We start from the raw sequence: 144,179 nt of genomic DNA, 5'->3' as shown, positions 1-144,179 counted from the left end.
TGAGAGTTTGTGTCTTTATTGTCATTTGTTTCCAGGAACCTTTTTATTTCCTCCTTGATTTCATCTCGGACCCACTGGTTATTGAGCATGAGGCTGTTTAACTTCCAGGTGTTAAAGTGTTTCTTCTGAGTCCCTTTGGAGTTCACAAATAATTTCAGAGCCTTGTGGTCAGCGAAGGTAGTCTGCAAAATTTCTATCCTCTTGATCTTATGGAGGTATGTTTTATGTGCCAGCATGTAGTCTATCCTGGAGAATGTCCCATGTACATTGGAGAAGAATGTGTATCCAGGTTTCTGGGGATGGAGTGTCCTATATATATCCACTAGGCCTCTTTCTTCCATTTCTCTCCTCAGGTCTAGTATATTCTTGTTGGGTTTCAGTCTGGTTGACCTGTCCAGTGTTGACAAAGCCGTGTTAAGGTCCCCCACAATTATTGTGTTGTTGTTGATATTATTTTTCAGATTTGTCAACAGTTGTATTAAATATTTTGCTGGCCCCTCATTTGGTGCATATATGTTTAGGAGAGTGAATTCTTCCTGCTCTACGTACCCCTTGATTAATATAAAATGTCCGTCTTTGTCCCTTACAACCTTCCTGAGTATAAAGTTTGCATTATCTGATATTAGTATGGCCACTCCAGCTTTTTTATGGGTGTTGTTTGCTTGGATAATTTTTCTCCAGCCTTTTATTTTGAGTCTATGTTTGTTCTGACTATTCAGGTGCCTTTCTTGTAGGCAGCAGAAGGTTGGATTGAGTTTTTTGATCCATTTAGCCACTCTGTGTCTCTTAACTGGTGCATTTAGTCCATTGACGTTGAGAGAAAGAATTGTCCTGGGATTTAACATACTGTTTTTTAGACCTTGCAAGCAGTCATGGGCCACTCTGAGCAGTGATATTTAACAACTGGACTGATAACTCAATGCTGTGGTCTAGCTGAATACCTGCTGAATACTAGCTGAATCTCTGACTGGGGTCCTGAGGGTCTCCAGGGTTTAATTTAGTGGTGATTAGGGAAACATGAAGTTCCATGGATCAAACTCAGGACCTTGATCACACCTGAGTCATTTTCCTTGTCCCAGTATTTTGTTAGATTTATATCTAAGCATTTCACTTATGAGTTACTTATGTAAACATTGTTTTAAATTTCAAATTAAATCCCACTTGTTCATTGTTGGTTAAAGGAATGTGATTTGCCTTCTGTATATTAACCTTGTGTCCTGCACTGTTCCTATAATTGCTTTTTAGTCCCAGGGTTTTTATTTTGATTCTCTCAGATTTCCTACATAGATAATTATGTCATCTGAAAGCAAAGAACATTTTATTTCCTCCTAAGCAACCAGTCTATTTTTTTTTTATGTTTTAACACAACCTGATACTTTTTATGCAGTGTTGGAAAGAAGTAATGTGACTATCCTTAGTTTTTTTAATTTCAGTTGGAAAATATTTCTCACAACTAAGTTTAAAACTAGCTAGAGATTGTTGACAAGTTAAATAATATTCTCTCTATAGTTTACTGATCTAGTATTCTTTAATCATAAATAGGTATTAACTTCTATGAAATTTATTTTGTGTCACACATAAGGATGCCCAGAAGTTACTCCAGACTACATGGAAGGCTGTGGATCAAACTCAGGTTGTCCCTGTGCAGGCAAACACCTTGTAGCCTGTCCTACATCTGGCTCCTAAATGTTATAAAATTCTTCCCCTACATCATTTTATTTCTTATTTGTTTGGCTGCCACACCCAATAATGTTAACCCAGGTTGGCCTCATGCAAGGTACTTGCTGTATTATCGCTCTATCATCATTTAATATGATCATGCAGTTTTTTTAACTTATGTTATGATTAATTATGTTAATTTATTTTCAAAGATTGAATCAATTTTGAATGACTTACTTAAAGCCATCTTAGGCTGGTAGATGATTCTCTTTATAACCATTTGATTCAATTTTCTGTAGTATTTTTTTTCTGTACTCCTTTGGATCTGATTCTGATATATTGTTCTATTAATCTCATAAAATGAGATCGGAAATATCTCTTTTGCTTTTAACATCCAAAGTACATCATTTACAATTTTAATAATTTTCCTTTAACTGTTTGACATATTTTAGAGTTAGGAACTTTGACATGTTTTAAGCTCAATTATTATTAATTAAACTTCACTTAAACTTAAATAGGAATAATGATATTTTAGTATGTATATTTTTGATAAATTTTATCTTTTAATTACCTTGTATATTTATTTTAGCTAAAATATAATATTTATCCATTTAATGCCTATAGTGTCTATAAGGATATTCTCTCTTTAACTGTTAATTATAAATTTATTTTTATAATATATATATATTTATATATATATTATATATAATATAAATTTATAATTATAAACTGTTATTTCTCTCTTTATTCTCTCTTTAACTGTTAATTATAAATTTATTTTTATAATATATATTTATATATATTATATAATATAAATTTATAATTATAAACTGTTAATTATAAATTTGCATCTTTATTTTTCCTAAAATGGCTAGAACAATTTACCGTTTGAAATAAAATTTTAAATTACATTAATTTTCTCAATTGGTTTTGTTTTGAATTTTATTCTACTCTAAGTTTCAATAATTCTGTCCTCCTGTTGACACTGGATCTAATTCACTCACTATATATATTTTTTTATTTTCTGTAGATGGAAACAGGTGAGTTATTTAAAACATTTTCTCATCAACAAATATGCTATAAGTTTTCTGCTAAGCATAAGTGCCCATAATGTACACATTATAGATAACGTATTTTCTGATCAACATTATTTTAAATTTTCTTCAATATAACATATTATTTTTTATTTATATGATATGGTAATTTAGAATTATGTTGATATTTTTCTTCCCCTTGTATTTTTGGATTTCAAGTTTTCTTTCTGTTCCAAATTGTAGATTTATTCCATTGTTGCCCAAAGAAAAACAAGTATTATTTTCTTTATTTGTTTTGTATTTTGGGGGCCATACCTTGTGCTTAGGAAATACTCCTGTTTTCATACCAGGAATCACCTGGTGTGCTCAGGAAACTATTCTGAGTGTGGAGCATTGAACCCAAGTCTACCTTATGAAAGGCAAACATCATACTTACTGTACTATCTTTCTAGCCCACAATATACAATTTGTTTTTTAAAAAAGTTAAGGTATAGTCTCTAGCCTAGCATGTGGAATATGTTGATAGACATGCCATTTTATTTTGATAAGGTTATGTACTATGTTATTACTACATGGAGTTTTATTTTTTGTTTGTTTGGTTCTTTGGGGGTCACATCCAGCAACATTCAGGGGTCACTCCTGGCTCCACATTCAGAAATCGCTCCCTGCAGGCTTGGGGGACATGGGATGCCGGGATTCGAACCACTGTCCTTCTGCATGCAAGGCAAATGCCCTGCTTCAGTGCTATCTCTCCTATCCCTGCATGAAGTTTTATATAGATATCTATTGCATCCAATGATTGATGTCATTATTATGTACATCTATATTATCACTGAATTTTTACCTGCCTGTGTATATGTTATACTTAACAATATTATGCTTTATATAAACGTGAGGAGAAATAATGAGGATTATGTTAAATTGTTAGCTTAGGTTTTGCTGAAAAAGAATGGTAGGGGGGAGAAAAAGAGCAGAAAATAAAAGTAAGGCATGAGAAAATGAGAAGTAATAAGAAAAGAGCATTAAAATATGTGCATGTCTGGTGATGGGTGGTGTTCTTTACATGACTGAAACCCAAACACAATCATGTATGTAATCAAGGTGTTTAAATAAAATATTAAAAAATACGTGCATGTTTTATAAGAATTGTTTTAAGATTAATTTTGCTGCATTAGGCATGTAGAATTCTAAACCATTTTAAATTCATGTGCTATAATTTATTCTTTAATAACAGTTACAATATCTATATAGTGAGACATAAAATTTGATTTAAATACATTGGACAAAATTTTAAGAGTAAATTGTTGTTTGAAAAAATCTGAAAATATTCATGTCCAATTTGAAACTAAAATTGAGTTCCTGAAGAAACTATGAAGTAATTCAGATAGTATCTAGTCTGAAAATAAAATTAATGTGAAACAATTTTTTCTTGAGATATTCTGGAAACTAGGAAAGAGAAAAACATGTAACAGCACACAAACCTTTATGTAAAGGTTTCTATTTTGAATAGGTATGTCATGTCTGCAAGGATTTTTCCATTGTTTAAAGTATAGATTTTCTCTCTCTCTCTCTCTCTCTCTCTCTCTCTCTCTCTCTCTCTCTCTCTCTCTCTCTCTCTCTCTCTCTCTCTCTCCTCTTACAGTAATGCTATTAGAAGGCACACTGGAGATTTCACATAATGCATGATGAAATGGTAATCTGTGAGTTAAAGAATAATCATAATTTGCTAATTTTTCTAAAATGCACTTATAAATCCCTTCACATTAATCTCTATGATTCATAAAGAATGGAGCAGGCTGGCAAAGTTTAAAAGTTTGAAAATGATGCTGGTGGCCTTCTGCAAAATCTGATTACAGCTTTGATGATTGATAACTTGCCATTAGCACAGAGCAGGGAAAAGCCTAGAAATTGAACCAAGTAAATCAAGCAAAATCTTTCTAGTTTATAGTGAACACTTAGGCATTATTCAAAAATGTTTTAACCAAGATTTCATTTTCTGTAAATATATGTTGCCTTTGAATATGAAGCTTTCATATCAGTGACTTCCCTGAACTATAGTTTAATCTTATCTTCAAGAAATTTCAACTTGCCTTGCTCTTTTCTCCATGTTTCAAGTCTCATGTGATATATTCTATTTGGATTCCTGTTTTAATTTGGTAAATTCTAAGGAATGTATGTGCTGTAGCTGAGGAGAGGTGAACTTTGGAGGAATTCAGATTTTAGAAAAGAAATATATCTTGCTTGGAATCGTTCTTTCATTAGACCAATGTCCTACCTATGTCAATTGGACATATAGTGAAAGCTGCTCGCCTGCTCGTTGGTTAGAGCATTATTTCATTAGATATACTTTCATATTTCCCTTTAGCATCATAGACTACAAAAGATAATTTGTGGTATACTCCAACAGCAAATGGAGTTCTTCCAAAGAGGTGTAAACATAGAATTGTTCTTCTGGTAGAATTTATTGCCAAATAATAAATAACATATAATAATAATTAAATGTATGAGCTCTATACACATTGAGAAAATACTAACTTTATATATCAAAGATATTAAGAGTATCCTACTGTAAATACCCAGAGGAGAGAAGAGAGGAGAGAGGAAAGAGGAGGAAAAAAGAGGAAAGTGACTAAATATCTTTTAATCTCACATTAAGTTTTTGTAGTTTCTTTTTTATATTACTATCTTTATTTAAACATCTTGATTACAAACTTGTAGTTGGGTTTCAGTCATGTAAAGAACACCCCCCTTCACCAGTGCAATATTTCCATCACCACTGTCCAAAATCTCTCTCCTCCCCCCCCACCCCTACCTGTATACTAGACAGGCTTTCCACTTCCCTCATTATTCACATTGTTATGATAGTTTTCAGTGTAGTTATTTATCTAACTGCACTCATCACTCTTTGTGGCGAGCTTCATGTCATGAAGCTTTCAGCCCTCCTCTCTTTGTCTCTGAGGATTATTGCAAAAATGTCTTCTATATTTCTTTTAACCCATAGATGAGTGAGACTATTCTGCATCCATCTCTCTCCCTCTGACTTATTTCACTCAGCATAATAGATTCCATGTACATCCATGTATAGGAGAATTTCATGACTTCATCTCTCCTGATGGCTGCATAATATTCCATTATGTATATGTACCATAGTTTCTTTAGCCATTCATCTGTAGAAGGACATCTTGGTTGTTTCCAGAATCTGGCTATTGTAAATAGCGCAGCAATGAATATAGGTGTGAGGAAGGGATTTTTGTATTGTATTTTTGTGTTCCTAGGGTATATCTTTAGGATTGGTATAGCTGGATGGTATGGGAGCTCAATTTCAGGTTTTGGAGGAATCTCCATATAGCTTTTCATAAAGGTTGGACTAGACGCATTCCCACCAGCAGTGAATAAGAGTTTCTTTTTCTCCACATCCCTGCCAGCACTGCTTGTTCTCATTCTTTGTGATTTGCGCCAATCTTTGTGGCATGAGATGGTACCTCATAGCTGTTTTGATTTGCATCTCACTGTTTGCAGATGACATCTAATCCTATCATAAAATGGGGAGAAGAAATGAACAGACACGTTGATAAGAAATACAAATAGCCAAAAGGCACATGAAAAAAATGCTCCACATCACTAAACATCAGGGAGATGCCTTAAGTTTAAAGTCTGCAGCTGCCTGGCGATTATCTGAGAGAGATACCATATTTTCTAGTGTATAAGATGACTTTTGAAACAAAAAAAAGTTTAAAATCAGGGGTCATCTTATACACCGAGTATATCCCGAAACACGTTTCAATATGCCACTAAACAAAAATTGTCTGAATATTGCCACATAACGAATTATCCAACTGGATCCTGCACCAATCACTGCAAGGCTGCTCGGACCGCCTCTCTATCTCAGCCAATCCAAGCAGGCTTTTTATGCATGCAAATTAGACAATGTCTGGACCTGAATCTACACTGTAAAAAGCCTGCTCAGATTGGTCAGAGTCAGAGAGGAAGTCTATTACAGTAGAACCTTTGAACCTTTGCTTGTGATTGGCTCACTGTGGTACATACAGTTGCAGCACAGGAACGTTCTGTCTGATACAGTGAATATAGACCTAAACCTATGTTTTAACTGCAAAATTAGGGGTAGTCTTATACGCCAGCAAATACAGTAGGTAGATGTAATTCTCAGAGCATAGGGGGCTTGGGAGGCCTGTATATCTGGATTTGAGAGATAATAGGAATAAATATGAAGCAGGCAGCTTCTAGCTGATGTTTCATCTTAGGTCCAAGCCTGGGGGACCTGGGCCTTTAGCCCACCACAGGCCATCAGACATAATTCTGGTCTTTACTTTGAGCCCCCAATAACTACCAGACTTTCCTTTTATACTTTGGGGGGGGGCAATTTTCCATTACAGGAGATATGTCCAAGGGGTGTGTCCAGGTCCAACTGAAATTACAGGTAGGTTGCCATCTCTCCTTAAAGGTACATTGACTAATTTCCTTAAAGATACATTGACTGACCTTTAAATACATCAACAAATTACTGTGACTTTATTAGCTAAACATATATTTATAAACATTGCTAAGAAATATTTGCTATCTTAAACTGTGTGCTAATATAAAAATAATTTCCTACATGTCATAATTAATGAGAATTTACTACACACCAACATGTTATATCAATACTCACAAAGCATCTGTACTGTGTTACTCTGTAAGATTCTTTGAAAGTAGAGCTACTTTCTATTGTTTCATAGCCTTCAAGTTACTAAGATAGATTTATATTTGATTCCTATTGCTGGTGTGAAAAATTACCATAATCTTGGTTATTTTAAAGCAACACAAATGTATTACCTTAGAGTTTTGAAGGTTAGCAGAACAAAATTGGTATTATTAGGTTAAAAGATTAAAAATGGATAGGGCTATATTCCTTCTGGACACTCAAGAGGAAAAATTTTCATTACCTTTACAAGTTTCTAGATTTACGATTTGGGGTGTGTGACTCCTCACGACCTTCCAAAGAGCAATTGCCTATTGAGTCTCTCCTGTTGCAACACTGGATTTCATTTTCACAGCCTTTCTCTCATGCTTCCTCTTTCTTTTGCTTCTAAGGTATTTGAGCATCCCAAATAAATCCAGAATAATTATCTTCCTCAAGACTGTTTAATTAATGGTACTGGAGCAGTGGTGCAAGCAATAGGGCATTTGCCTTGCACACACTAACTTAGGATGGACCATGGTTTGATCCTCCAGTGTCCTATATGGTCCCCCAAGCCAGGAGCAATTTCTGAGTGCATAGTCAGGAGTAACCCCTGAGCATCAAAGGGTGTGACTCCAAAACCAAAACAAACAAACAAATAAAAAGACTGTTTAGTTTAATGCTTACCAAAAAAAATACATTTTTCTATGTCAAAAAACAGTTTACAAGTTCCTGATATTATAAGATGAACATCCTGAAAGATCATTATTCTATCCACTACTTGTATCCATGCAAGGAATAAAGAATCACTGAGACAACATCTGAAATTTTATTTAGTTTTCATTCCTCAAGAGGTAAGTCAATCAGCACCATTTAATCTAAAGCAGCATCAAGGTGTTCAGTGAGACATGATTTGAATCAAATCAAAGGCTAATTTAGTTACTGCAGTTCTGTTTATGGGATTCTAGTTTACAGGAAAAGATAAACTGCTGGTGTAGGTTAAGTTGAATTGAGCAAATTTCCTTTCTACAAGAGTTTCATGGTTTTTATTCCATATGTGTGTTTGTATTTCAAAAATGCATGGGAAATAATAGCACTCCATTTATGTCTCTTATGAAAGAGAGATACTCATAGTTTTAAGTAAATTGGAGGATAGATTCATATTGCAACTCAGACCATGCTGGTTTCTCTGTAAGAATCTTGAATTACATTAAAAATTAGACTACAGCAATAGCCATGCAATCACTTTGTAAATATATTAGTCTTCTTCCAGGTCAGAATGTTCAGCTAAGTTATTTTTCCTAAAAATGTTTCACTCCATTGTTGTTCAAATCTTTTCATTTCTATTGTATAAAAGCTTATCCACTCTATACCATTAGGCCTTTCTCAACAGAATTATAAAACTGTCACTGTACTCTAAAGACATTTTAGTCTTTTGTTTATCTTGTTTTGCTGCATATTTATGCTTTAATGAAGAACAAAAGAATCTCTATAGATGACCTGGAAAAAGATATATGTTTGTGGAAAGATCCCTGGATAACCCACACTCCATCCCAACTTCAAACAGGATATGTTAGTATTAATTGATTTATTCTAGGTATTTCACTGTCAGGTCTTGTTAGATCAGTATATCAAGTTACATTGGAGGTTTAATCACACACACTTTTGTTTCTCCAAATTCATTTATACAATCAATCTGATGACCAAAATCCTCATACAGTTTTGTTTCTAATATTTTGCACCTGTCTTTTTGCTTAGTCACTGGATTTCAGTGTTGGTGGTGTAGCTATTAGAATAGCTGCCTTCCAGGTCCTCTGTCCTGAAGGACAAACTCATATTTTATTTTCAGTACAGTGGTATACCTGATCACCTCAACAAAGCGTGATCTTTCCCTCTGGAACACTAAGTAGGATATTTTATCATACATTTATTGTCTGTTTTTGTGATATCCTCAGCAATGTGCATAAATACTGGCAGGTTGTGAATGTATAATATATAGTGAAATATAGAAGGCAAGAAAATGTGAAAAAATATAGGCAGAAAAAAGGCTATCAGAGAAACAATTGATATTTCATGCATGTTTTGTGAAAATACGTTTTCCTACCTAATTTAAAGAAAACAGCTGGTAATGTTTGGTGAAATGATGAAATATATGATTATTTTATTTTATTTAGTTTTCAAAACAGTATTTTGAACTTTTACCGAAGAGAAACTAGAATATTAGGGAATTAAACAGTATCATGTAATAGCAGAACTTGAATTCAAATTTCAATTTGATCTTGTTTTATGCCTTACTTAGGTTACCCTAAAATTAGACGCTGATTTCTAAATATCACAAAGTATCTGGTAGTTATTAATGCTCATTTCAAATATTATTAATAAGTATGCTAAGTATTCAATGCTCTATAAATGATGAGATCAATTTTATTTTACTTGACGACCATACTTTTTAATTCCACTCTAAAAACCATCATTCTACATACATGCCTTAGCTCTCAAACCTAGATAACAAGGCCATTTTAATTTCAGTTCTAATTTTATCATGAACCAATTGTTTCATTGTAGTTAATGTGTCTTCTGTGTTTTAGTATTTTCACTGGTTAAAGAAGAAAGAGGTTGTGTTTATTTCATAAGGTTATTAGGAAGATTAAATACCCTTGGCTCAGTATCTAGACTCCAATAATGACTAACATTTATTGAGTGCTGGCTACTACTATCTCCACTTCCACCAACATTTATTAGGTTGACAATATATATCAGGCATTGTACTGGCATTCTCACTATAAACCTTCTAACAGTACCATAAACAAGGTACTATTACTGTTGCTCTTTATAGATGAAGGATCTAAAGCAGACTAGAATTGCTTGCCCAAGGTCACTCAGATAGTAAATAAAAGAGCTGCACTTATACCAGGTCTTGTCTAACTCCATAATTAAAATCACTAGAACTCAACTGATAATTTTGACCTTAATTGGTCTGCTCTTAATGTGCTTTTGCTTTTTTCCCTAGTGCTTAGCATTCAATCTAGTAAATATTATGGTTGACAATTATCTTCTATTTTCTTCATTATTTTAATTAATTTATTATTTGGTTATTCTCAGGGAAAAATCTAATGGTCCTGTTATTTTCAGATCTGAAATTTCAGCAAACTGAAATCACAAGAGTATCTTTAAGTTAGTTTTGAATGTTATTCCTCTCTATATCTTTTCTCTCTCCCCCCCATTCTGAAATTTTTCACTCTGTGCCTCCTGATAAAATTATCCAAGCACAATAAATATTCTTTAGATTCATGTGTTAATTTATGTAAAATAGTACTACTGAGAGAATAACATTTTGTTTTCCCTATTACAAGTAGTAACTTTAAAAAATGAGCACTCCTGATAGCTATAGGCCAAGTTAAACTACTATGAAAATGTAAAATGGGTTGATTCTTCTACTACTACTCTGAGACATCTTTAATTTCTTAGGAAGCAACTAGTGATATGGATAAAAAGTGACCCATATTAGTAAGGAACTTATATTTTCAGAATTAAAACAGTGAATTAATTAAGCATTCTGTTTTTTCCTTTTCTTTTGTTTGTTTGTTTGTTTTTGAACTATACCCAGTGGCTCTCATGGGCTACTCCTGGTTCTGTGCTCAGAAATCACTCCTGGCAAACTGGGGATCATATGAGATGCTGAGAATTGAACCCAGGTCTGTGCTGGGTCTGTCGCATGCAAAGCAAACATCTTGCTGCTTTGCTATTTCTCCTGCCCCAATTAATCATTCTTAATTTTTTTAAATCCAAAATAAAAATACTTTTCGAAATTGGCCCAAAAGAAATAAAGAAGATGATTTCTAAAATTAAACACACACAATAAAAACACACACATACACACAAACAACAGCATAGTGACTGGAAAGATAGTATAAAGTGACTAGAAAGATAGTATAGAGGCTAAGAAACGTGTCTTGCTTGTAGAAGGCCCTAGTTCAATTCCAGGCACCGGAGTATCATCAGGAGTAATCTTTGAGCACAGAATCAGGAATAAGCTCTGAGCACTACTAGGTGTACCCCAAAACAAACACATTAAAACACAATTAAAAACACAGCAAACGTTTCTGGGCAGAGGCTACTGAGAATAATAACAATTTTTTTCCTTCATGTTATTCTCTTAAAAAAATCAACTAAAAGAAAGTTGCAATTAAAATATGTGTCAGGGGAGCAGCCCACAGGGAATTAAAGGACCACTCTGATGCCTCTAGTCTTCAACCTGCCCTTTCTAAAAATAGTCTTCCTTGTTATTTCTCTTCAGAAGATGCTCCTGTGATCCTGCAGGCAAGATGGTTCTCTGTAAAATGTATATTTGCCCTTTTCTCACATGCTGACTTGTTGCTAATAAAACTCTTCTTTACCTGATACCTTTCTCTCTATCGATTCTTCCACAAGAAAGGAAAGAAAACTAAACCTTGACCTTCCTAGTAATATTTTTACTGACTATTTTTCTTGATTTCCGAAAGAATAAAAACAGTTCCTAAGTGGTATTCATTCAACACTTATGTATCTGCTTTGACAAGATACAGGGATATATGGCTAGAATATAAATAAATAGTGATTTTTAGCTGCATTTTCATCAAGGTGTAATATTGTTATCAATCATTTATTTTCTCACACCAAGTCCATAATAGACATAAAATAAAAACAGTTTATTTGTATATAGGAGCAATGAGAGGTTCTGCAAGTTTTAGCAACTGGCATTTAATGAAAGACTATTTGGTTCTGAAAGTCTCTATCACTTACCCTCACCGTCCACCCTCCAAGGCCTTTGCCAGTTGTAGCTAAATACACTGAAACTAACAGCAGACATCTTGTTTTCCTTCCTAGAGCACACATTTTGTTTCCCCCTTAAACAGAGAACACATTTCACTTTTCTCTTAAATAGAGCACACACCCTGTTTTTCTCCTTGTACACCAAACAAAGCACAGAATCCAATTTCCTCTTAACCTGACTGGCTAAGATACATTATAAATATCCCATCCCCAACTAGAATATAGGATTGTTGGAATTTTGAATCTGCAAGCTTTCCACTTACCTGGGATTCACAGCCTCATTTACCATTGGTGCATCAGTTGTCACTATGGGAAGCCTCTGAGACTTTCTTTTTATCATTTTGTTGTTGCATGGTGCTTCTACTTGTAACTTTAGGATATGTAGAAATGAAGCAGTGAATTTAATTCTCACATGGACACCTGTGGCACTGCCATTTATGGGTTTGGTGTTTCCTGAGCACCACTGGATGGTCACCTCTAAAGAAAAAAAATAAAATTATTTTAAGCAAAATTCTCACCTAAAAATTTTAGAATGGAGTATATATTTCCATGTACAAAAATTTTACATACAGTTTTGCTTTAAAAGTTAAGTGCATGTTAAATGAAGTAAGCCAGAGAAAGAAGACTAAATACTGAGTGATAGCATTTATATGTGGTATTTAGAATAACTTCATGAAGAAATGCAGTATAGCAAGGAAAAGGAAAAAAACAGTGAAGGAGGAGATACATAAATATGAAAGGAAGGGGGCCAAAGTCCAAGCCTTCTTAAGTGCATTGGTAGGGGAAAAAAGGCCAGAGCTAAATATCTAACAACAAATATCAATAACATTGAAGTCAAGAGACCCAAATTCTAACAATATAAACATTAAATGGGCATGTTATACTGGTGGGCTGGGAGGCAAAGAGTAGGGCATTTGCCTTGCACACTACTGACTCAGGAATTGCTGACCATAGGACTGCTGGGTTCTATCCCTGACATTGCATATGAACCACCAAGCCAGGAGAGATTTCTGAGCAGGAGTAATCCCTGAGCATCACCGGGTGTGGTCCACAAAACAAACAAAAAAGTATCCAATGCTGTTGTATTTGTTGTTGTGGTACCTATTTGTAGTTGCTGGTTTGAGTCTTTTGTTTGATTTTTGTTTCTTTTTTGTTTTATTTATTTTGTTGTTGTTGGTTTTTGTTTTTGTATTTTTAATATCTATTTTTATTCACTTCAATAATCAATAGAATAATCAATTGTTTTTTTGTTTTTTAAAATTTATTTTTGTTACATTTTTTCTTTTTCCCCCTTTTTAAAATGATATTTAGGACCTCTAGACAGACTCCTCCTGGGTTTTTTGTTTGTTTGTTTTTTTATTTTTTGTTTTTTTCTTTTTTCATTTTTTTTTCTTTTTTCAAACATTACCACATAATTTGAATCACCTTGTTCTGCCTCATAAACTGAGGGGGAAAATGGATGGTACCAGAATCAAACAGTCGTATGAACATTGAGTAGAAATAAAAAATGATCAGACTTAAACACCAAACGTAAAGTCAACAACAACAGAATCGATACTCAACCTTCAACAAGCTATACACAGAGGGGACCAGTTATCCTAACAGTCGAGGGGGCAAAGACTGGGGGGGGGGATGCTGGGAACAGGGTTGGAGGGAGGACAACACTGGTAGTGGGAATACCCCTGATTCAATGTCACTATGTACCTTAATTATTACATTGAAAGACTTGTAATCGTTGGTCACAATACAAATTATTAGAAAAAGAAAATACAAAAAAATCCAATGTTAAAAACACTTTTATTCGGGGCCGGTGAGGTGGCACTAGAAGTAAGGTGTCTGCCTTGCAAGCGCTAGCCAAGAAAGGACCGAGGTTCGATTCCCTAGCGTCCCATATGGTCCACCCCAAGCCAGGGGCAATTTTTGAGCACTTAGCCAGGAGTAACCCCTGAGCATCAAACGGGTGTGGCCCAAAAATAAACTAAAAAAAAAACAAAAAACACTTTCATTCTTCCCAAGAATATTGAAAAGAAATAGAGTTAACTTATATGTGAAATATAATTTTGTCGATAAGGTAACTGTGATTAACATAAATGAGTACGCTGCCCCAAGAGTCCTACTGGCTTATTATTCCTTATATAGGATGATTCTTTAAGAAATATTATGTTACAATGGAATATTAGAAGTAAATTTAGAACTAGAATTAGTACAGAATTAACTATTGCTAATTTGCTACTGTAACCTGATTCCCACATAAATTTGGTTTAGTATTAACTGCTTATTTCACTTCTGTAACCTTGCTTTCCTATAGACATGATCACAGCCATGACAGGTTTAAAACTGCACAAAACAGGGGCTAGGCCAGTGCCAGCAACTTCAAGGGCATATACCAGAGAGATAAACTAAGGAATGCAAAACCTGGGGCCCTTTGGGTGAGAAACCTTATCTTACTGCCCCTGACATTCAGCGGGTGCCAGAGCCCCTTCTCTACTATTTCAGCCAACCAGTTTAAACCTGGTTGATGCAATGTGTACTAAGAACCTATAGTTTTACCCCTAGCTTGAAGCCTCAATAGCCCTATATAAATGAATTGCAAACCTGCTTAGGGGTCAACACTCAAGAGAGATATGACCCTAGGATGATGGTAACTGAATAAACTCCTTTGCCTTTTGCATTACTGCTTTATCTCCTTTGGTCTCTGTGGTACAGATTTTGAGTCCAGAATTAACAATTAATCACAGCAACAGTAAGCAATAAAAACAGTCCCATTATTTGTGTTTATTTGATATTAGAAATAATTTTTAAATATTCAGGGGCCGGGATGGTGGCGCTAGAGGTAAGGTGTCTGCCTTGCAAGCAGTAGCCAAGGAAGGACCATGGTTTGATCCCCTGGCGTCCCATATGGTCCCCACAAGCCAGGGGCGATTTCTGAAAGCATAGCCAGGAGTAACCCCTGAGCGTCAAACGGGTGTGGCCCAAAAACCAAAAAAAAAAAAAAAAGAATTTTTAAATATTCAGTGTCAAGCAATAAAATTTTAGAAATGCTCCTTTACAGTGCATATTTTAAAAGAAGTACAGCACTGGGAACCTGGTAAAAAAAATTCATGACTATCTTGCTCTTGACACTGAGAAATATTTGTTCAAGGATAGAGAAAATATTATTCCAATAATGTACCCAAGGAACTTGAAAAGTATTAGAATATTCTGATCCTTTTTTCCAGTGATACATATATATTATTTCTGACTTGAAGATAGAATATAGAATGTATCTATTTATTTATTAATTTAGCCAATATTTTTGAACTACTTAATTTAAAATACTCATGAATGATACACTAGTGCCATCACTTAGTGTAGGTCATATTTGCAATTTACTATAACATACTTGCGATATATATTGAGAAAAATAAGTTATGCATTGTTAGAGTTTTTAAAAAATGATAAATTTGTATGAAAGGATTACTACAAAAGACAATATTCAAATTATAATACTAGTAATGAGATGTGAAGCTTTTCATTCTATATGAGTATGTATATATCTTCATCTTATCATCCATTCTGTTATTAGTTTTATTTTTGGTTTTGAGTCACACCTGGCAATGGTCAGAGAATACTACTGGTTCCACATTTAAAAATTACTCTTGGATGCCAGGAATTAAACCTGAGTTGGTAATGTGCAAGGCAAGTGCCCTATTTGCTGTACTATCATTCCAACCCTATTATTAAATATTATAGCTCATAACATTTTATATTCCAAGACATTTTGTGTATGGGAGGGAGTTGTTGAGTCACACCTAGAGCTATTCCTGGCTCTTGACTTGGGGGGGTCACTTCTGGTGATGCTCCAGGAACCATATATAATGCTAGCAATCAAACCAAGGACAACCACATACAATGAAAACATTTCAACTCTGTACATTGGCCTATATACCAACACTCTTTTATTTATTATTTATTTATTTATTTATCTATCTATTTATTTATTTGATTTTGGATCATATGAAGTGACTCTGAAGACTTACTTCTGGCTCTGCACTCAGAAATTGCTCCTGGCAGGCTCGTAGGTCCATATGTGACTCCAGGAATCAAACCCTGGTCTGTCTCTGGTATGCTGCTGCAAGGCAAAACCCCTACAGCTATCTCTCCAACTATTTCTCTAGCCCATATGCCAACACTCTTAAATTTATCTTGAGAAAGTTTTATAAGCTCTGATTTACATATATATTATCATTTATCTTCATCATCCATTAGTGTTTACTCCTATACTATATCCACTCCCAAAGTGATTTTATTTTGTATAAAGGATTTAAATACCATCTATTTGTTGATGACTCCTCAATTTAATTTCAAACTCCGACGTTTCCCTGAAGGTCTATAGATGTGAAAACCCAGTTGCAAATTTGGTATCTTCTCACAAAGGTTTAATAAGCATTTGAATTAAACAGTGTTCAAACATAATTTATAATAAATCTGCACCAAACACACATCAGCAAATTCTAGAAACTTTAGTTTTCGAAACATACCCTCATTCTGACCACTTGTATTATGTCTTCCTAATCCAAGAGATATTATCTCTGACTTGGCTAGATGTTTGTCATCTGATCTCCTGTTTTCTTTTTTAGTCCCTTTTATGTTAATTCTCTATTAACCTGATAGGGTGACAATGAAAAATAAACATAACACTTAAGATATCTTAACAAGGATTAAGATGCTTGCCTTGCTTGTGACTGACTCCATTTTGATCCCTGGTATTCAGCAACATGTTGTTCTCCTGCCTGGCACATTGGTCCTTTTTCATATTCAGGACTTAGCCCTCATTTCACCAATCCCTCTTCTCATTTATTCCTCATCTCACTCATCTCACTTAACCCTTACCTCTTGAAAATGTTAAGGAGGTAGGGTGGGATTAGGAAGGGAATCTTAGGTCTTTGTTACTGGGACACTGACTCTGATGCTGAGTTTGGATAGAAAAAAAATGAATATCTGAAACTGTTATGAATATATCAGAGGGATTAAGTAAAAATAAATGAACTCAATAAAAAAAAACTGCACTAAAATATTACCTCCTAAAAGAATCTTTATCTAAGCCATTATTGATAAAATATCCATCTCAGCTTTACTCCATCTACTTGTTACAATTCTTTACTTATTATATTACCTTAGTAAACATTTCTAATAAAATCTCCTTCTAAACCATGAACAGGGTCTAAGTCACAATCTATTTATTGCAGGGATCAGCATATAATAATTGCTCAACAAATATTTGTCAAATTGAATAAAATCAATGTCATACTCTTCACATTTATTACTCACTTGATTGTATAGATTTTTAAATTGACTACAAGTTTAAATAGTCCATCCTTATAGTCATATAAATATGAATGCAGTTAAAATGGAATTTGGGGCTTTGTTGTCTGCTTTAAGTTAAATGCCAATCACTGAAAAGAAATTTTATTTTGGCAGCTTACATATGTAGCATCCATTTCAGAAAGATACTGAGTATGTATTTTATTACTTTTGCATGAAGCATTGAATATCTATATTGATTTTAATATCATAAAAAATAACAGCACACATGAAAAAAGGGCCTTAACTAGCTAAACCCACTTAGACAACAACGAATTATAGCCAATAAAAACAAAAAGAATTTAGAAATTCTTATAGAGTCTTTGATTAATAACACCCAATAGATAAAGTGTTATTGATATTGGAGTAAAAAAAATTATTTGGTTATGGAGAGGAACTAAAAAAGTTGGAGTCCTTTGCATGCTTTTGCCCTGCCAGAGTACTTGGACCTTTTGCTCTATCATAGCACCGATGATGATAGCCCTTAAGACTTTTGAGCAATGCTGGGGTATGTGTCTTGGTGCCTTGCACTGTGGTCAAGTCACAGCAGTTCAAGCATATATAGTTGGTTGAACAACAACAGAATGGACTCCCAACTCCTGAGCTTTATATGGGTGCCCCTATTTTCAACACCCCAAATTCTGTTTCACTGATTTTTATATTTCACAAAAATAACCTTATTGTTTATTCATGCTTCAGAAAGTGACATTCTGGGAAAAGGACACTCTTATCCTTATTCTTTTCTCAAGGTACCCATTCTACCATCAAAGAATATCTCTGCTAATAGTAGGTCTTGGTAGCAGTAGCATTTTAGTTCTGTTCCCAACTTATGTCTTCCAAGATGCAAGGATTCATCATAATAGTTCATTGCGATGCAATATGTAATGGACTCAGGCTGATATATGTTAAAACAATATTTCTTCCCCAAATTATTTTTTATATCACTTTACTCATTCTGACCATAAGAATTGTATCTAAACTATTCAGATAAAGCATTCTTCTAGAGTAATTTTTAAAAGATTTTTAAGGTTTTTAGGTTTAGAGATTTATGAACATCATAACATTAAATGACAAAACTGAATTTACAATATTGAAGAAGAATTTGGGCTAGAGAAATAGAGCAATGGGTAAGATGTTTGTCTTGTACAGGCAACCCTATTTCAATGCCTAACAATGCATGTGGTTCTCTGAACACTGGCAAAAGTGACTCCAGAGCAAAGAGCCATGAGAAAGCCTTGAATAAAACCAGTTGCTGCCCACCACCCCACTCTCACAAAATAGAAGGTCATATATGTGCTTCATAAACTATATTAAGTAGAAATATATATTCGACAACTGTTTTAAGTAGGGAATTACTGTTTAAAATTGAGTTTAAATTAAAAATAAAGAATATATTTAATTTAAAATTAAAGAATAAGTATTATTTTAGTAACTAGTTAGCTGGCTATTCAGAATATATTTGGAGAGAATTTTTTGTTTTAACTGACCATATATTTATATTATATATATATATATTTTTTTCCCATATCCTGAAGTGGTGCTCACGGATCACTTCTGGTGGGCTTGCATATGTAGTGCCAGGGATCAAACCTGGGCTGGCCACCTACAAAGAAAATGCCCTACTCTTTCTATAATTTTTCCAGAGCAGAGTTTATATGATTTTTTCTTATATACTATTACCAATTACATGGCAGTCCATGGTGAACTAATGATACATTCTATTTGCTTATATTTTAAGGAAAATAATGTAATTACTCATGAAATTATTTTAGATTCTCTTTTAAACTATTGGACTCTGTTTATCACAGTATATTTAGCTCACTAAATTGCATTTGAAATAGAGGACTTTTCTCTCATAAACATAGTTTGGGGAGTAGAATCAAGTGTCAAACATATTGTCTTTATGGGTTGGAATGATAGTACCAGGGGAGTAAGCTCTGACTACTGCTGGGTGTCGTACATACACAAACAAACAAAAATTGTGGTTTTCAAAACTTAAAGATTATTTCTATATAAATAATTTTTTCCAAGGCTTTTCAGTTTCTGAGTTCATAGATCTAGATTAAGAAAGACTAATTAGTAGTAATGAGCAGTAACTAATATTGCTTCAAATAGCCAAAACCAAGCAAATTGGCACTTTGAGAGAAGATAGTTATCTATGAATAAAGAATGACCTTTAAGAAATAGACTGTAGGGCCGGGCGGTGGCGCTAAAGGTAAGGTGCCTGCCTTGACTGCGCTAGCCTCGGATGGACCGCGGTTCGATCCCCCGGCATCCCATATGGTCCCCCAAGCCAGGAGCGACTTCTGAACGCATAGCCAGGAGTAACCCCTGAGCGTCACCGGGTGTGGCCCAAAAACCAAAAAAAAAAAAAAAACAAAAACAAAAAAAAAAACAAAAACAAAACAAGAAATAGACTGTAAGGGCCCCTTCCTTAAACTGAACAAGAAAAACATCAAGTAAGTGAAAATTTGTGGGCTAAGATGCTGCATGTACATCGAGGTACACATACATGTGTGTATGTATATATGTATGTACATAAATGATGCCATTTTCTTTTTCAGTCTTTTCAGTACTTCTGATTATGCATGGTCAATATTTATAGGTCTTTTGTCCTTTATTGTTTGCATAAATATTTGCTTATTCATAGAAATAGTTCTATGATATGTAAGTGATGAAATTGCCTCAACAATTTCTTTTTTTCTTGCTTATATGCAAATACCTAGGATTGATGGAGAATCACAAAATAATAATTTTTGTTCATTTCATATTTTCTCTCCCAAATGGAGACAAAGCCCTTTCTATCAATGCTATTATTCATGTTAATTATGTATGTTTTTCCTGTCTCTAAACAACCATATGTGGTCTTATTGATTTTCCCAACCTTTCTGCATTTCAATAGTCACTTAGCCTCAACTAACAGCTTCCCTTATATTTTATTGAACTAATGGAAATGATCAATAGGTACTTCCCCATCATTCCAACATATTTATTAACCTGCATGCATTTCTAAACATGTTCACTCCCCTTATCTTACAAAGGCTGAATTTGTTCTTGCTTCAAGATAGACTGACTCTTCCATTTGGATTCTATATTTAACCTCTCAGATCAATAAACTCATTCCTATATACACTCTCTAACATCATCAAATTTTCCTCTATTTCCACATAATGGATAATTCCCTTCTCAGATGAAATTTCACTCATATATCCTACCTTAAAGTCCATCTGTTAACTCTAGAACATGTTTTGCCATTACACATTTTTCTATTCTCATTTTATAATCTTGAGAGGGTTTTTGTTTTGTTTGTTTGTTTGTTTGTTTTAGTTTTTGGATCACACCCAGCGGTGCTCAGAGATTACTCCTAGCTCTATGCTCAGAAATCGCTCCTGGCAGGCTCAAGGGACCATATGGGATGCTGGGATTTGAACCACCATCCTTTTACAGGCAGGGCAAACACCTTATCTCCATGCTATCTTTCCAGCCCCATAATCTTGAGTTTTTAAATCAACTCTATAATTGTCTTCTCTACATGTAATGTCCACTGAGAGCTTTTACTTTATTTTTTGTTCATAAACCAGTGATTATTTTTCTGTTCTTAGTTTAAATTCTTAATTTTTAATCATTATTGATTGTTTTGTAATCATTCAATTCTTTGTTTCTGTGACATAACACTTTTGAACTTTTCTACTGTTGATTGGCACTTGCTCTTGACCTACTTTGCTAATTGTTCTGTCTCTGTTTAACATTTAAGTGGTGTTTATTTTCTGCACCAATTTCTCTTCCTTCAGAACTCCTTTTTTCTAGGTGACTTCACTTAGTCTACAATCTAAAAATACAATTATGTATGTGCTTCACCTTCATAAGTACTCTTACATTCTTGTTCCCATCACTCTAGCCAATATTTTAAACATTTACTATTGATAATTCTTTTATTTTACTATTGATATTTCTAATATAGATCTTAAATTTGAAAGATGAATTTAAATTCTTCTTACTCTAAATTCCTTTCATTCAACTAATTATAACATCAGCACTCAGTTTTTGTATCAAAAATACAAGAGACAAATTTTAACCTTGTATTTTTCTTCACTTATCACCAAATTAATCTATCAGATTTTTCTCTATACTTTTGAAACGTGCCAAATAACTAACTTTTTTCTCTTTGTTACTATAATTCTCATACTAACCTACATGATTTCTTGCATAGATTACTTTAATAAATATTTGATTTTCGATTTGTTCGATATAACCCATTATGTATCTCTCTTCATACTAAGTTCTTTAAAAAAAGATTAGCATTCACCATGCTAAAAAAATCACAACTCACCATGCCAGAGATACTATGTAATTTTTATTTTTAATCCAATCTTTTAGTATATTTTATACTTTCTGATCAAATTAAACATGTTTTGTATGTCTACCAAGTTAATTTCAATAATAATAAACAAAATATAACCATGCATGTACACACATATACATATACACTAATTTCTTCTCTTATCAGCATACCAAACTTGTTTACATTTCCTGGTCTTCCATAAATCCAACATCTACAATATGTATTAGAGAGTGAGTGATTGAAATATTTATAAATACATATTATACATGTAATATATAAGTATATATATTTATTTATATATTTTTCACTGATAATTCCAAGATTTAAAGCAATCTCATAGATGATATTTAGACCATAATCTTGTTTTCCAACAGTTTTTTTAATGAGAATACTGTCCATCTGATTTTCAAATTGTCTGCCAGAGATCCCATCCCTAGATATCATCATAGTGGAAATTAGGGCCCTAACAAGTGAACTTGGGAAGAGCACAAATATTGAGCTCATGACAGGTATTTATACTAGATGTTATAAAAGCTTTTTTCCTTTATTTGTCCTTGGCTACTTTAGTTTCATCTACACTTTAATTCTACTATTATCTTCAAAAACATTCTTCTTTGATCATTCATTCCTTTACTCAACTTCTTTGAGACTAAAACTGATCTACTTGATGGTACTAAATATTTAATATATATTTATTGTTGCTGGTTTAATATAATACTTTGGACATTTCATTTAATGAGGTGTGAATTTGTTTATTTTAATAGAATAAAAAACAACCTTTAATTTTAATTTAATTATAGTATTTAAGGGAAAATATAGAAACAATAAAGACAATAAATAAGTAAATAAAGACAATAAATGAAGCAAAAAAAATCCAATCCCTAAATTGAATATTTTAAAAGGATCAACATGTTATTGAGAAAAGTAGAAAAGAAAACTGCTTTAGATAAAATGGAATGATTTGTTATAAAAATGTATAATTATAGTAGTTCTTTAAGATATCTTTCTGATTATTGAAAGTTTCTTTACTAAATTGCTTATATTTTACTATTTATGCACTTGCAAAGCTTTATAGGATTTGTTTGTGGGAAGAGTCAAAACATTTTTGTATTTTATCATTTTATTTTTTCCAATCAAGTCCTCAGAGTAGGCAAGATGAATACTGGTTGTATCAGTGAGAGAAAAAGAATCTTTTCCATATATTTCCTATTTTTATAATGACAGGATGATGGTGTGGATCTCTGCATTATGTTGCTATCCAATTGAAAGAGAAAGTGAGTTTCACAAATAGATATATTTGTTTATCATATCAAAGTATCCCCCATTCTGATCCTCTTAATTATAGGAAGAAGTAAGTTTTCTATGTAGATCATTATATCTCTTACCTAGAGGTGAAAGTGTTACTCCTGAATTCATAATATGTTCTATTTGCTGGTAATTTTGTAGTAACTTCTGTCTAAGTATATAATTGGGGATAAAGAAAATGAAAGAGTTAATGTTCTTAAACTATTGATACCAGAACAAGTATTAACTTAAAATGGCCTTCTTACAGTTATGGCTGCCTAAGTGGCAATATGAACTTCTTATTCTATATTTTTTCAGAGCACCGAGGATATAGGAAATAATGTCGGGGCCGGGCGGTGGCGCTAAAGGTAAGGTGCCTGCCTTGCCTGCGCTAGCTTGGACGGACCACGGTTCGATCCCCCAGTGTCCCATATGGTCCCCCAAGCCAGGAGCAACTTCTGAGCACATAGCCAGGAGTAACCCCTGAGCGTTACTGGGTGTGGCCCAAAAACCAAAAAAAAAAAAAAGAAATGTCAATTGCATAATTGAATATTATCTTTGCCTACTACTTTGGATATCATTGCATTGTGATTATCAAAGTGTTAGAAGGGAATATTAGAATGTAAGTTTACAATTAAGTTTAAGTTTAGAGTTAACTATTGCTGATCTGTTTCACACATTAATTTGGTTTAGCATTAACTGTCTGTTTTGCTTCTGTAACCTTGCTTTTCTATAGACATGATCACAGCTGAACCATGGCAAGCTTAATGCTGCAAAGAACAGGGACTAGGTCCCAGGTTCTAGGCCAAAAAGGGGGCCAGTTCCAGAAATTTCAAAAGCACATACCAGGACAGTTATATAACTAACCTAAGGAATGCAAGATATCTAGCAACACCCAGGAACCTGTGGATGATAAACTGTATCTAACTGTACCTAAAGGTTGGTGGAGGCCCAGTAGATGCCCGAGGTCCTCCTCTACTGTTTCAGCCAAGCAGTTTAAACCTGGGTGATGCAATATTACCAAGAACCTATTGATTTACACCTAACTTGAAGTCCTCACACTGCTATAAAAATAGCTTGTTAACTCCCTTAACGGTCATTTTCTTCAAAAGGTTCGGCCCTAGCATGCTGAATTAATTCTTTTGCCTTTTACATTTACTGACTCATCTCCTAGCACTCTTTGTGGGTCAGATGCTGAGTCCAGAACTAACAAAAGTAGTAATAAGAAAAGCAATTGTTAGGGTCTGGAGTTGAAGGACAAGACCGCAGAATTGGAGTAAAGCAAAAAAAAAAAAAAAATGTTATCTGTCTGCCACAAGCCCCAAATTGACCAGCCAGGATCATCTAGAGAAGAAAACCCCTGCTAAGGTCACAAGCCAATTTATATAGGGAGGGGATGAGGAAGTTCTAGCTTTTGATGATCTTCAAGACAATTGTCTGCTGTGTAGGGAATTTTCCTACTCCTCCTCCATCTCCAGGTAGCTTGGGCTGATGTTAATAAAAATTTAGGCTTGAGAAAGAGAAGCGAAATATGTAGTCATTTGCTATAGTGGCATCCCTCCTTTTTTAAATCTAGGACCCCACAAAATAATGATTGCAGTGGACATTGGTAGTATTGTGGTGAGACACAGAAATTTTATATATTAATGCCATAAATGTTAACACTATTGTAGCGATATCACCTAAACTATAAGAACATAAGTTTACATAAATAATAAATAAAATTACAGTGTAAAAAAAATAAAATATAAAAACCAAAGTAGTAATAAAGGTTTTAAAAAATAAAAGTTGGGCCCAAGTGGTGGTGCAAGCTGTAGGGCATTTGCCTTGCTACACACTAACCTAGGAATGACTGCAGTGTCCCATATGGTCCCCCAAGCCAGAATTTCTGAGGGCATAGTCAAGAGTAACCCCAGAGCATCACTGAGTGTGGCCCAAAAACTAAAATAATGAAAATAAAAATAAAACTTATCTTAAATTTTTATTATTGTTGGGAAAGATGGTTTATGTGAAGCAGCTGATTTGGGAAGAAGCTCAGTAACTATGATGATGAAAAGATTTCAATTATTTGATTAAAATATGGTTTATGAATATAGTTTTGGGTGTACAGAAAATAATTCATAGAATTTTGAAGAAAACTATGTTGATCTAAGGGCTCCTGGCATAAACACTCTTTTAATTACCCTTAAAGTGTAATTAAAACATCAACAGGAAGTGAACTTCCCTCCATTTTTCCTAAGGGTCAGGTACAAACCATCAGCACAATGTTTAGCTCCTGAAATCACCCCATCCTAACTCCACTTCCACCCAAACAGTTCTTCATAAGCTAGTTTAACCATTAACAAGCTTATTTTGCTTCTGTAGCTTGTTTTTCAAGTACAACTTTCACAGCAACTTATTTTTGTATCCATTATTAAAAAGTGATGTGATTTTGCCTTTAAAAAAACATCTTTTAGGGGCCAGAGCAGTGGCACAAGCCATAGGGCTTTTGCCTTGTACCCACTAACATAGGACAAACAGTAGTTCAATCCCCAGAGTCCCATATGGTCCCTCAAGCCAGGAGCGATTTCTGAACGCATAACCAGAAGTAACCCCTGAGCGTCACTGGGTGTGGCCCAACAAGAAAAAAATCAAAACAAACAAGCAAACAAACAAGCAAACAAACAAAAAAAAAACATCTTTGACTGTCTTTGGGTCTTGGAGTTCTTGAAGATACTAGTTAGCTAATGGTAGCAGCGTTTATACTAGACATCCCCAGAGACTCTGAGTATAATATAGTACTCATCTGTGTCTCAGAAATTTGCTTACAACAATGTGATCTGAGCAGATAATATTCCTAAGTCATATGAGCTATTCTTGTGTGTCAGGTTAGTTATTTGAAGGAGACATTTTTGTCAAATGTCAAAACATTTAAAAAGCTTTATTTATAGTATATGATTCTGAAAATCAAAGTTTTATGCAGTATGCAACTTGCTCAAATTATTCAACTATTGAGTAGCGTGATAGTAAAGCAGCTCACATCATCCTGCTGAGTAGTTTGTGCTTTTGCTATAGGCAAAATGAAAACAGTTCATAGGGACCCTTCGATGCCATGCTGGTCAATTTGGCATAAAATAAAAAACAAGTTCTCATTGAATTTACTGTTGTCATTCTGAGAGTGATGCGACTTCTCAATTGGAACTGTCTTTCTTAAAGTTTTTTCATTACAATTTCTCTAGGATCTTCCTGTTTTTATTTGGATCTGTTCCCTAATTTGTTTCTGTAGGTTAGAATGATATTAAAAATGAAGCTGAAAGGTTAAAGCTTGTTTTGTATTAAGGGTATTTAAAGTCTATTTGCAAATTTTCCTAACAGCTGCAAAGTGGCTTTTTAACGTGTCCAGTAATTGAAATTATTTTGTAATGCAAGTCTTGTCATACATCATTAAGATCATCCTCCTACCTCTAGGCCAATTTGGAGTGGCTCAGGCATTTAGACTGCCGTGCAGAATAAATCTAATTTGTTTATAGCAATCAGAAATGCAACATTAGATTTGGTGATTCCTCAATGATTGCTACATTCAGATGTTAAGAGTCGAACCAGCTTTAGAGTATTTTGCAAAATTTGTCCTTGGTTACCAGAGTGTGGGAAGGTCAGAATTTTGTTATTTATTACAGAAGATAATCTTTCCCCCTGAACTCTTTGCCTCTTGTCTCTCACGATTAGATTTAGAATTGGAGAATTGTCCATAGTGATGTTTTGTGTTGGTACTGGTGCTTTTGCCTTTGAAACTCCTTTTATTTTTGTTCTTTTTGATTATTTACATTATCTTTGACTGCAAACATGCAAACACTCTTGTTCTCTTACATTTATAGTGGTATCGAAGAAAAATAAGCCACAAATATCATGTGTCATTTTAGCTCAATTATATAGAAATACTAGTTAGCTATATCCTTATCACTACAAACATCCGAGTATTAAAGTAGAGGCAGAATATAGAAAAAAGTAATCATGTCATAAGTCATAAGCAGCCATAATAATACATTTGAGGAAGTCAAAACAGGAGAGTTGAGTCTATGTGATAAGTTTAACAGGGTAGCCAGATGATGTCCATAATAAGGACGTCAGGATAAAGCAAAGCTAAAGAGTAAGAAAAATGCCATGCAATACAAACACAGTTGTGGTTTTACAGAAACAATGTGAGTTAAAACTCAGATATTTTATGGGCTGGAGCAATAGTACAGATGAGAGGGTTCTTGCCTTGAATGTGGCCAACCAAGGTTTGATCCAGGCACTATCTGTTTTCCCAACTCTATTCAGGAGTGATTCCTGGACACAGAGCTAGGAGTAAAACCTGAACACTGTTGGGTGTAGCCTCAAAACAAATAAAACTTAGATATTATATTATGAATAAAGAAGCACACTGGATAGATAGAATTCTGCTAAATGAGATGCAAATTCTGCTGGATTTTATTCTTCCCTATTATTTTCATTTGGCTCACCTTTGAAATTTTGACTTCCTGAAATATTTTAAGGTACCAAATGGCTTATAGCTTGATTGAGAACTGATGCACAATGCTACTTTGTATATATTATATCTAATCCTCACAAGAACCCTCAAGGTAGGTAGTTTTTATTTTAATTTTAATGATGAAGAGTTTATAAGTCAGTGATTTATTAAACTGGTCTCAGATTGTACAGGTCTGGTGTAGCAGTGCCATTTATCTCTGAAGTAAAGGCTTTTTTTCTCTGCAATTATCTCTGCTTTCTTTTACATGAAACAAAGTAACTCTAGGTCAGTTGACCACCTCTCCAGCGGAGATGCAAAAGGTACCTAAGGAGAAGACAGGAAAGAAAATCTAGAATTCAAGAAGTAGTTTGATGCAACATTTACTTTGCTGTCTTTTTAGCATAGTTCAGAGAAGTTAAGTAACCTTCCAATATATTTCTTCCTAGTGCTGCCAAACAATCTGTGAAACCCTCTCTAGATTTCAATGTAGGTATTATGGTCCTATACCATAGGCATTTCTTTAGTTCATGCCATTGTGTATTGCAGTAGTGAGAGTTTGAATATTTGCCATTTACATCTCCCCTCCTCTGCTTCCTGTGACATCCTGTAAACTTCAATCCAGAAATAAATTCACTGATTGACAAAACATTTTTACCTAATATAAGTTCTAGGGAAGTTTCCATTTGAATGAATATCCCAGTAGGAATGATCTCACATTACAGAGGTCAGAGGTGAGTGCCTGATGTCAAAATTGATTCATCATATATGAACAGGCTGCATGTGATTACATTTTGGGGCTATTGTTGATGATAGGTTGTAATGAATTCATTTGGCCTTCAGGAAATTGCTGCAGCTTGAATTCTGCTATGAAAAATCTCATCAATCTAGTAGCCATGAAGAACTACTCTGAACGAGGTGTGCAAATCACTTCCGATATTGAGAACATAACCTACAAATAGTCATTTGCATGGAAATTAGTTGAGACCCTGCAGCTTGAGATTTAGTTTTATTTTGGACATCATTGAAAAAGAGAAGCACTTATAAGATGTCAGATACCAAATAACATTTTCATTGAATCTGTTATAATTTTAAGACTGATAAGAACAGTAAGTGTACTATTATTCTTGGCTCTGCTGAGCAGAATTATTCCATTTACCAAACTGCCATATAAATGATCTCTCTGAAACTGTAGTCCTCAAAGTATTGTTCTGAGTGAGAGACCCATATGCTTTATAGCCTAACCCATGAACTGGTTAGAACTGAGATTCTTAAGGTGGGCTTTAAATAAGCTGAATATGATCTCCAGAGATGGTGCATGGCTTCATTCAAGTCTGAGAATCAGTGACTTAAAAAATATATCTGTTGGGCCATTCTAGGGAACCTTGAGCTCCCGAAACAGGCCAGAGTGGGTGCAGGAGGTCGCCAACTAGGGCGGGTGGAAACCACCCATTCTAGGGAACCTTGAGCTCCCAGAACAGGCCAGAGTGGGTGCAGGAGGTCGCCGACTAGAGCTGGTGGAAAGCGGCCATTCTAGGGAACCTTGAGCTCCCGGAACAAGCCAGAGTGCATGCAGGAGGTCGCCTACTAGGGCAGGTGGAAAGCAGCCAAACCAGGGAACTTTGAGCTCCTGGAACAAGCCAGAGTGGGTGCAGGAGGTCGCCGACTAGGGCGGGTGGAAAGGGCCATTCTAGGGAACCTTGAGTTCCCGGAACAGGCCAGAGTGGGTGGAGGAGGTCCCCGACTAGCATGGGTGAAAAGCGCCCATTCAAGGGAAAAGGGACAGGCCAGAGAGTGAACCTGCACTGTCTGGCTTGAAGGGAGTGGCGATTGGTCAAGCTTGACTGAGGACGAGGAAAGGTCCAAAACTCAGTGACATCACCCAACATACTCACGTAGAGCCACATCCCAAGAAGAGACCCAGGCCCACACCACAGGTGGCAAAAGCGGGCTGAAACCTGAAGGCACTGCACTCCAAGCCAAGCCAATAAATGCAAAGAAAGATGGGTAAACCAAGGAAAACATTAACAACAAGGGAGATGGAGAGAAATCAGAACAAGTTCCCAAGTCCACCAAAATGTGCAGACCCAAGAGAGGAAGACCTAAAAGCAGTCATGAGAATAGAATTCCAAGCCATGCTATAAGAAATGAAAGACACACTGGCCAGAGATTACAATAAATCAATAGATGAACAAATGAACCAATTTAAACAAGAACCCCTACAAAATATAAAAGACTCCATACAAACAGAATTAAATAAAATACATAAAACAGTAGAAAGCCAGAAGAGCAGAATCGCACAGCTCGAGAATCACATAGAACAACTCAAAGATAAACTGCAATCAAAAGACAACAAAGAAGCCAACAAAGAAATAGAAGGTAAAGCACTGGAAGTAAAAGTCCAGTATTAATGAACAAAGACAAAAGAAACAATCTAAGAATTATAGGTATACCAGAAGGCGAGGAAACAAAAAAAGGGGAAGAACAATTAGGGAGATAATAGCGGAAAATTTTCCCACCCTCTGGAAAGATGCATCTGAGCAAATTCAGGAGGTTAAAAGAGTCCGCAACAAAATAGACCCTAACAAACCAACTCCAAGACACATAGTAATTCAAATGGTAAGAAACAAAGAGAAAGGAAACCTACTTAAAGCAATAAGGGAGAAAAAAAACCTCACATACAAAGGAAGGAACATTAGAATCAAACCAGATCTCCCATATGAAATACTTCAAGCAAGAAGACAGTGGAATGGCATATTTAAACAACTGAATGAAAGAAAATTTCAACCTAGAGTCCACTATCCAGCAAAACTCTCATTCATATGGGAGGGAAGATTAAAATTATTCTCAAACAAAAATGAACTTGCACTATTTGCGCACAAAACCGACCCTAAATGACCAACTCAGAGACAAATTATACAATCCAAACCCCCGATTGTAACAACCACCCTAAACAACACAACTGCACAACAGACCTCTCTGTCAATAATCTCATTAAATGTTAATGGACTAAACTCTCCCATTAAAAGACACATAATAGAGAACTGGATTAGAAAACATAAACCAGGTTTTTGCTGCCTACAAGAAACACACCTACAAGTACAAGATAGGCACAGGCTTAGAATAAAAGGATGGAAAACAATTATCCAGGCCAATGGAAATTAAAAAAGCAGGGACGGCTATTCTTATATCAGACCAAATTGCATTCAACCTCAAAAAAGTGTTCAGAGACAAAGAGGGTCACTACATACTGATCAGGGGAACACTAGAACAAGAACTGCTAACACTAGTTAACATCTATGCACCTAATGCAGAGCCAGCAAAATATGTATGGCAACTGCTTGCAAAACTGGAAAACACATGAAGGGAAATGTGATAGTAGTGAAGACCTTAATACTCCACTATCACCACTGGACAGATTCACCAAACAGAAAACTAACAAAGAAATAAGAACCCTAAATGAAAAATTAGAAGAACTAGGGCTCATAGACTTATAAAGGGCCCTCCACCTCCAGAAAGCAGAATACACATTCTTCTCAAGTCCACATGGAACCTTCTCCAGAATAGACCATGCCTTAGGATACAAGTCTAACCTGCATAAATTAACAAAGGTAAGGATCATTAGAAGCACCCTGTCAGATCACTATGCAATAGAAGTCAAAATTGACTGTAAAAAAGAAACAATGGAGAAAATCCAACACCTAAAGATTAAACAACATGCTGCTCAAAAACAGCTGGATAAAAGGGATACTCAAGGAAAAAATAAAAAGATTCCTTGAGACAAATGACAATGAAGAAACAACTTGTCAAAACTTGTGGGACACAGCAAAAGCAGTAATCAGGGGGAAACTCATAGCAATACAATCCTATGTCAGGAAAGAGGAAAATGACAAAATTAGCAGCTTAAAGGACCATCTTAAGGAGCTAGAACAACAGCAACAAAGAAACCCAAAGACAACCAGAAGACACGAAATAATAAAAACCAGAGCAGAAATAAACAACATAAAAACTAAGAAAACAATACAGAAAATCAATGAGACCAGGAGTTGGTTTTTTGAAAGAATAAACAAGATAGACAAACCACTGGCAAAACTCACCAAAAAAAAAAAAAGAGGGAAGACACCCAAATAAGCAGGATCACAAATGAAAGGGGAGAGATTACAACAGAACCCCAAGAAATCCAACACATCATGAGGACATATTATGAACAACTATACTCAGTTAGGCTAGAGAACCCAGAATAAAGTGATAGATTCTTGAAAAAAATACCAGCTTCCAAGACTAGAAAAGAAGGATTTAGAAAGCCTAAATAGGCCAATCACGTCGAAGGAAATTGAAACAGTAATTAAAAAACTCCCCAAGAACAAAAATCCAGGCCCAGAATGTTTTTTTTACGGAAACATTAGAATATTTTTATTTATTTTTTTTATTTAAACACCTTGATTGCATACATGATTGTGTTTGGGTTTCAGTCATGTAAAGAACACCACCCATCACCAGTAAGGCCCAGAATGTTTTACAGGTGAATTCCATCAAACATTCCAAGAAGAATTGCTTCCATTGATCCACAGGCTCTTCCAAACCATTGAATAGACAAGAATACTCCCCAATTCCTTTTATGAGGCCAATATCACTCTGTTTCCCAAAGAGGGCAAAGATACCACCAAGAAAGAAAACTACAGACCAATCTCACTAATGAACATAGATGAAAAATACTCAACAAAATCTTAGCGAGCCGAATCCAGCACTACGTCAAAAAGATTATACACCATGACCAAGTGGGTTTCATCCCAGGGATGCAAGGCTGGTTCAACATACACAAATCAATCAACATCATACACCATATCAATAATAAAAAAGACAAAACCCACATGATCATATCAATCAATGCAGAGAAGGCATTTGACAAAACATAATACCCATTCATGTTGAAAACACTAAATGAAATAGGTCTGGAAGGAACCTTTCTCAAGATAGTTACAGCTATCTATGAAAAGCCCACAGCTAGCATTATCCTTAATGGTGAAAAACTGAAAGCATTCCCACTAAGGTCAGGAGCTAGGCAAGGATGTCCACTCTCTCCACTCTTATTCAACATAGTCTTAGAAGTCCTAGCAATAGCAATCAGACAAGAGAAGGGAATCAAAGAAATTCAAAAAGGGAAAGAGGAATTAAAACTATCTCTTTTTGCAGATGACATGATGATATACATGGAAAACCCTAAAGAGTCCACAGTAAAACTCCTAGAAACAATAAACCAATACAGCGAAGTGGCTGGTTACAAAATCAATACACAAAAGACAGTAGCATTTCTCTATACAAATAAGAAAGTAGAAGAGAGAGATTAAGAATACAACCCCATTTAAAATAGTATCAAAAAACATCAAGTACCTAGGAATCAACCTTACAAGGGAAGTGAAGGAATTATACCTGGCAAACTTCAAAACACTTCAGAAAGAAATTGAAGAGGATCTTGGGAAATGTAAAAAACATCCCATGCTCATGGGTAGTCAACATAGTCAAAATGACCATCCTACCCAACTCCTATATAGATTTAATGCAATCCCCATCCAAATCCAGACATCATTCTTTAAAGACTTAGAACAATCAATCATAAAATTTATCTGGAACCACAAAAGACCCAGGATAGCCAAACACATACTAAAAAAACAGGAATCTGGGTGGCATCTCCTTACCTAACCTGAAGCTATACTATAAAGCCATAGTGATCAAAACAGCATAGTACTGGTACAAAGACAGAGCCTCAGACCAGTGGTTAGAACAGAATTTCCAGACATAAGTCCCCAGATATACAGTCAACTGATATTTGAGAAAAGAGCCAAGAACTTGAAATGGGACAAAGAAAGTCTTTTCAACAAATGGTGTTGGTACAACTGGAAAGCCACATGCAAGAAATTCAAAATTGACCCATACCTCACTCCTTATACAAAAATCAACTCAAAATGGATCAAAGACCTCAAAATTAGACCCGAATCTATAAAGTTTATAGAGAAGAAAATAGGTAGAACACTTGAAGACCTACATATCAAAAAGGTCTTTGAGGATGGAACACCAATGGCAAGAACTTTAGCATCAAACATAAACAAATGGGACTACATCAAACTAAAAAGCTTCTGCATGGCAAAAGAAACCTTACTTAACACAAGAAGAGAGTTAACTGACTAGGAAAAAAATCTTTTTACCTATCATATCAGATAAATGGCTGATATCCAGAATATACAAAACACTTAGAAAGCTGAGCCCCCCACAAACCAAATAAAGCCATAAAAAATGGGAAGATGAAATGAATAGACACTTCTCTGAGGAAGATCGAAAGATGGCCAACAAACACATGAAAACATGCTCACCTTCACTCATCATTAGAGAAATCCAAATAAAGACAACAATGAGGTATCACCTTGCACCAGGTGGCTCACATCAAAAATAATAGGAACAATCTATGTTGGCAGGATGTGGCATGAAAGGCACTCTCATCCACTGCTGGTTGGAATGCCCCCTAGTCCAACACCTATGGAGAACAGTCTGGAGAGTGCTCAAAGAACTCAGAATTGAGCTGCCATTTGACCCAGCAATTGCTCTCCTAGGTATCTACCCCCGAGTTGGAAGGACATTCATTCCAAAGTATGTGTGCACCCCACTATTTATCACAGCACTCAGTATAATAGCCAAGTATTGGAACCAACCTCGATGTCCAACAACAGATGAATGAATCATTAAGATGTGGTATCTATACACAATGGAATACTACATGGCAGTCAGAAATGATACAATCACAGACTTTGCAGCAACGTGGATGGACCTAGAACATATTATGTTAAATGAAGTAAGCCAGAAGATGAAAGATAAATACAAAATGATTGCAGTATTCTGAAGCACCTAAAACATATACCTTATATACAATACTATATACCTAATACTAATAATACCTAATACTCAACAAATAAATAACAGGGTTTAACAGGGTAGAAACCCCAAACATTGTAACAGTCAACATATACCGGAGAGCAGTGCCCAAAACACATAAAAGAGGAACAACACAAACTCTTGACTACACACTATACCACAAAAAAACCAGCAGCAGCAGAAACAGCAGCATAGAAAGACCAGATAAGTAATCAGCCTTCTACTACAAAGGGATCTTATACAGGATTACAGGTAAAGGATACCATGGAAAACCACTGACTCCAACGGAAGCATGCCATAAAAATATGTTTTAATGCCTTAATATTTCTATACTTAAAATAACCTCTCAGCTTTTCTGTCTACAGGTGTTCTTGGATACAAAAGGTGGACAAACTAGATTGCATCTCTGGGCTCTATTGCACAAGATATCATACCCAGCTTGCACTACGAGAATGTCCCGATAAAACTCTTTAACATTCCCTTTAACCCTAGGTAATACCTTCATTTAGGACTTGAAGCATGTGACAACCCAAACCACCGAAGCAGCAACTGTGACCTACAGACTTATACTACAGGCCCTACTCATTGAACACACTCAAACAAACTAGCATTCCCTCGCTCTTTTCTCTACTCTTCTCACTACTGTTTTTTCCTTTTTCTTTTTTTCTTTTTCTCTCCTTTTTTTAATTTATTTTCTCTTTTCTTTCCTGCCCCTTCCATATACTTTCCCTTTCACCCCTTTGAAAACTCAACTATTCCTTCATCCCGCAATCCCATCCAGATTCCCCACATTAAAACTCTTCACCCTCAGTCCCTATTCCATTAGGCATCAAGAATGACTTTCTACCCAGCAAACCAGTACCCAGCACCCAAGCGAAGGGAAACCAGTCAAACCCACACCTTGTCCCCTACAAGAAAAGGCAAGCAACTCCCCTGCTGACTCATGCTGCATGGTCCTCCTTACCAACCCTTTCTAACGTGGACTTGAAACCGGAATTAGCTCTACAAGTATCGCCCAATGCATGAATTCTTCCCAAGTCCTCCCTGCTGCAAATTTTTGCCAATCTCAAGAAAGTCAGGTTGGGAGATGAAAAGGCACCCGGGAACCCATACACCACAGGAAAATATCAAGACAATGGGGAAACCTATAATACTATCATAAGTATAAGACCTGTATTACACTACCTCTTTACCTGCTTTTCCCCAAATGCAAGATACTTTCTTGCATCACCTTATTGCTTTAATTAATTTTTTTACTTTATTTCTTAAAAATCTTTTTTCTTGTCATATATATACGTGAGCACATTTTTTTTATTTCTATTTTTATCTTTTTTGGGTGTGTGACCTCTTTCTGTTTTCTTCTCTATCCACCCTCAAATGCACCGGCAATATAATGTAGCACCATTTCTCCCTGCAAAGGCACACTAAAAGAAGGGGAAATCTTACATATAAAAACAAGCTCTTATTTATTAGGGATAAGAACTCATACTTGTTTACAATACAGGGGTATCTCCCACCTTGAAAATATGTCACATGCTTTAGCTATTCTAGGGTGTTTATTGTTCCAAATACATTTCAAAAGTGCCTGATCCACTTCTTTGAAGAATGCCATGGGTATCTTTAGAGGGATCACATTAAATCTGTACAATGCTTTGGGGAGTATTGTCATTTTAATGATGTTTATCTTGCCAATCCATGAGCAGGGTATGTGCTTCCATTTCTGCGTGTCTTCTCTTATTTTTTGGATCAGAGTTTTATAGGTTTCTTTGTATAGGTCCTTCACATTTTTAGTCAACTTGATTCCAAGATATTTGAATTTGTGTGGCACTATTGTGAATGGGGTTAATGTCCATTTGTCCTTATTACTATTGGTGTATAGAAAGGCCATTGATTTTTGTGTGTTAATTTTGTAGCCTGCCACCTTGCTATATGAGTCTATTGTTTCTAGAAGCTTTTTCATAGAGACTTTAGAGTTTTCAAGGTAAAGTATCATATCATCTGAAAACAGCAAGAGCTTGACTTTTTCCTTTCCTATCTGGATTCCTTTGATATCTTGTTCTTGCCTAATCACTATAGCAAGTACTTCCAATGCTATGTTGAATAGGAGTGGTGAGAGAGGACAGCCTTGTCTTGTGCCAGAATTTAGAGGAAAGGCTTTCAGTTTTTGGGAAAAAGAATATGGGAAAATTACTTTCCCCAACTTTAAACTGTACTTCAAAGCAATAGTTATCAAAACAGCATGGTATTGGAATAGACAGACCCTCAGATCAGTGGAATAGGCTTGAATACTCAGAGAATGTTCCCCAGACATACAATCATCTCATTTTTGATAAAGGAGCAAGAAATCCTAAATCCAGCAAAGAAAGCCTCTTCAACAAGTGGTGTTGGCACAACTGGCTAGCCACTTGCAAAAAATTGAACTTAGACCCCCAGCTAACATCATGTACAAAGGTTAAATTCAATTGGATGAAAGACCTCGATATCAGACCCAAAACCATAAGATCTATAGAACAACATTGTAGGTAAAACACTCCAGGACATTGAGACTAAAGGCAACTTCAAAGAGGAAACTGCACTCTCCAAGCAAGAGAAAGCAGAGAGTAACAGATGGGAATATATTAAACTGAGAAGCTTCTGCACCTCAAAAGAAATAGCGCCCAGGATACAAGAGCCCCCACTGAGTGGGAGAAACTATTCACCCAATACCCATCAGACAACGGGCTAAGCTCCAAAATATAAAAGGCACTGACAGAAATTTACAAGAAAAAAACATCTAATCCCATCAAAAAATGGGGAGAAGATATAGACAGACACTTTGACAAAGAAGAAATGCAAATGGCCAAAAACACATGAAAAAAATGTTCCATATCACTAATCATCAGGGAGATGCAAATCAAAACAACTATGAGGTACCACCTCACACCCCAGAGATTGGCACACATCACAAAGAATGAGAACAAGCAGTGTTGGAGGGGATGTGGAAAGGAACTCTTATCCACTGCTGGTGGGAATGCTGTCTAGTTCAATCTTTATGGAAAGCAATATGGAGATTCCTCCAAAAACTGGAAATCGAGCTCCCATTCGACCCAGCTATACCACTCCTAGGAATATACTCTAGAAACACAAAAATACAATACAAAAATCCGTTCCTTACACCTATATTCATTGCAGTACTATTTACCATAGCAAGACTTTGGAAACAGCCAAGATACCCTTCAAGAGATGAATGGCTAAAGAAACTTGGTACATATATATAATGGAATATTATGCAGCTGTCAGGAGAGATGAAGTCATGAAATTTTCCTATACATGAATGTACATAGAATCTATTATGCTGAATGAAATAAGTCAGAGAGAGAGAGAGAAAGACGCAGAATGGTCTCACTCATCTATGGGTTTTAAGAAAAATGAAAGACATTCTTGCAATAATAACTTTCAGACACAAAAGAGAAAAGAGCTGGAAGTTACAGCTCACCTCATGAAGCTCACCACAAACAGGGATGAGTTTAGTTAGAGAAATAACTACATTTCGAACTATCCTAATAATGAGAATGTACAAGAGAGAAATAGAAAGCCTGGCATACAGGCGGGGGTTGGTTGGAGAGGAGGGAAATTTGGGACATTGGTGATGGGAATGTTGCACTAGTGTTCTTTACATGACTGAAACCCAAACACAATCATGTATGTAATAAATGTGTTAAATAAAAAATAAAAAAATACTAATACTCACACAAAAAAGAAAATATGTCACGTGGACCCAACTTAGACCCCAGGTAATTAGACACCAACCATCCAGCCTTGAACCCTGAACCACTGACATAGAAACGACAGACTTCTTCACAACAGCCACAGGAAACAAATCCCAACCAGGACATCCTTAACAGTGCTCGGACACCAACAAATGCCAGCCCTAATATGATACCCTGACAACAAGGAAAATGGGAACAACTTGATATAATAGCAAGTTATCCTAACTCACCAGCTAACGATAAGACAAAATCAGAAGACTTGTCGCCCTTTGGTCTGTCCAAATGCCAAGATCGTGATTTACAGATGACTGGCTGACAGAACCATGGCCAGAATGTATGTATCCTGGGACCAATAAAAAAAAGCTCTAGTCTAGGGTGTGAGCTACGACCTGCATAGCAACTATGATCCCTAGTTCCAGAGGTCTGTCTGAGATTATTGCAACGGAAGGAGACCTCTGGAAACATAATGGAAGATGCTATCCCAGGCCCTTCCTAGGATCAGCGCAAAGACCAGGACCGCCAACCATAGAAGAATGATTAAAATGACACTGAGGGAACAGAACTTCTAGACCCACAAAGAAAGACATAATCATAAGTTCAACTCCTTGACTCGTGCAGATATCAAGACCTCTAGATACAGAAGTCTGATGTTATCACCCAGAATGGAGCAGAAGTCTTCCATACACCACAAAAGCACCTGAAAGGAGTCTATAGTTAATCCCATGACAATATATTTCATGGGTGGAGAAACCCTGTATCTCTTAGGCAAAGGAAATTCCTTTTCGAATGACTCTAGTTTTTATTGTGCATATGCAGGAGGGAAAAAGAAAGCACAAAACAATTTTTATTATTATTTATTTATCTATTTTTTGTTGATTTCATTGTTGTGGTTTGGCTATTAAGTGGATGTCTCAATTTATATTTATTTATTTATTTTCTTCTTTTCTTTTCTTATGTGCTCTGCCACATTTTTTTTTATCTCAATACCATGGTTTTTATATGGTGCTTACCCTTTTGTTTTGTTTTGTTTGTTTGTTTGTTTTTTGGAATGCTCACTGGATATTTTATTTGACAGTTCTTTATGTACTGTTGTGGTGTTTCACCTTCTTTTTCCCCTTCATCTCTCAAATCAAGGATGAAAGCCTCTAGAAGGACTCTGCACATTTCCGGAGTATCTGATTCTTTTTTCTTTTTTTTCTCCAGGTTATTTTTTTCTTCTTCAAACAAAACCACATAACTTGAACTATCTAGTCCTGCCTCCCAATTTGGGGGGGGGGGGGTAAGGGAGGTACCAAGACCAAATAGGTGTAAGACCACTAAGTAGTAAGCTAGGCACAGAGGGGACCACTATTCTAGCAGCCCCAGGGGTAAGGAAGAGGATATGGGAAGAAGGATGGGAATGGAGGTGGAGGGAGGAAAATTTGGTGATGGGAATTCCCCTGATTTTATGTTAATACAATGTACCTAAAATATTATTGTCAATAATATGTAAGCCACTATGATTAAAATAAAAATTATATTTAATAAAAAATTAAAAAAAGAACTAGAAAAAAACGAAAAAAAAAACAAAAAATATATATCTGTTTCTTTCATACTGGGCATATATTTGGACTATGCTGTTTGTAAAGAACTCTAATTTGTAAACACCACAAATTGGATTTTTATTGGCTTTTTTACATTTGAAGTCAAAAGATCCAACTCACTGTACAATAATTGCTATCATGAGAGCATTGTTTCTCCCTGGCTCTGGTTGTGTGCTCAGAGTGACGATTTTATAGACAGTGTTTGTCTGCCAATGGCATGTACTGGTAATTCTAGGGTTACATAATTCTTTTTTTTTTTTTTTTTTTTGGTTTTTGGTTTTTGGGTCACACCCGGCAGCACCGAGGGGTTACTCCTGGCTTTCTGCTCAGAAATCACCCCTGGCAGGCTCAGGGGACCATAAGGGATGCCAGATTCCAATCACATCCTTTTTCATGAAAGGCAAACACCTTACCTCCATGCTATCTCTCTGGCCCCTAGGGTTACATAATTATCAGGAACATTTTGGTTGTTTTTGTTCTAGTTCCAAAGATAAGATTAGTCCATTGGCCTCTCTCTCATGGCTTCTTTATTAATGAGTAATCAACATATCCCAGGAGATAGCTATTTAATTTTTTTTTAAAAAATTAAGGGGTAGAGAAAAAAATTAAGGGGCATACAGAACAATGATTACTCCTAATGGTGCTTGGAGAAACCAAGGCCACATGTAGCATTCCAATGTGGTGGCATACAGTATTGAGGAAGGGGGATGCAACTCCAAGTATCTAACCTAAGGCCACTTACATGCAAGGCATGTTTTCTACCACTTGAGCTATCTTTCTCAGTTATTAGAACTGGATTATAGATTCCACCTGGAGCTAGTGAGTGACATTAATAGTACCTGAGCCACATCTAGAAAATGATTGTGCTGCTAAGTACTGAATGACCAATTAAAGAAACAAGCTAAATGGAAAAGACTTGTCTTTAATTTTGTGCTAGTAAATTCAGGAGTCTGAAGAGACAATAAATATCTTTGGTTTCATTTTCCACCATGATATGGTTCACCAGTCAAGAGTGAGATAGATTAGTACAGATGTGGGTGCTAATCTATCAGACCCTTATTGTGTCATCATGTAAACCACACTGTTGAGAAATCCTCAAATTAAAGATTGTAAAATGACTGGGGGTAGGGGAGAAGACTGATGTACAAGAGAGTTAGATTAAAAAATGTTGGGGAAAACATATCACTATTTCCCTCTTCCTCCATATAAAGAGATCTCTATAGAGGGATCCCAAGAAAACCTTAGCTCTAGAGACCAGAGAATAAAGATTCCAGAACTAGAAATGCAAATATTTAAGATCAGGGAGCCCAAATTATTAGCTTGAACTCTACTCAGTGATGCATAAGCACACATAGTTTTTGTTTGTTTGTTTTGTTTTGGGGCCATACCCGGCGGTGCTCAGGGGTTACTCCTGGCTGTCTGCTCAGAAATAGCTCCTGGCAGCATGGGGAACCAACCATATGGGACACCTGGATTCCAACCAATCACCTTTGGTCCTGGATCGCTGCTTGCAAAGCAAACGCCGCTCCAGGCCCCACACATAGATTTTAATGAGGAAACAAAGCTATCAAATGACATTGTTATTTCAAACCAAAAAATGTTGTCATATTTTTAGAATTTAACTGGTCGGAACAAGGTGTGGGTATTTACAGTTTTTCTAAAATGTTTTTAAATTATATCATACACGCAAAAAAAATAAGTTAATGAATTACAAGTGTAGAACTCAAAGCATTGTCACTAAATAAATACACCTTGTTATATATCTGCCTTGCAAATCATAAGATAGAAATTAGGCATTCTGGTATTCTTTTCTTGTTATCACCTTCTAGCTTTTCTTCCCCCAAAGGAGTCAATAATAATCCTAATTTCTGGCTCAACATGTTAGCTTATTAGTTTCAAACTTTATATGGACAGAATCATACAGTGTCTATTACTTGTTCCATTCTTTTTTTTTAACAAAGTTTTAATTTTGATCATAGTGTCTTACATATTGTTGACAATAATATTTTAGGTACATATTTACATAAAATCAGGGGGGATTCCCATCACCGGTTTGTCTTCCCTACTCCTCCGTTTTTGTCCTACCTTCCATATCCTCTTCCCTCACCCCCAGGGCTGCTAGAATACGTGGTCCCCTCTGTACCTATCCTATTACTTCGTAGTCTTACACCTGTTTGGTCCTGATGCCTCCTTTATTTCCCCCTCCAATTGGGGGGCAGGACTAGCTAGTTCAAGTTATGTGGTTTTGTTTGAAGAGGAGAAAAATAATAAACTGGGGTAAAAGTCTAATACGCCGGGAATAAGCAGAATTCTTCTAGAGGCTCTCACCCTCGGTTTGAGAGACGAAGGGGAAAAAGAAGGTGAAACAGTCCACCCCTATGAAATGAAGTGTCAAATATCTATTAAGGGTTCCAACAATAACGCTAAGCACCCCAAAAACAGAACATAACAAACAAACAAACAAAAAATGTCGTGGTCTTGAGAAAGGTTCCATTCTTATCTCAAAATCTACCATCACAATTTGTCTCTCCTGTTCTCAGTAAGTTTGCCTGTAACTCAGATTATCTACGATGCCAATACATAGTATATACGTGTTTTTCCTCAAAACTCTTTTAAAAGCAGAATAAATTTATGTTTGGAACATTTTCCAAAATGGAGTTTGCATTAAGTTTAGTAGCAATTGAGTATTTAACTGCATAAAATAGAAGCATCTTGGCAGGATTAATGTTTCTTATTTCTTTAAGCCCAATATAGTATTAGGCTTTATAAGGAGTTCACAGAAGTCTATACTGGTATCCCTAGCCTTAGATGGATTTGAGCACATAATCTATACTGGTATCCCTAGCCTTAGATGGATTTGAGCACATAATGTGGTTTATAATACCACATGGTATAGTGTGATGATCTTCAATTATGAGTTCTCAAACTATTTCTGGGCCATAGAAATAGAAAGATTTAAAAAGTAGTCTACTGATTTTAACTTCTTGTCTTTTGGTTAGAAGCAAACAGGATACCCATTTACAAATATAACATTGAAAAAATTGTTTGTATAGGATGTGTTAAAAAATGTTGATTACTCTCTTAAGGATCCAAAGATTCTAGGAATAACTCCTGTGCAGAATTATGGTCTCTTCATCTCTTAGCTAGAGTATTAAAGGAATTTTTCTGTGTAGAGGATAATTGTTGAAGTGATTTAGGTATGAGGTGTAGATTTCATGATTAGTTTACTAGTCTTGTAGGTTGATATAAAGCAATAAATTTGAATTCTATGGGAAATAGATGGTGCTATATAAATGCAAACTGAGATAGCAATTAATAGTTACAAACTATATATTTAAACTAAAAATTGTGGAACTCATGATTAAATAATGTGGCAAACGATATAAAAGGCTGACTATAGAGCAAATTTTTTCATTAACATGAACGCACCAAGCATGAAAGGAGAGTGTGTAACTCAATCATGTTTTATTTAATTTCAACTGATGGGCAGTAATTTCAAGATTTAAATCCGAAATAGACTTAGTTGACTCTTTTTAAATGAGTCAATGTTGTGTAACTAAGACTATAATGTTTTGCTCAGTGGCTAAAATCCACTTAGTTCCTTTTTGCAGAGAGCAAACATATTTAGAACTTAGCTTGAAGAGAATGATGTGTGACATGAACTTTCCTAGGGGGCTCCTATATTTTTAATAGAGTGCTACTTATGAAATAAAATTGGCTGTGTCTACAGAATGCTGCATAAATACAAGCTTTGCAATGATATTCAGATTGAATAGACATAAGAAACTCCTTTTTGGTAAAAGTCCTTTGTGTAGCATATGTATGCCAGTCCTTTTAGTGGTTGTTCATGAGCTATCTTGTTTTAATTACATATAAAGCCATGTTGATGGAGTGAATTCCCAGCTGATATTCTGACTAGAAAACTAATTCAGCTAATACTTCCCAGGGAACAATGGATCTTGAAAACTTTGCTTGGAAGTATACAATCCGCCATAAATCTTTCCCAAAACAACCCCTTTTCTCTATTTTTTGAAGATTATTCTTAATTTGACAGCCTTGGGCCATATTCTTACAACATAAAGCCTCATTCATCTGATTTAATACTGTTTTGAGGTTCACTCTTCAGGGCTACTTCCCTAATTTCATAGATGACATGAAGTCAATACCATTCACATCGGAGAGAATAGGAAGTTAAGGTTGGAAGATATTTAGAGGCACTGTGTCAGGGCAACAAATGATTCGAGTGAGTGGCGTTAACCAATGTAAAAAAATTTCAAATATATCCAGTTTGAATTGCAAATACCATCTTTTTTTCTAAGCAGAAACATCAACAAAACTCACAATAAGTTTTGGAAGTTACTACTTGCAGATTTTCTGTAGTCTTTGTAGAGCACACCCATTTTTTTTATTTCATTTATATTCCCTCCTCTATTATACCACCACTAGCTAATAGACATAATCTTTGTAGAATATATTATGCTTCAATTCAAAACATTTTGTTAGCACTTTATGTATTAAAAACTGTAACTTGTGTATTTGAGGGCTATATTTTATTTATCTGGGTATCTAGAAGACATAACTGTGTCTGACATGTGAGAAATAGTCACTGAAAAAAGTTGAGTGATCACAGGAAGAAATAAATGAGTAATTTAATTAATGTCATCTAGTATAATTCCCATGCAATTTCAATAAATATTTAATTATATCAGTAGATGTAATCATTCTTGTCCTTAACATGCAGTTCCTTCTAATTCTTGCCATTTAAGCTGGTAATGGGAGTTTTCTTTTCTAACTCTAATGGGTTCACAGGTTGACTATTTCAAAAATATTTTGTTTGATATAATTTTAGATATTTATAAAAGATCAGTCATTTCCTCAGAGGCAGTGCTTTATTTTGTCTTTTGATGGCAATGTGACTTTGTATCTTCTGTATTTCAGAGAATTTAACACACATTGATTCGAATAAATGGACATGTTCACCTGATAATATTTGATAGTAACAAGTTCTTAGCTACTGTTTATGTGATTTGACATTACCTGAAAACCTACAATTAGTGTATTTTTATTCTGGAAAACAAATTACAGAATGACATTTTAGTTCTCTTTTTCCCCTGGAACATTGGTTGACCAAATTGTCATTTTTTATACATTTTATAAAGTTATATCCATATGGAATATTTTTCTAAGACAATACTCTCAGTATAAAAACTGATTTATCTTCTTAGTCTCTATAAATGCTATATTATACTTTTAAATTGTATAATGATAAGGGTAATATATCTAAAATCCTTTTTATCATCAGTAACTGCATCTTTTTTCATGCTGACTGGGTTGACTGTAAGGCTTTTCAATATATTTTTTATTTGTTCTATTTATTTTTACTATATTTGCAAGTACTGCAGTCTATATTTAAATAATTTCTTGAGAAATCTGTAAATTATTCTTTTCATTATCTATCATTCTATTCTTACTTTCTATAAACTCATAAGTTTGCTATCTTTCTCTTAACTTATGTCAACTATATAAAATTACCTTTTGGTGCCATTTACTTTTCTACAAAACAAAGAATTTGACTAAAATTTCCTTTATCTCTAACATATGACAAATCTATGAAATCCTCATCTATTTGAGATCGCAATTTGCTTATGTATTATATTCAGAGCACTCAGGTTTCTATCAATGAAAATTTGATAAATAATGCCTGTATACCTTCAGCAAAGTCACTGACAAAATTATTGTTTGAAATAGGTTAGGACTAAAACTATAGATAAGTGTGTCATTAGCTGCTATTCTTTGGACATAGTGCATTGATATTAATGTACCTAATGTTACCATTTTCAGCTTACTTTTAAATTTTTTACATATTGCTGTCAACAATGAATTTTAAAAAATGTTATATGTTAACTAGTTATTCCATAGGTGTATAACTTTTTTTTTTTCGGCCACCCCGTTTGATGCTCAGGGGTTACTTTTGGCTAAGCACTCAGAAATTACCCCTGGCTTGGGGGGACCATATGGGAAGCCGGGGGATCGAACTGCAGTCCTTTCTTGGCTAGTGCTTGCAAGGCAGACACCTTACCTCTAGCGCCACCTCACCGGCCCCCATCAGTGTATAACTTAACTATTTTTAACACTACAAAAATAAAAGGGAAAGCGATTAGTTTGACAGTGATCATTTTTCAATTACCCAGATGTTGGAATCACTCTGTAACACTGTTCTCAAACTTTCTGGCAAACTGAACCCTGTAGATCAACTATTCTGGGTGTCCCCAGAGTAACTCTTTTGGGTATTCTCCCTGAGGCAGACTTCAGAGACACCATTCCAGAGATGGGGAAAGATAGCACAGAAGAGTGGCTCCATAATCAGTGGCTCCCCATGATCAGTGGTTACTAATCATACTTGGCTTCAGGCTGTCCCTCCTTTCTCACAGAGTTCTGGTTAAAGGGGAGATTATCTAGCAACACTGTTGATCCTGAGACATTTCTAAAAACAAATGTTTATACTTATCTTCTCCTCAGTGCCTCATTTGCCCCCTAGCTATGCTTCTGCTATGTCCTGCCTCACCCACCACACCCACACATGTATCCCAGTTTCTTTTGTCTTATGTAAGCATTTTTGAAATGGAATAAAATATCTCTGGTCAAAAACTTGGGACCCTTTCTTTTCCATTATCATCTTCGGGGAACATCCTTTGAGTAGGACACACTGGAGGAATAAAGGGCAACCTGTCCTGGCAGACAAGATCGGCACACATATATTTAACAAATATATGGGTTCTTTTTGTTTTGTTTTGTTTTGTTTTTGGTTCACACTCGGCGGTGCTCAGGGGTTACTCCTGTCTCTGCACTCAGAAATCGCTCCTGGCGGGCACGGGGACCATATGGGATGCTAGGATTGGAACCACCATCCGTTCTGGGTCAGCTGCAGGCAAGGCAAATGCCCTACCTCTGTGCTGTGTCTTTGGCCCCAATTATATAGATTCTTAAAGCCCACTACTACTCATTTACATTATTCTGTGTTTCTAGAGAATACATGAAGTTTTTCAGTCAAGTTTGTATAAAATTTGCCTTTCATTTGAGTCTTTGAAAGATATCACTCCACCTCTAGTTTCTTTGTGTCATTCTTATTTCATTAGAATTCTTCCAAGAACCCAGAAATAGCTCAACTAATTCATTTACTTCTGATAATTCATTTATTTCTCTCAGAATTTAGGGTGAAGTCCTTCTAAAGCTAAGTTTGCACTTTTTTACATCTCTTTATGTATCTTCACGCACACCTCTGATTTGTTTGTTTTGTTTTGAACCATACCACTGACTTCTGGATTTACCATAATCACTTGCATGTAGTTTTTAGCAATCAGATTACTTCAAAATTCTCTTCCACAACAATCATTATTAGCGTAATTGACTCTAGACCTCCTACTTCCTAAATATCTTTACAAAAAGCTTTAGTTTTGCTCTGATGACTGTCAGAGTTTACCAAAATAGCTCTATCTTTATCATTCACTCAGTTCATTATATGTACTCCATAATGTCAAAGTCAGAATTATATTTTGTAATTCTCCCAAAAACATTGTTCTAGGGTGAATTATGAAACCAATAATATGATTTGAAATGTACAATGATGCTTAAACTTAAAAAACTTAAACTTAAAAAGTTTATATTAGGGTTTTGGACTTAACATCTTTATGTACTTGAGCTTAACAAGCATTGTACTTGTCTCAATCACAGTTGTCACTTCAAAGTTTATAAAAATATCCTGTAACCTATTTCTCCAAAGACCTCCGATAGATGTCATAGTCCCATACACCGAAGTTTCATTACTCCTCATTATTGAATTTGGGCTTGGGAAATTCTTTACTGTGGGGATTATCTTGTACAGAATAGTATGTACAATAGTACATAGTACAATAGTATTACACCTCACTTCTATTTGTAATAGGCTTAGTAGCACTATCCCACTCTTATGCCAACGTCTCCAGGCAATGTTCAATTTCTGCTAAAAGGTAAATATATCTGCCTTATTTTGATATTTTTAATAAAAAGTGTTGTAAATATTTTGCTATTATTTTAAAACAATTTTTCAAACATGATTTTTAATTACTAGCCCGTATTCCCTATTCATGATTATGGTAAGGTGCTCTATATTATTTTATTATTTATAAATAATTTATCCCTTTACCATTTAGTCAAGTAGCCATCATGAAATATTCTTCCCTCTCTTCTTTTATCTTAAAGATTTCTTTTTATGATACCTATGCACTCAGGTAAATTTATATATAAAATGTATAAATATGTATTTATTTTTAAACCTATTTTATAAATATAATTAAAATAAATACAAATAAATATATTTATTGCCTCTAAAACTCAGGCACTCATATATTTTTACAAATATATTTATATAAAATATAAATATGTATAACAATATATATATAAGTTTATATATAAAATATATTTATGGGCTGAAGAGATAGTGTGGAGGTAAAGCTTTTGCTTTTCATGCAGAAGAATGGTGGTTGGAATCCTGGCATTCAATATGGTCCCCTGAAACTGCCAGGGGCGATTTCTGAACATAGAGCCAGAAGTAATCCCTGAGCGCTGCTGGGTGTGACACCCCCCAAAAAATATATATTTATATTCATACAAATTTATATAAAAATTATATATATTTATATACAAACTTATGCACAAATGTATATAGTCATTCTGCTATTTTTCAGCCATAATTTGAATTTAAAAAATTGTTATGAAAGGCTGGAGAGATAGCACAGCAATAGGGCATTTGCCTTGCATGTAGCCAACACAGAATGGACCCCAGTTTGATTTCCAGCATCCCATATTGTCTCTGAGCCTGCCAGGAGCAATTTCTGATCACAGAGCCAGGAGTAACCTCTGAGTGCTGCCATCTGTGACCCCAAAACAAAAAACAAACAAAAAATTGTATGAAATAGTGTTTGTATTTAAGTATACTTATTAAATGTAAATACCAAAATATGTTGCAAAATTAACTTATATATAAAAGTGAAAATAAATCTGTTTATATTGCCATAGATCTTAAATATCCTTTTTACAATATTTGATGCAACACAAACATGACTTTGGTTGTACCTGAAAGAGTATGCAAGATGAGATGTAAAGGCAAAGAAAGTGATATATTCACAAATGCAAAAACTGAATAAAGTCAAATATTTGGGGGACATTGGCTTGCTAGTTAAATTGGAGAAAAAGTTTAAGATGATAAATACTATATTGTACTGAGTAAACAAAAACAAACAAATGAACAAAAACAAATAAACAACAAATAATATGCTTTTATATTTTAGTAGACTTCAGATTATTTCAATGTATTCTCCTTTTTAAGGTTTTCTATGTCATCTGCATGTGTGTGTGTGTGTGTGTGTGTGTGTGTGTGAATATGTGTGTTTTTAGTGCCTGAGACTATCATTCATCACCTATGCTTTCAATAATAATGCAACCGAAACCAGTTTGGACATGTTTATTGGTAGGCTGTGAATTAAGGTGAGAGGCATAGGGCTGGAAATACAGTACAGCAGTAGAGTACTTATATATATATATATATATATATATATATATATATATATATATATATATATATATATATATATATATAAGTACCCAGGTTCTAGCCCTTGCATCTCATATGGACTCCCAATCTAGAAATGAGTGATTCCTAAATGCAGAAACAGAAGTAACTTCTGAGCACTGCTGTGTGTGTTCCCAAAATTAAAAATAATAATAATACATTTAAAAAATTGTGAAGGGCAAATTAACAGGCTTGTAATGAGCAAAGCAGACCTGGATCAGATGACCATTTCCAAGTCATAAGGAACATATAGTCTTGTTACTTATAATGAGACGATCTCAAATCAAATGAAATAGTCTCCATTAATAAAAACTTATGAACAAAAGGTTAAGACAAGTACAGTAGGTTCTTTCTGCTGATTAGGGATTATGTAACATAGTTCCATAGACTATGCGTTATTAAACATATTTTTATGTTTAAGTTCTTAAGTCTAAAAAAGACTTAATTCAAGGTACTAGCAAATTTGATGTAATCTAAAGAGCTATTTAATTCAAATTCAAAGTAATTCAAAGACACCTTTTTGGGGAGTCCAGAGAGATACTACTGTGGATAGGGCACTTGCTTTGTACATGGCGGATCTGGGTATGATCACTGTCATATCCTGTCCATCATCTCCATTATCACTATATCTGAAACATGCCAGTAGTAACTCCTGAGTGCTGAGATAGAAGTTGTTAGGTTCGTGCTAGCAGTCCAGCGATAATACAAAGAGACCATCCAGCAATGCAAGTCACAAAACAGGATTTTATATGCTTCTTAGCTAATGATCCAAAACTTCCACCTGAAAACAGGCTTCCAGTCAAAGACCTTGAGTCACTTTTCCACTTGGTTTATATAGTCATCACATCCATGAGTCAGAGCTGAATATACACCCCCAGGAAGCAGATAAAAGGGATACACCATTCAAATGCCACAGATACATAACTCAGATGTTACAATTCAGATGTTACAAGGCTGATCTATTAAGGTATTCTGGATGTGGGTGCCCTTGTCTCTAACTCTAAACAGAAGCAGTTTAGCAAAAGCAGAAACTTCCATGGGGAAAGAGGAAACCTCAGAATCCTACAGGGTAAGCCTTGACCACCATAATGTGGCCCAGAAACAAAGACATTCATTTCCTTTCTATGCACTCACAAGGAGAAAGTGGGCAAATATGTCTTTAGATTTTTCTTTTATATATGTACTATCAATTCCAATGATACATTTTCCAGCCTCAAAAGCATCACTTTAAGGTCAAACCTTACCATAATATTGTGGATTAGATCTCAAAATATGAATTTTTTGAAGACAAAAATTACAAATTCTGAAGATCAGTAAGGGAAATAATCACAATATTCTTTAAGTAGCTAGATAAAGGTCAAAATGGATGAAAAGCGAGCACTAGCACAGTAGGTAGGGGAATTGCTTTTCATGGCTTTTCATGGTTCAATTCCTAGCACCATATATGGTCCCCCATGTGTGCCATGAATGATTTTAAAACACAGACAGGTGGAGCCCAAAAAACATAAAATATAAAACTAAAACCAAAATGAAGGCCACCTTTGTGTAGTTATATATCTTTTTCTATTTCCACTCTTTCTATAAGAGACTAATTTCTTTTCCAAATATAGCTACTCTCAAACTTGGGCACTCATATTTAGCCTTATTTCTTAAGATCTGTAAGACCTGAATTCTGATAACAGGAAAATCTGAATATTGGATACAAAATGTCCTTAAAGATTAGCAGTTTCAAAATGTATATTAGACATTTTTTAAAATATAAACAACTGCATAATCACGCATCAACCTAAACTCTCATATTAGAATATTTAAAGAGGGCCCGGAGAGATAACACAGTGGCGTTTGCTTTGCAAGCAGCTGATCCAGGACCAAAGGTGGTTGGTTCGAATCCCGGTGTCCCATATGGTTCCCCGTGCCTGCCAGGAGCTATTTCTGAGCAGACAGCCAGGAGTAACCCCTGAGAACCGCTGGGTGTGGCCCAAAAACCAAAAAAAAAAAAAAAAAAAAAAAGAATATTTAAAGAGAGTGTTCAAGGAATTTATCTTAAATAAGTTCCTCAAACAATATTTCTAGTGATATTGACTCAGATCTGTGGGGAGACTGTGAAAATGAAGGTCATGTTCTCATTTCACGGAATGAAATTGGGGTCTATAGGAGTTATGGTATTGTTGTTTATTTATTTATTTATTTTTGTTTTTTGGGCCACACCCATTTGATGCTCAGGGGTTACTCCTGGCTAAGCGCTCAGAAACTGCCCCAGGCTTGGGGGGACCATACGGGATGCCGGGGATTGAACCTAGGTCATCGAACCGAGGTCACAATCTTTCCTTGGCTAATGCTTGCAAGGCAGACCCCTTACCTCTAGTGCCACCTCGCCCCCTGTTTTTTTTTTTTTTTTTTCACTAAAATCTGACAATGAATGAACTGGAAGTCTCATTTAAATATGTACAGTCCAGTTACCTGTACATGACAATTCCATGTCTAAGAAGACTGGTTGCTATCTTCTGGCCAATGAAAGTTTTATGCACAATGCTTCTCCTTTACCCCCAGACAATTTTGGGTCTGTCGTTACATATAGCAAAAGCTAAAATGTGTCACTCAGAGTCATAATGTTATATGCCTGTGTAGATATATGCTTTCATTTGTTCCAAAGTGTATATGGCTAATTTTCTGCCTCTATCCTGGGGAATGTGAAAATGCCTGATCTAAAACCCCTGGCCTCTTGTTTTCTTCTCTAGCTCTTTGTCCAAGTTGATCTATTATGCTTGAAATGTTAGGCATTCAGGACTTTCCTTAGGCCTATAATACATTCTCTAAAATCATTCCAGAGAATGGGGATTTGATTAGGGTGATGCATCTGAAGTGTCAGAGGTCTTTCTACCTCATCTGAAAGAAATAGGGAACATTGACAGATGTGCTCAGAGATAATGGGAACTGAAGCAGATATTCAGAAGTAACTACCTGAGTTATTCAATTTTTCACTTTCAATATGTCCATCTGGATTAATTTAAGTAATGTAGAAAATATATATAATATATTTTTAAAAGCATAAGTCAAACCTAATTTCTAATTACTTATTATTTATATAATGTTTCCATCCTCAATACTTACTCTCAGCTTTGCATGTTAGTTCAATGGTTTCCTATTTTTCCTTTCTATTTGATGACAAATCAATAGTAGCAAAGTTCTTTGGAGAAACAGTTTTTCAATTTTTTGCAAATAAAATTAATTATGTGGTAGAAAAACAATGACGGAACCTCAGGATCTTCATCTCTGGCATGCATGTCCTTATATGATATCTTACATTGAATGTTTGCAAAACTTGACTTGTTCTTAAGCAGTATAGTAAAGCAATATAATGTAGGTGATGGGATGTTTGTGTTTGTACATGTAATCATGTAAGTAAATTTTATTAAATGATAATAGTGTATGTTTAGAATCTCTGTTACCCTCATTGAGGAAACAGAGAGTCATTTGAGGAAACATACATGGTAAGGAGCTGGAGCAGCACCTAGAACTAAAGTAACTTTTATCCAACAGCAAACACAATACCAAAAACCACAAGTTTTGTGGCTAGAAGGAATTGGATTCTGCTGATTATATGAGTATTGCATCACATAGTTAATGAAGGTGAAGTCATAAAATAAAATGCATTTTATGTTTGCTGATCGTTCTGAAATACTGGATGCAGAATCCATAAATAAGATGGTTCCTCTCAAAGGATTGATTGTTTATTTTATATTTACATGCAATCTGTTTCATGAATAGCATTACAATAAGTATTGCTCTGGAAGTTGAAAAAGACAGATCAGGTATTCTCAGCCTCACTAGTAAAAATAAATGAACGTTTTTATGTACCGTATTTGCCAGCGTAGAAGACGACTGGGCATATAAGAAGACCCCCTAATTTTGCAGTTAAAACATAGGTTTAGGCCTATATTCGCTGTATCAGACAGAACGTTCCTGTGCTGCAACTGTATGTAACACAGTGAGCCAATCACAACAAGCAAAGGTTCAAAGGTTCTACTGTAATAGACTTCCTCTCTGACTTTGGCCAACCTGAGCAGGCTTTTTACAGTGTTGATTCGGGTCCCGAACATTGTCTAATTTGCATGCATAAAAAGCCTGCTTGGATTGGCTGAGTTAGGGAGGCGGTTGGAGCAGCCTTGCAGTGATTGGTGCAGGATCCAGTTAGAAAATTCGTTATGTGGCAATAGTCAGACAATTTTTGTTCAGTGGCATATTGAAACATTTTTCGGGATATACTCAACGTATAAGACAACCCCTGATTTTCGGTTGACTTTTTTTTGTTTCCAAAGTCATCTTAGTGCTGAGGATCAATGCAGAACTTCACATATGCAAGACATTCTCCCACTTACCAATTCCCCAATCGCTATTTATTTAGTATTATAATGTACAATATATGAAGTTAACATTTAACTTGTAACACTATATAATTGAAAGTAGATCATCCTAATTTTTAGCTATCTTTTATTGTAAGTTTGAGTTTTCTACATTTCTATACTTAAGTAACCTAATAAGCTATACCCGTACTTTGTTAGAGATAAATGACACAGAATTAATTCCATATTCAGTGATTAAAATCAAAGATATTTCCTCTAAGATCAGGAATATGACACTTTTGTCCTTTCCTTTTTTTCTTTTTCTTTTTTTCTTTTTCTTTTTTGGTTTTTCGGGCCACACCCGTTTGATGCTTAGGGGTTACTCCTGGCTAAGCGCTCAGAAATCACTCCTGGCTTGGGGGACCATTTGGGAAGCTGGGGATCGAACCGTGGTCCTTCCTTGGCTAGCGCTTGCAAGGCAGACACCTTACCTCTAGCGCCACCTCGCCGGCCCCACTTTTGTCCTTTCTTGAGGGTTCTTCTTATGACAATTAGAGAAGAAATATAAATGAAAAGTACTAAAATTAAAACAAAAGGAGATATAAAACTGTCTCCCTATCTTTTTTATTTTTTGTTTTTGAGCCAAACCCAGTGATGCTCAGGGGTTACTCCTGGCTATGTGCTCAGAAATAATCTTGGCTTGGGGTACCAGGTCAGCCGCATGCAAGGGAAAAGCCCTACTGCTGCGCCACCACTCCCACCCATAATTGTTTCTCTTTTTATAGAGCAGTTGTAAATGAAGAATCTCACTGAAAACACATCAACGTTTGCTCACACATATATGAATATGAAAATAAGAAAAAACTCTGGATACAAAGTCAGTTTAAAAGTTACATTAAACATTACAAATAATATAATATATAATAATATATAAGAGTAACAAAATAACATTATAATAAAATTAACAATGTTATAGTTGCATCTCTATACCAAAAGTAAAATCATTGATGAATAAAAAATATTACAATGAGAAGATGCAAACAAAAGTAAAAATAAACCCATCTTCAAGGTTGGGAAATTAATAATTTAAATAGTATTATTACTTGATGTTTGAAAGTTTCAATGCAAATATTTCAAAATTTGTATATTTAATGAAAATAGAAAATCAATGCCAAAATTCAGATGAAAACACAAAGTCACAACATTTTAATTATATTAAATTTTAGTAATAATGAACCAAGAGAACAAAGCTAAATATCCTTTTTTATTTCATATTATATTTGATGCTACTTAAATTAAAAATTTGTACTTTATTGGAATGAAAACACAAATACCAGAGGAAAAGAAAAATAATCTTAGAAATAAATCAATGCTTATATGGTCAACTAACTTTTGATATGTGTACTAAGAGCAAAGTAGGTAAACATAATCTATTGAAAATAAATGGTAGTCTAAAAATTGAGAATTACTGTGTAAATAAATGAAATGATGAAATATAACAATAAATTAAAGTAAACCAAAGTCTTTTAAATATAATACCTAAAACTGTATAAACAGTAGGAGAAAACCTAGGAAAAATAATTGACCTTGTTCCTGAATTTAATATAAAATTCATCGGCAACAATATATAAGCCGGATTATATAAAAACAGAAATTTCACAGTGAAAGAAATAATTGAGATAGCAAAATGTCCATAGAACATATGAAAATAATTTTTAACCATGCATAGGATAATGGGATAATACCTAAAACATTCAAAGAGCTCATTTAATTTATAGCACACATACATTTTAATCAGTTTAATAGTATGAATGATCTGAATAGACATTTTTCTAAATACCTACTAGTGACCAATTAATTTATGAGAAGGTAAATATCAGTAATCAAAGGAGAGGAACTGTAAAGACTGTAAAATATGTAGAGTACTTTGCATACTGCCAACCTACATTTGATTTCCTGTATTCCATAATTCCCTGAAGCCTGCCCTGAGTGCAGAGCCAAGACTGAGCCCTGAATACCGCTGGGTTTGGCCCTAATAATAAAGACAAATCAAAAAAAAAATTCTCAGAAATATATATCTCAATTGTTGCCAAGATTGTGTGGAAAAAGGGAGTCCTGGTCACTATGGGTAGGTATGTAAATTGACAGAGCCATTATGGAAACCATAAATAAACCTTAGAGTTTAAAAAAGATCAGAATTATAAATCAGCAATTCTACTTGTGGATATTTAAACAAAAGAATTGAAATTAGAATCTCATGGAGAAATATTTAAATTCCCATGTTTATTACATGCCCTACATGCTGGTAGACGTAAGATTAAATGAATAAGGAAAATGAGGTGCATACATACATACATAAAGCAAAGTAGTAATAAGTCTTACAAAATAAATTCTGTTGTTTGTACCATGAATGTGCTTGCCCAACCAAAGATAAATGCTTATAGTATCATTAATATGTATAATCTAAAATTTCAAACTCCTAGAATCAGAGGAGAAAGCTGTTTAGTAGATTGTAGAGAGGAGGGCACTGTTGATCAAATAATGTAAAGATTAAATTTGTCATTTAAGATTGAAATTCGACTACATAGCAAATTAACTATAGTTTTTTTAATCTATGATTACCATACTTTCCTGTGTACTTAAAATTGCAAAAACATAGATCTAATATTCTAATGTTAACTATAAATCGCACATGCAAAAATAAAATAAAAATAAGATAAGGATATGAAAACTGGGGAAAGGGATGAATATGTGTGTGGAAATTCATACTTGTGATAGTCTTATAGATGTGTAATTATCCATAAACTCATTGTGTGCAGTTGTCTATGTATTAGTAAGATCATTTTATTTAAAATTATCAAAAGGGGCCAGAGAGATAGCATGGAAGTAAGGTGTTTGCCTTGCATGCAGAAGACAGTGGTTAGAATCCCGGCATCCCATTTGGTCCCCTGAGCCTGCCAGGAGCAATTTCTGAGCACAGAGCCAGGAGTAACTCCTGAGAGCCGCAGGAGTTTTATATATATATATATATATATATATATATATATATATATATATATATAAAATAAAAAGTTATTTCTGGATCAAGAGGAAAGTAGGGGGAAAGAATAAAGTCACTTTACTACAGAGGAAATCAGAGATAATTCATTGCTATAAATTTTATCCCAAAAGACTAAAAGAATGAAGTAAGAAATCACTTTTAGATAACTATTGAGATTTACTAACATGCTTAATCAAAAGTTAAGAGTATGGGGGAAAGAATTTACTTGTGTGAATAGAAAAAATGTTAAAAAGCCAATGTCTTTTTTTCTGTTACATGTCTTGCAGCTTTTCACAAAAGGATAAGGTCCTTTCAGTTTCTTCTGTTACAAATATACTCCAGTTAGTTATTTTTCATTATACTTGATAATTTCTTTCTTGCTGATTTATACACTTAGGTATTTTGAATTTTTAAATTTTTAAATTTTTTGACTCTTCCAATATAACTTCATTTGAAAGCATCTCCTGAGATTTCAAGTAACATGTTTTTGTTTAAATTTAAAGTTGCTGAAAGACATATGAATTGCATCAATGTTATTATTCATCTTTGTTTGAGCATATGTTTATGTATCTCTTCTATTTTCAGTCAAGCTTTTTTATGTTCTTGATTTCCGTGATTGATCAGATTTGCACTGTTGAAAATATGTATAGAGTTGATGTTTTACTGTCAATCGAGTGATCTGGAGATTCAGGTGACTGAAGGGAGGAGGAAGTTTGAGTTATACATACTCACAGGAAAAGACCATACTAACGGGCCGGGAGAGATAGCACAGCGACATTTCCCTTGCAAGCAGCCGATCCAGGACCAAAGGTGGTTAGTTCCGATCCCGGTGTCCCACATGGTCCCCCGTGCCTTCCAGGAGCTATTTCTGAGCAGACAGCCAGGAGTAACCCCTGAGCACCACCCAGTGTGGCCCAAAAACCAAAAAAAGAAAAAAAAGAAAAAAAGACCATACTAACCCTAAATTTGGTGCTCTCCATATATTTTCTGTAAATCCAGAGTATAATATAAGAAGTATACCCTTTCTCTTTCATTAGATCTAGATCTAGATAACGTTGCTACTAGAAAAGTGTATACTTAGCCACCTGCAGACTTTCTACAAGTTAATGACTTTTCAAACTTCAACTGCAGATTCTTTTAAGCAGGTTAGGAATTTGGTCAAAATAGATCATTTCTGCTCTGTACTTAGTTGTCCAAGTCTATCTTATATTTTTCTTTTCTCTTCTAAATGAGAGTGTATATAAAAGATTTTGTTTGATACTTTCCCATATTTTTCTTAACCAATTTTCTCACTTCCCTTTCCAAAAACACTGATTGTAAATTTGTTCTTAGTATTTCCATTTGACCTTGTCACAATGCTATGTGAGGAAATTTTTCAATTTTGTCTAAGCTGATTACATGGACAATGGTCAGGTAAAGGACTGCATGAAAAATTACATTTAAAATCCATATTTTTATTGTTTTGGGGCCACACTTACTTCTGCTCAGGGTTTATTCCTGACACTGTGCTCCAGGACCATTCCTGGTGGGGCTCCCAACACCATATATATTGTGCTGGGAATCATAACTGGGTTATTATGTATGTACAAGACAATCTACTATTTGCCGGGCCCTAGTATTCAATATTTTAAGAGATGCTTCATATACCGTATTTTCTGGTGTATAAGACGACTTTTGAAACAAAAAAAAGTCAGCCCAAAATCAGGTCCTCTTATACACCGAGTATATCCCGAAAAATGTTTCAATATGCCGCTAAAGGAAACAAACAAACAAACAAAAAAATCGGGCCGCAGAGTTTCCAAATCTCTTTCTTGGGGGCTCCCAAACAGTACTCAGGAGATCTGGGGGCCACTTCTGGCAAAACCCAGCTAACCGTGTTGGTGGTTCAGTGCTAGGGTCAGAGGATGGGGTGTTGTTTGGTTCATGTAGTGGGGGAGATTAACTGACACCACCAGGGAATTGCCAGAAAAGGTGCCTATGATAAGGGACCAATCACTGCAAGACTGCTCGGACCGCCTCTCTAACTCAGCCAATCCAAGCAGGCTTTTTATGCATGCAAATTAGACAATGTTCTGGACCCGAATCTACACTGTAAAAAGCCTGCTCAGATTGGCCAGAGTCAGAGAGGAAGTCTATTACAGTAGAACCTTTGAACCTTTGCTTGTTGTGATTGGTTCACTGTGGTATATACAGTTGCAGCACAGGAACGTTCTGTCTGATACAGCGAATATAGCCCTAAACCTATGTTTTAACTGCACAATTAGGGGGTCGTCTTACACGCTGGAAAATACGGTATGTCCTTGCAGCCTCAGTGTCTGGTAATCAAGGGCGTAGCCAGAATATAGATTCTGGGCTATTGACCCTTCTCAAAAAATGGAAAGTGCCCCTTAGGGGATTTGGCTCCTTCTGTGACCTCTAAAACAATAGATCTCATGGGGCTGGTAAGGTGGTGCTAGAGGTATGGTGTCTGCCTTGCAAGCCCTAGCCAAGGAAGGACTCGGCCTCTGGTGTCCTATATGGCACCCCCAAGCCAGGGGCAATTTCTGAGCCAGGAGTAACCCCTGAGCATCAAACGGGTGTGACCCAAAACACACAAAAAAAACCAACAAAAACAAACAAACAACAGAGCTCCTGGCATCTCTCCCAAAGTAAATAGGACAAATATAATCTTACACTAAAATAAAGAAGTTTAAAATGGATATACTTGGTAAAAATTTTAAAAAAAAGCTCACTTATGTAAGTTTTCTTGCTTCACTTTATACTAAATATTTTACAATCTGAGGTTATTTGCATGAATGAAAGTCTAATTCATTTGCTTTGCTTGTCCTAAATAGTCTAATCAAGTAATCCAATGATGGGTTTTTGCTAGTAAATCCTGCTGATTGACAACATATATTTTTTATAAAAAACAATTATATTAAGAATTAAGTCATATTAAGAATTTTATATTGGCAGCGGGCCCAGGACGGACCTTGGTTCGATCCCCAGAGTCCCATATGGTCTCCCAAGCCAGGAGCAATTTCTGAGCCCATAGCCAGGAGTAACCCCTGAGCGTCACTGGGTGTGGGCCCCCCCCCAAAAAAAAATCCTACAATATGAATTGTCAGCTAAATCATTGTTAATAAAACTAAAGTTTAACCTCTTTTAACTTTATCTCTTCGACCATTACTTTACATGTATTGAAAACTACATCTGACTGAGACAAATTTCCCTGCAATAAAAGTGACTAGATCAAAGAGACTGAAAAACTTTATGTGGCATTATCTAAGATTTTCCCATTCTATGGCCTTATATTGTATATGGCCTTGTATTGTATATCACTAAGATTTCAATTATGACTAAACATTCTTGAAACCCACACCTAATTATGACAATCCATCACAAGGTACTTGCATTCTAATAACTTACAAAAAGTTCCAATTTATGCTAATTTATTTTCAATTAATATTATGTGAGTTCTTCCCCAGATTCATTTTCTCTTTTTAGGTGTCAAATGTGTTGGAAGTTGAGATTTGACTGAACTGATTTTAAAAAACTTTAATCAAGTATTACCTCAGCAGGCAACAGATGGAGGAAAAGCCATTTGATACCAGTTCAGTAGCAATGTGCCCAGCACACGATATGAAGCACAGATGTTTATCTGGAATGGCCAGGAAGTTGGAAAATGAAAACTGGAAGAAAGCTATTGAGTTCCAAAACCTCTCCAATGCCATATTGTAAACAGGCAGGACTGTCTCCAGGGGTAGCTTTAATACCTGATTCTTTTACAGTCCTCTAGTAAAAGAGGAGCCACAGATGCACTTTGTTCAGCACTAAAACCTCAAGTCAAAGAGGTCTTTTTTTCATTTCTGAACAATATTTCGAATTAATGTGATTCTGCAAGAAATTTCTTCTATTCTTCTTCTTCCCTGGGGTCTCTTATGAATTTTGCATTTAGCATTTTATTGCATTTCTCATGCCTTATACTTGCACATTATTTCACTTCCTTTAAAAATGTATAGTCGAAAAAATTTGTGTCCAGGCATCTTATATCATAATTACCCTACAGAGAACTATTTTATTTTTTGGAATGGTTGTAATATTTTTAATTTGTTTTCTTATATTGATGAGGTGGCACTTTATATTCCAACTTCTCTAGAAACTATTGTCTACTATGCAAAGAGGGAATATATTTGAATGGATTTTTATTTGATACCATGAGCAAAAATAAGATACCTTATTTAAGTGGAATTTCTACTTTATGCAAACAGACCTATAAGTGACATTTGCAGAAGACACTTAGAGAATTCCTAGTATAATAAATACATCTTCAATGCCCTTTTCGGTTCCAATCTGAACTGCAGAAAGATTATAATTTCCAATCTCATTAGCCAATAATATCATCCTAGAAAGAGTTATCCCCTATACTTCTTCTAGGACTTTAAGTTACATATACCCATGGCCTTTTCTGTTCATAGGAAGGTAGACTAAAGAAAAGAACAAAAACCCTGGGAAGAAAAACTTTAAACTATTTTGAAGAGGGGCTGTGAAAATTTTAACTAGCCAAAAGGTGCCATAAAACTGGAGGTAATTGGGGGTGAAAAGACAGCATAGAGATCAGGTTGGATTCTTCGCAACCAAAGACACAATATTGTGTCTTCAGTTTCAATGTCTCACACAATATTGCTTTTAGAGTATTGTTGAGTATAGCCCTAGAGGACCCCAACCACTCCTAGGGTAACCCTAATGAAGCCACAGGACCCATAAAACATCGTGCATCACATCCTTTATTCTAGAAGTAGATTTTAAACTCTTAATTTTAACTACCCAGAATAATAGCATGGGAGGTATGTGGTCTTCAATGAGGCTTATTTATTTGGTCCCACCATTTTTTTCCATATGGGGCAACATAGCCATTCTCTGCTACAAATCTTTACTGTATTAATACCCAGGTACCTAATTGGAAGATCGTTACTATCTGTAAGCTTTACAAAAGTATAAGGAACATTTATTATGATAATGTTGATAGTGTATTCATGAAAAAAGTTAGAGGCAATAGTTCTGAATGCTAATAAGTATAAAACCAATGGAGATTCCACTTGTGGGAAGCACTCCCTAAAGGAATGCTCAATGATCCACACCCTTGTGTGTGCTCTCCACTTCGAGTAGAGGTGGAATCAGTAATTTACTTCTCTCCAATACAATATTGCAAAAATGATTGTATGTCACTGGTTTTGCTATTACAACAATGATGAAATACCTATAACAAATTCAATCTTGTAAGAATGATGAAAGTGATTCTCATTTGTCTTGAAAAAGCATGTGAATATGTTATGAATTGGGAAAGGGATGCATGGCAAGGACCTGGGTGAGTTCCTAGGAAAGCCTCAATTTTACAAAGGCAGGAAATAAATTTTTGCCAATAACCACATGAGCTTGGAAGATGATTTGCTACTTCTAAAATAGATCATAGACTGGCTGGCACCTTGACTGAATTCTTGTATACCCTTCAGGTATATCCCATTTATATTGATTCCAGAATCTTGACACTGTGTGAAAATAAATGTATAACTCTTTGAAGTTGTTAACAGTGCTTTGGAATTTGGATATTTGTTCTAATATATATACATATTTTGCTTCCAAGTATTTTCCATGACAGTTATTATTCTTTTGACCATTTCTTTATTCATTTGACCATTTCTTTATTCATTTGACCATTTCTGTTCTTGCATGAAATAACATGTTGACAGTGACAAATTCCCAGAATTTTTCTTTATTAATATTTTAATATGTTTACTTCAATTTTCATTACTGAAAAGACAATTATGTTCAAACTGTTTATTCTATTAGAACGTTTTAATTCATTTTTGGGCCATGTCCTGCAATGCTCTGGAATTATTCCTAGCTCTGCAATTAGGAATTTACTCCTGGAGGATTCAGGGAGACCATATGGGGTATTAGGGATTGAATCTAGGTAAACTACATGTAAGGCTAACACCCCCACCCTCTGTACTATATCTCTGGCTCTATTAGAGATGTATTTGCCTTGACCACTTTTTTTTTAATTTTGTTTTCAAATGTACATGTAGTCTTCTGACATATTTTCCAATTTTCCTTTGCCCCCCAATACTGGAAAAATAAATTTTTTCTCCTTTGATACATAAATAACTTTTTTAAAAAATATTTTTAAAATTTAATCCTTTGATATTTAAATATGTCTAACTTCTTTCTTTTTTTTATGTCCCAAATCTCCCTCCTCCCCACCCCTCCCCCACCTGTACTCTATAGAGGCTTTCTCTTTTTTTTTGAAACATTTTTTTTCTTTATTTAAACACTTGATTACATATATGATTGTGATTAGGTTTCAGTCATGTAAAGAACACCCACTTCACCAGTGCAACATTCCCACCACCAATGTCCCAAATCTCCCTCCATCCCACCCCACCCCCACCTGTACTCTAGACAGGCTTTCCAGTTCACTCATTCATTAACATGATTATGGTAGCTCTCTATGTAGTTATTTCTATAACTGCACTCACCACTCTTTGTGGTGAGCTTCATGAAGTGAGCTGGAAGTTCCAGCCCTCCTCTCATTGTCTCTGAGGATTGTTGCAAAAATGACTTTTATTTTTCTTAAAATCCATAGATGAGTGAGACTATTCTGCGTCTCTTTCTCTCCCTCTGACTTATTTCACTCAGCTGACTTCTTTCTTAATATAGTTAAATTATCCTAATATGGAGCAAATGGCAGTGTGATTATTAATGTATGACTCAATAGTTATTAAATTCAAAATTGCCTCTTTATATGACTTAGATAATGTTGACTCCCCTTACTACTTAAATAAGCGAGATAACATAATTTCCAGTTTAGCCCCCCACCCCTTTTAGGAAGAAGATCCACTTTTTTTTCTAAATGTGCAAAATAGGAGATAGTGCATATTAAGTTACAGCTCATCTAATTTTTTTGTAAGTTAAAACTGACAACATTATATTGACATAATCAGGACTTTAATTCAGCAAATCCTTTTTTGTTTAGAAATTCGATTCCTATTAAAATAGCAGTCTTAGAATACAATTGAAGTGAATTATATAATTTGATCTGTAAATGTACGTTTGGAAATATAGATAAGCATTTTGATAAAGTTAGAGAAAATCTAAAATCAACCAGAAGAGTTTAATAACTAGCTCATGTTTCTAGTCCAATTCTTTCCTGGTTTAGCAAGATCCAAATGAAGCCTCCTGTGGCTTTTTGTCCTTCTTGGTTGAAGGCCTGTATATTGGCAGACCATCCCCACTGGCAAAGTAAAAGGATGAACTGAAACAGTAATCAGGATAATTCAGGATAATAATGTGTTCTAATAATGAAAACAGGTGCTGGCTCTCAGTTGACCCAGCATGGAATATATTCTCTGTATAAATGGCTTTACACTTTTTCCTATTGCAAGATGAGGCAGTTTAAAAATCTCTCTCCTATTACTGTCCTTAAAAATAAAAGCTATGGGGTAAGAGTGATAATACAGTGGCTAGGGTGTTTATCTTGCATGTGGTCAACCCAGATTTGATCCCCAGGATCCCATATTGTCTCACAAGCTTGCTAGAAGTAATTTCTGAGTGCAGATTCAAAAGTAAGGCCTGAGAACTACATGTGTAGCCCCAAACCAATCTATAATATATAAACACATAAAATAAAATTTATGTCTTTATATGAAAAGTGCCCAGATTATATAAAACTCAATTTATTTTCAAGGAGACTAAAACATTAACCACAGTTACATTTCTCATTAAAATTTGAATATTCACAATAAATATTAATAATAATTTAAGACTTAAAAATTAAAATGTCTTGTTATAATAAAGAAATATAGCAGGGATACCTTCTTAATGGAAATAATATTACAAACAATTTGACTTTAAATTTTAAAGGCTTTCTTTTTGTGGAGTAAGAGTACCATTAAAGCTTTGGGGAGAGTGTTTGCTCTAGTTTTTATGTAGAAGTAGAGGGAAGGATCACTAACTCCAAATACCATTATCTCTACTTATATAGCAGACATGTTTACTTTTTGTAGTAAACAAAGGAAATCAAAGGACACTAAGGTACAATCAAAGAGAATATAAACATCAACCCTGGGGTTAATAGAGGTAGTTTTACCAACTTGTCTTTGTAGAAGTTCTTTACAAGTTAAACTGGATATACAAAGAACCCTTGTGGCATCCTCATTTGATTTTAGCATATATTTGTTTTAGTCTGAAAAGCACAATAAATTGCAATGGCAAGAAAAATGGAGATCACTTACAGATCTCATAAATGGAAATTTCTGAATAAAATAATTGTAGAATGGGGGAAAGAGGGTGATGGGACATTGGATATTTTTAAAAACTAATTAGTATTGGTTCTTTTTTTAAAATATAATTTTTTTGTTTTGATTTGCATCTCCCTGATGATTAGTGATGTGGAGCATTTTTTTATGTGCCTTTTGGCCTTTTGTATTTCTTCTTTGTCAAAGTGTCTGTCCATTTCTTCTCCCCATTTTTTGATGGGATTAGATGTTTTTTCTTGTAAATTTCTGTCAGTGCCTTGTATATTTTGGAGATTAGCCCCTTGAATGATGGGTATTGGATGAATAGTTTCTCCCACTCAGTGGGGGGCTCTTGTATCCTGGGTGCTATTTCTTTTGAGGTGCAGAAGCTTCTCAGTTTAATATATTCCCATCTGTTAATCTCTGCTTTCACTTGCTTGGAGAGTGCGGCTCTCAGGAGAGATGGAGTCATGAAATTTTCCTATACATGGATGTACACGGAATCTATTATGCTGAGTGAAATAAGTCAGAGAGAGAGAGAGAAAACCGCAGAATGGTCTCACTCTTGCAATAATAATTTTCAGACACAAAAGAGAAAAGAGCTGGAAGTTACAGCTCACCTCAGGAAGCTCACCACATGCAAGGCAGATGTCCTACTCACTGTACTATTACTCCAGCAACCATCTTCTTTTTCTGAATTTTGATTATAGTTGATGACTAAACTTGAACTACCCACATTCACACTTCTCTAAGTAAATTTCTTTGTAAAATCACCCCACGCACTATATCTCCAAATCCTGGTGAAAGAGTCTGAATGAGGTTCGAACAAGAATTAATCCAAACCAGGCTTAGGGTGAGGCACGTAGTCTGGTAGTCTTCTTACCTTCTTCAATTTTTTTTTTTTTGCTTTGTTTTGTTTTTTTTTGGGTCTCACCCAGTGGCTCTCAGGGGTTACTCCTAGCTCTGTGTTTAGAAATCGCTCCTGGCAGGCCCGGGGAACCATATGAGATGGCAAGATTCTAACTATCTTTCATCCTGAATCAGCTGCATGCAAGGCAAATGCCCTACAACTGTGCTTTCTCTCCAGCTCCAAAGGGTTACACCTTATTTTACCCAAAATTTCTTCAATAAAACTTTTGCTTAACAACACAAAGAAAAAACCAAAACTACTAAATAAAGGATCAATTTTTATCATGTTTGTGTTCTTAACTCACATTGTAAGATAATTAATTTGTGCTGTTTTGAAGAATTAGCTAAGTTTCTTGTAATTATGTTATACAGCAATAACAGTATCAGCAATATGCAAAATATAATGCCATCAAAAAGATTATACTGTAGAAAGTCTCATATCTCGGGGCCGGGCGGTGGCGCTGGAGGTAAGGTGCCTGCCTTACCTGCGCTAGCCTAGGAGACGGACCGCGGTTCGATCCCCCGGCGTCCCATATGGTCCCCCAAGCCAGGAGCGACTTCTGAGCGCATAGCCAGGAGTAACCCCTGAGCATTACCGGGTGTGGCCCAAAAACCAAAAAAAAAAAAAAAAAACAGAAAGTCTCATATCTCGATAAAATTTCTATTTCTATAGAATTGTATAAAAGGCCCAATTCAATCAGGAAAACTTTAATTCCAACTCATCTATATATTATTTTAATAAGGTGGTTCTCAAAGTTCTATTGTTTGAATAGAGAATAGTTATTTTGAGTAAATTTTATTTCCATACTTGCTATTTTGGGTAAATTCTATCTTCCTTGAGTTTATTTTTCTCATGTCTTTAGCAATATTTTTTACTATTCTCAGATGATAGGTTCTTTTAAGAGTAAATTACACCTCTAATTTAATAATTATTAGATTGTATTTTTACTGAGTGTTCACATACTAATACTTGAAACCAAAGATGATTTAACATGCTAGCTATTTTTATGAAAGTATTAATAAAGTGTTAATGAGTTCTTCACTTTCTGTGGTCTGTCATTAAATAGAACAGATTCACCATTTGAACATATTCAACACTTAGGATTCATACATATTTTTCTTTGCATTGATTAAGAGATTGGTTGTTGGGCCCGGAGAGATAGCACAGCGATGTTTGCCTTGCAAGCAGCCGATCCAGGACCAAAGGTGGTTGGTTCGAATCCCGGTGTCCCATATGGTCCCCCGTGCCTGCCAGGAGCTATTTCTGAGCAGACAGCCAGGAGTAACCCCTGAGCACCGCCGGGTGTGGCCCAAAAACCAAAAAAAAAAAAAAAAAAAGAGATTGGTTGTTAATATGCTTAGCACTACCAAAATGTTGTACTTTATTTAGTGTATATAAGGTCCTTAATTTGGCAATTTTATATTACAAGAATTGATGTGCATGAGTTATTTTCTTACCTTTAAGATTGGTACATGGTGATGGTAATAATTGAACTGTTCCTTTGTGAATATTCAGTGATTCCTATTTGTTCATACTTACCATTAATATTCACCTTCACAATTGAAAGCTTGTCACAAAAAATGAATTTGTTTTCAACTCCTTATCATTTGTACAAATGCCTTTGTCACCAAAGGGTGAAGATATAGACAGAATTTAAATGCAAAATATCACAAATGGTTTTAGAACTCTTTTATTAATACAGTTCACAGTGCGATTAGCATAAATAATATTGTTTTTAGTTCACTGGTTCCCAAAAGCATTCAGATGCAAACGCAGATCATGGGGAGAAAAAGATTCTCAATATGGTTAGGAAAAAACAATCTCAGCAACAGAATGTGGCTTCGCTGTTCTATAAAGTTAATAATTTTTTAAAGATTTGAATTATGAGAGACATTGTTATTGTTGTATCTTTCTGCTATTGGTTGAATTTTCATCTCATAAATTTTTCTATTGTCTAAGAGAACCATCTGTGAAGGACCATTTTGTTGTGTGTGTGCGTGTGTGTCTGTGTGTGTGTGTGTGTGTGTGTGTGGAAGACCAACTCACTTGGAAAGAACTAGGTGTCATAGACAAGTATCCAGCTTGATGATTATCGTTTTATTAAAGCAAGACAAACTGGAAAGCACTTTATTTAACGAATATACCTTAAGATTGCAGTCATTAGAAAATAAATTATTTATATTTTATATTCGCTGAATTAAAAATGTTTATAAATACATAGCCAGTCAGGTAAATTGCATAATATTGGATTAACATCTTAAGTACAATTTCAAGACAGTCACATTCCTAAGAGGGAATTTATCAAGAAGGAAATACATTTTTATTTGATTAATTATACTTGAAAGTGAAGCAATTTAGTAAAACATAGTTCACATAAGTACTGAGAGTGATAAATTGAAAATTTTTATTTTGGATAGCATGGATATTAACTATGCGCTGTCACTATTCCATTGTTTCTACATAGGTTATACAGTTAATACTTTACTACTAGTCAATTGGTTATTTATCTTCATTTTATGGATTGAGAGATAAAACAATTTAGTTAAGGGCAAGAATATCAGGATCCAAATCCACATAGTAAAAGAAGTAAAAGTCAAATAGGAAGGTAAAATTCACCAAATCAGCATTGAATTTTAATGTAATTGAAATAGGGTGTTGTCATCAATAAAATAGGACATGATTCTTTATTTTATTTTATTTTATTTTTAATTATGTGAACAATGATGCAAAGAAAGAGGACAAGGTAAAGTTACAGTGGAAGGATACTCACCCAAAAACAGAGTTCTCAGAAGAAATCCCCCTGCTGCCACCTTAATTTTGAATTTACAGTCAAAGGACATTAAGAAAAATAAAACAGAACCCATGTACAATTACTTTGTCCCTCAAGCCCCCAGATTCTAGTACATTATAACATTTCTTAGCGGTACACCAAACAGTCTAAAGACATAAAATTTATGTAACTCCTTAAACTTGAAGGCATAGTAGTTTTTTACATTTCCATGCACATGCATATTAGTTTAAGTTAACCTCAAAAGTTTAAGTGGGTTTTTAAGGTTTAGAGTCAAAGGAGCACAGTAGAAACTGTTAGAATGGCAATTATAGTTTGCATAGGCCCACCAAAATATGGAGGACATGGAAAGAAAAGGCCTTGGCCTAAATACAAGGAGACCCTACCCCTGAAGTTTCCTGGCATAAGACCAACTCTAGGTTCTAGGCAAACTAATTTGTCCAATCCAGGTCATTGTCTGTAATGCCAATACAGTTTTATTTTTCACACAGTCTCTGTTGTTGGTATCATGTTTCTGTATTGAATATCCTGGAATCTATACTATATTGAAGTCAGGATGGTACAGAGCGTCCTCTAATTTCAACTCACAATTAAAGGGAAATGCAGAAAGCCCTGTCCAGTAAGCAGGTTGTTGTTGTTAAGTCTTCTCAGTGTTAAGGGAAGACTCTTTTGAGTAAATCGATGTCAGAGCAGCAGTAGGATCTTCCTGGTAGAGGATTGCTTCCAGGTGATGTTATAGACAACTTGGGATGTTTCATAGATGGTTTCCCTGGTTCAGGGGTGAATGGAGAATGCCCAATCTTCTGAGGTCTGTGCCAGGTCATTATGTCAATGTTCAGGGTGTAAGGTCCCATTGCACTACAAGATTTGTGTGCTCCTATCTCTATTAGATAAGAACTTATTTGTATGTATAGTATTTTCCATTTTAATGTGCCTATGCAAACAAGAAATAATGCCACATGGCGTTATCAGTGCATATGGGTGCCGCAAGAACAAGTCCAACAATCCCCATGACTTGGTTCAAACATAAGCATTGAACTGAGGGACTCTTTCACCAAAATTCCTTATTGAACTGTTCACAAAGAGAAGAAAAGATAAAAAAAAAGTGGGGAAAATAAACTATTTAACATAAGATAGTGGACACAATTATCACCGTTGAAGGGTATATTCAATAATACTTATCGCGGTTGAGGGAATATATCTACAATATTCAAATAAGATATGCATGCCCCTTTTATGTCATTAGAAATAGTCAGGAGGAGGGTGCTGAATCCTGGACACCACTTTGGTCTGTGATTTAGCCTTCTGGAGTCTGCAAAATGACTCCCCACAGTTCCATATCGGGAAATGCATTCCATATTGGGAACTAATTTGAAACCTAGTATGTTAGCAACCACAATTACACAATGAAGGCAGGAAGAGGCCGAGAGTCCACTGAGAGTAAACAAGTAGGAAAAAGAGTACTGGTCTCTTCCCTGCCTGAGAGTCCATCCTCTCATTTTTCTTTTCAATATATATGGTATGTGCGGGGGCACTAGCCCCTGCGTGGTTATTAAAATGGAGACCAATGAGAAAAAATATTACCAGTGAATGTCCCAACATACCCAGTGCTACATCGACCCGCCCTTCTCCCCATGCATCCCCCCCCTGAGTGTAGGGAGAGAAAGGGGGAAAGCCTGGGGACCACTATAGAGTCCACCTGAGCCTGCACCGAGGGAAGGCCTGGAGTTCAGGGGAGAAATAGGGGAATGGCTGGGGGCCTGCCACACCGCCCAGCACCCCCCAAGCAAGGAAGAAGGTCTGTGGCATGGGGTAAACCCTAACCCCATACCTGGGAAGAGCTGGCCTCCCAGATCGGAGAGAACCGGATTACAGCTATCTGTCCGGCTCCTCCCCATGCTCATCCCCCCTAGAGTAGGGAGGAGGGGAGCGTAAGGTCTACAAAAGAGTCCACCTGGAGTCCACTTCTAGCCACCTGAGCCAGCACCCAGGGAAGGCCTGGAAAGACATGATTTTTACAGTTAGTGAAGGTCTCAGCTCCTTGGTCCCTTCTCAAGGAGACAAAGCTTTTAATTTGTTCTAATTGTGATTTCCTAATATCAGGTGAAGCTAAGTTTTTCTTTGATATGCTTGTTTCCCACATATATTCTATTTTTTGGGCGGGGTGCCACATCCACTGACACTCAGAGGCTACTCCTGGATATGTACTCAGAAATCACTCCTTGCTTGGGGGACCATATAGGAGCCCAGTGATCAAACCATGGTCTGTCCTAGGCAAGTGTTGGCAAGGCAGAGACGCCTTACTACTCCATGCCACTGCTCTTGCCCAAGAATTCCATTCTTAAATGTTTGGCAATTCCATGCATAATAAACCTGTTGTCATTCCTGAAATCCACCTACTAGAACTAGTTAAAATAACCATTATTTTTATAATCCAAATATGCTTCAAATTTTCTAATGAGTAATATATATACAAAATATATACTACTAAATATATCTTCATTTTAATCATAGGTGATAAATCACCTTTATGTATTTAATTTATAGAAATTACAAGATGGAATTAACTTTGAGGTTTTTTTCTTTAACTTTGAGGTTTTTATCTCTATTAAAGCTAACCCACCTGAGATAATGAAAATCATCCCTGTGGATATCTCCTGTATGTCTTTTATCATGGGTTTAATGGTGATGAAGAACAGACTTTGAGAAACTGTTTTATTTGAATAAATATCTACTATGTATTTCCCCTTTGACTTGGAATTGTATTAGGTAGTTATGGATGATAACTATGTAAAAATAAAAAGCCTAGTCTCTCCTATTTTTTTAACCTCCTTGATTTTTATGCCAGAGATTAAAGGTATTTGATAAAAACAATATTCATAAACCAACATAATCTTGCCAATTTTCAATTTATCTAAGTTGCCTTTGCATGTCTTTGTCTCTATCTAAGTCAGTTCTTATGGTAAGACTCATTTCTTGTTCTCACAAACATGACTCACTACATATTAATCTATATCACTTTTTGATTTTATTGGGAACCTTTATATGATAATCTAGATGATAGAACTAAAAACAAGGCAATCTAGAGTATAGTGTTAAAGATACTGATGAGTAGATTAGTGTAAAATAGGGCTACAAATTGATAGAACACAAATATTTCATTTAGGTAATCTTATAATAATATTACAAAAGGGAAAATACAATTAGGAAATTAAACTATATTGGAAGGAGATAGTGTTCTACAAATGGGGAGGAGAACAAGGTCGCTTAAAGTCTAGATTACATGATTAATTGTGAGAATTGTCTTGGTCAGAACTTCAAAGAAACAGAAATCACTTGGGTATATTTATAGTGCCAGATTTTTTCTAGCAGATGTTGGATGAAGTTTTACATCTATATAAAGCAGACAGACTTTTTTCTTTTGTTTGTATTTGTGGGCCACATCCAGACATAATCATAAATTACTCCTTAGTTTGCACTCAGGAATTGTTTCTGGCAGACTTGTGGACCATATAGGATGTTTCGAATGAACCTGCATTGGTCACATCCAAAACAAGCACCTTACCTTGCAATATTACTTGGTCACCTAAATCAGAAATATTGTAAATAGATAAAAAAAATACATGCCTATGTAGGTTATATTTTAACAGGGGGGAGTACTGGATATGCAAAATTTTGAGTTTGGCACCAGTAGGGTTTTGAAGTTATTGGGTCTCAACCTGCTAAACATAGATATAACCTAAAAATCTATATACATAGATAAATTTTAAATTACTTATGCAACAGAGCTTTTGTTTTATGGTGATTATAGGGTGGATTTGGAAGCAAAGGAATTTTGATTACTTTACCTTTTATTATCTCTTTCATACTATATACATCATAATGACAAATACACATTAATGACTTCATGAATTTTTAATTTGTTTTAATTTGAGTACTGCTAGATAACAAAACTTTACCCAAGAACATATATACAGGTAATTAATTTTGGTACTTAGTCTTAGAAAATAGATGTTGGTGTCTGGAGAAGGAATTTGAACAGAACAATTTTAGGCAAAAATATTATTAATTTAATTCTATTAATTAATCAATGTAATTAATTTCTAGATTTATTACTTATTTCTCTGTAAGAAAAAAAACATATAATTTCTCCCCACCCAAGAATAAGGCTGACATTTCACCTCATTTTTATTGAGATATCATGATTAAAATACTGCCAGTGACATTGTGGTGTGATATAAAAAGATGGGGGACAGGGCCAAGAGGTTTCAGGTACATTGGTGATAAAATAGACAGAACCAAATATCTAAGCCAAAGTCAACAACAATGAAGTCACAAGACCCAAACTTTAACAATGAAAGCTTAAAATAGGCCCATTATGCTGGCATTCTGTGGGGGAAGGGTGATGGCATGGAAGGTTAGCACTGCAATATTGTATAACTGAAATCCAACTATAAAGAACCTTATAAATCACAATAGTTTTAATAAAATATTTTAAAAAGTTCTGCTGGTGATAGTTTCATGACTATATTTATTTCAACAAACACCACACCTACTAAAAATGCCTACTTCCTTAGACAAATGTCTCAGGAATCCCCTTTTGGTAAATTCAGCTTTGCTTGGTTTTTGGAACCCTTTCATATATGGTGCTGTGATATTAGAAAATCTTGCTACTACCGAGAAACCAGCTGTCTTTATTTTTAACTCATTTTTGAGCCATGTAAGAACACGAGGATTGTATTCTTTTAATCTTTTAAGTATCAAATTATTGGACATTTAAAACTTTGCCAGATGAGACTCAGACATCATGGGACCAAGAAAAGCCATTACTATAAATAACAAAATCAAATAAAATAAATAGGTCTACTTCTAAGTCACTATATTTCTGGAAAGCTTATTTAGCAATGACCAGCATAGATTAGTTTATCACAGGTGACTGCAAACTGTAAACAGGAGTCTAGTTTACGTCCCTCAGATTGTTGGAAGGCTGGACTATAGTAAAACCAAAATTTATGAACAAATTCTATGCACACTGCATATACCTTATTTTTAAATGAAGAAACAAAATGGGAACAAATGCATTGTTTAAAATTATATAAAAAATATATCACCAAACTTAATTTTTTTTCTTTTTTTTTTTTTTTTGGTTTTTGGGCCACACCAGGCAGTGCTCAGGGGTTACTCCTGGCTCTATGCTCAGAAATTGCTCCTGGCAGGCTCAGGGGACCATATGGGATGCCAGGATTCGAACCACCATCCTTCTGCATGCAAGGCAAACACTCTACCTCCATGCTATCTCTCCGGCCCTGGGAACTTTGGGCCTGCATTTGGCTAATGAGATGGTCAGTGTCTGGTTCCATATTTGTCACTGCTAGTCGTAACAAATGATGCAAGTGTGCATCCATTAGTCTTGATCTGGTGGGAGATTTCAAATGTTTCATTCTAAAAAAAATATGTTCATAGACATAATTGCTGCCAAAGATGGTTGCCATTTTGAGTGCACTGCTCCTGAGATGAGGATAATATGTCTCAGAGGGGAGAGATGCATAAAAATTAGGAAGGCTGCTTGACTTGAATGTGTCTTTCAGAGAGCCACAATTCTGCATTTGGTAAATACAATAAAGTTCCATTTAGTAAATTGTATCCACATTTTCAATGTCAATAGAAAATGGGTCATGGAAAAGCTGTATGTTCTGTTCGTGGAAATGAGCTCCTTAAATCTAATTTAGAACTCCTTTTGCAATATTTCCAGTGTATCACACATGTTATTTTTCGGGGAAATGCAACTTATGGTTTTTCTGCAAACAGATTTTGAGTTCTAGGAAGATGGCAGAAGTTTTCCTCCTTTACTTGTTTGATGAGGAAGCCTAATTTCACTTCAAATACTTTGACATGTGACTGTATTTCACCAATAAATTTCCACTACTTAAAGTTGCACATTGAAATTGTTGAGTAGCTCTGTTACATCTGTGAGAAAGGCAAAGTGCTATTTCCATTCTGCATCATTGAGCTCTGGTACTTCTTTGTTTTTGAAAGTAGAAAAGTTGTAATCTATGGAAGTAACTCATAGAAACGTTTCAATACACTCACTCAAGTCAGCCAACAAACTTCTCTGTGATACAGAACATCTTCATAGTCAACATTTAGCTCAGACAAAAATTCCTGAAATTGTGATTTAGTGCATGAGCTCTAATGAAGTCAACACAATATACCACAATTTTCATAACAGATTCCCACTTCAATGATTCACAACACAGTGCTTGTTGGTAGATGAGACAGTATATGGCTATTTGATTAAAACAGTTATTGGTTAATGTGAGCAATTACTCCTGTCTGAACCCCACCATGCTAGGAGTACCATCAGTTGTTATGCTGGCTAGTTTAGCTCCAAACATTCAGTTTGTCAAACGTTTTCATAGAATTCTCTCCTATTCTTTTGATGCTTTACAGTGCAGTAAGCTCTTCTATGATTTCAAAATAATAATTCATCCCAGGAATAAAAATTAGAAGTTGTGCAGAATCATGAACATTATTGCTTTCATCGAGTGCCAAGGAAAAATATGAACGATTTTTGGTGGAGTTTTGCAAATGCTGATGCAAATTGACTCCCATTTTTTCAATCCTCCATGTAATTGTAGGTCCTGAAAGACTCACTGTACTAAATAAATTGGCCTTCTCTGAACACATCTCTTTGGCATCAGAAAGAAGGCACTCTGATAAATTGTCCTCCACAAATGGTCTGCCAGTTGCATGCTATTAGCTTGGCAACTTGAAAACCTGCTCACAGTGATGAAATATTTAGCAACTTTGCTTCACAAAAGTGTTTTGCTGAGTTGTCAATGTAGTTTTCAGTGTTAATATTTTATCTTTTTCAATTCTCGGACCAAACAATCTTATTTTTCTTTATGTTGAGTTTTATAGTGTCAATGCAAATTGTATTCCTTGAACACAGACACTATTTTCTGGCATATCAGACACATAGCTCTTTCCTTGTACTGCATGGAAAGTAATCAAAAATCCACTGTTCTTTGAATATTATACACTCGAGTCAATTTTTCTCTTTCTTGACATCATTGTTTCCTAGGGATTCTAAATTACTATTAATAAAATACCAATATATATGTATACATATATATTGCTACATATATACATATATATTATATATAATATGTATATAATAATATATATAATAGAATATTATTATAGTAGCTCTGTTACATCTGTGAGAAAGGCAAGGTGCCATTTCCATTCTGCATCATTGAACTCTGGTACTTCTTTGTTTTTTGAAAGCAGAAAAGTTGTAATATTGTAATAATTAATACTATGTATATTCATATATACTTATGTATACATATATGTATTATATGTAAATGTGTATTATATGTTAATACATACATGTATACACATACATGTACATATATACACATTATATATTATATTATGGTATTACATATTATATATTATTGTATATATTATGATATTATATACCATATTATATGATATTATATTATATAACAGTATAACATAATTATATATATTCATATATATTATATATACATACGTATACATATATATTGCTACATAAACAATATACTAGCAATAGCTTTGCACACACAGGGATATACAGCCTGCAATGCAATCAGGCTGCATTGCAGTCTTTTACCTCATGCTCATACTTGTGCAGGTGCCATTCACCACTTGACATCTGCAATGTTCCACCTCTTTAATGCCTAGGCCTCTTTAAAAAATTTTGCACTCTGTGACTTTAAGGGTTTATTGTGCAGACATACCACATAGTATGAGGGACAAGGACAAAGCACTTTCCCCACCACATCAAGCGCTTTCATTTAAGACTATTTGATCACATCTGCGACTTCTTTTTTCTTTTTGTAAATTAAAGAAGATAGTAAATGTTAATTTTTTATTATCATTTTTACAATACAGCAGTCCCTAAGTATGAAAAAGTTAGTTACACATGCAGTTTTGTAAATAGATCACACCAGTATAAACCAGGGTTTACACAACATACAACATATAACATTATACAACTGAATATAAATGCACTCATTGTATTTTAAATGGGATTTTGCTACTCTCAGCTGTTTGTCACTGACTAGCAGGGTAGAACAGCAGGCAGCCCATCCAGAAATCAGAGATCACTCTGTTACCACCCATCCAGCTTAACATATTTTCTTCTCTCCTTTCTTCCTTTCCTCCTTTTCTACTTTTCCCCCTTTCCTTCTGTTCCACCTTACTTCTTTCCTTATTCACACCACAACTTCTTTCCTCTTTTCTACCTTTCCTTCTGTCCATCTTTCAATGTTTCCTTCTTTTCACCCTTAACTACATTTCTTCTTGTTATCCACAATTCCTTCTATTTCTTCTGGTAGTGACCATGGGACTCACATCTTAATAATGCTGCCAACTTCTTCCTACTGCCTTTATGCTACACCTCTGCCTCCAGCGCTCTCTCTTCCACTCTCTGACCTTCACTGACCACAAGCCATCAAGCAGACAACCCTCCCAAATTATTCTTCTGAATCCTGGGTAGTTGTAGTTTGGCTGCAATGTTCGGATCTTCTCACCACCTGAAGGCCAGATATTGATTTCCCTAATTCCCCGCACCCTCTCCCACCAAGGACTGTCCTTCTGTAAAAAAAAAAAAAGGCAACAACAGGCCCGGTAGACTGGTGGGCCAGAAAATATTCTCAGAGGGCCACATGTGGCCCGTGGGCTGTAGTTTGAGGACTCCTTGTTTATCACCTGCAAAAATATAAATTATAGTAATGAATGTGGCATAACTATATTGCAAAGATTAAGTGAAATCATAGTAAATAGTAATAAATTGAGTAGTCTACTTTGAATGTTAAATTATGAATATTAATACATAGTTTCTATTTTTTCATTTATGATTTCTTTTCACTGCAACTGATTTTTGTCTTCCTTTACCTCTTCTCTAGCATTCAGATAGCCACTCAGCTACCCTAATGGAAATTTTAGTGTAGAATATATCAAGATTTGCCATTAAATAAACATGTTGTTAATATTATATATGTACACTATACAAGTAACTTAATTCCTGATACCATATTAATATATTTACTTATTTAAAAATAACTATCAAATACTGACTATATATAAAATCTACAATAATCAAAATAAATTCGTCATTTGTCTTTAAAAATATTACTGTTTTTGGGGTCGAAGCAGTGGCACAAGTGGTAAGGTATATGCCTTGCCCCCACTAGTGTAGTACTGACCATGGTTCAATCGCCCAGCGTCCCATATGGTCGCCCAAGCTAGGAGTGATTTCTGAGTAGATAGCCAGGAGTAACCCCAGATGTGTCCAAAAACCAAACAAACAAAAATTACTGATTTTCTTAGTTTATGATTTAATGACACTATCTTTTTTTTTAAAAAAGAACATACATTCCATTTGCATCTTCTCAAAGAAAAAATAGTTTGCAAATACAATGAGACAATCCTCACTAAATATTTTTCTCACATTAATGATTTAAATTCAAGTGTTTCATCTAAATTTATCAAATACTTTGGGTTGTCACAAAACAATAAGTTGTAGAGTTTGTGTAATAGAGAATATGCCTGAACAACAGCAATTTTAAAAGCATGGGATACGTGTTAATTTGAAGAGAATTTTTGTCTTTTAATCTAAAGAAATTTTGCTCTATGTCAACTCCCTGGAGAATAGCATGGTGTTGGTAAGAATAATTGTACATTGAAAGCAGTTTTTTTTTTTTGTTTGTTTGTTTTTGGGCCACACCCTGTGACGCTCAGGGGTTACTCCTGGCTATGCGCTCAGAAGTTGCTCCTGGCTTCTTGGGGGACCATATGGGACGCCGGGGGGATCGAACCGCGGTCCGTCCTAGGCTAGCGCAGGCAAGGCAGGCACCTTACCTCCAGCGCCACCGCCCGGCCCCTGAAAGCAGTTTTTAAAGAAACTTAGATCTGCCAAAAAAGCACATTTGTAAACAATTCTATGAATAGGATCATAATTTAAGTTGATATTTCCTTCTTTTAAAGATACTCATAGCAGCTTTTATTAGCAGTGATTATCTTTCAATCATATGTGCCATTCTAAGGTTATATAATATTGTGCAGAGCTTTTTAAAAGTTTGCAATGTGATGGAAATGCAGAGATAATCTAGAAACTCAGAGGTCAGATTTAGCAGCTATTTGTAAGCCAAAAGTCTTGTATCTTTATATCTCAAATATTGGAAGATGCATGAGAATATTGAATTGTGAGGGAGAGGAGTGTTGGCTATTTGAAATTATTAAATGGTAAGCATTGTTATAGGTTCTCCACCATTTCTCTCATTTTATCCTCCTGTTAACCCTATAAGAATAATTGTGACTTATATTATGTAGTAGAATATAGTAAGCTTAAGTTAAAAATTATCATAATGTCAAACAATTTTAAATTTTATAAAATGCAAGGACATAATGGTCTCTAAGGGGAACTACTGAATAATGAATTGAAATAACTTTACCATCTTATTTTACAATAAAATAAATGTATCAGAAACTGATAAGAGTCAAATGATGACTGATTCCCACTGTCTAAATAAAACATTTTTGGTATTCTGAAAACCAAATCATGTATTCCTTACAGGGTTTTGTTTTTGCTATGAATTTTTCAACTTAAAAAGTGTTCCTTTTATTTTAAGGGAGTGTTTTTTGTTTTGTTTAGTTTGGGGGCATACCCTATGCCACATCTTAAAAGTCTATAAATCTATCATGGTTCATAGAATAATATTTTCATAGTAATTATCAAAAAATGGAAATCAAGATGTTGAAATGACTTACCAAAGATCATCAAGTACATTGTAGACTTGTATCATCTGCCAAGGCCAGTGTCCTTTTAAAAAACAAGCAAAACACAGAATGGCAGTAAGGGCAATATTTGGACAAATTTATGTGCTCAGTTCTTTAATGGAGTTATATTAATGAAACTTATTTAATCTCAGAATGCCTATGTTTTGGGATAAAAAATTAATACCCTTTGAAAAAATATTTTCCATATTTTCTTTATAAAATTGGAATTAGTTAGCATAAATGGTACTCAGTGAAAAAGGTTATAAGTGCAGATTTTCATGTCTAAATGTGGGGTTTTAACTCCACAGTAATGGAAAGATCTTTCCTTGAGTAAGTCAGTGACCTCTCCAAGCTTCATTTATCTTATCCTTAAAATAGCGATAATAAGAGTTCCTACTTGGAGGTTGCTCTGAGGATGAAATGAAATAATCTAAATTAAATGCCTGGCTCTTCATATGTGCCCCATAAATGATTATTATCTAAAGTCTCTTTGGGTTCTGAAATTAAGCATTACAAATCAGGAAATAGTTACTGAATATCTACCATATATTCCAAGGTCACCTACTAGTATCAACCAAAAGACATGTTGCTTATAAAACTTCATTTCTGCTTCCCTGCATTCTATTAAAGTTATTTTTAGTCCTTGTTTTGTAGAATCATGGAGAAAATATACAGGAGAATGAGCACACTTATATTGAAGGGTTTAGTATGTGACCTTCACAAGCTCCTAATTAAGCATGGGAGGGTATTCTGCCACCTTAAATAACGCAAACTTGTGAATTTAGAAGCAGGAATTTATGAAGAGAAATCTATTGATTTCTGTTCTATCAACGTGATTATCATTTGTACTAATTGAGGTTAAAGGCCAGAAGATGACAGTGTAACAACTATCTCCTCAGTCTGAAAATATGAAATATATTTTATAACATTTGCTGAAATATTTAAGTCCCTGACTTTTATCTGCTCAAATAGAGATAGGCTTTTTAAGGTAGAGAGGACAGAGACCAATTGAGAGGACAGGATTACATTAGTAGGTATCAAAGGAGATCTAAATCTATAGGAGACTACATCATGACTCATCAATGATTTCTTATGGATGAATAATGCTCCTCCATAACTTTCCTGAAACCTCCAAACATTTCTGACAATGTGTGATTCACGTCACTCAATAAGTTTTGTATCTGCATTACCTACCCTGCACTAAGAATTCTAATACTTCTAATACTGGTCTGATTTTTAACCATTCACTTTGCATAGCTACTGTGTCATTCATTTTGTAGTCAACTTGGAACTTGCCTTTAATACCCTAAGATAAAGCTTCTGATGATATTGAGTTAATAGACACAATGCTAAATGTCTTTAAAAAGAACTTTTATATCATAAGATAACCTAAACTAAGTACTGTCTAGAGATAGCTTACCATAACATAAAATTTGAATCAATAGTTAAATAATCTAATTATGTAAAGCATTTCCTCCTTTAAGTTAAAAAAAATTCCAGTTGCCTTATTGTACAGGAACTGAATAATAATAAGGGACATTAAAACTTTTTGGGAGGTAAAATAAAGAAAAATAGTTATAGTTTAATGATTAGAATAATTTGTGTCAATCTTTCTACATTTACCAGCAATATGTTATGTACATAACCTTGTGCTTGTGGTTGACACTTGTTACCTTATATTTTAAATCTTGCTATTATATGTGCAAAAATAAAAAAGTTTCTGTTAAATATTCAGAGATGTTATTCTTATTTCTACACATAAATAAATACTTGAGGTTCTAGAACCTATTTTTAGGTTTTACTATAAATAACATGTCCTAATTTCAGGGAAACAGTGACAAAATTATTAAAATCAAACTTTAATGATAAGATATTGGAGCAAATTATCTGGTTTTCTCTTTGGAGTTCTTCATTCTTATGCAACTCAATAATTACTGCTTCTGAATAAATGTTTTATACATATGTAAAATTATATTCCTTTAAAATTTTCTTAAAAGCTTCTATTCCTTTGGATGTCATATGTGCATAATTTGTGTAAATTGATGTGTGAATCTTACTGAGTTGCTTAAGACAGAGGAGAAAAGTCTTATTTGCATAAAATTTAGTTGGAAATTTAAAGCATATTAAAAAAGTAGATCATCATACATTTTAATTAAAGTAGAAAGTTTATTTATAGAATGACATAATTGAGATATAATTTTAATATAACAATTGGTTTGATATAATAGAAAATGATTTCCAACACAAGACACAAAATATAGATACTGGTTCAGAATATGACACTAAATAGCTTGAACATATTATATAAAATGACTTCAATTTAGAGTTTCTCTTTAACTTATATATTTTTTTGTAGATATGAATCAGTATTTTAATACTAGTTTTCACAAATCTGTGCATGTTCTTTCTTCAGTACCTTGTGATTTTATTCCATGGTAAAGAATTGATTCGGGAGGAGACTACTGCCATACATTTTTGCTATTTAGATTGGAGATAAATGCAAAGCAATGAATATGGCCTTTGGTCTCTCGGTGTTCAACTCTTTAATTTTTGCACACATGTATACATACAGATCTTCAGCTACCAGCTATCATACAGACTAACCTTTCAAGACAGCGGACTCAACATTATTTATAGAAGACTTAGATTCCTCCACTAGTCTCCATAATGCTATAAACTCTTACCCTAATAATAAATATTTTAATACTATTAAGTTTCTTATGATAACCTCTAGCACATAGAGACACTAGTTAATTAGGTGTATTTTAAATTAATTTTATACAATGAATAGAAAAAATCTGAATTTTGCACTCTGAACCAGGATGTAAATTACTTGACAATATATTATGTGATATTGTCATTGATTTTGACAATAGTATATTGAATAAAATAGAATATCATTAGCTGCATCTTTATTTCTGTAGCAATTATGACTGATAGAACAAAATACTATAAGTCTGAATAGTTGGAACAGCAAACATCCATTTCTCATAATCCTAGAGACTATGCAATCCAACAATGTCAGAGTGGGTTAGAGCCCCATTTCCTATTTGAAGAGGAACCACCTTTATGCTGTATGTTCACATAAATGAGTCAGAGAATGCTCTTTATTCAAAACCCCTTGTTCCATCACAGATATTTACCATGATAACCTCACTTTATCTGCATTACCTCCCAAATATTTCACATGCTAATAACATTTATGTTTGTTAGGATTACAAGATATGCATTTGAAGAGAAACACTGAGTTAGAAACACTACTTTTCATACTCTTGAAAATTTGAAAATATGACATTTAAAATTTTACATGTTATTCACTTACATATTTCTTTTCAGTAGGTTGATCTGCATTAATTATAGCATTTCTGATGTTCTGGTCAAAATCTAATTGATTCATTTAAGTATCAGTTTTTTATCTGAATGATTAATATTACATAAAGAAAGCTTCAAAAATGATACTTAATATTAATGCAGTTGATTATAATTTAATATTTGATTTATATATTTTATATATTTATAAACATATATATATTTATATATTTTATTTATATAATTTAATATTTGATTATAACTTAATATTAATGCATATAATATTAATTTATATAATATATATTTATATATTTTATTTATATAATTTAATATTTGATTATAACTTAATATTAATGCAGTCAAATAAAGTATGGTTAAGTTGAAAAAAAAAGAAAAAAATTAACTTATATTTTTATAAAATAAAATATTTTTAAATGTCATTTGTTCCTCAAAAAGATTCAAATAATTTATAATATGTTTATATTATGTATTTCTATACTATAAGTTTATATTATAAATTCATACATATAGATATTCAGGATATATGATATACTTAAAATAAGAATGAATATTATATATTTATACTAAATATTATAGATTTATACTATATAATGAATATTATAGAATTATACTATATATTTAATATAGTTAATAATGATCAAGTATAGTTTATGAAATAAATTGTATTTTTGTTTTTTTTGTTGTTTTTTAATTTTTTTTAATTTTTAATTATGAGAATAAGATGCAAAGAAAGAGGACAAGGTAAAGTTACAGTGGAAGGACAATCACCCATAACATAGTTTTCAGAAGAAGTCCCCTTGCTGATATCTTAACTTTGAACTTTCAGCCAAAGAACATTAAGATAAATAAAACAGAATCCATGTACAATTACTTTGTCCCTCAAGTCCCCAGATTGTAACACATTATAATATTTCTTAACAGCACACAAAGCAATCTAAAGCCATAAAACTTACATAACTCCTTAACCATTAGAGGCATAGTATTTTTTACATTTCCATGTACATGCATATTAGCTTAAGTTAACCTCAAATTTTAAGTGGGTTTTTTTTAAGGATTAGAGTCAAAGGAGCACAGTAAAAACGGTTTTAAAGTGGCAATTGTTGTTTGCATAGGCCCACCAAAATATGAGGGGTATGGAAAGGAATCACCTTGGCCTAAATACAAAGAGACCCGACCCCTGGAGTTTCCTGGCATCAGACCAATTATAGGCTTCAGGCAAACTAGTTTGTCCAATCCAAGACATTGTCTGTAGTGCCAACACAGTTTTATTTTTCACACAGTCTCTGTTGTTGGTATCATGTTTCTGTATTAAATATCCTGGAATCTGCATATCCTACATTGAAGTCAGGATGTGGAGCGTCCTCTTGTTTCACCTCACCATTAAAGGGCAATGCAGAGATCCCTGTCCTGTAAGCAGGTCGTTGTTGTTGTTAAGTCTTCTCAGTGTTAAGGGAAGTCTCTTTTGAGCAGGTTCATGTCTAAGCGGTGGTAGGGTCTTCCGTGGTAGAGGATTGCTTCCAGGTGATGTTATAGACAAACCTGGATGTTTCGTAGATGGCTTCCCTGGTTCAGGGGTGAATGGAAAATGCCCTTTCTTCTGAGACCTGTGCCAGATCGTTATGTCCATGTTCAGGGTGTAAGGTCCCTTTGCACTACAAGATTTGTGTGTTCCAATCTCTATTAGATAGGATCTTATATGTATATATAGTATTTTCCCTTTTTAATGTGTCTATGCAAAAAAGGAGCAATGCCACATGGCATTATTGGCGCATATGGGGGCCATAGGAACAAGTCCAACAATCCCCATGACATGGTTCAATCATAAGCATTAAACTGGGGGACTTTTTCAACAAAATTCCTGGTTGAACAGCTCATAAAGAGAAGATAAAAAGTGGTTAGAATCGTCACTATATAAGAGAATATTTAATAATAAGACTTATAGCTTTCAGAGAAAAAGCACAAAATATTCTAAAGAAATATGTGTCTAGTTTATGTCTTTTGAAACAGTCTGGGATTGTCACACACAATGCACGGCTTTGGTCTGTGATTAGGATTGTGCAGTACTAAAGTTACAAAGAGAAATGTGGGTTAGCGATGTTTGGGGGTGGTGAGAGAATTAAGGAGTAAAAATGAGCTTTGTAGGGGTGTGGGAAAGGGAAGAATACAAAATGGATATTCTGGATACGCAAAAAAACCATAAAGATAAGGGATACTCTTAATATATGCAGTGTACGCGGGGGCACTAGCCCCCGCGCTGTTTTCCATATGTGGACTAGTCAGAAATTGCCAGTGACAAACTGAGCGCAACAGAGCAAATCTCAGCACACCCCAAGTTAAGACCCACCATTTCTGGCCTCCTGAGCTGCGACCTCAGAAGGCCTGGAGGCGGAGGGCAGAAGAGGGGAAGGCTGGGGGCCTAAAAAGGCTCCCAGCGCACCCTAGTTAGGGAGAAGGCCTTCCACATGGGGTCTCCCCAAACTCCATGCAGTAGGAGCTAGCGTCCAGCTGAAGAGAGGATGAATAGAGAGCCGGAAGCCAGGATCTGCCCGCCCTATACCCTGTGCCCTTCCCACCCTAGAGTTGGGGGAAGACGGGGAAAGTTTGGGACCCCATCCAGGAGGGACCCCCGACCCCCACCTTGTCTGGCCACCTGGGCTGCCACCCCAGAAGGCCTGGAGGCTGGGGGCAGAAGAGGGGAAGGCTGGGGGCCTATCAAGGCTCCCAGCGCACCCAATTTAGGGAGAAGGCCATCCACATGGGGTCTCCCCAAACCCCATGCGGTAGGAGCTAGCCACCAGCTCAAGAGAGGATGGATAGAGCAATAAATTGTATTTTTGAATAGATTTTTTATGATCACAAAATACTGTGAAAATACTAATCTGAGATATATTATTAATAAAGAATATATGATTGTGTATGTTAAAATAATTAGGAATTTGAGCATGCATTCTATTCCTGAAGTTTTTTAGTTTTTCTAACACATTTATTTCTAGAGGGCCTTTGTTACATATTCTTCTAATTAAAATGATTCTTTTAATTAAATTTTGGAAGTAAAATATTCCTTAGAACAAACATAGCAGATAGGGATTTTGTCTTGCATATGGCTAAATGGGTTCTATCCCTGCACTTTTTATGGTCCCTCAAGTCCAAAAGAAATAAGACCTGAGTGCTGAGCTTGGGGTCAGATTTGAGTTCAGCCAGGTGTGGCCCTAACACCACAAAAAAACAAATATTTTCTTCATTTTATCAACTGTATTTGTTTTTTTGGTATTTATTTTAAAGTTCTGTTGAATCCAAGGCCTCCCTCATAGTTAATGAACATAATAGATGGCACCACGGTACTGTAAATCCTATAAAAAGTTTCTGACTTTTCTACCTTTTTACTTAATTCAAGTTTCCACCCTTCTTCTAAACACAGACACACACACACACTCACACACACAAACACACACAAATTTACAAGGGTTTGCAGCAACTGTGAATGGCAAAGATTAGCTCTCTTTGGGTGAATTTTTAAACATTTTGTAAATTTTATCCAGAAGGAAAACAAAATACACAAAAACTTTAGCAATTGCAGAGATCCCCTAGGGATGAACCTGGCAGCTGTTTTAACATCTGGCAAGTTATGCATCTTGTCAGCTCAGCAAAAGAGCTATACTCTGCTAAACATATCAGAAAACAAAAAGTGTGTCTGAATAAACTGTTGTATAACTTGTATAAGACAAATTGATCTAACAGTTTTCCTTCTTCACCTAGTTTATACCTATAAGCTGTCAGCAGGTGGGAGCTAAGACCTGGGCATGTTGTCAGGTCTCAATTGTTCTGAAGATCCCCACAAGGATTTCAGATTTGGGTGATAAAAATTCCTATGTTTTGTATTAATGCTAGTGGTCAAAACTTTTATAAAATAAATTATATTTGATAGAAGCAGAATGAAATACTACATGGTCAGTGAAAGAAAAGGACTCAGAAGATTTTATAGAAAATATATATTGAGGCAATAATATACATAGTTAATGAGAGAAAACTAAATGACTTTTCTATCATCACTACAATGTTTTTATAATAACTTCAAGGTAGCTTCAAGGTTATCATTCATTTATTCATGAATTATATATATATATGCCTATATATATTTATATATATTCCAGCTGGAGTATATGTTACTTTGTAGAAAGCTGAAAGGAGAAAGTTTTATGCAAAAAACTTCTAGGCAAAGTGAATAGTAATGCAAATGTCCTTAAACTATAGAAACATGGCAACTTGACTGAAAGAAGTGTGTGGCTGAAATTTTCAGGCATTATCGTCAAGACTTTAGACAAGCCATTTTTATCTCTATAATTAACCCCAAATATTGAAGCTTTAGACGATTTAAACAAGATAAAAAGTAATGACCTATTTTCATTTATTATTAATTATTCTGGCAGCTAAATGCAGATTCAGAGGGAATTTTTGTATAAGAAATATATGAGATTTCCTTGTCTATTTAAATTATAATACTTAAGAGATAATCTAATTATTTTAATCAAATATTAAATAGTTTAAAGAAACACTTTTACTGAGAATTGTGAATGGTAATTAGTGATTAGTATAGCAAGTGATTGTAAAGTATTGTATATATAAGTAAAAATGAAATATATAAACTGTACATATAAAATATTATCACAACTATTTGGTCTTTTATACATCTTGAATAAAATTTTATAGACAGTATATTGTGAAAATGTCTTAAAAACATATTTAGTATAAAATGAATTATTGTGTAATAGATAAAAATTATAGACCATAAGTCAAATTTAGCTCCTAACTTGATAATTAAGAAACTTTAGATCACACACCCCTTTACTTTTGTTTGTTTGTTTGTTTGTTTTGGACCACACCTGGTGACTCTCAGAGATTACTCCTGGCTATGTGCTCAGAAATCGCTCCTGGCTTGGGGACCATATGGGACCCGAGGGGATCGAACCGCGGTCTGTCCTAGGTTAGCTCACGCAAGGCCTTACCGCTTATGCCCCCACACACCCCTTTATTTTTAATCTACAGATTATTTTGAGCACCCAAAATTGTGATGGTAGCTACAGATTAAAATATTTCTATTAGATATTTTATAGAAATAAAATTTTATTATTCCTTATGGATATATATATATGAACCAATCTCAAAATGTCACTTCAGTTAATTAGAGCACTCTCCTCTATCTTTCAACATAGAAAATAACAAAATAGAATTGTGTGATTTTATTTTATTTCACATCTTTAAAAATCCCCAGTACATTAGATTTAAAAATGTTCTTATAGCTGTAAAATATTTAAAATAAAGAAAAGATTATCATTAGCTAGATTTATTGTTTAAAAATTTAAATACCACAAAGATTAAAAAAAATTTATACAGTTGCTGATGTTGATTTTGGATATCAAATTTTGAAAAGAGGGTCATGTATCTGACATGTTCGGATTTCAAAAATAATGCAAAATGTTACAATTAACAAAATCAAGGAACTTTAATGACTGTTTGAAGGTGTTCTGCTTCCAGAATTAGAAATGCTGCTAAATAAATTTACAGAGATGTTTCATTTACACCCACCTAGCAGAGAATTGATTTTTTCTATAGTATATAGTTGCTGAAATTTTCAGATGCTATCAAGATATCAGATAGTAAGAAATGAGAGACTAAATTTTTTCTTCAAAAAACCTTCTTATTATGAATGCTTATGAGAAAACCAAAATAGGCAAGGTTAAATTTTATTAGCATCTCAAAAAAATACAATTTGGGTTTGAATTAAGTTTTTGCCAAATGGTTTTTATGAAGCACAAAATTATCTCAGTGTGGGGAATAACCAACTGAAGTTATATATTCTTGTTAAAAATATTCTACTATGGTGCATTATTCATAGCAATTGGCTTTTTATTTTCCTTTGAACAACTGCATCTATATGTATTGAAAGAAGGTGTTAGCCTGGCTCACCTATCATTTCTGAAAACTGGCTAATGAAATGCACATCAAAAAGAACAAGTAGCCAGAGTTTGTTAAAGCTATGGAGATAAAGGAAGGCTCTTCCAGTACTGGTAGGAATGTTAGTTGGTTCAACCTTTTGGGAAAATAGTATAAACACTTCTCCTTTAAGGACACAAAAACTTTTTTGTTTTGCTCTTATTTTCATTTCAGCACTATTAACAATAGCTCAAATCTGGAAATATCACAGATGCCCACAGTAACAGTATAATAAAACTGATATATAAATGTACACAGTGGACTACTACTTGGCTGTAAAAAATGCAGTCATAACATATTTGAAATGCATATTTGATACTCCATGGATGGAACATTATGTTGAATAAAGTCAACCAGAAGAAATACAGAGAATAATCTTTTTCATGTGTGGAATATAAAAAACCATAGTAAGGAAACAACCCTGAAGGCCAGAAAAGCTGAATCTAAGAACTCAACTACTGAATGGAACTTACCGGGGAAGTGTGATGTGGGGAAATTATTGGAGGATATTGAACCAATGGTAGAGACTACGGTGAATAGTATTGTGTTAAAATACTGAATGCATAACCTCATAACGTTTATAGTCTATAAAATTGTTAGTCATAATGGCTAAATTTTTTAATTGTTAGAGCTGGAGAGATAGTTTAGTATGAACTTTATAAGTGGCCTTATCCAATTCAATATCTGATTTTGCATATGGTCCCATCTCCTGGAGTGAATTTCTTGAGTGCAGAGTCAGGAGTGAATTCAGGAAACAGCTGTATATGGCCCCAAAACAAAACAAAAATACTGGATTGATGTCCAGGAAAACGTGCAGAGGTTAAGTATATTCCTATCATGTGTGTGATCCAGATTCCACTTCCAGCACCACAGGTCTCACGCAGCACCATATTCTTGAGCCCTGACATTGGACTGATGTCTATTTGGCTGAGAATTTCTAGAATTTGTCTCCAGACCTCCTAAACATTATCTGTAAAAGCAGTTTAAAAGAAATATAAGAGAAGAATAATAAAATACTATAAATAATAAAGAATAGGCTATATACTTATTTCAATGAAAGTAGGTGATTTCTTCCTCAGATTTATGATAATTCTGTGCCATCAGATATTAATATTATTTATTAATATTATTTGCCATGTTCACATTGAAATTGAAAAGGAATTTACAAAGATTTACTTAGTAAATAGATTATTTCCTTATTTCCATTGTTTTCTTTCTTCATTTAACATGTAATATAAACCAAACTTGAAGATAAAAAGGTAAATTTAACTTTGATGTTTAATGTTCTTGCTTAATAAACTTCCAAGTGAAGAAAGTAGAGGGAGTGCAGATAGTTCTCTCCAGGTGATCGCTGAGTGCAGAGGCAAAAGTAAGCCCAGAGCAACACTGAGTGTAGCCTCAAAAGTCTAAAAGTAATCAAACCAAAAAACAAAAACTAAAACTAAAATCAAACAACCAAACCCCTCATGTTTTTAATATTATGAATAACATGAGTAATAAAGTCAGAAAGGTCAAGAAGAAAATTGTCTTTACTCATAAATCTCCCAATATATTATGAGAAGTGTTAGAAAGGGATGATAGTTCTAAGTTCTGTTGGAGGGTGGAGGCTGTCAGGAAACTTGGTAAACTTCTGTGGCCATTGAACCCTACAGAAGTTTGACACACTGGATTATTTTAGCTGATCTTTCCTGGGGCTCTTTCATCATTGCACCATGTCAGAAAGTTCCATGCTGATTAAATCAGTCATAAAGAAAGGGGTAGATACAGAATGGTCTCTCTCATAGGTGGAACTTAAAGATACACAGCAAAGTAGTAGCAAAGGTCCAAAAGTAACATAGTGGGAGAACTGATACACTTAATTGAGTGGATCGAGGGGATTAAAAGGGGGTGCTGTGGACCAAGATTTCTTTTTCTGAAACTTGATTTTCTTTATAGAAGTACTGCAAAAAGAAAGATTTCAGCTCGTATATCATAAAAGTGAAGATTAGGTTAAAAAAATAAAAGAAATAAGAAACTGTCTTGGCCAGACCCTGAAATAACAGATCCAGCAGAAGGATAAATATGATTTTTAACACATTTTAGAAGTAAAATTCTTAGGTCATAAAATATGAAGATACTTTAAAAATACTTTTCGGAGAGAATTCTTTTTATTTGTTTGTTTAGTTTTGTTTTGGGACCACACATGGTGGTGCTTAGGATTACTCCTGGCTCTGAATTCATACATCACTTCTGGCAGGCTCATAGGACCATATGGGATGCCAGGAATCAAACCTGGTCCATTCTGGGTCAGCCACATGCAGGGCAAATGTCCTACCACTGTGCTATTTCTCCAGCCCCTTCTTTTGGAAATCTTCATGGTGATAAATATAAAATGTAGTGGTTATAAGGAACTAGGGTTCTAGACACCACTAAAAACATTTCCTAGCTTATTCCAATGTTGAATTACTTAGTAATTATAGAGTCCTAGATGGTGGATGGAGTGGATGGGGGAGCCTTTCTGTACTTTCTTTGGCCTGGCGAGTCTGTAGGTATCAGAGTGACGGTGAGGAAATGATCCAGAGAGGTCATGAAGTTTTAGGAGACAAGGTTTTATTATAAGGCCCTAACCACCATGTACATGTCTTACATGGCTTCTCAGCTAACCTATAAAGCAGCCTTTTTCAGCTGTTCTGCATCTAGCCTGTCTTTCCTCTCTCCATTCTACATCCTTCTCCAAAGGCTTCCCCCTGAATCTCTCTTTCACCCCTCAGGCAACTCCTTTGTTACCTTCCATAGACCCCTCCCAAAAGTGGGCTGGTCTGACCATCAGGTAAGATTAACATTTTGTCCAGGGAGGGGTAATATTACAATTGTAATAATTCTTACCTTATCTCACCTAGACTGTTGGCTTAACACAATTCTTAATCCACATCATTTTGGCTTCAGCAGGATATTAAAAAGCAGTAATAAAAAGCAATAAAAATACTTTTCCAGAGTTTCATATTTTCTGTTTAAGATCCTTACTGGGTTAGCAATATGATGATAATGATAACACGTGAATATTTACTCTATACCAGGTCATTTGAACATACTTTATAGGTAGCAATATATAATACATAGACTAATCTGAAATAGGTATAACATTCTCATTTTACCTCTGAGTGAAGAATAGACATAAGGTATTATTTCCAAAAGTCATATAGCTAGTAAGTGGCAGAGCAAGGGTTCAAACTCTCTTCACTGTTAATGCCCTAAATGAATATGATAAACTGTTTGTAACATAATTAAGAAATACTGATTGATCTTCAGGCTTTTAAAATACTCTCATCTATGGTTGATTTAAAATGAATATTCTCCCTCTCTTATTCTGTTTGTTGAGCCTGGCTGCTAAGAAAAACTGGCCTTTACTTAATGTGTTTTTATATTTTAATCATGTTTTGCTTAATCTTTTTATGAGGCAAAATTGGTATGTAACATTGTGGGTTTGCCCTTGTTAAAGAAAAAAAAAACATTGACACTATTTAAAGCTATGAGAAGATTGTAAGACTGCTGGATAGAAGAGGCATTGGGTTCAGAGATCAGATTGGAATACTGTAAATCTCCAAAAGTCTTGAAGAGTATCTCAAGATAGATTTAAAGACAAGAAGTAGAAACTCAGTTTATGGGCAACTACTAAGAGGAGAGATAAAAGATAGGGGGATTCCTGCTAAATTGATCCAACAGAGTTATTTCTGAAAGTAGGCCAAGGACATAGAGGTCAATTATGGGAGATGACTAGATATTAATTTGGGGGGGGGCTAAAATGTTTTAGTAGTATTTTTTTCTTCCACTGAACTAAGCAGGCCAATAATGGGTTCTATTAGCAAAGTATGTTCAGAGGAGTAAGTCAAGAGAAGTGGTAAAAGTAAAAATGTTTGTGAGCTCCTTCTTTTGTTTAGGAAAAGGAGAAATATTTTTTCCTCTAATAGTTAAACAGTCATTTCTTATCATTTGTTTTCTGTTCTTTAAGGACCAACAAAATCTTATGTTGAGATTTAATCATGGATTATAATGGTTCGATGTTATAAATCATTAGATATTTAAAGAGGAATTTTGTGAAAATAAAATAAAATAAAGATTAGTAATTGGCTTTGATTAGAAACCCAGTTGCCAAGTTTTGGCGATTGCAGAGATGCACAGATGTTTGGATTAAAGAATCTTATGGTTGATTTAGAACATACAGTGGCAATCTGATGGATTTCCTGGTTTTCAATTTAAATTTTTTTTGGATGGTATAAGCATCAGTGGTATAGTTATTTATTTTTCCTGAATAAGAGAATGAGATAAAGGACGTTCTGTGACCTTCCTAGTGCACCAGATAGCACAAGGCAAGAAGCTTATCCTTACACATGTGCTGCAGTGGTTTATTTGAAGTTGATATCAAGTTATTCAACTTTAGTTTTCAGAGCATATTAGATATGGGGGAGAAGGTCAGCTATAGCAAAACAGGGTTAGATTAGCAGTTTCATGATCCCATCTGCTTTTCTACCTAAGACTTGAAAATTCTTTCTAGTGGTATTGTCACACAATTATTTAAGTTATTACATTAGATGCACTTGCCTAAAACACCTGTAATCATTTCATGATGTCAAATATTTATACAAATTATATTAAAATCAATTTTTGGATTTTATATTTTTAGGTTTATATTTTTAAGTTATTACATTAGATGCACTTGCCTAAAACACCTGTAATCATTTCATGATGTCAAATATTTATACAAATTATATTAAAATCAATTTTTGGATTTTATATTTTTAGGTTTATATTTTTAAGTTATTACATTAGATGCACTTGCCTAAAACACCTGTAATCATTTCATGATGTCAAATATTTATACAAATTATATTAAAATCAATTTTTGGATTTTATATTTTTAGGAGTTTTAGAATATTTGACTTAAAAGGACTTATGTGTATCTAGAGAGTCAAACAGAACTCTTCTATAATATGTTTAGAATATGGTTATTATAGTAATATTCATATTATTAGAGTAATATCAAGATAAATAAATACCACACATATATATGTAAAAATATAAACGTAATCACAGTGTCTTTCATCATAAAATCTTTGCTATGTTTCAGGCATAAAGTAATAGTTGGTTTTCATCTTTGTCCTAATTTGAAATAAAACAAGTTAACTGCGGAATATGGTTTTTAGGAGGTATGGATCACATTTGTGTGTTAGGGGGTTACTCCTCACTCTGTACATAGAGCTAATCTTGATGATGTTTGGGTACAGTCTGGTACAGGCAATTGAACTGAGTCAACCACAAGCATGGCAAGAAGCTTACCCTCTACTATCTCTCTATTCACCTGTTGATATAAAGACTCAAGTTTTTACCAATATGTGTGGAGGAGAAATAATATTTGTGCCCAGTTATTTGAAGGAATTTTAGAAACCCTAAAGAGGACATAAAAAGAATAAGAGCTCCTAAAATTCAAATGATCACAAATGGCAATTTATAAAGTAGGAAGTAGAAGGTGGGTATGAAAGGTAGATTGCATCAAAGGAATTTTCAGAAAACAGTAATAAGGCCAAATAAAGTAAAATATTAGGCAGTCACTGTAGAAACAGTAAAAATACATTTTAAAAGAAGTCTATTTTGGAATGATATAAACATTCTACATTAGTTGTACTAAAATCAGTCAACAATAAATATATCAGAGTTGGTTGCAGAGCACAGTTAGCAGCATTTGAAAAGAGGGCGCTCAGGGTCATCTGAGAAGCTTTTCATTAATTGGACCTAGAAACCAAAGAAGCTTGGGAGTTTCATCTGTTCCCCAGAAACTTTTCAGAAACGAAATATTTTCTTATCGTGTTTTCAAAGAAGCACAGATATCTAGAGACCTGATTCTGAGGTGGAACTCACCAGTTAATCCTTGAATAATTAGTCCTAAGTGAAGACATAGTCTTCTAAATTATGTCCTTCAAGTCATGGTTGAGAGGTATAGGGTCCCAGTTGAGAATCTAATTTGGACACCATAAAAGTTGACACTTACTTAAAATAGTAAAAGCATCTTTATTCAATACTATTTAATTTTAAAGTATTGTAAGAGAAGAGTGAGAATAGATGAGCTACTCTCCACAAATAAGCAGTACTTTCTGGCAAGGAAAACATTGGGCAGTTATTGAGAAGACATATGAAAGGCTTCTTGCTAACTAATTAATTTTATACTGATCTAATAGTATTTGTAGTAGGACAAAACTTAAAACATCAAAAGTAAGGAACTCAATTACTTATTAGTAGTGATCAAATACCAAGGAAGGGAATAGGAATTCTTAATAAACTGTCATCTGTAACCAGTTTTATATAAAAATATTCTTGATAAGTATTATTAAAATTATTACTTTAACTATTATTATAGGCTTGATACTCCCTTAAAAAGGAGTGGGGTCCTCACTAAGAATGTGTTTTGGTTTCCTCATCTTTAAAATGGGGTCATTAGCAACTTTGTTTCATTAACAAATTTTAAATATATTAATAATTTAATAGAATAATATTTAATTTAATGTCATAGTGATAGTGGAGCGGGTAGAGCACTTGCTTTTTTTAGACAGTGAGCCTGGGTTCTTTTCCGTGAGCCTGCCAGCTATGAGCCCTTACACTACTACATGTGGCTCAAACTCTATACAAAGTATTTAGAGTAAGTATTCATAATCCTAACTCAACATTTTTAAGATACGTATCCTGACCTACAAGAAATGCGTTAGTACTACTACTGATATTTAGTTTGGACTCTATTCTTATTGTACTTTTTTCATTTGTGATGACTTCGAAAGTGAAAATATTAACTATAAAATAATTTCCTTTTTCTATAAGAGGTTTGAGAAATGCCAGTTAGAGATAGACTTTAGAAACCATTTGAATATTAATTTTACTTCTGGATAAGAAAATGGTGAACTTAGGTTAAAAACCACAACACAGCTAATACTCAGTCTATTGTGTTTTTCTTTTCTTCTTTTTTGCAATGTTTATTTTATATGTTCTATAGAAATAAAATAAAACACGTTTGCTATAAATACCTTTATGCAGTTCCAGTGATTATAATATTTATTTTGAACTGTTTTTTAGGGAGTACTAAGAATCTTTTATTCTTTAAATTGTTCTCACCTAAACATTTCATTTGGTAAAGTATTAATTATGTATATCCTAAGACATATTTTTAAAAAATTGAGAAATTACTGTACCAGTCACTGAGAATGAAATTCTAAGTCCATCGACTATTATTTTTTCTATATTGCTCAAATAGCATTTAGCTCTAATAGTCAGTCCAGCACTAACAATGAGCTTGTCCTTTTCCCCTTAATCAGCTAGAAGTAATGGCAGCTGGTGTTCACAGTTTTAGTTACTAATTTATGAGCGTACATAATCACAGATGTATTTTAAATTTCATTTTAATAAAGGTTATTTTAAAATATCTAAAGGGTAGATTCTCTGAGTAATACCAATTAAGGATTTTATTGAACTTAGATTTAAAACATTCTGCATGCTTCTTTTTTCTAGAGTGATTGATAACATATAATCCAAGACTAAAAAGGACATGTGTTTTTTGATGTCCAAATGAACAAAACATTAACTTTACAGGATTATCGCCTTTCAAAAATATTTTTGTTACTATCAGCTTATATATATAATATATATATAAATTTTCTTTCTGGATGATACTTTATTCTCTTTACAATTTGCATTTTCTTTACAGCTCTTTTTCACTCAAACTTGAAAACAATTTTTGATCTCAAATTCTTAATTATCTATTGAAACGTCTTGATCTCTTTTTCACAGAAGATTCTTAACAAGGAAAAAAGTAAAGATTGATATATTTAACTGAACAATTCGAAGTCCTTGATGAATTTAATGTGATCATAGACATTTAACAAAGCTTTTGTATTTGACTGTCCTTTTATGCCACATGGGGATTTTTTGGTTTATTGATGTCACTGGTGGCTTTGGTGAAAATCATATGATAATAGATATAAAATCAGTTTAGACATGAATATGCATTCAAAATGCAGGTTATTGTCTCATCACAAAGATTCTGAGGAGGTACTTTTGATTTCTTGGAAGAAATATATAAATCAATACTGAACAAGCAATGTAAGTTCTGATGACCTTATCCCTTACAAGTAATATATTAGAAAGGGGATACTGTTCAAAAGTTGAACCTTTGCTTTCATTGTACTTTCAAACTAGAAATTTCCATCATTCTTTGTTTATATTCTTGTCCTCAAGGCTATAACCCATGACTTCTTTCAAAAACAGCCCTCCTCACTACACAGATGTTTGGGATTAAAGATTAAAAAATCTTTATCATGCACATTTAAGTTATTTAAAGAGGCTATCTAATTTAGGAATCCATGTTACTGAAAATTAACTTTTACTTGTAAGGCATATTAGTAGTTCATTTGTGGAAAAGATGTTATTGTAGTGTCATTTTTTGAGGGACAATGCAGATCCAGAACAGGGAATAACATCAAGTAGAACTAACTTCCTTCCTTCCCTCCTTCCCTCCTTCCCTCCTTCCTTCCCTCCTTCCTTCCTTCCTTCCTTCCTTCTTCCTTCCTTCGTCCCTCCCTTCCTCCCTCCTTTCTTCCCTCCTTCCTTTCCTTCTTCCTCCTTCCTTCCTTTCTTCCTTCCTTCCTCCTTATTTTCTTCCTTCCACCCTCCTTCCCACCCTCTTCTTTTTTTTTAGATCACTAGTTCTCACTGAATTCACTATTATTCATCAATTCATCAAATGTGTACTTGGTCATGTTTGAACTGTAATGAATGTAGGTGAAAAATGTTATTGCTTTCTTCCAGGAAGTCATGTAGTTTGAGAATATAAACATTAAATAAAATGAATTATATATTAGTGATGAGTTCAATAAAGAAAATAGTCAAGAAGCACTAACATCCAGGGCACAAAATGTGGAAGTGTGTAGCAACAGAGGGATGGTGGATGTGTATATGAATGTGTGTGTGTGTGTGTGTGTGTGTGTGTGTGTGGTGCACACATGATGTGCTCAAAAGTTCCTTCAAGTTCTGTGCTCAGAGATCACTCCTAAAAGTTCAGTAGTTTATGTGTAGTGCTCATGAATGGAACCTGGGTTAGCTCCATCCTAGGCAAAAACCTCACCCATTGCTCTGCTTCTCTCTCTCTCTCTTTCTTTCTCTCTCTCTCTCCCTCTCTCCCTCTCTCACACTCTCTCTCTTCCCCCCTCTCTCTCCAGTCCCTACAATTTTAAATTAGGTGTTTAGAAAAATGAAAATTTGTGACACACACAGCTGCTAAAGTAGTGCATCTCTTATGTATTCCCTGTTAATGGTAAATGCTCTTGTAGACAGGTAGCACTCAGAAGACTGAAGTAGAGATAGGGTGTAGAGGAAAAATTATAAGAAGGAAAAATTATGTGTGTCTTTTATTTATTTTTGGCCATACCCAGTGATGATCAGGGATTACTCCTGGCTTTGTATTCAGAAATCACTCCTGGCGGGCTTGGGTGACCATATAGATTGCCTGGGATTGAAATTCTCTGTCCCCAAGTTGTGTGTTTTGTAGCAAGAGATGTGCAGTTGGATAACTGGACAATTGTCTTAGAAAATACAGTAAGGATATCAGGAATCAGGGGTTGAATAAGGGAGAAGTTATGTCATAATGTAATCACAAGAAAACCAAATACTTTCATATGAAGGTCTTGAATTAAACTTCTAGAGCTGTTCCAAATAGAGGCAAATAGTCTGGACTTGTGTACTTTTGCATCACACAGTCATTGATGGAAAGCTGCTACTGGAATCAAACTTCAAACCCAGTGAGTCAACACTCTTTGTAGGAAAGAGATTAAGTTATGAGTTATTAGCCCTCCACACTCCAAGAAGCTGGAGAAATGAGTGGGGGGATGAGTTGGATAAAAGAGTGTCTTTTTTTCTGAAGACAATAAATAATATAGATATAGTATTTAATTCAGGAAAATATTGAGATGTTGAAATTTTCTTTTTATAACATTTGCATCATTTTGTACTTTATCATTACATTAGATTTCAAGAATATACATAGAAGGTTATATGAGCTTACATAACTCTTAAGAGCAACATCAAATTTAACAAAGCAACAGATTGAAGTTATATTGTATTATACCTATTTGAAATATGAAGACATGGAAAGTTGTTCAAACCTGAAACATGTTTAGACTAAATCATGCTTATTAGTAATAACTATAGCAAAAAGAAATTAAAGTAGAAAGTAAAAATGTACTGGAAAAATTTAAATGAAAGAAACACTGTTGTACTGTTTGCAAAAAGTCAGTACAACAATAAAAGTAAATAATGAAAACACAAAAAAAATTGTAACCCATTTACTGATATAACAAATACAAAAAGAATAATAAGTAAAGCAATGACTAGAAAGACTAATAAAAATTTCAGAAGAAATAAATGATATTGAAAACAAAAAAGTAGAGAATACAAAAAAATTATTGACAAAAGTCACTTAAAATTAAGAGCCTTTTTTTTTTTTTGTAGTTTTGCTGAGTAGGGGGCAAACCAAGCAGTAGTCAGGGACCTGGGGTATTTTTGCCTTTATAATCTTTTGCCAATAGATCCAGATGTCAATGGAAGGGTGAGAGGATGTGATGTTTTCTTTTGCTTTTTTTGTTTGTTTGTTTGTTTTTGGGTCAGACTCGGCAGTGCTCAGGGTTACTCCTGACTCTATGCTCAGAAATCGCTCCTGGCAGGCACAGGGGACCCTATGGAATGCCGGGATTCGAACCACCTTCCTTCTGTATGAAAGGCAAATGCCTTACCTCCATGCTATCAGATGCCACAGTAACATGAATCACCAGGGCCAACTGGTATTGTTAGGTGATAAATACTGTAGGGATACAGTACAGGGTTTAAATAAAGTTATTAAATACAAACACAAAGAAATTTCTGTGTGATCCCTCTGGCCCTTGAGAGCTATTTTTTATAGAAAATAAAATTTATAAAACTTTTATATTGAATCTTACAACGATGTGAGAAGACTGTAACATGGAATCAGAAATGGAAGAGGAAAAATTAAAACCCACATATTGAAAATAATGAAGAATATAAAAGGCTACTATGAATAACCATATGCCAGGAATAACTGGTTTTTAAATATAAAAGAAATGCATTTTTAGGAAAGTACTGCTCAACAAGAATAAAATCAGTTAGAAAACCTAACCAATAGCATGTAACACACTGAAACAAAAATTATAAAAAAAAACTTTCCCTAAACCAAGTCCTGGTCTATATGACCTTAGCAATAAATTTTATCAATTAAATTTTTAGTTAACTTGTTTTATTGGAGCCTCAACCAATAGTGCTCAGGAATTATTCCTGGCTCTGTCATCAGGGATCATGTCTGACATTGCTAAGAGCACTGGCACTGAATTTAGGTAGACTATTTGGAAGGCAAGTACTGTAAACTACTTCATTGGCTCAAAACTTTTACTGGGTTGATGTGGGCTAAGGTTAGGTTTGGGTCACTCCTAGCTATTCTGTGTCTTATTTCTGGCTCTTTAATTAGGGCTGACTCCTGGCCCTTCTTGGGAACTACATACATAAAATGGTGTGGATTAAACCAGGATTAGTGGAGAGCAAGAAAAGCAAGCACCTTAATCTCTTTAAAATAACTTAAATTTACTTTAATGAGATATTTTTTAATTTAATGAGATATTTTAAAATATCTGGATTGAGTAAGAAGTGGCTGACTGTGGGGATTGCCAGGTGAAGTGCTGATTGCTTCACCTGTGGAGTCTCCACCCTGCTGTGCTTCTTCTGAGGAAACTGAGGACCTGAAGGGAGCCCTGTCCTATGCTTCTCTGTATTTTCTGAATCCTTGAAGCTCTCCTCAGTGCCCTGGGAAGCGAACTCCAAAAAAACTGCATTTTGAAGCTACCCAGCGAGCCAGTGAGTAAGAAATGGCTGACTGTGGGGATTGCCAGGTGAAGTGCTGATCGCTTCACATGCAGAGTCTCTGCCCTGCTGTGCTCCTTCTGAGGAAACTAAGGACCTGAAGGGAGCGCTGTCCTATGCTTCTCTGTCTTTTCTGAATCCTTGAAGCTCTCCTCAGAGCCCTGGGAAGCGAATCCCCCAAAAACTGCATTCTGAAGCTACCCAGCGAGCGAGTGAGTAAGTAAGAAATGGCTGACTGTGGGGATTGTCAAGTGAGGTAATAATTGCTTCACATGCGTAGTCTCTGCCCTGCTGTGCTTCTTCTGAGGAAACTGAGGACCTGAAGGGAGCCCTGTCCTGTGCTTCTCTGTCTTTTCTGAATCTGTGAAGCTCTCCTCAGAGCCCTGAGAAGCGAACCCCCCCAAAACTACATTCTGAAGCTACCCAGCGAGCGAGTGAGTAAGTAAGAAATGGCTGACTTTACAAGCCCAGAAAGGGGAAGCCGCTGAACTCTGCTGGAACTCAGATGCCAGCACCCCTATCTGCCTGTCTTCTGTGCTGTGCTCCATTTTCGGCCTGATTTCATCCTGTGTGTGGCTCATCTGCAGACGGCTCGCCTTCCCTGGATCCTTCCCTGGAGGTGAGTTTACAAGCCCAGAAAAGGTGGAGCCAGAGGAGCACGGCTGTGATATGGAGATTCCTCCAAAAACTGGAAATCGAGCTCCCATACGACCCAGCTGTACCACTCCTAGGTATATACCCTAGGAACACAAAAATGCAATACAAAAATCCCTTCCTTACACCTATATTCATTGCAGCACTATTTACCATAGCAAGACTCTGGAAACAGCCAAGATACCCTTCAATAGATGAATGGCTGAAGAAACTGTGGTACATATACACAATGGAATATTATGCAGCTGTCAGGAGAGATGAAGTCATGAAATTTTCCTATACATGGATATACATGGAATCTATTATGCTGAGTGAAATAAGTCAGAGAGAGAAAGACGCAGAATGGTCTCACTCATCTATGGGTTTGAAGAAAAATGGAAGACATTCTTGCAATAATAATTTTCAGACACAAAAGAGAAAAAAGCTGGAAGTTACAGCTCACCTCATGAAGCTCACCACAAACAGGGATGAATTTATTTAGAGAAATAATTACGTTTTGAACTATCCTAATAATGAGAATATACAAGAGAAACAGAAAGCCTGTCTAGAGTACAGGCAGGGGTCAGGTGGGGAGGAGGGAGATTTGGGACATTGATGATGGGAATGTTGCACTGGTGATGGGTGGTTTTCTTTACATGACTGAAACCCAAACAAGATCATGTATGTAATAAAGTTGTTTAAGTAAAAAAAATATCTAAGGAAAAATATTATAAAACAATTTTTGTTTTGTTTTGGGCCACACCCAGTGGTGATCAGGAGTAATTCCTGGCTCTGCACTCAGAAATCACTACTTACAGTTCTCAGGAGATCATATAGAATGCCAGGGATCAAACCCAGTTCTGCCATATATAAGGCCAATGCCTTACCTGTTCTATCTCTCCAGTTCCTTAAAACCATTTTTTCACAAGAATCAATTATGAACTTGATTTTAAACAAACTATAGCAAGCATAACCCCACACACACATACACACCGTACATACTAATATGAACACAGAAATTCTCAATCCCATTCTAACAAATAAAATATGATTATAAATAAAAATAGCATAATCTAGAGGTTCCTAAAGCTATTTATCTAATGCTCCTTTTCATGAAAATACAGACACATGCATAGTGCCTCATGAAAGGTTACCTTTGTGAGGATTTGGATTTAGAATTAACTGTAACCTAAATGGTTTTTAATTAATTAATTAATTTTGGTTTTGGGGACACAACTGGAAGTGCTTAGGAGTTCTTCCTGGTTCTTTGCAAAGAAATCACTCCTGACAAGCTCAGGGGGACCATGTAGGATGCTGGGAATCAAACCTGGGTCTGTCCTGGTCAACCGTGCTTAAGGCAAAAGTCCTTCTGCTGTGCTATTACTCAGGCCCCTATAACCTAAATGTTGATATTAGAATATGATGTGCCTTTGCTTAAAGATAGATAGCATTGCTTTGACTTCTGTACTCTGCTTTCTTGAGGAAGTTAACTGCTGTTTTGCTTCAGTAAACCTAGCTTTGCTGTGAGCCTAAATACAGCCACGACAGGCTCTATTTTTAAGGTACAAAGACTAGGTCCAGAAATACAGCCAGATCCTGGAACCAGACCCTGGAGATAAATACATCCACATAAAGCTAAACAGCAGCTGACAGAAGGCCAGATGACAACTGCACCTGGATCTGTAACAAAGGAAAGATAGCAAGATGACACCGCACACTGGATCTAGGGGTGTGCAGCCCACTCAGCCATCTGTCTGATGCTACATTTGAACTACAACCAATCCTAGCCCAATCTTGTACTAAGGACCAATACTTTTAAAAGATCAATACCCAAAGCAGAGACTCCCTGTACTGAGCCCAAGGTACCTTTTAATTTGGTTTGTGAGCCATTATAGGGGTCCTCATTTCTTAGGAGATGTTGGACCCCAGCATGCTGGAATAAACCCTTTGCTTTTACATTAATGTCTGTCTCCCTGGTTGTCTTTTGGTGTCAAATCCTGAGTTCTCCAGACTTAACTCCTTATTTAGAGAAGAAACATAAAATGCTTCCCTATTGAACCCAAGACTAATAATGGCTCCTCCCTCTGTCTCATTCCATTGCTTCTATAAAGGAGCAGTATTGTCTAATTCAGTAAACACTAATAAATATGCAAAAACAACATTTATATATATTAGTCAAATAATCTAAGAGTATCCAATAAAAAAGAAAAAAATTATCTTTATTATGTATCAATTGAAAAACATTCCATGTATTAAAATTAAAGATGTTTGCAGACTCGGTCTCAACATCATAGGAAATAAAATAAGTATAAACAACTTTGGCTCCAATCAGCGTAAAAGTTTTTATATAGAAAATATATTGGGGGCCGGACGGTGGCGCTGGAGGTAAGGTGCCTGCCTTATCTGCGCTAGCCTAGGACGGACCGCGGTTCGATCCCCCGGCATCCCATATGGTCCCCCAAGCCAGGAGCGACTTCTGAGCGCATAGCCAGGAGTAACCCCTGAGCGTCACCGGGTGTGGCCCAAAAACCAAAAAAAAAAAAAAAAAAAAAAAAAAAAAAAAAAAGAAAATATATTATAAACAGAATTTTTTTAAATTCTGAGTGGGAAAGAGTAATTGAATATTGCATATTTGATAATTATTTAATATCTAAGTACCATAAAAGACTTATGCAATTAAGCAAGCAAAAACAAAAATCAAAAATCCTAGACCTGTGTAGGGTTCCAGAGTAGGACAAGACCACACAACTGGAATAAAGTTAATCCATCTGCCAACAACACCCTCCAACCTGGCCAGCCAGGGCTATCCCCTGAAGGAGATGAACCCCCGCCTAAGGTCATGAGGAAGATTATATAGGGAAGGGACAGAGAGGTTCTATCTTTCTGATGATCCTTAACATGATTGGTTCTTTTCTAGGGGTACCTCCCTTGTCTTTCCCTGATAGGTTACCTGGTCTGGCCAGGTAGATTGGGGCGAGGTCTATGGAAATAGGCTTGTGAAGCCCCAGCATGTGGCCTATACCATGTGGTCCTTATAAAATGGTGTCTCACCCTGCTCAGAACCTAAGAAGAAGTCTGCCATGTGATTTTTACAAAATGGTATCCCTCCTTGTTCAGAATTCAGGTCTCAACAACCTCAGTAAGGTCTAGGACTGACTTTGCCTTTCTTGCCTGAGTAGGGCCCACAGTCCTAGATCTTTCCAGTTACTTCCATGATGGTAGAGATGAGCACATTCCCTTCATATGTTGCTGCCTTTCTCCTCTTCACTTCATTTAAGTCCATTGGCATCACAGGCATCAGGCTACTGTTTGACCTGGCACCACCTCATATGCCCAAAGTGACCTTATCAGCACTGACATTGGTGGAATCAGGCCTCATAATAAAAACCTGTGATCTCTTTTCTTTTCAGCCATGTATGTGGAAGAGTATTTCAACTAAAAGGGGCCATGTAAAGTGCCTCAAACAAATGTGCTTCACCCCGATAAAGCAACGAAAGGGAAAATATAAAAGAGTAAAATTAAAAGGGCAAAATAAAAGATTTATTAAATTCGGTGATAAAGATAAATATTAATGACAGTCTCCACTTTCTCTTCTAAAAGTAATTTATTACAATTATTTCAAGAGCTGACTCAAGCTCATCAATTACTTCTCAGTTGAAATTTGGAGACTGTGAAGTCTTTGAGGCTTTCAAATATAAAGGAGTAAGGTAAAATGTCATACATACCTCTTATGTTAGCAGGAAGACTTCTAGAACTATAACCAAAATCAGCCTTCACCTATTTCTTGAGGTCATGTAAAGGTAAAAGTCAACATTTCCACTCTAATGTTCTGTGCCACTTAAGGTTCCTGAATTTTCTTTGAAAGCACTGCACTCAGGTACTCTCCTCATTTTTAGATAAGGCTAACTCCAGCCCTTGGTCAGCCCCAAGGCACAGTTTGTTCTGTTTGTTTAAAGAGTACAAAGTTAAGAAACTGAGACACATACTATTCTCAGGTTTAAATCTGTACAAAGCTTTGCAAAATAATCGTAAAACTCATCCTTCCATGAAACTAGTGAGCAGTTGCTGAGAGGACACAGGAGGAAACCAGTCTGGCAGCTATTTTGACACCCTAAGAGCCTTTGGCTTCACTTCAATATTTTAATCCCCTCCTTGACCCTATAGTCAGGCTTCTTCTCCCAACCCTAGAGAAGGAACAATATTAACCCCTTTAGGCAAATGGACTGTTTTATTAGCACTATTTACCTTCTCCATTCTTTAATCATTGAATAGTTTTCCGAGGCTCTAAAGTTCCTTTTCTGCTGGGTATAATTTTGTGTATAATTTGAAAGGACACATTTAAGAGGCTCTCCAATAACAAGTCCTCTCATTTTCAGGTAACGGTAATTCTATCCTTAGAAGTATTTGATAAACCATGATAAATCAGTTGCTCTCTCTTAAAAATAGAGAGAGCCAGGGTGGCTGGATTGATAGCACAGCAGGTAAGGCATTTGCCTAGTATGCATTAGACCTGAGTTCAATCCCTTGCATTCCATATAGTCCTGCCATAAGTGATTTTTGAGTACAGTGCCAGGAATAATACCCAAACACTGCCAGATGTGGCCCCAAACCAAAACGAAAACCAAACAAAAAGGACAGACCTCCTTATTGAAACATAGATTTTCTTGTTATTCCTTCTTGCTACAACTACTACAAATCCATTAAAACCACCACCATCTCTTAGATCAGAGAGATAGTTCAAATAACTGAGTTTATGTTTTCTAAAACAGAAGGCCTGGGTTTAAACCTCACACCACATATTTTCTCCAAGCACAGAACTTCTGAACACTGATGTGATCATCCCAAAATTCAAATCACCACCTCTCTTTCCAGGAATAAACACAGATATAAATCTTAAGATATTTGCACAGATGCTATGGTAGCCCTTGTGGGACTTGACTAAAAAATAATGTAGCAATCATCCTATCATAAACAATTGAGTGTTTATAACTTTTGACTGCTATAATAATATGAAAAATGTATTCTCATATACTTTTGAGATGATTTCCTGAAGTTTTTGAAGACTGTATACTTATGAGAGGCTATTTTGGTAGAAAAATATTATATATCTTGTTCTGTACATGATATTGAAGATATTTTTGTTTCTATATTAATTTTACTTACTCCCCATAGGGTAAGAGAATTTCAATCTTTGCCTTTTTCAGATTTTTAAAAGAAAAATTTATTTTTCTTTTTATTATTTTATTTTTATTTATTTTATTATTTTATTTATTATTATATTTATTTAGTTTATTATTTTATTATTTTTATTTATTATTTTTATTATTTTATTATTCTTTTTATTTAATTTTTCAGTCTACGAGTAAAAATGACTATGTTGGCCATTTATATTTTCAGAATTTGTAGAATATGTAAAATTTTATTATTTAACTTCTTATCCTAGTGGTGATTTATATGACCTGAAAAAAAACAGGTTTATGTATTTAGAATACACATGTTGATCTTCTGTATCAATATGTTTTTCTTACATGTTATTTAATTTAGTTATTAATTTATCTTTAATTTAGTTAATCCATCTTATATAAAGTGTACCATTATGTAATCATTTTAATCCATCGTCCTTATATTATATTTTATGTTTATGCCTTTCTATTTATTTTATATCTAATAAATTTATTTATTGATCTTATTTATTTTATATCTAACACTTTGTTTAATATTTACATTTATATGTTCAATATATCTATAAATTACTTTTAGAGTATCATATTATAAATAAATTGATGTTAGAGGATAACTAATTTAGACTTATTTATTATATGATATCACATATAAAACCATTCAATATTTTTGTTAGGTAATATGATCAAGTATTAAAATACTCAGAATTATTTTTCCCTCTGATTACTATTCTGTTCATCCTCATTTTGCTGGTATCTGTGAAGTACCAAAATAATGTTATACATTTTGATAATAGGATAAGTTTCCTTTATCCTGTAAAGGATAAAGTTTCTATATTTATTCTGCAAACCATTTTAATTATTCTTGATATTATGGTGTAAGATAGCAAGTTATATAAATACATAAATAGTAGATAGTAAAAGAACATAAATACAGATTAGTGAAATTTTGTGAAGTATACTTGTTGAAATTTTATGTATATCTTTTGGCCTAATTCAGTAGTTACATCAGGAAAACAAAAGTAACATAAATTTATCATATGACCATTTATATAATATAGTTATTATATATATTTTTTGGGGGGAGACATTTGGGCAAACCTGGTAGTACACAGGTGTAACTCTTTTCTCTGTGCTCATAAATCACTCCTAACAGGCTTGGGGAACCTTTATGGGACACTGGAGCTTGAACTCGCTTCAGTCCCAGGTTGGCCATATGCAAGGCAAATGCCTTACCTCTGTGCTATTGCTCCAGACCTGTAGGTATTATATTTATCAGTAGTTATAAAAAGTAAAGTATGTTTTTAGAGACATTCAAGAGCACTTATTTTCCATATTGTAATAGTGTAAACTAAAATCAGTCCTACTCTCTAAGACAAGATGATCATTCTATTTTCCAGGTCATAATTAAGTGCCCTATCTTTTCATTAATGTGTATCCATCAATAATATTTTGCAATTTTATATATATATAATAGCTTGCACATTTTTGTTAGGATTAATTCTGTGTACTTTATTTATATAAATTTTAGTTATTCTGAATGTGACATTTCTTTTTAGAAATTATAGGCATTATACTGGTAGTGTTAAGTGACTAATCTAGTGTCAACATTCTTTCCTGCAGTATACTTAAGTGTTTAAAAGTATATATGCTGAACAAATGGGTATCATATGTACTACATGTCTTTAATAAATGTTTTATGGTTGGAGAAGTGAATGACTGTATTTCATTTATTTTTGATGTCTAACTTTAAAAAGTCCTTGTGGTCCAAGTCTCGTTGCTGTTACCCAATCTATCAAATTAACTTGGTGGGAAATTAAAGTACTCAGGGTTTGTCATGGGCTATTGATCTTTTGACTGCAGTGTGGATGAAACTGAACTAAAGATAAGTAGATGGGTTTCTTTTGTGATACTTCTTAAACTTGATTCAGGTCTCAAGTTCTGCAGCATCAATAGTACCTGCTGCCTTAATGGATTCTCTATGCTGATTTCTTTTTTCCTAAGAATTAAATATTTAGAAGTTGCCACACTGCCCATCAAGGACAGACTGAAAAAGAAATGAACTGAACATGAAAGTGCAAACTCTAAACTTTTAGATGTTTACTTAAGTTATTTATGCCAATGTATTTTTTCCAGATTTATTTTATATTGGCTTTATGACAACAATTGGTTCTATCTTCCTCTGGAAAGACCTGTCTACCTGTCAGTTTTGACTCAAAATTTCTTTTAGAGCATGAATGGCTTTAATGAGGGACGAAATGCACAGTTTAGAGGGAGATTTGAATGTTCTGTTAAAATAAAATTGTAAGTAAATTTTATTTTTTATTCTAAATAGGGTTATTCTAAATGTCTCTTCAAGGTTAGACAAAGCTCTTTAGGTTTCTATGAAGTTTTTATATTAACATAGTATTCTTTAGGGTACTAACTGTAATGTACTCAGGTTATAGATTGTTTACCAATATTGTAAAATATTTTGAAAATAGAAAGTTTTTGCTTTTTCTATTCAACTTTTCCTGTCTCAGGGAGGTCAAATTGTCACCCACATATTAAGGCTAATGTTTAGTTTAAGGAATTTTACTTATTCTGACTCTAATGATTTTGATTTCTGTATTCCTCACTATTCTTCCATTTCAATGCAAGATATAATTAAAATTTCTTTAATGCAGATAAAGAAAGATAGTCATGGATGGAATTGCATCTCCCAAATAAATATTCTCTTTTTTATTAGATAGAGGCTGCCTCTATTTGTTTTAAATAGACTATTACAAATTATAAGGGACCAGAATCAACTTCTGAGTTATAAATATACTTCAATGATGAGTAATTACTGAATGTTGATTTATTTTTATGTTATGGTATATTTATATTGTTATAAATATCATAATTAATTTACAAGTAGCTTTGAGCATAAGTTTTTTAAAGAAATTTGTACATTATTCCACCTCATTAAAACTATTTGTATATTGATAATTATGAAAATTTTGCAGATAAGAGAGATATAAAAATTTTCTTTCTAAGATTTTGTAACTAAAAAAGGATAATTTGAGCTTTAAACATTTCTCTTTAAATACAATTTTTTTCATCATTAAGCTAAATTCTTTTTCAATAAAATATTGGTAGGGCTCTGTAGAAATGAAATGTACTTTTCTTATACATTTGGCATCTTGGAAGACACAAAATATTATGTGAAAAATACTCTACATAAAGAGAAAAATTTGACCTCAGTTGAATTCTTGTTTTTTTTTAAATATATAAAACCTTTATTTAAGCACCATGATTACAAGCAAGATTGAGGTTAGGTTTCAGTCATAAACAGAACACCCCCCTTTACCAGTGCAACATTTTTCCACCAATGCCCCTCTCCCTCCTTCCCAACCCCTTCCTGTTTTTGAGACAGGCATTCTACTTCTCTCACTCATCAAGATTGTCATAATAGTTGTTAGTGTAGTTATTTCCTACCTGCACTCACCCTCTTTGTGGTGAGCTTCATATTGTGAACCGGTCCTTCTGGCCCTTATCTCTATTGTCTCTGGCATTATTAAATAATATCCTTAATATTTCCTAAAACCCATAGATGAGTGAGACTATTCTGTGTCTATCTCTCTCCCTCTGACTTGTTTCACTAAGCATAATATATTCCATGTACATCCATTTGTAGAAAAATTTCATGACTTCATCTCTCCTGACAGCTGCATAATATTCCATTGTGTATATGTACCACAGATTTTTAGCCATTCATCTGTCGAATTGGTTGTTTTGAGAGTATAGCTATTGTAAAATGTGCTGCAATGAATCTAAATGTGAGGAAGGGACTTTTGAATTGTATTTTTGTGTTCCTAAGGTCCCTAGGAGTGGTATAGCTGATATGGAAACTCAATTTCCAGTTTTTTGATTAGTCTCCATATTGTTTTCCATAAAGGCTGGACTAGACAGCATTCGCATCAGCAGTGAATAAGAGTTCCTTTTTCTCCACATCCCCACCAGAACTGATTGTTCTTGTTCTTTGTGACATATGCCAGTCTCTGTGGCATGAGATGGCACCTCATTGTTGTTTTGATTTGCATTTTCCTGATGACTAGTGATGTGAAGCATTTTCTATGTGCCTTTTGGCCATTTGTATTTCTTCTTTGAGAAATTGTTCATTTCTTCTCCCCATTTTTTTGATGTGGTTAGTTTTTTTTTCTTGTTAAGTTCTCTCAGTACCTTTTATATTTTCGATATTAGCCCCTTATCTGATGGGTACTGGGAGAATAGTTTCTCCCATTTTGTGGGTGGCTTTTGTATTCTAGGCACTATTTCCTTTAAGGTGCAGACGCTTCTCATCTTAATATATTCCCATCTGTTTATCTCTGCTTTGACTTGTTTGGAGAGTGCTGTTTCCTCCTTGAAGATGCCTTTAGTCTCAATGCCATGGAGAGTTTTACCTAGAATTCTTGTTTGTTTGTTTGTTTGTTTGTTTTTGGTTTTTGGGTCACACCCCGGTAGCGCTCAGGGATTACTCCTGGCTCTATGCTCAGAAATCACCCATGGCAGGCACAGGGGACCATATGGGATGCCGTGATTCGAACCAATGTCCTTCTGCATGAAAGGCAAAAGCCTTACTCTGGCCCCTATTTTACCTAGAATTCTTGTTTTTGTGTAGTAGTCAGCATCAGCTAAAACTCATTTAGATGTTATTATGATTAGATTGAAACATTTTAATGAGAAGCCACCAAAGCAAAGGCTTATTCTGTGTTATTATTTGACTGCTTTTAAATCTTTATTTCAGTCTTTAATGAAGTGCTCTCTTCCCTTTGCTATTGTAGATATTGCTGTTAGGGTCAGGTCAGACATTTATCACCATGATGCTCACTAGAAGATGGTCATTACATATTCTCTTGTGATGCTCATCTGGGTTTGTAACCTTTTAGTAGTGGTTATTGCAAATATGCCTTCAAGTTCACACTTAGAGTTGAGCACACAGTTATGATTGTGATGATGGAATTGATCATAATCCCGTGACCTTGTACACTCCATTGTTTTTTTTATCATCAGAGTTTGCATCTTCTTATTTGTGGTGTTTGCTAACCCTCAAATTTAATACCCTCAAACTTACACATGTAGTTGGGGCAAACAAGTTCTGGTTGTGATTCTCTCTCCTAAGGTCAATAAGGTGCTTAAGTACTGCTTGCCAGTGATTGTAATTTCTGGCAATTATGTTTCTAGTCTTTTTTGTTGAACTGCTCCCCAGGTCTAGGTACTGCACAGCTAACCATGAAGAACTGGAAATAACTTTGTGACTCTGAGGATCTTCTGGGCTCAGTCAGAGAAGCTACCATGATAATGTTTGGTGCATATGGGACAGCAACAGTTTGAACTCATGACAATATACATACAATAGTAGTGTTCTAAGTCCCTATATTATTTACTCTTATTTTCATCTGCTTTCCTCCTTTATTCTCATCATTTTCCTACATTTTTATCATTTGTAACCTGGTCTAATACCTATATAATTTAAATGATGATCATTTAGACTTAAAAGTCTATTCCCAGGACCAGCAATGGGAATCCATAGTAGAACACATGCTTTGCCTGTGAAGTTCTAGGTTCAATACTGTGTGATGCAAAGAGAAAAACAAAGTTTAAAAATTTCTGTTTTCTTAGGTTGAGTGATTTTAATTTGGATATACAGGTAAATTCTTTTTGGAATTTAAAATTCTGAATACTTTCTTGCTTGCTTTTTTCTATATTTAGTATTTATAATGTTGTCCATGTTATTTATCAAACTTTTAGTTTCCTGAGCTGACTCAAGTCGATGTTTGTATTATTCTGGATCCTTCTTCATAAGATTTAAAAGGAAGTGAACTGCACAAGCAAGCAATTTGTGAAGAAATCAATGTGTCTGAAGTTCAGGAATTGTCTACTAAGATCTTGCATTGTTTATCGCCTATCCACTTCCTAAAAGGTTCTTCACAGTAGCTGAAACTGTTGTAGGCACAAAAATTGATTTAGGGGCTGGTGAGATAATACAGCAAGTAAAGGCACACACATTGCACACAGCTGACTCAGTTAATACCTGCCATCTCGTGTACTTCGTTGAACACTTCCAGAAATGATTTCTGAATTCAGTGCCTGAAATAACTCCTCATAATAGCCAGGTGTAACCCCAAATAAACAATGAAAAATATCCCCCTTCGAAAATAAAAAAGAAGAAAAATATTGATTTTAATGAAAATTTTATTTGAAATCTTCCTATTTGTATTTGTATATTTTATTCTTGGAACATTAGTCTAAAGCCCCCTAAAATAAAAATACTGTTGGTAGAACAGCCCATATAGGGAAAAGTAAATTCAATTTTCAACTCAGTTCTGGAGAGTTGCCTAGAGCTTTAATTTATATTTAGAAGCATTTTCAATACAAGCAAATATTTTTTAGTGAATATGTCTCAGCAGAGGTAGGAATTGGTTGTTAACTATATACTAACTTTTATAGTTTAACCTTTTATTTTCATTGCACTGATGATATGTGGTTGCACAAATGCTTGGTTATGGTGCTCACACACCTTGTGTGGCAATTTCTGGGGACCATACAATATAAGCCTGGGTGCTTGCATACATCTCACTGCTACTCATATATCTTGCACATCTTAAGTTGCATTGCTCATGGGGTAAAATGAGGAGTGTCATCTTTTAAGTTGCAGTGTTCTCACACAGCTCATTGCAGAGTATCAGAGATTATAAACTCTTTTGTGGCACTGGGGAATCTCAAGCAACAGAGCTACCGGATTTGTTCTCTTGGAAGCCACCAGGGATCAAATTTGTGACCTAATATTTGCAAAGCAAGTGCTGTTGGCTCTCAGCCTTCCCAAGGCACCTCCAAGTTATTATTATAACTTGATCATAGTGACACTGATAATCCAAAGCTGTCTTTATTTGGTTGGCTTGATGCTCTTTGCTGCTCAGTGTCATTTTCAGAAGTTAACAGCATCATCATATCCCATGCTCAATGATAATGAATGCAAATGAATGCAGCTAAATATGTGTATGATAATTTGTGGGTAGAACTTTAACAGAAATTCTAAAGTTCTGAAGTCGAATGGGATTTCTTTGGATCATCAGTCTGCTTCTTTAATGTTTTTTGAGGGCTTTTGAAATCAATAAAAAAAATTTGAACTTAACTAAGTCCTCAAAATTTATATTAAATATTTATTTTTAAACTTTGTTTTACTTAAGAACAACATAATATTCTCTGTTTATATGAACATTCTCTAAATACAAAAAAAAACCCTTTACATTTTCAGATTTCTATTATATTAAATATAAGACTGATTAAAAACAAAATTTAAGGTAAATTAACTAATAATTTAAAAAGAATAATTTAAAAAACAACTATTATTTTTCTAAAAACTACTTTCCAGAAATAAGTGAATAAGCAAAACAAAAACAGAAAACAATAATAACACACAAAACAAATCAGACAAAAAAGAAAACCTACAGACTGTGAAACTGATGACTTGTACCAGAGATGAAAAACTATCTGATATAATTGTTTGACAATATCTTGAAGCTTTCCTTGCAAAACTTAATTTCAGGGCCGGAGGGATAGTACAATGATAAGACATTTGCCTTGCACCCCACTGACTCAGGACGGATTTGGGTTCCATCTCTCCATGTCCCATAATGTCCCCCAAGCCAGGAGCAATTTCTGAGCAAATAGCCATGCATAACCCCTGAACGACACTGGGTGTGGCCCCAAAACCAAACCAAATGAAACAAAACTTAATTTCAAAATATTTTGTAATATTGAAAATAAAATCTAAAAAATGCTATCTCTGCAGCTCTTATTGATTACCACCACCCCCAATCTTCTAGTATAAGGATTTCAGGGATTGAGTTATAGTTAATGATGTAATGTGTAATACCCACTGTGAGGGTATTATGTGCTCATGGGATATTTTTTTGAATGAAAAGGGCAATGTAAAGAGAACCTCAGCATGTTTGTCATTTCTTTCAAGTCTTCCAGTGAGTAGAAGGACTTAGCCTGAAATCTGTAGTTATATCCTTTCTTGACCTTCTTTGACAGCTGAATCTTTGATTTTATATATAAAAATGAGAATTTCTGTGAACATTACCGTAGTAACATGCTTTATTATGTTATATTCCTTCTTTCAAAAGAGCTTCCTGGTAGTTCACCTCACCTTTTCTTTTTTCTACCCACAGATCTTTCATTTAATATCCTTAGAAGAAATTTTACAGAAATCTCATGTTTAAAACATATGCCTCAAGTGTTTAGTTGAAAATAACAGTAAGAAAGTCTCAGATATTTAGATGACAGCAGTTTTATCAATTTTTTTCACTTTATAAAAAATCACCAACAATCTTACAGCATTTGCTGTGCTCAGCTGTGAAGTGATTGTCCTCTGGGTATTGAAACAGTTCTATAGATCAGTAAATTTTTAATCATCACGTCCATGCATGCATATATACACAGGCCACAAAACAAATAATATACTTTTGTAATTTGGCCCATATTAAACTTTAATGTGCATATTACAACAGAAATAATATCCTAAATATATATTTTACCATTATTGGCATTGAAAATTAAGTGTTCAATTATTTATAGTTTTTCAGAGTGTAGGTGATCAGCAAGTGTGAATTTTTAAATACTCTCCAAAAGGTTTATTACATTTGAAAGAAGTGGCCAGCTTAACATGCATCATGCAGTCTAATTCAGCCTCATTACCTGGGCTATTTCATTATTTTTAAAAAAGAATATTTGAATATATATATTTAATATATAATTGCTAAATAAGCCTGATAGTTTAAATAATTGGTGCACTGAAAAAATAAGATACACGGAGAAGTAACTGAATGATTGATTCTTCTCCTGTAGAGGAAAAATATAAAACATAAATGTGTCAAATCCTGTTATCGAGAATTGATGTTTCATGTAACTCCTTTTGAAGTAGAAATTAAATTTCCTTACAAAGTTATATTAAGAAGTAGATGGGATGGAACCATGAACCAACATATCATTACTCTAATAAATCCTGGGGAAAATACATTTTGAAAACTTTTTTAAAATGTGGTATTAAATTGATTTATTCAGTCCTAACCAGTAATTATGGAATGTGCTTATCTAGGAACCCTCTGTTTCTATTGATCCATGTTCTTCTGGTGAAAACTCATAATTCATTACATTTTGAAGTTTAGAATTGTTAGAATTATTTATGACCCATGGTCATAGGTGCTGGTAGTCAAGCAGTTGGAGTGATAATTTTATACTGCAACACACTGTTTCCCTAAGCCAAGTGTGTAGTTGATATATTCCAGACAGCATGTAGACAAAAATGCTGATTTTTGGGTAGGAATTTAAAGTAGAATTATTATGTTTTGAAACTAATAAAATTGTAAGATATCTTATTTGGATTTTATGATGGCCTTTACCATTGTGATAGTATTATTTAAGAATTGCTACCCTGGGGCTGGAGAGATAGCACAGCGATGTTTGCCTTGCAAGCAGCCTATGCAGGACCTAAGGTGGTTGGTTCGAATCCCAGTGTCCCATATGGTCACTCGTGCCTGCCAAGAGCTATTTCTGAGCAGATAGCCAGGAGTAACCCCTGAGCACCACCGGGTGTGGTCCAAAAACCAAAAAAAAAAAAAAAGAATTGTTACCCCTCATTATACTGGCTAAATTAAATGTTAAAATACCCTGTGTATTTTAGTCTTTCAGAAATATTTTCTTCACCTAAAAACACATAGAAATCTGTTCCTCCTTCACCATTTGCTATTTGACTGGAAGAAAGGGGTAAGCAGGGTGATATCACACATAACTGAGCTCCAGATCATTTGGATTACTCTACTGAGGCTCAGGGGTGACATATCTGGTGCCAGGGATTGAGTTCAGGTGGAGTCCATGCTGTGCCCTTGGTATTATCTATTTAGCCCACCATTTGCTTTTTCTAAGGATTTCAGCATTTTTACCTAGATATCCACCACTATATTATAACACCTTCTTGAATTGTTCATCTCTATTCCCTTGGCCATAGTGTCCTATCCACTATGATTCTGCATGTGTCCCCAGACTGTGTTTTTCTGCTTCTTACCATCACAGTCACTTTTACTTTCCAAAATTCATTATATCTCATTGAATCAATAGCTTTTTTCTCCTAAATGTTTCCACTATTCTCAGTCTCTTTCTTGGGTGATCTTTCTTACTGCCAAATTAATCTTTCTGAAGTCCTGATGAGCTTAAAAACTTTTAATAGCTCCCGTTGACTCATATATTGATTTATTTTACTTGGTCATAATGATCATAGGCAATTGTAACATAACCAATTTACTTTCACTTTTCCAACTATACTTCTACTACTTGGATTCTTCCCAACAAAGTCAGTAGTTTCCAGCTAAGATGTAATAGATGTTTTAAGTATTAAGTATTTGAATTTCAGGTTTTGCACATACTTTAATATACATTATCACATTACATAGTACTAGTATGAAATAGAAATGGAAAAATTTATACCTATTAAAATGTGCAATCATTTACTGATACAAAAATTTTAACTTTATCAATGATAAAGATAGCAAATTTAGAAGTTTGGGGATGGTGGTGGGCAATTATTCATTTATGAGTAATGCAATTTTTGTAATACTTAATCCTAGATCTGTCTTCAGGGATAACTCCAGGTGGCATTCAGTGGTTCACATGTGTGTCAAAACAGGTTCCCTAAAAGCAAGGCAAGTGCTTTACTCCTGGACTATTTTTTGACTTCTGGAATATTATTTAAAAATTTAAAAAGACATGACTTTCTATATACTAACAATCATGTAATTATTTTTCTTATTTTTATTAAAGATGTAAAAATCCCTAACCAAAGTTTTTCCTAAGTATGTTCAGTGATTTAACAACTTAGATGGCATGAAAATATTGTTTGATAGTTCTATTTTGAGACCACACCTGATGATGCTCAGGGTTTGCTGCTGACTACATGATTAGTGATTATTCCTGAAAGGAGACAAAGGAGGATATGGGGTGCCAAGTATTAAATTCAGTTTATATGCTTACAAAGTAATTTACTTGCCATAAATTATCAAGATCCTACATGGATATTTTTTGAAACTAGGTAACTCTTTTCTTCTTCCTATTGAAAAAACAATGCATGAGGTTGAGTCTGCACAACTTCCTAAGCAAATTTAGCTCATACTGGCTATAAAATTACTGAATAAACTGAATCAACTATTTTCATGTCAACCCTAAGGTGTTTTACTCTCAAAAAGTCCCTACTTATTCAGGGTTAAATAATAATGGTTCAACATTTATAGTTTTCAGTGGGCTTTGAACAATGACAACAAACAGTAGTCACAGAGAACAAAAACATTTCCTGTTGGAAATGCTATTTTATGCCATGAATATTATAATGTTAATATTTGGATTATTTTATTATATTTAGGAAGGGTTTTCTATTTTAGGAAACACTTATTTTATGAAATATTTGTGACAAATGCATATGATAAAAGACAAGATTTTAGATTATATGCAGTAGGTTGAATATCAGAAACTGTTCTATGAAGGGATAAATATTGTAGACTTTGTATACCATATATAATTTGTTATAATTATTTGACCTCGTTATGATGAAAGCCATCCTGAATAATTTGTAGATAAATTAACATAACTAGGTTCCAATAAAATTTTATTTAGGTATATTTAAAATTTCTTATTTCATATACTTTTATTTGTTTTGAAGTATTATTCTACTTTTGAACACTTTTCATCTATTAAAACTGTAAAAGTCAATCTTAGCCCATGGATCATACAAAAGTAGCAGTCAGGCCAGATATAGTCCATGGATCATAATTTGCTTTGGCCATTTATAGATGTAGTATTTTCTTAGAGAACTCATTATTGGATAGGCAGTGCTATCAAATTCAACTCAACTCAACTGTTGAGTCAGTTTAAATATAATCAACTTTAAACGAGGAAGTTTCCATTAACTGGATAGTTCTCTAACCAAAGTTCTCTGTATGAAATGATTTTTAAACATAGTAACTTCATTTAGGAACCAACTTTCTACAGAGTAAGTGCTGCTATGCTGTTGGTACTGGATTTTTTCTTCTGAATCATTATTTAGATATTTGATTTCTTTCTGTATACTAGAAAATTAGGTTAAATGAGAGACCTGGGAAGCACTTTAGGCTTCCACTTTAGGGGAAGAACTTGCATTTAAATTTCTTTGAATTTATTAGATTCTGTTTTATATTCAAAGACTCTAGAGTGATTTGATAGTCCATCTCCAAAAAGAATATGATACATATACATACTGTATATACATACACACTTATATGTATATGTATATATATATACACACATATATATATATATATATATATATATATATATATATATATATATATATATATATATATATATATATATAGTTTAACTATTTACCTCAGGCCAAAAGAACCTGGATAAAAATTTCTATTATGTTTTCTCAGGGAAAAACTTGGCAGTAATTTTCCTTTCTAGTGGAAGCTTTCCACACTTTTAAAAATATAACTTTAGGCAGTAACTTGTCTTTTTATATACCTCTTTCTGGCAATGTTTTCCTTAGGGTCTTCTGTTCCATCTTTGGTGAGAAGATCTAATTCAGCCTTGAAATATTAATTGTACTCTGGTGAAAGGATAAATCCTCATGCCTTAAGGATATCTGAAAAGATACAGAAAAAAATGTGAACCTTACTACTTTTCTGTATGGTTCAACTCTCATTGCTCCCAAATTCTTAGAAGTGAAAGTATCATTCTTTAGTTTTAGATTATGGCTCAGGTTAACAATAATATATTATTAAATGTTTAAAACTTTGAGCTATATCAAAACATTTTATGAGCTACCTTATATTATAGAATACCCATTTAAAATAAAACAAGCCTTGGGGTTACATAAGAAAAGCAAACAACCTCATTCAGTTTCTAAAAACCATTTTTCCCAATAGAATCTCCTCTCTAACAAAAGTTTTCTCTAAATCTTTTGGGGGGGCAGTTCCAAAACTCTGACCAGTGGCAGGCAGGCACACATTTCTACCCTTTAACGAATCTTGTTAAACCTATTTATGTAAAGCATCTTTCACATTGCAGAGAAAAAAAAAGTTCAAATGCAAACAAAGAACATTCTTTTTTCAGAGTTTTAGTTTTTATTACAAATATTTTATGCTTCAATAAAATATTACACATTTTATGTTTTATTTATATATTTGTTTGTTTTGGGGCCACAACCTAGAGTCACTCAGGGGTTACTCCTGGCTCTGCACTCAGGAATCACTCTTGGTAGGCTCAGAGGACCATATGGATGCTGAAGATCAAACTCAGGACAGCTGCACAAAAGGCAAATGCCCTACCTGCTATATTTTCCTTCTGGCTCTACAATTTTACATATTTTAAAGTTTACTTTAAAACCCATTTTAAGAGGAGAGCTATGGAGACAAATAAACACATTTGTTTTTCTCCACTCTTTTCTTTCAATTTTTATTTAGGCACTGTTATTTACAATATGGTTCATAATAGTGTAAGGCATACAATGTTCTAATATATCATTACCTGTATGTCAGTTTCTCTTGCTTCTTGATCCATGGATCAGCTGCATCCTGACTTGGTTCTATTTACTCCTGGATCTGAGCTGAAAGGGTAGCCCCCTTTGGAGGGCAGGTGTCATCTGACTTAAGGCAGTAACAAGCACATTGAAAGTTTCTGCTTTTAAGTAATATAGATATGGTTGCTCGGTGAAAGTAAGTCTCATGACCACATTTCCCAGTAGAATCAGGAATTGGAATCCTCCTCATTAGAGCTCAACAATAAGGGTCAGTGGAAAAGAGTCTTGGGTAAGAGCTGTTAGACAACTCTTTGGAGAGATTGAGGAGATTTCCCCAAATTATTTAACTCTCTCCTTAAGGTACATTTTTAAGCATTCAAATTCCAGATAACACTTTGGGGAAATGCTGTTCTGATTCATCTTGAGGTGTTAGAATTGACATTCCTTTGGGTAAATGAACATCTGAATCTCATATTTCAATGAGTGAGAACCAGACTGGTGAAGGAAGGTATTCTTTTTTATAACTAAAATCCAACCACAAACATGTTTGTAATCATGGTGCTTCAATAAAGATATTAAAAAAATTTCCATGTCAAAAAGCTGAATACCCCTTTATTATCTAACATTTCTTCAACCCCAACCAAACAACTTTAAAACAAGACCACACACAGATTTCGAAAATAATACCTAAATTCTTATGCTTTCTGATCTTTATGGCTTATTCAGAATATTGTTGGGAACTAATTTTTCACTCACCATCATTTTGTTGTTGTTATTGTTGCTAAGAGATCATTATTTGCTATAACTGTCTTCGAAAAAATAAAACCAAGAGATTTAAAAAAAAAGTGTCATAAAGTTCTTTTTCCATCTGCCTCCTTGGAAAATTCAGTTCTGTATACTTACTTTCAGGGTCTTTTGCCATTTATTATTCTGTATAAAAAATTAATGAATCATTCTCATTCTCTTTTCTACTTGAATGATTACTGGATAAACATAATATCTTCTTATTTAATTGGTATAAGAGTGAATTACAGGATTTCATATTTTATTGTAATTGAGTATTATTCCATTCTGTAAATATACAACAATTTCTTTATCTGTGGTTTGTTATTATGAATCATAAAAATAAAAAAACATCTTTTCAAAATATAGTTTTTGGACTGTTTGGGTAGACATAAAGATGTGAAATTTCTGTATAATATCGAAGTTCAATTCTTAATTTTGAAGTCTACATATTGTTTTTATAAAGGCTGAGGCAATAATACTCCAACCAACAGCATATGGGGGTTCCTTAAGAACTGGTTGATTATATTCATCACCATCATTACAATTGTCTAAGAAGTTAGAATACTTAGAGTCCTATAGTTTATGGCACAAATATATCAAATTACTACATCACACCACTACAAAAGTGCCCTTGATACTCCAACCATTCCCACATCTGTAGTCAGTTCTTTTGTACCCCTCACTTCACTGTTTATTCATTTTGATGTATACCCATTTCACTGTTGTGAAGTGAGATCTAATTGACATTTTGATTTGCATTTCACTATTGGTAAGTGTTGAAGAGCACTTTTTTATATACTTAGAGTTTGTCTGTATTTTTTGAGAAAATGTATGTTTGGCTCTTTTATGCATTTTATAAAAAATAAACATTTATTAAGTATATACAATGGGAATTCACTCTGCAGGCTCTAAATAATAAAAAACTATATGTGAAACAGATTCTGCTTCAAAGAATATGCAATACAGTGATCAAAGATTGCTAAAAAATGAATTTTGGGATAAGATTGTTGGAGTTTGAATTCCATGTTTGGACAGTTACTAGTTTTATAATCATGAGAAAGTTACTTAACTTCTTAGTATTTTATCATTCTTGTATGTAAATTAGTGCAAGCAGAAAATCATTTTCTAATTTAAAATAATAGTATATTATATGCACTCACTACAGAATTTTTTATACAACAAGTTCTAAAATATAAAGTATTTTTTTTAGAAACTAGCTACACAAAACATTATTACTGTCTCTGTACTCAGAGATTATCCTGCTGGGCCTTGGGTAATCATTTTTTTTCATTTTTTTCTCTTTATTTGAATATCTTGATTACATAAATGATTGTGATAAGGTTTCAGTCATATAAAGATCACCCCTCTTCACCAGTGCAACATTCCCACCACCAAAGTCCCAAATCTCCCTCCATCCCACCCCACCCCCACCTGTACTCCAAACACCATCCATAGAGAATGAAGACGAAAGCTCGGTTGATCTAATAAATTACAACCACCTGATTAACCTTTCAGATAAGGAGTTTAGAATAGAAATATGGAATATGTTTGTAGAACTCAAAAAGAGCATAAATCGATCTGAAGAGAACACAAAAACAGAAATCAGAAAACTCCAAACTGAAATAACAGATCTGAAAAATACGGTTGCTCAACTGAAAACCACAATGGATAGCCTCGCCAACAGGGTATCAGCAGCTGAGGAGAGAATCGGAGTACTGGAAGATGAGATGCAGAAAAGCTCAACACAACAGAAGAAATTGGAAAAGACCATTAAGACAAACGAACAGGCAATGGAAAATGTACTCAAGGCATGCGAAGAGATGAAAATAGAAGTCTTTGATAAACTCAACAGAAACAACATAAGAATCATTGGAGTCCCAGAAACCCAGGAAGGAGATCTCCAAGAAGAATCAACTGTCAAAGACATCATCAAAGAGATACTCCCAGAGTTAAAGCCTACATGCAATCAAATACTGCATGCCCGAAGAATACCAGCTAAAAGAGACCCAAATAAAAACACCCCAAGACACATCCTCGTTACAATGACAAATCCCATAGATAGGGATAGAATACTGAAAGCAGCAAGATCAAAAAGGGAAATTACATTCAAAGGAGCATCCCTAAGACTTACAAGCAGACATGTCACAAGAAACTCTCAAGGCCAGAAGACAGTGGTTGGATATTGGGTAATCATTTTTTTTTAATTTTCTTTTTTTTTTATTCAGACAATGTCTTTATTGACACCGTGATAAGAATATTCAATGAACTCAAAGAAACAATGACATGGGTAGTCAACAAAGCAAAAGGAAGTATAAATTGAAACTAAAAGAAAACCGGTAAGGAATGTCAGGAATCAAAATTGGGTTGGCTACCTGAAAAGCAAGTATTCTACCATTGCACTATCTCTTAGACTCACTGCTTTCATTCCCATATAATTTTGATCACATTTAGGAATTTTTACCACATTTAAGAAAGAGCAGACTAAAAAGTAGAGTCATGATTTTAGATATAAAATTTATGGGAAAGCGATATAGAGGTGAGGCCATCTAATTTAGGTTCTAACTGATAAGTCCTTAAGTAGGTTACTTAACTAGGTGTTAAATTGAAGTTTATGAATCCCACTTGTCCAGAATTGTAGATAAATGATCACTTAAATTTTCTATATTCTACCAATATATTGGGGGGTGACCCATATCTATAATCTACTGTAGTCTGTCTGTCTTCCTGGATGGAATTTAGCAATACTTTCCTTAAAGTTCTGTCTGGTCTTTAGGAAACAGGATTAGAATGAAAACTTCAAAATATAATAGAAAGAAGATATCTCACAATAATTTGTTTTTAAGTTAGAATACTTTTCAGAAATTCTAATTTCTGATGGAGATTAAAAGCTTAGAGAGGCGAGGTGTAGCTTCTTATAAAATGCAGAATGCAGGCTATAACAAGTCTTGATAACTATCAATGTGAAGATTACCTTAAAGGATGTTCTAGAAATGAAATGTTCATAATGAGTTTTTATTTTTTCTAATGAGGACACAACTTTGCACAAGGTTCATTGATATTCATGAATGACAGGAATTGGCTATGTAATTGAGCATTTTTATTTCTCATTCATATTGGCAATGTTATTTTTGTCTAGTGAAAATGTTAGAAAGATACTACCTACTGGGAGAGGTGAGATGAGTCTAAATGAAACCTATAATTCATATGATTTTAACCACTGCAGATGAAAGAATTTGATTTGCCTGAAAATCTAATAATAGGTAAGACCTCAGGGGCAAGATAGCAATCAGAAATTAGTCAAACATATCCTACATTTATGGAGAAAAATCTTTTATTTCTGCTCAGAGACAAGCAGAATAGCTACATTTCCATTCAGTGTAAAGACAACTATCCCTACTAGAGACACATTTGTGGAGATGAGGTTTCTTACTTCTAAAAGATGATTATGTTAACTATGTTGATGCTTTTAAATTCTAATTTTATCTTTGATTCAAATTTGCTTTTTGAATTTGATTAGCTATTACTTTGATATTCTTTCTTTTCTCCAAAGCAGATCTATTGGGAGATGAATTTTGTCTTTGAGACAGTTAGCTCAGAGGTAATACACAGATAGGCAAGATCCCATTTAAGAAAACAAAATATGTATTTCTCTGTGTCAATTTTAAAGCAGCATTAGAGATTGATTATATATATATAATCTGGTGACAAAAATATCACAAAATTTTATAGTGTAAATTAAAATTTGTTTTATATTAGATTCTTTTGAAAAAACATTTGAGAACTTCTACATAAAATTACCCTCACTAGTGTGTTTAATGGAGTGCAATAGCACCAACTTTTAGGTAATGAATTCTAAATCATTCACTTTGTGTGCCACAGATAAGATTATTATCATTACTAGTAATGATAAAACTTTTTGCAAAGTTATGAATTTTAGGTTATCTTGGAAGCTACTATAAATTTAGATATTTATTTTACTGCCACAACCCCTGGGTTGTCTTCTGATTCTTCAGAAAAAATATATTTTAATTATGTCATTAATTGTTATTATTTGACATCAACACTGAAAATTACATTGTTTAGTTTTTGTTTCATGCTTCTTTTGGCTATTCACCAAAAGAATCCCTTTCTTAAAAACTTATTACAGATGGAATCTGTATAAAGTGATGAAATTTGGCATAAAAGATCAAGAATTGTTTTTGCTTTCATGAGGAAAAAAATGTCAATTACATAAAATAAAAGTCAGGCCAGTGAAATAGTATTGCTAGTTGGAAGAGTGTTTATCTTTCAAGTAGCCAACCAGGGTTTTTATCAAGGGCACCCTATAGTAGGTGTCACCCCACTCTAGACTAAAATGCTAGTATCACCTGGAGAGGCAGATCAGCCCACTTACGGGAGGGGTCAATGGAAGGTTGCAAAGGGGTTGCCTGAGGGATGTAAAGAGGGAAATAGAGAAAGAAGCAAGGAGCAGCTCGAGGAGTTGGCAGGATAGAGGAATAAGAAACAGGTTTGAGGAGCTAGAGTGGTAGCATAAGCAGTAGGGCGTTTGCCTTACACATGCTAACCTAGGATGGACCTTGGTTCGATCCTGGCATTCCATATGTCCCCCAAGCCAGGAGCGATTTCTGAGCACCTAACCAGGAGTAACCCTTGAGCGACACCGGGTATGGACCAAAAACCAAAAAAGAAAAAAGAAAAGAAACAGGTTTGAGATGCAGGGCAGCTAGAGAGAGGCTGCTAAAAGGACAGCCTAGGTGGCTAAGGTATATTATTAATAAAACTTCATGTCCCCTGAAATTTCATGACTGCTATGGAACATTTCCTCACCTTTACCCAGAAATCTGTAGACCTGCCAGCTGGAAGGGGTTGCAAGAGCCCAGGCTGGCAGAGAAAGGCCTCCACTCCATCTCACCATCATCCACAACCATCTAGGACTCTATAATTAACTTTTAATTCTACATTTTGGCACCTGAACACTGATTTGAATGAACCCTGGGCCGAAGAAGACAGTGATGATGGTGAGGTTCCTGTTCTTGTGTTTGATTTTGGCTCTATTCAGTTGGAGTGAGCCCAAAAGAGTGGGCCAAGTGGTGCCTTTCCTAAACAGGGTGGAGACCCTGCTGTGGTCAGAAGGGCCATTGAAGGAGGGGAGCTAAAAGCTTGCAGCATCCCCTTCAGAGGCCTAGCACTGTGAATTTTCTGCAAAAAGTCCCTATTCTAAAGACCTTGACCTCCTCAGAGACTTAAGGAGACCACTAATTGTAAAAGGAGGAGGAGGAAATGACTTCACTAAAAGGACTGATTTCTGGATGACGACTTCAGCCTGGATATGGATTTTTTTGAATTTTTTTTGAAATTTAGGACTTTCTGCTCAGACCGACCACCTTGCTTTGCACATCACCACTGCTGCCGCCTGGAGGGAGGGGCGAAGAAGAGGCTGTGGCTGCGGCCTTCAGCAAGAAGTATCAGAGACTGCTCACTTCCTGATAGCAGGCAAACAGGAGTGCTCTGGCCCTGCGGGGCAGAGAGGTGAAAAGTGAGAGGCATTGAGCATGAGGCTCCTACCCAAAGCCTTCTGTGGGAGCCAGGATTCCATGGAGCAAAGCCACATGGTAAGCCCACGGACCTGGAGAAGTCCACAGCTCCCTCCACCCATGTCTGGACAATTGGGTGTTGGTGATGGGATAAAAAATTTAAAAATGGGAGAAAACAGCAAAGCCCAACTGAAAAGTTAGTTGATGTAAAAACCTCCTGTATCTTAATTTTGTTTGTGTATTTTATTTTATTATTTTATTTATTTTATTTTATTTTATATTTTATTTTATTTTATTTTATTTTTTGGTTTTAGGGTCACACCCGGCAGCACTCGGGAGTTACTCCTGGCTCTATGCTAAGAAGTTGCTCCTGGCAGGCTCAGGGGATCACATGGGATGCTGGGATTGGAACCACAGATCTTCTGCATGAAAGGCAAACGCCCTACCTCCAGGCTATCTCTCCAGCCCCACAGGTGTATCTCTTGATCTAAGTCATTGTCTTGCTGATTTAAATGCGTTTTATAGTTTTCCATAATTAATGTTTTCAATTGTATAATATTTTGCTGTGTATTTTAATGTGTAGCCTGTTTTTAAAATGTATTTTCTGTATAAATGTTCTTGTAATTTTGTTTAGGGAAAGGTTAGTAGATAGGAACAAGGAATTTCCAGGGGAAAAATGGTTAAATAAGCATTAAGGAAATTTAAGCTACAGGCATATTTTGTAGAAAAATTCTGTTTATGGAAAAGACTGATATTTTAATTTTACACGTTAGACTTTGTGTCTTATGGGAATATTATGTTTCCAGTCTTTGGCTGGCAGAAGTCAGAAAAAACAAAAGCTTACCTTTCCTCATTTATTATTCAAGGAAGTCACCCACCCTAGGTTAAATGCTAATATCACCTGGAGAGGCAGACCAACCCACTTATGGGAGGGGTCTATGGAAGATTACAAAGGGGTTGGTTGCCTGAGGGGTGTAAAGAGGGAGATAAAGGAAGAGGCAAGGAGTGGGGGGAGTTGGCACCAAGGAGGAATAGAAATTGGTTTAATTTCAGGGCGTCTTATAGAGACTGCTTAAAAGACTAGCATAGGCTACACTTAGTGGCTAGGGCCTTATTAATAATAAAGCTGATGTCTTCTGAACCTGATTGCCTGTGAGTCTTCTTCTTGGCACTACCCTGAATCCTCAGATCCGTTGGCTGAAAGGGGATGAAGGTGCTTAGCTCTGGACTGGAGAAGAAAGGCTTCACCCTCCAGCCATCAATATCCGCCACCATCCAGAACTATATAATTAATATGTATTTCTACATGATGCTCCCTGTGAACCCACCAGGAGTGAGCCCTGATTATAGATCCAGGAGTAAGCTGGGTATGGTCCAAAATACCAAGAACCAAACATGAATAATATAAGCTGTATGTATTGTTTATTTACTATACCTTCACTCCTTAGAGTGTCTGATTCAAATAGGTGTTCTAAAAGCCATTTAGAATATCATTCGACTACACAAGAATTTTTTACAATTCAAAATTCAGAATCACATTACTTAACAGCTGGTATGCGTCAAGACATTTTCTAGACTGAGCTGCATTTGTTACCACATCTGATGTAGCTGTGTGTGTGTGTGTGTGTGTGTGTGTGTGTGTGTGTGTGTCAGTGTGTGTGCGTGTGTTTATTTGGGTTTTTTTTTTTTTTGAGGATGACATTGCTATTTTTGTCTTGTAGAAAACTTTAGACAATGGAAGTTTGGCACTGACCTAAAAGAGTGAAATTGTTAGTTACCTTACAATGGCTAGACTAGTGCTAAGAATATTAATTAAGCTAGGAGGAATAAACCCCAAGGACCTAGTGCTGTCTACCAATAACTTTGATCATCTGAAGTCCGAGTACATTAATGTAAAGCAGATGGGTTTCTTAAATGTTCAAGCACAATGTCTATCGTGAGTAAAAATCATCTTTGGCAATTTAAAAATTCCTTTTGGCTCTTCTTTTTATCAAAGCTGATTCATGTTTGAGGCAAAGAACTGTCAGTGGATGCTTTAGTGACTAAAGCCTCTGAAGAAAATGATATAAATGTAATACCTGAATGCTTTTGTGTGTTTTTTTTCTTTATTTAAGCATTGTGCTTACAAAATTGTTCATGATTGAGTTTCAAGTCATAATGTAAACCACCTTTCACCAGAGCGCATTTTCTACCACCTTCTCCCCCTCTTCTCCCTACCTGCTTCTTGGCAGATATTTTATATCTCTCTTTCTTCTTCCCTACTGCTGTCTGTTTCTCCCTCCTTCTCTTGTTGTTCTTTGCTTGGTCCCCAAGGAGAAATAGGAATAGTTGATAATCTTTTAATATTCTTCACCTGGCCTTTGTTGCAGTGCTGGAGTTTCTTCTCCCAGGGTGTCCAGCCACCTCTTCTGTTAGGAAGCCTTCAGCACGTGACCTGGAATAAACAAACAAACAAATAAAGCCAAGGCTTTCCAGTTTCCTGAGATGAAGCCCTTGTGTCAAAGGCCTCAATGTCTTGAGGATGGTTCAAACTTCAGACATTCCCCCACCACTACACAAATTACCAGTGCTCCTTCCCCCAAACCATATTCCTCTCTGCAAGTTTTCCTATAATAGAGGACAAAGCAGCTGTATCTTCACAAAATAAATTCCTATGCCTTCTTTATATTTATACATTTATTATGAGATATATAAATAAACTTCAAAAATGGATTTATTTCTGAGTTCAGGGGTTCCTGAGTTTTGTATGAAAGATTTGTATACAAATTCAGGTACTTAAGAAGACACAGTATATTTTACAGTATAAGTAAATGAATCTGGGTCCCTACCCAATGACAAAGTTAATTCTTTAGCTTAAATATGGCATCAATCATCCTATACCTTGATACAATGCCAGATTATGCCATTCTAGTTCTGTCTGCTCACCTCAATGTATGATGGGTTGGTCTCATCCCTACATCATTCTCTTTCAAGTACATGCAATCCAGGTCTAAGATCTACAGCTGGATCATTGTCACCTGAGTCCTGTTCCTGGGACTTGCTTCTCTGAAATCTGTCACTGAGTCTCTCTAGAGTTGTCCCCCAGCCGCACTCCATCCTCTTGGATTTTTTAAAAATAAATTTATTTAAAGAAATGCATCACATAGTTGACATAACTGATTATAATAGATTTGTTTCAAGATGACCAAAAGCAAGTTTATTAAAAAAATAGAAAATAGAAAGAAAAACTAAAAAAATGGAAGAGAAATGAAATAAGAAAAAGCTCAGTAGCTGTCTGTGAAAATTATTGTATCACCAATGAACTCATTAAAGCAATAGCAGAAGGTTTTGTAAGCTCTTTTTTATTTTAAGGATAAGAGTTAAAAAAATACAGTAAAAAAAAAGGGTGTATGAGTGGCAATTTTTTTTTTGCATAGGCCCAGCATAATATGTGTGAAATAGAAAGGAAAAACCTTGTTCTAAATACAGGGACCTTACCCCCAAAGTGTTATGGCATAAGACTAACTCTGGGCCCCAGGCATACTAGGTTGTCCAACCCGAGTCATTCTCTGTGGTCCCAGTTAAAGTTTTATGCACACTCGCTGTTGCTGGTGTCAGGTTTCTGTAATTAGAGATCCAGGTTTCTGTGCATAACTTGGATTTTTTTTTACCCTCTTGAATAAGTGCTCATGGATGGGAACCTCTAGGGTCCTGCTCTCTCTCTAATCATAGGTATGGGAGTGGGCAAAAAGAGCATTAGCAGGCCAGAGGCTTATTTAATCACCATCTATATCTCACCTTCAGCCAACACATTAGTGATTTGGACTAGATACTTTTTACAAGAGTGGGGAAATTAGAATGACCAATTAAATGAACTACTATCCCTTTCCCATCCACTGAAACATGATTAGTTAATAGCACTCAACCATCTGCTCTTTGACTTCTAATGATTATTTTCAATACCAATTTGTCTTAGTTCTAGGAAAAGCTATATATTCTTCCAGATCATGATATGATTATAGGCTACCTACTTAGGAAACAACTAAAACTGTGCTTTACTTGTTGGTAGTAAAGGATTTTAAAACAGAATAAGTAGAAAAGTAGAAAGGGAAGGACATAGAACTCTGATATCCAGAAAGCCACTGAGGCAGAGGGCCTGTGATTGTGTTGTCTCTGCTCTTCTTTCCAGTGGACACTTTCATTGAGTTAAACCCAAACATGTTTATCCAAAAATTCAAACCCTTGATTTTGTAAGATTTAGCCTGGTTAGAATTGCATAGGTTGGCAATTGACTAAAGAATCTCATCTCCCCTTTATTTCTTGAATGAATCCTTATTCTAAAGTGAAGGAGAGTCAGGGCTTTCAGTTAACAAGGTTTTAAGACTATTCAGTTGGGCCATTTCTTTAACTACATTTTATTTTTTGCTATTTTTTACTAAAAAAGTACAGGATAGCTACCAGGTTTTCTTTAAATAAGTCTGTTTTATTTTTGCATTCTAAAGTTCTCTCCTTAATTTTTCAAGAATCAAGGAGAATAATTGCTATAATTGGATCTGCATAGACCAAAGCATTTGAGAAAATATATAGAATTTTTTATTGAGATAATGACAGAAAGACAGCAGAGGTAGCAGTTTGAGACTACTAATAAAGGCAGATGTATGGTTCATTGCAATCCAGGATTTAAGATGAATTACATATAGTTTCTTATGATTTTAAAATTATACCCTGGAATAATCTATTTTATCTGTCCCAAAACCAAACATCAGCTTTAGAGTTTTCATCTTTATTCAAAAAGAGTATGAAGTACATTTTGTCTCAGTGTTACATGGAACAAAACTCTGTAGGATTAGAGAGATAGTAGAAGAGATGCTTGTTTGTCATGCATATGATCCCAGTTATTTCCCTTTATCACATATAATCCCTTGAGCCCCACTGCAAGTAAAACCCATGCATGGCTGGGTGAGCTCTTCTGCCTGAGAAAAGAAACCAACCACCCAAACAACATAAAAAGGCTCAGTCAAAAGCTACTTGAGAAGTGAAATTTGCATAATTATAGCAGTTTGAGACTACTGTAGGTGACTTATGTGAAATGGGTGAGCAGGGAGAAATTGATGTTTCAAGAAGTTGGTTACTTCTCTGCCCGCCTCTACTATTCTGGAAGTGGCTGAGGAAATATAAGATGCTTAAAAGTTGCAATAATTCACAATAAGTCTGCATGGTATAGACCTCACTTCTTTCCAGCTCCATGAGTCCTCAAGCTGCTTCTGAAGTCCATGAAAATAATTCCCTTCCACTCAATTTCTATGTGGTGCATATTTTTATTGCTGCAGTGCTCACTGGATATCTTATTTGATTCCTCTTTTTTGAACTGTTGTGGTGTTTCACCTTCTTCTTTTCCCCTTCGTCCCTCAATCCAAGGATGAGAGCCTCTAGAATGACTCTGCTCATAGTCGGCATAGTTCATTTTTACCCCATTATATTACCTTTCTCTTCCTCAAACAAAACCACATAACTTGAACTTTTTTTCCTGCCTCCCAATTAGAGGGGGCAGTAATGGAGGCACCAAGACCAAACAGTTATAAGACCACTAAGTAATAAACTAGACACAGACGGGACAATGCAGTCTAGCACCCCCTGGGGGGGGGGAGAGTGGAGATATGGGAGGCAGGATGGGAGCAGTTGTGGGAGGACAATTCGGAGGTGGGAATTCCCCTGATTCAATGTAAATATGTGTTGGATACTGTGACTTGTCAAAGGCCATTTTTGCTGTCTTCTGCCTTAGTCCAGCTTTTCACCTAAAAGTTGCCTACGTGCAGTTTTGCTGTGAGTCCTTGAGCTAACAGGAAAGAATGTGCAGCTGCAGGAGATAATTAACTCTGTGGCCCGGAGAAGAGCAAACATAGCCCGGTAACATTCCCAGAAATAAGGTTTTACTCCCTTAACTACTTTCCTGAGTTAACAAGGCATTTATCAATAGATATATGTTACATTGTCTGTCTAAGATCATTTCTGTAGAACATTAACCCCCACCTCCTAATTGTTAAGAGTTAGGAATGCAGCTAAGAAGGTCACAAAACGTTTTCCTGGAAATGACTTGTAGGTTGTCCTGCCCCCTAGCCCACTGCCCACTTGCCCTGTTTGGAAAATGATTTACTGCCTTTGTTTCATGGCTTTCGCGCCAAAAAGTATGATTGACACCACCTTTTGCCTGCCCCCTTCTCCTTCTCTATATAAGAAATGCAGGACCCTAATAAAGTCACCTTTGAACGGTCTGATCGTCTAAGGTCATTATTACTAACCTCTCTCAGATTTTTTACAGGTGTGGTCGTGCTTCTAGCCCTGCTAAATAAAGGTGCGGTCGTCCGTAAACCTCTCGACTTATTCCTGCTGGCCGGGCCCCTCCGGGGGGCTTGCAGGACCCCGCAAATATGTACCTGGAATATTACTGTGAACAATATGTAAGCCACTATAATTAAAATAAAAATGATATTAAAAAAGATTCTTGTTCAAGGTCATAATTAAAGTAATTTTGTTGATAAAAAAAATCTTTGTGATCTCTTTATTGGTTAGCAAGAGGTAAAATTTCTTCCAAATTCTTCTTACTAAAATAAGAATATTTCAGGAAGTCAGAGCAACAATACAGCAGTTAGGACATTTAACTTTCTTATAACTGATACTGGTTTGAGCCCTATTGACATAGATGGTCTGAGTCCCACCAGAGTCCCACCTCAACAGTGACAAATGTGCTACTCAAATATATATATATATATATATATATAGCACACACACCTATATATATTCCTATATCATAAAGGACATACTTTTTAAAGAACCCTCCTTAAAAGGAATAAAAATCAATCAATGTTTTATTATCTATAAGTAGAATGGAATACTTAAAAATAAAAACAAGAATATCATAGAAGAAAAACTAATACATCTACTATTTAGTTATATGTATTTATATATAGCTATATGAATTTAATAATGTTCAAATTATTTTGTAGGAAAGGAGATTGTGATTAAACAAAAGAATATAGGTAGTATATATTTAATATCATAGTAAAATACTTTTGAGGGGACCTGGGAGGGTGTACATAGTATGCTGGGTCAATTGCTTGCCTGCCTTGCATACAACTGACCCAGACCTATCCTTGGTACCCATATGGTCCCTCCCCCAGCTTAGCAGGAATGATCCTTGAACATGTAGTTAGATATAAGACCTCAGAAAAGCAGGGTGTGGCCCAAAAATCAAACAAAATATATTTGGTCTTTTAAAATTAAAATTGAACTTTTAAAAAATAAACATTATTAGAATTTGGACTTAGGTCTGTAATTTCCAGAGGCATGTCTAGCTCTAAGAATATAAATTTTTATTACTTTTTATGATGGGGTAGTAAGTTTTGGGCCTATCCTGAAATACTTAGTTAATTTTATATTTTGTGCCCAAGAATTATTTCTGATGATGGGGATTGAAATCGTATCAGCTACAAAGAAGGAAAAAGCTTCAACCCTTCTACTCTCTCTAGTCTCTAATACAAAAGTTTTGATGAATATTCTTCTTAAAATTTTCTAGATATCTCACATCATTTATTAAGGAACAATATTTGTGAGTCACTTGCAAAAGCAATCAAAATTTCATTTTCTACAAAGTAATGTATGGGCTGCCCAAAATAATGGTCTGTTTAATAAAGGAGTAACATTTGAAAGGGCAAAATGGTTACTTATATTTGGAATCATTCATAGCAGATTGAATAGCATCAAATATTTAAGCAATTTCTACCAAAGTTGAGATAAAATGTAGTCTTTTAATATCCCTTGAAATCATATCTTCTCAATTAATATTGTTTCACATTATTTTATTTTTTATTAATAAAAAGTATAGTACTTTTTCCTAATGGACTAGGTAGAAAAAATGATATGATCTGGAAAGAAATGATTTGAAATCACTAGATATAGGGTACAGAAGCAGTCCTTTATACACACCAGGAACAGATGGTAATAATAAAATCACTCTTTTGAATTGCTGCATATAATTTCCTATCAGAAATCATTACTGTTCAGAGGGTGATATGAAATATATCTTGTAAATTTTGCCTATTACACTTAAAAGTCAACTGTGATTCATCTTCATTATTTTACCTCACCAGCAATAATGGGCAATTGAAATAAAACACTTATTTTGCACTCCACATAGAAAGTTTCTGTGAAACAAACAAAGATCACATAGCAACTACAAAAGACTTGAAAAACTCACTACATATTTACAGGATTTCAAGGGAACATCAATGGAAAATTACAACATAAAGCAAAATGCCAGGGAAATGCTCTTTGCAATTATTTCCCCAAAGTCATACCTATCATGTAACAAACAACTGTCTCATAGGCACAACTCAACTAAATAAAGTTCCCAACCTGCAGATTATGTTCTACAAATCAGTCTGTAGAAATGACAAGTGTCTTAATACTCTCCATACTGCATGAAAATAGCCTCGATTAACTGGGAATAAAGCATTGGAAGACAGTCCAATTTCCACTTTCATTTTAAGTCTCATGATTGAATACTTGCTGTAGTCTCACATTAATGGGATTAGATGACCATAGAATATTTCCTTATCTTTTAGTGATTTGTACCCTTCATTCATCATTTGCTCAGTGTTTTAACAATCTAGGTCAACTGACTTTGTTTCTTGAGATGTGTTTAAAATCATGAACTTCAATAATGTCACAGATCTAGGACTATTACCCCTTGGTATGGAGAAATCCACTTAATGATCTGTGTGAGAATTGTACATCAATCACATGGACATTTTGAGTAAAAAAAAATGAGGACTGTATCTAAGTATATGGACAAAAGATACAGTTTTAAGTAACTGTGTATGGAAACGGAAGACACTAACTATACTTTGAACTACAAGACTAATGCACTGTGAAAGTGATCCCATTCCTGGATAAGATTAGTCTTTCTTCTTACAGAGAAAGACTACTTTCTTCTCTTCTCTCCGCCATTTTTTATTGGTTCCTTTCTTCTTTTATGGAGGCTTTCTTGAATGGCGTGGAGAGGCCCCAGTGGTCACTCCTGGAAATTCTTAGCCGGCTGAACTGGCTGTTTCTGCTCAGTCTAAGGATGTGATGTTGGCAAGCCTTGAGCTGCTTCAGGATTTTTCAGGGCTATACCTGTTGATTTTAGGGACTATGTGGTGCCAGAGATTGGGACTAACCATGCAACCATTCTCTGATTATCTCCCTGCTCCTCACTTATTCTTAGCAACTCGATAGACTAGAAACCAGGAAGAAAGATAAAAACTGATGAATTTGTAATATAGCAAAAGACAATTATAGAAATTTTGATTATAGCTATGTACTTATATCTTTTTTCCTTTTTTTCCTAATTTATAAACCTGATTCAACAACAGCTAGGAGTTTAAGAAAAGGTGGTCAAATATTTATGAGGTTATTAAACAGAAAATATCCTTACTATTGTTGCTGTAATTCCAGCCAGTGATAGACAGAGCACACAGCAGTACTGTACATTCTCAGTAGTCTTCAGTTTTTTCTTCCCCTTTCTTTTTTCCAAATTTTGTTTATTTATTTTAGTTTTGGCAATGCACAGACTTTTGTTTCCTACTTAGTTGGGAGTAAAGTTGCCAATCAACAGCATAATGAGGACCTTGGAGAGTCTCTCAAACTCTTCAAATAGCCAAAGGGCAAGCAGTATTTGAGGGAAGTAAAGTGGTTTACCCCATTAAACAATGAAACTTAGTCTATCTTTCTTACTGTAGGTACCATGAATACAATAAGCACTTTGTAAATGTTAATTTAGTGAGTACATGGATGAAAATTTTTGTTTAATCATCTCCTTTCTACCAAGACTCAGAACTCTCAAATTTCTATTATTTTTCCCTCTTACAGCTCACTATAATGTTTCTTTAAATTAGAGTGCTCTATTAATCCTCCCAATTTAGTGGGGGACAGTCTTAAGAGAAACATAGAGAACACAACCTCAAAAAGTTTACAACATGGGACTAAATAATTGAATTTCGGGCATATCTAGAGAAAATGCTTTTTGTATGAATGGCCAGAAACTATTTGAGATCGAAATATTTGCAGACTAGAAAACCAGGGCAAAGAGTAGAGAGGAGAGAGAAATGATAGATAACTATACTTTAGCAATAAACTTAAATAAAAAGGTGAACCATAGATAGGTAGTGATTTTATGTGAACTTCAATTACTTAACAGAGGCATGTGTCTAAGCCACTATTTTGAAAGCAGGTCATAAGTGAAATAAAGTGCCAGATTATATTAATTTCAAAAAAAATTATACAGAAAATCAGACTAAATATGTAGTTTTGCTCATTATTTTATGACTATTTTTATTAAACATGCAAAATACATTCTATTTTTAAAATCAGTATGCTTGACACACATAGACAAACTGACAAAAACTGTTAGAAAGACAACTTGCTACAATTTTCATTTCACTACTTCGACATTTCCTATGTCCATTTGTATTTTTGACAAATATATAATAAATGTTAAAATATTTTTATCCTTTTTTTGGTTGGGGTTATTTTTCTTTCTCTCTCATGTCATTTTTATGTGACTTTTGTGTTCTGATAATATTAGGGAATAGTAATATAGCAAACATTTTTATCCTGAAATAAAAATATTTTATATTGAATATAAAAATTATTCTTTGTGTAAATGTGTATGCCCATGTGTAGCAATTGCGTATTTTTAATTCCAACTAAGTACTTTTAGTAGCAAGTTTGAAAATATTTTTTTATGAATTTAAAGGGTAAGGAAGACCGCACAGGAGTATATGTTTTTAATTGTAAAGCTCTAGTTTAATACCAGCACTTCATTGTATTGTTAAAGTCTGGAACTCTGCCACCCAAAAGACCACCAGGGGGCCAGGTAGTAATGTAAATGCAAAGGAGTTTATTCCAGCATGCTGGGGTACAACATCTCCTAAGAAATGAGGACCCCGAGAATGGCTTACCTGGCAATTTAAAAATATATCAATGTACTGGGTAGTTGATCTTTAAAGTTGTTGGTCCTTAGTATAAGGTTGGGTTTGTATTGATTGTAGTTCAAATGTAGCATGAGACAGACAGCTATGTGGGCTGCAGCTCCCAGACTCAGGATGCGGTGTCATCTCGCTCTCCGTTGCTGCAGACATATCTGGCTGATTGTCAGCTGTTGCGAAGCCTTGTACCGGTGTAATTCCGGGCATTTTACCGCTAGGCTCGGTTCCAGGAACTGGCTGTTTTCTGGGCTTAGTCTTTTCTACCTTAAACACTTTCTTAAAAACTTAAAACCTTAAAAACTTTCTTCCTTAAACACTTAGGCTCACAGAAAAGGTTTACAGTTACTAACCAAACTTTGGATTCTAACATTTCCCCTCTTTCCTTTTATACATGTGGTCAATCATGACTACACTCAGATGGTTATATCACTTTGTAAAGCAAGCGGGGTACAGAAGCCAAAGCAATGTTATCTCTAAGCAAAGGCACACTATATTCTGACATCAACATTTAGGTTACCGTTAATTCTAAATCTTAGATTCTAACAGTACCCCAGCATAATTACTTGCCCCCAGTAGCCCCACTGTGGTCTGGTGGCTCCCCTAGTATACTGGATTTGAATTTCATCTTGTCCTTGGGTCTAAGCATTGAACCATTATCCCAATTGCTTATTTATTAACTGAAATGGCTTCTGTGTACCCTGAGGCCTCCTGCAACGAATGAAACGTTTTTATAAGTTCAGCATATAAAGGAAGGATATCAGGATTAAATGGAAGATGTTTATAATTAATCATTCCCCTTCTAATTTTTTTCTTTAATGTGATATTAGTTCATAATAGTCCAGAAGCAATTGCTCAGCTATAGAGAAGATGAACCTGAGAGGCATCAAATAAGCGTTGTATTTGGAATGTTATAAAAGAAGGTGAACTACTTTTTCTCTTTGTGTCTAAACTACAGCTTCAAATATAAAAAACGGTACACACATTAAAAATGAGAGAGGGGGCTTTGGTGGTGGGAATGTTGTACTGGTGAACTCTGTTTATGACTGAAACCCAATACAATCATTCTTGTAATCATGGTGCTTAAATAAGGATTTTATATATGAATAAAATAATAAATAAGAGAAATAGGGGCTGGAACGATGGTGAAGTGGTAGGGCATTTGCCTTGCATGTGGTTGACCCAGACTGAACTTGGGTTCAATCCCAGCAATGCATATGGTCCCCCAAGCCAGGAGGGAATTTTGAGCACATGGCCAGGAGTAACCCCTGAACATCACTGGGTGTGGCCCAAAAATAAAATAAAAAGGGAGAAATATATTTTGACATTTTTCTTGTAGACTGATCATATATGATTAGAGCATTAATATACACAATGATATATACTATTCCATAATTTCTTTTTAACAATTGATAAGTTTTATATATTATTTTAAATTTATAGAATTGATGTTTTATGTCAATGGTCCTAACTAAACCCATCTGAATGAACTACATTACAGAATGCTGAAAACAAGGTTTTGGGAATATTTATCTAACTCTTTGTTTGGTAAAATAGCCTCATTTAATGAGACATCTTATTATATATGATTTGTAACTATCAAAGGCTAATCATAGCAGTAATCTTAGACACAGTACATTATTAATAAAGCTTACTGTACTTTTTCAGAAAAAGTCAATGCAATTATATTATAATATTTTTGTTTTTATCCCATGAAATTACTTGCTGCAACCAAGACTGAGGAAGTCTACTGAAAAGAAAATTAGAGTCATTGGCCTAGTGCAAACTCAGGTAGGGTTTTGCTGCAGTAAAATGGTGCATGCTGTTTTACCACAGTGAGATTTAATTACCCTTTAGGATAGCAAAGTTATATGACATTGAGTTGGCTTTCCAGAGTGCTCAGAAAAGCAAATGAAACATTGAATGACATTATTGCATGTGAAATCTTTCTTTCATGAGAAGTTATCATATAATGGAAACATCTCTTAATATTTGATTTGTTTTGGCCCTAAAAGTCAATATTTTAATCAAATCTGTTTGTATTAGTAAGGTAGAAATAATTTCCTAATTTTTGTCTAAATTGCCATAGACTTTAACCTGAAATATTAATTTCAGATTTTAGGGGTCAAAGCTCAGGCTCTGGGCAATTAGTGGACAGTGTATCAGAGAACTTTATTATGAAAGAACACATCAGTTATTATAAGCATTTTTCTCTTATATTTAAAACAGAAATTTTCCACAAATTATAATCAGCTTCTAAAGGCCATAAACAGAATTCCAAAGCTGTTTTTTTCTATTTAAAGAAGTGTCTGGTTTCACACATGGTAATGGAGAATGAAAATATTCCTTCCACTTTTAATATTTTGAATTGATCCAAAATGAAAGTGGAAGGAATATTTTCATTCTCCATATTAGATATCAAATTGAATTTGAGCTTTTCCTTTTAGACTTCTGGATAATATTTTTCTTGGGAAAATAATGGAGACTTAAGTTGTTCTTTTCTGGCAGGCTCCTTATATTTCACCAGCCTCTTACTATATTGGGGCCTCTTTTTCCTCCCTGTGGTATTCTGCAAAACTATGTAAGAAGACTTTATTTTACTTTCTGGGAATCCACATCAAATCCCTCAAATATGGGAGCTATTGTTCTGCAAAATCAAGATGAAAAATTAGTTACAATTTGACCCTCAACTCGTTACACTCTGCAGTTCAGGCAATGGCAGGAATTGATCCTCATATTTATGGAATTGGTTTTGAATAAAACACCAGCCACCTTGACCCTCTGATCCAGAGGATATCTTTTAGGTTTATTGAATGGTCATTTGAGCAATGGAAATTCTCTCTTGATTTGACAAAGGTGGAAGGCTGAGTCTACCTTGTCCCCTGATTGGGAGATAAATACAATACTTTCTCCAAATAAAATTCTCTCTGTGATCTCACAGCTGTGACTAGATTCTCCTTCCATATTTCTTAAGAGTGCTGAAACAAAGCCATGAATCTCTAAACTCCAGAGGAGTTTTTTAAATGTCCTTCTGGTAGGACTTGGGAAGACATTAAATCTTGCCAGTTCTTTCCTCTGTAGAGAAAAAAGGAAACACAACAAATCAGTGAACCAGTATCTTTATTAAGAATCTATTCTTCCTAGCCTTCTCATCTGCAGTCTTCCCCTGAGGTAGTTGTTAGATTAAGAAAATTTTTGACAGCTTACAATTTCTGTAATGTCCCAACTACCAGTGCTAGCATCTTATTTCTTTACCTTGATGTCAGTGGGGAACAGGGGAAGTTAGTAGAGCTGTGATATATGTGCCTCTTTCAACATCAGGTTGATCAATATTTATTATGGAAGGCTTGGCCTTTTGAGGTCCAGCCAAAAGTGAGAAAAAATTTAAATTTCAGTGTCAGAGAGATAGTACAGCAGGGAGGGCTCTTGTCACACATGTGGGTGACTTAAATTCAATCTTTAGTACCCCATATTGTCTAGGAGCTGCACCCAAAATGATCCCTGAGCAGAGAAGTAGAAGTAAAGCTTTGAATATCCCTGAATATGCCCCCCGAATAAATTTTTATTACACTGACAAATATATATTATTTATGAATATTAAATCAACCTTTCTCTCCTCTGTAGTGCTTTGTTTATTCACTCAAAGATCTATAAGACACGTATAATTTAAGAATATTTTAGTGAGATCAGTTGTTTCTAAACAAAACTGGGGTAAATTATCAGAGGAGAGAAAGCACATTGTTATATAATTGTTAGCTATCCTATAAAGACATAGATTCAGTTAAATATATGTGCATTAGTTAAATGAGCCTGGTTGAGAATGACAAATAGATTTAAAAACTACTGAATACTTTATATTGTTGGATCATAGGACTTGCACATATTATATTGGGATTTGACCTTTGTAGAATTGATATTCTGGCAAAAGCTAAAACTTAATTGTACTAACCACACAGGACTCCCGAATTTTTAGATACATCTTAAAGAATAATAGGAGTTATATAGCAATTAGTGTGTTAAGAAATTTGAAAGTGATTTAATTCATGGTAGCTATTATGTGTATTTTTCATTGAGAAATGCATTTCAATTCTATGAGACATCATATTATATATAATATATAAATATGTTTTGTTACAATAATTCTCCAATCAAAATGTTTAAAACTATGTCTTTGGGGGCCAGCGAGGTGGCACTAGGTGTCTGCTTTGCAAGCGCTAGCCAAGGAAGGACTGCAGTTCGATCCCCCGGCATCCCATATGTTCCCCCCAAGCCCAGGGACAATTTCTGAGCACTTAGCCAGGAGTAACCCCTGAGCATCAAACAGGTGTGGCCTGAAAAACCAAAAAAAAAAAAAAGTATGCCTTTGTATTCTTCTATAATGTTATAGAAGATATAAATGCAATACTACTATTTACTGCTAGTCAATCAGTGGTCATTGATAATGACTTTCTCTATTTATAAAAAATTAACATTAGAAAGTATTTCTATAATATCAAAATTCAAATCAAAGAATCAAGATCTAGAGAATCAAGATCCAGAGAATCAAGATTTAGAATTCTAGAGTATGCAAGTTTTCCTTGAGTTTGATAATTTATAGACAATAGCAGTAATGGGCTCAACCATATCAGATATATTTAAATTTGAGATATTGATAAAAAGATAATAACTAAAGTACATTAGAAATCAGTTTATTCTTTAGAAACATAAATAAAGTTAAAATTAGGGATGCAAAATGCGACATAAATGGTAGAAAAAAAGCAGTTGGAAGTCCTACTTCACTGTCTGGAAACTCATGGCTAGGTCTGAACACTGTAATTGTGGCTGTTGGCAGATCTCTCAGAACTTTGTGGGTGGCCCCCTCAGCACACAGTGTAAGCCATATAAAGCCTTTAAAATGTCAACTCTTTTGTTTTATTTTCCATGCCATTTATGTCAATAATTATTCAACTAGTACAATAGAAGACCAACTATATTTAATACTGTTGATTATGAAATAATGACCATTTTAAAACCTCTTCAAGAAGTTGGATGATGAATCTGGCATTCAAGATCAAAAACTCCTTACACCAAAATAATTGGCTGAAGCACAGAATGAGAGTACAGTAGGTAAGGTAGGTATGGTGTTTGCCTTGCATGTAGCCAACACAGGTTTGAATTCCCCATGCCCATACAGTCCTCCAAGCCCACCACGAGTTATTCTTTAAAGCAGAGCCAGGAGTAACCTCTGAATACTGCTAGGTGTGGCCCAAATCCCCACAAAACAGCAACAACAAAACAACAACAAAATCAACAAAAACAAAATAAATGGGAGGGAAACTGTTAATTTTTCCCTTAACAAAAATTGATCACACATGATATATATTCTTTTTAATAGACACGTGAACTGAAGAAAGAGTAGAGATGGTAAGGTACTTGTCTTACATGGAACCAACCCCAGATAGTATCCCTGGCAAGACATGGTTCCCTGAGCAGTGTCATTGGTAAATTCTAAACACAGAGTCAGGGAAAATTGCTAAGAAGTGTGACCTCAAAATAAGACAAAATATATATATGAATCTAATCAAATTTCTAGGTACAACTTCTAATCATATCTTTTTAAGAAATACAGAGGTCAGAATAACATGTTAAACTTCATTATTAAGTCAACAGATATATTATTTTTAATATCCAATAGTGATCATGTTAACTGTATGGTAATCAAAATTAGAATTCTGGTCAAAAACACAAGGCAATATATGCAGTTCTTGATTTTATAAAGCTGTGCTGAAATCTACATAATCTTATAAATTAATAAAAAAATAAGACTAGTTTGTTTTACTGTTAAATTGTCTTTAGTATGGTTTGGGGCCATATCCAGAAGTGTTCAGGTTCACTCAAAAATTACTTCTGGGGGTCTTGAGGAGGCCATATGTGGTTTCAGGGATAGAAGCTCAGTCAGTCTTGAACAAGCTCCTTAACCCCTATACTGTTGCTCTTAGATCTTGACTGATATATTGAAGGAGAACAGAAGAAATGGAGAGAAAACATAAAAACATCTGTGAAGGGGGATGGTCCTTTTATGACTGAAAACCAACTACAAACATGTTTGTAATCATAAAGATATATTAAAAATGAGAGACAAAAAAACTTACCAACCCATCTTGCATTGTAATAAAACTCAAGATATTTTTGTAATAATAATTAATAAAAATAATAAGATTAACTTATACAAGAAGTAAGACATATATTTTAAAAGTTTTAGTATTTTATTTTATTGTTTGTTTTGGGACCATACCTGGAAATACTTAAGGGTTATTCCTGGCACACTTAGGGGACCATATAGGTTCAACTTTGGGTCAACTGTGTACAACTGGGTCAACTGCTGTACTATCTCTTTGGCCCTAGTCCAAGTATTTAAAAAAATTTCTATAGAAATTTGTTTGTTTTTATTTTGGGCCACAGACAGTAATGTTCAGTAATTACTCCTGCATTTACTAAGAATTACCCCTGGTGGTCCTAAAAATGTTAGTTATTAAACCCAC

Source organism: Suncus etruscus, chromosome 17 (assembly GCF_024139225.1).
Source record: "Suncus etruscus isolate mSunEtr1 chromosome 17, mSunEtr1.pri.cur, whole genome shotgun sequence".
Lineage (NCBI taxonomy): Eukaryota > Metazoa > Chordata > Mammalia > Eulipotyphla > Soricidae > Suncus > Suncus etruscus.
This window is presented reverse-complemented; position numbering follows the sequence as displayed.